The sequence below is a fragment of the Pelophylax lessonae genome (assembly GCF_965119305.1).
Source record: "Pelophylax lessonae genome assembly, chromosome: 6".
Taxonomy (NCBI): domain Eukaryota; kingdom Metazoa; phylum Chordata; class Amphibia; order Anura; family Ranidae; genus Pelophylax; species Pelophylax lessonae.
Window position 1 is genome coordinate 158,033,147 of NC_138773.1, and position 144,179 is coordinate 158,177,325.

The 144,179-nt window shown below is 43.6% G+C and overlaps 1 protein-coding gene and 1 pseudogene across 2 annotated transcripts; both read right to left on the reverse strand.

Moving 5' to 3' along the window:
• Positions 1-7,982: 7,982 nt before the first annotated feature.
• Positions 7,983-8,607, reverse strand: LOC309559045 (annotated as a pseudogene). Its single transcript has one exon. The product of its transcript is annotated as an uncharacterized misc_RNA (transcript).
• Positions 8,608-13,709: 5,102 nt separating this feature from the next.
• LOC309557429 (LITAF domain-containing protein-like) lies at positions 13,710-113,411 on the reverse strand. The gene is made up of 5 exons (XM_082260147.1): positions 113,283-113,411; positions 46,643-46,714; positions 40,137-40,190; positions 25,963-26,128; positions 13,710-13,999 (listed from the first exon to the last, which is right to left on the reverse strand). The coding sequence occupies exons 2-5, from the start codon at positions 46,701-46,703 to the stop codon at positions 13,891-13,893; spliced, it is 390 nt and encodes a 129-aa protein (XP_082116273.1). The 5' UTR covers positions 46,704-46,714; positions 113,283-113,411; the 3' UTR covers positions 13,710-13,890.
• Between the last annotated feature and the right edge of the window lie 30,768 nt (positions 113,412-144,179).

Genomic DNA, 144,179 nt, shown 5'->3' on the forward strand with positions numbered 1-144,179 from the left:
TGGTGGTTTAAGCAGGGATTCAGCTGACTGTCAGCTGACTGACATCATTTCACTTGCTTACTCACTAAGTAAAAGTCAAAACTCATTGGTACCGTGTCATTGTAATAATCCTTAAAGGTATACGCATAATGTCTGAACCTAGAGTGTCAGGTGGGCTGGAAGGTTTACAGGGTCACAGTAGTGCTGAAGAACACCCATCAACCAGCAACCCCCAAGGGGGCAGTGCTACAATGATTTAGCAAAGGGTGTCACAGGTCTTCACAACACGTCTGCCAGCAGAACACCTCCAGCTGTAGAGTATAGCAGGCAACATTCTCTACCCCAGCTGCTCATTGAAAAATAAAAAATACACTCCCTGCCACCCACGTGCCCAGCGTCTAAATTCCAGCTTGTCCAAATTGCTGGCTTTAAAACTCCTGCCTTTCTGTCTGGTAGATTTTACCCCTTCCATGAATTTTCAGAATGTGCTGTACCAGGTTCCCAGGTGCCAGGTACCAGGTTATGAGGTGGCAAGTTCCCAGTCGCTATTTTTATTCACGTAAGGCCATTCCAGCGCTGTACCATCACATGGAAGGCAGTGTTTTGGTATCATTGGGCAAGGCAGTCAGCAGGAAGGTCCACATTACTGCTGACATGTAGTCCAGCAAGCATGGTCAGGGAGTATGTATTTCATTCACAGCGCACTGGGTAACTCTGCTTGCAACTAGTAAGGATGCAGGACAGGGCTCAGTGTTGGAGCTTGTTTTACTGCCAGCCTGCCACGTCTCAATGCAGCTGGTGGTGATGATGCGAGATCTGTCAGCTCCACCCCCTCCTCCTCCTCCTCCATGCCCTCCTCTGCTTAATTGTCCAAAGAACCACCAGTACCCCCTAAGCGAATAAGGGGCTATTCAACGAGTCAGGCTTCAGCTGGTCTGTTTAGGGGACAGGAGCCACACCAGAGCAGAGATTCTTTTAACTCTGCATGGGCAGGCCCTAATGTGGTTCACTCCACGGCAGCTTGAGCCAGGAATGGTGGTGTGCGATAATGGCACTACCCTTCTGCCTGCCCTTCGATAGGGAAAGTTGACACATGTACCATGCCTGGCACATGTCCTCAATTTTGTTGTGCAGCATTTCTTAAACAGGTACCCAGGGTTGCAATATCTTCTAAGGCAGGACAGGAGTATGAAGCCATTTCAGGTGGTCATACACAGCCAGTGTTCAGTTGGCTGAAATTCAGCAGGAATTCCACCTGCCCATAAACCGCCTGATTTGTTATGTAGGTGGAACTTAACTTTGGCAATGCTGCAGAGGCTGCACATGCAGCAGAAGGCCATCAACAAGTGCCTGTGTGAGTATGGCACAAGGACAGGCTCAGGGTAGCTTGCCTTTTTTCCTACTCCAATGGCTTCTGATAAAGGACTGTACTATCAGCATTTGAGGAGGCGACAAGGATGGTGAGCCGTGGCAATGCATGCATCAGTGATACAATCCCTCTTGTGTTCCTGCTGAAACATACTCTGCATGGCATTATGGACAGGGCACTCGAGGTAGAGTAGTGGGAAGAAGAACTTGCCCAATATGCAATTGAGCTGCCCTGCATCCAGTCTGCTTTCTGAATTCGAATTCAGTGCTGCCAGAGGTTTTGTGACAGATAAAAGAGTGCGTCTCTCAACAGACTACATTGACCGGCTGACATTTGTCAAAATGAATCAGTCCTGGATGGGGATGGGCTGTGTGTTCGAGTCGAACATAATACAATGTTTGGGGAATCAGCTGGATCGCAGGACACAGGCGTTTCAGTCAAAGAAATGTTTATTAACTTAAACAGGTTTCATAGCAGTTTCTCACCGACTTGAAGAGTTCAGATCTGCCTTTACAGTTAAACAGTCCCCACTTTTGGAGAGGGTAACTTCCCCTGGCAACAGGTTTCCAGTCAGGACACTGTCATGCACCCTCTCGGCTGTACAAAAGTCCACCATCCACAGTCTTCTCTATACTTCACCACACCACACCACACCACACCTAAAACTTCCTGTCTTCCTTAAACCCACTTCCTCTGACCAACGATTTAACCCCTTTTGTTCCCTTAACCTCCCTGGCAGTCTGATTATGTCAGAATTTTCTATTTTAAAAGCGGTACATTGTTTTGCATGGAAATCTGTTGTTTTATATTTTAGGCCTGTAATTCTTAGGAATAACTCACTTTAATCTGTCCAAACAAGAGTCTAGTAGACATCCGGGGTATGATAAAGTTTGAAACACAAAATCATAAATTATTATATAATAATACATTTCATCAAATTAATTAAATTTTACAGCAAGGCCAATTCTTGTTTTTATCAAGAATATCTTTAGAAGATTATGGGGTGAAGGCACTGTCAACACCCAAAGACCAATTGTTCTGCACCTGTGTGACAGGGGCATCAAATTACAATTTTTTACAGCAAGGCCAATTTTTGCTTTCTTCAAGAGTTGCCCCTAGAAGGTTATGAGGTAAAGGCACCACAAACACCCAAAGACCAATTTTTCCACAACTGTGTGACAGGGGCATCAAATTTCAATTTTTTACATTTTTTTAGTCCAATTCTTGCTTTCATTAAGAGTACCTCTAGAAGGTTATGGGGTAAAGACACAACCAACTCCCGCACCTGTTACTATCCAAAGTCTGTGAAAGATACACCACACTTAATCTAAAGAAAATTGTTAATCTTGGCCTGAGTGTACTATAATTTGGCTTCTTCACATAAGGCACAGGTGTCAAACACAAGGCCCGCGGGCCGAATGCGGCCCCACAGTTAATTGTATGTGCCCCTCGCCTCTCCTGCAGCTGCAACACCCCCCTTGCCTCTGCCCCCACCTTGTCTCTGTAGTCGGCAGTAGAGAGGACAGAACTCCTCTCCTAGATCCTGCACTCCTCTGTGCAGCTGCAGAAAGGCTCATCTTTGCCCACCCCCCATCCCCTCCCTTCTCAGCAGTCCGTAGTAGAGAGAAGGGCAGAACTCCTCCTACAGATCCTGCACCTCTCTGTGCAGCCACAAAACCACCTTGCCCCTGCCTTCCCTGGTCTCACCATTCAGCAGATTCTGGAAGCTGACTCCAGCCCTCTTCTGGTTCTCCTCCAGACCCTGTACTTCTTCCCAGATCCACCTGCATCTTCTTCCTGGCAGCAGTACAAGATACGGGAGTGCATTGTGATGTGTGGAAGGGTGGGTGACTCTTGACTTCTGATGGTGGGGGGGTTCTTGACATCTCATGTAATGGTAAAGAGGGAGTGGGGTGCTCTGGACATCTAACCCTACAGATATAACCGGCCCTTTGAGGGCAACCATAATGCGGCCTGCAATTAAATTGAGTTTGACACCCCTGACATAAGGCTTGCTCACTGTGGTGCTAAACTTTGTTATTTCCATCTAAAGTACTTCAAAGAGACCTCGGAATTTAACAAAAAAATCTCTAATCTTGTTCTTAGTGCACTAAATTCTGGCCCTATCTTACAGACTGATTCCACAAGCTTGCAGGGAAAATCTATTTTAATGTCATTTTTTTTTTTTATAATATATGGCAGTTTTGCTGCAGCAGTTTCTATACACGGTACAGGTGCACCACTTTGCAGGCAGACTAAGGAGCCCCCCCCCCAGGCACTATATTTAAAGGAATTTTTCATTTTTATTGTTTCCTTTAATCACTTCCCACCTGTGCTATAGCTGACACTAGTGTGCAATCCACTGCAACTGCCAGAGCAGCTTATTCTGCCTCCTTGTCCACAGCTGCTCCTGCCATAGCCCCAGCATCATGCATTGAGGAGTCAGCTGAACTGGACTTGGCTGATCACAGATCAGGGTAGAGGGCCAATCACAGCCCTTTACCTCATGATCAATAACAGCTGATCACACGATGTAAACAGAAGCTGGTTTTCTGCTTTTTTTTCCCTCACGCTGAGAGCATGAGGAGAAAAGAATAAAGGTGATAACCGGCTTCTGTAAAAGGGACATCCATCCCAACATTTGTCCACCAGGGCTGCTAATCAGTGCCCACCAGTGCCACCTACCAGTGCCCATCAGTACTGTGAATGAATGCCCCCAGTGCCACCTATCAGTGCACATCAGTGCTGCCAATCAGTGCCTATTAGTGCTTCATCATCAGTGCCACCTACCAATGCCTATCAGTGCCACCTACCAATGCCTATCAGTGACCATCAGTGCTGCATATCAGTGCCCATCAGTGCCGCCTATTAGTGCAATCTGTCAGTGCCCTTATGTGCCGCATATCCGTGCTACATATCAGTGCAGCCTCATCAGTGCCTCCTGATTAGTGCCACCTATCTGTGCATCCTATCAGTGCACATCAACAAAGGAGAAAAATTACCTGTTTGCAAAATGTTTTTTGCTTTTTTGTTTTCAAAATCTTCATTATTTTTTTGTTTGTTTAACAAAAAAAATAAAAAACCCAGTGGTGGTTAAATACCACCAAAAGAAAGCTCTATTTATGTAAAAAAAATGATAAAAATGTCATTTCATTTTTTAAATGACTGGGCAGTTGTCATTCAAAGTGTGACAGCTCTAAAAAACTGAAAATTGGCCTGGTCAGGAAGGGGGAATTAGTGCCCAGTAAGCAAGTGGTTCAAAACAATATTTTTCAAAAGTTTTTTTTGCATTGCTACGCATCCCCCAGGGCAGTACCCGGGCACCCATACCCTTTTTATGGCCAATAACTTGCATATACTGTAAGCCTTCAAAATGGGGACTTTTGATTTTTCAAGTTCTGGTCCCATAGACTTCAATGGGGTTCAATGGGGAGAAAACACCTTGATTTCTCCTATCCATAAAAGTTTGCAGATGGGAGAAACTGTCTGTGAAAATATATTGGCTGGCTGCAGCATACGGTACAGTGTGTCTGTTACCCTCTTGCAGAGCCCAGAAGTCTCTGCCTTCCCTTCTATCCTCTGTGTTTGCCCACATTCCAACCCAATGCTTGGCACCACTGTGCCTGTGAAAGGGGTTGTGTGGGCATATGTAAACATATGCTCTTATTCCCTCCTGCCTCTCTTTCTTTCCCTCCACCCTCTCTCTCTTTCCCCCTCTCTCCTTCCTAGTTGTTTTGACAGGGACACGCTCTCTCCTTTCTCCCCCTTCTCTATTGAGAAAAGGGTAATCAATGAAAAAACTTTTTTTAAAAGAGGAGTAGGAAGGAGGGAGCGTGTCCCTGTCATTTATACTGCTGTTCTGCCTGAAGATCCAAAACTGTTAACCATTGCAGCACCAGAAGTTCAGGGAGAAGAAGGGGACAGGCATCCCTGCACTGAAGACTTCTCTAGGATCAAGCTGGCTGCATAACATGGGACATATTTCACTACAGGCAAGAGTGTTGTTAGGGACCCAGGTCACGTGTCTCGCATCTCCCGCAGAGCTGGTTCAATATCTCTATGGTTAAATCTCTTTTCCTCCAGACGTAAAGAGGGCTCTCTTGTCTGTAGTGACCTGAAAGTAAATAACTCAACACCAAGTTCACTATATGAACCCCTTATGTAATCATGTATATATGGTGATCATATCCCTCCTCAATTGACTTTTCTCAAGAGAGAATACATTTAGTACAGCTAATCTTTCCTCATAGATAAGCTCTCCCATGCTTCTTATCAGTTTGGTTGCCCTTCTCTGCACTTTCTCCAGTTACCTAATATCCTTTTTACAAAGAGGTGCCCTAACCTGAATTGCATATTCCAGATAATAACTTATTTTTTTGTATGGTGACATAATTATGTTTCTCTTTCTGGGATCTATACCTCTTTTATCACAAAAAAGTATTTTGCTAGCTTTATAAACTGCAGCTTGGCATTGCACACTATTATTAAAGTGATTTTAAAGGGATTTTTTAAAAGAACAAGCGTGGTATATGTATCTGCTATGTGCAATGGTATTGCACAGAGAGGCCCCGAACCTCCTCTTCTGGGCTCTCCCACCAGCGATCTTGCCTTCTCTTCTCAGTGTGCCCCCATAGCTGCTTTCTAAGGGGGCGCACCTGAGGGCTTGCTCCCAGGCTGGGCCATGTGCATCTATTGACACACACAGTGTAGCTTGGACCCTCCACCAGCTCCCTCCTCACAGCATTTGATTAACAGCAGCTGGAGTCAATGGCTCCCACTCCTGTCTCTGAGCCTGTGTAAGGGAAGAGAGAGAACCAGTGCTGCTGTAAACGGGCACATCACTGGATTGATCCAGGATTTAGATAAGTATTTGGGGAGGAAAGTGGACAGAGCAACTAACGGAAGGTTTTTTACCCTAATGCAGGCAAGGCATTAAGGTAAAAAACCTTCTGGATTTAGAATCCATTTAAGATTATGATCTACCAGAATGCCCAGATCCTTCTTGAACATTGACTCACTCAAATCTTCTCCTTTTGTCACATAGTTGCCAATTAAATAGTGCATTGGGGTTAGCATGTAAGTTGGAGACATCCTGTAAGGATGTTATTCCAAGTTGGAGACATCCTGTAAGGATGCATACTAGCTCATTATGCCTTTGTCCTGCAAGGATACAACCGCTTTAAGCTACACCCCTAACAACCAAATCGCCCAAAACCTTATCACACCTATTAAACATACTATGGTGTTGATATAGGGCAAGTTCCATAAATCATACTGAATACTTTATTTTCTGTACGTATTTTCCATTTTCCTGTAATGATAATGTTTCACTGTATTTGTATGTGTATGTTTTTACTATTGATGGTCCTGCGTGACAGCAATTAGTGCCGGTCGTGTTCTTTTTGCACTTTGGGTTTTATTTTGTATTTTTGTATTTGCCTTATAAAAAGCACAATAAAAAGAATTACAAACAAACAAAAAAAACCTGCTGTGGTGTTAACTGATGTCCACCTTTGTCCAGCATCTAAAAAAACAGGACATGTGGTTAGTAGAACTTAATGTAAGTAACCCATGGATGTTCAGATGCTATTATTATTATTATTATTATTATTATAATACAGGCTTTATCTAGGGCCAACAGTTTGTGCAGTGCACAATACGTCTCAATACAAGAGGAATCATAGGGCCCTGCTTGTTAGAGCTTGTTATGACATTTGTTTCAGAAAGTTGGTGTGAATGGTATGTTAGGCTGGCCATACATGTTTAATTTTCTTGAACAATTTTCTGTTAGATTTACCACAAACCACATAATATGAGATCAAAACTAAACAACACTTTCACTTGTATCTAATTAGGCAGGCCTTTGTACTACATAGTTGGAGGTACATTTCAAGAAAATTGTAGAGAAAATTGTAAGAAAATTATATTGTATGGCCAGCCTTAGTAGAAGAAGCAGTTAATGAGAATAGTGATGGCCAAATCTTTGCAGGTTCGATTAGCCAAGGTTTTGGCAAATCTTGTTCAATATTCAGCAAAGTCTATGGGAGCAAATCTTATACTTAAAGTAGAAGTTCAGCCAAAACTAAACTGTAAAACAAAAATTGCTATACATACCTTTTCGGCAGCCGCTCCGGTCTGGTCCTATGCTGAACTGTCAGTGGCGGTACAGCACTTAGAGGCGCCTTGCCTTTTTTTCTCATTACCTTTAGAGCTGCTTCTCCTCTCAAGTGCTGCCCAGGTGCAAGATCCACGGAAGTGCTATTAGATATAACCTTTTGGGGCTAAACAAAGTACAAGCAGACAGTCTGTTGTTTCACTGAACGCTGCTTTTCTTTCAGAGCAGGAACTCTTCTTTATTACTCTTTTGAGGCCTAGACAAAACATGAACTCACAAATGTAACACTGCCATCTAGTGGTCATACAATGTAATAGGCACACAGTAATGACATACAGTGGTTGTTGCTGATTAAATACAAACCTTGTATGCTAACACCCCCACTCAACAACTACTATCTATGTCAATCCCATTTCTGATCTAAGATCCACAAATCTGGTTCTAGCTAGTGGCTTTGTCAAAGCATCAGCAATCATTTTTTTCCGACTCACAATACACGTACAATCACTTTCTGATCAACTAAGTCATGAATGTAATGATGTCTGACATCGATGTGCTTGGTTCTTCCATTAATTTTCTCACTTGTTGCAAGCTTAATGCAAGCCTGATTGTCCTCAAATAAGACGGTAGGTTCTGATGTTGCTTCTCCAAGATCCTTGAGTAATTGCTGTAACCACACAACTTCTTGACTGGCATAAGCTGCAGATATGTATTCAGCTTCTGTAGAGGACAATGCCACTGACATCTGTTTCTTGCTGGACCATGATATAGGACTGTCTCCCAATTTTAATAAGTAACCACTTGTGGATTTGCGTGTGCTGTGATCACCTGCCCAATCGGAGTCCACATATCCCACAAGGTTTAAACCACCACTTGCTGATAGTTTCAAATTTAAGTCTTTTGTCTGTTTCAGATATCTCATAACTCTTTTGATCGCATTCCAGTCTCTTTGACGTGGTTTATCAACTCGCCTGCAAAGAAGAGACATGCTGGCTGCAATGTCTGGACGTGTAGTGGTTGCAATGTAGAGAAGTGCCCCCACTGCTTGTCTGTATTGTTCATTGGATGTGAGAAGATCATCTTCTCCTTCTAACTTTGGATAGACTGTATCCATAGGTGTGCTTGCTCCTTTCGCCTCTGTCATGTTGAATTGCTGAAGAATAGATTCAATTTTTGCACTCTGATTCAACAGGAAACTTCCATCTTTCTCACGCTGGATGTCAATTCCAAGATAATATGTCACTTCACCTAGGTCTTTAGTTTCAAAATGCTTGTTGAGTACTCCTGTTAACTTTGCAATTTCATTGTCGTTTTTGTGAGCAATGATCAGGTCATCTACATAAATTAGCAGATACATCCACTCAGTGTCTACTTGTTTAGCATATAGGCACGGATCAGCTTTGCTTCTTGTGAATCCTTCATTTAGTAGAACTTGATTAATCTTCAGGTTCCATGCTCGAGCTGATTGTTTAAGGCCATAAAGAGATTTATTCAACTTGCAGACAAGATGCTCTTGTCCCTTTTTCAAATATCCTTCTGGCTGTGACATGTAAATTTCTTCTTCAATATCACCATTAAGAAAAGCTGTCTTAATATCGTGATGTTTCACAATCATTGTACGCATGGCAGCCACTGTCATTAGTGTTCTGAAAGTACTTTGTTTAGCAACTGGAGCAAAAGTAGCATCATAGTCCTCACCGAACTTCTGTGAGTAACCTTTAGCAACCAGCCTTGCCTTGTACCGACAGACTTTCCCTTCAGAGTTACATTTGGTTTTAAAAACCCATTTACATCCTATGGCATGTTTACCTTGAGGTAGCTCTGAAAGTGTCCATGTCTGGAGATCTTTGAGTGATGTCATTTCTTCATCAGCGGCTTTATACCATACTTGTTTCTCATGCATTGGCAGTTTCTGCATCTCTTTCCATGAACCTGGTTCAGTTTGAACAGCTCTGCAAGCTATGTAAGATAAAGGTTCAGCTGGAACACCTTTATTTTTTCTGGTTGATTTTCTGACTGAAGGTATTTCTGGTTCAGTTTCAGGTTTTGATTCTTCTGCAGTTATTTCTATTTCTGTATCACTTTCCTTATTTTCTTGAGTGACTGATGTTGATTCTTTCTCAGTTTGAATAGTTTGTTCAAACTTTGAGCACACAGAACTTTCATCAATAATCACACTTCTGCTGACTGTTACTTTGTTCGTGTCTTGATGTAAAATCCTGTATCCTTTTTGAGATTCACTGTACCCCACAAGTACACCTTCTTTTGCACATGCATCACATTTTGTACGTTTTTCTTTTGGAATGTGTACATAGGCTTTACTTCCAAAAATTCTGATGTGTCTTAAATCTGGTTTCCTTTTGTTCCACAGTTCATATGGAGTTTTTGTTGTTGCTTTTCCCGGCAAACGATTTTGAAGATAACATGCAGTTGTGATAGCTTCTCCCCAGTATGTAGTTGGCATATCAGCATCAAATAGCATGCTCCTCCCACTTTCACACAGTGTGTGGTTCATTCTCTCTGCAACTCCATTTTGCTCTGGGTTATATGGAACTGTTGTCTGGAACATAATTCCATGCTTCCTGAGAATGGCTTGTGTTTTACCACTTGTATATTCTGAGCCATTATCTGTTCGTAGCACTCTGGGCATTCCGCCAAAAATATTATTTACTTGAGCGAGATACTCTTCTAATTTCTCTGGCACTTCATCTTTATTGTGAAGTAGAAATACTGTGGTATATCTGGAGTAATCATCAATGAAGGTCAGGAAGTACTTTTTCTTTCCTGGAGTCATAGTTTTCATTGGACCACAAAGATCTGAATGTATTAAGTCCAGAGGTTTTTGGGATTTGCTGTTGGTCTGCTTGGGAAAAGGTGTCCTTGCCATTTTTCCTTTAATACAGCTTGTACAAATCATTATGTGATCACATGGATTAATCTTAATACCACTGGCATAGTTATTCTTAACTATTTTATTTATTGTATCAGAATTTCTGTGCCCCAATCGTCTGTGCCAAGTGTGGATGCAGTTTGAATGTTTATCCTCTTTGGCTATTTTAACCATTTCACTGCAGTTCAGCTGATACAGTTCATCTATGATTTTAGCCTTTGCAAGCAAGCAATCCCCTTTTGTTATGATACAACTGTCACCCTGAAATGTGACTACATTGCCTTGGTTAGTAAGTTTCTTTACTGACAAAAGGTTGCTTTCAAGATCTGGCACATACAGAACATTCCTCATATGGATCCTTTTAGTGATATCTGGAGAGATAGGACAGTATAGAAAGCCATCTCCTATTCCCACTGATTTCATAAATTGTCCATTAGCTGTAGTTATCCCTTCTGTTTTGCTTTCATCAAGCTGAGTGAAGAAACTTTGGTCATTTGTCATGTGACTTGTAGCACACACACCATGTGTCCACACACCATGCTTGCACAGAGGTGACACCATTTTTGGATCCGAATGCATACTCCTTTGTTTCTATGACATTCTTAGCTTGTTGCAATGCACTTTGTTTTTGCATTCTAGCTTTCCAGATTCTACAATCTGCTTTAAGGTGTCCTGGTCTCTTGCACACAAAGCATTCCCGCTTTTCTAGGTGTACGTTACTGTGTTTATTTTTGATTTTTGTCTTTAAAGCTGTCTCTGAACACACACTCACATTACTCATGCTTTCAGTTTTGCGCTTGTATTCATCCACAAGCTTGCCTTTAACATATTCCAGTGTCAGATCATCATCTGGACGTGCATCTAGTGCTTTGACAAGTGTCTCATAACTTTCAGGAAGTCCACTTAATAACAGCGCTGCAACATGGAAATCTTTTATCTCTTCTCCAGTCCCTCTCAGTCTCTCCACCATCTCTAAGGTCTGTCTTATATAGTCCTGCATGTCCTGGTCTTTCTGTAGCTTAGTCTGATAGAGCTTTCTGATTAAATACAGTTTATTGCTGAGATTAACTCTTTCATGTGCTTTCTGTAACTCTTCCCACATGTCTTTAGCAGTCTGACAGTTACATATATGTATGATTTGATCATCATCTATGCACAGGGAGATTGTGCTCTGTGCTTTCTGATCTCTGTCTAACCACTCCTCTGTGGGCTGTCCAGGTCTTGGTTCATTTATACATTTCCACGTACCTTCTCTTATAAGCAGCATTTCCATCTTGAATTTCCAAGATTGGTAGTTCTGATTTGTCAGATTTGCAATGGAGAACTTCGCTGAGGGGATGGCAGCAGCCATTTCTGTTGTTCGTCTTTCTGTTGCTGTTTCCTGCACTTACTTGCTTTAGCTCACTGTATCTGGCTATATCCGGGGGTAATCTGTATTATATCCTGGGCTTCTGTAACATGTCCTGGGCCCATAACCTATTAGATATAACCTTTTGGGGCTAAACAAAGTACAAGCAGACAGTCTGTTGTTTCACTGAACGCTGCTTTTCTTTCGGAGCAGGAACTCTTCTTTATTACTCTTTTGAGGCATAGACAAAACATGAACTCACAAATGTAACACTGCCATCTAGTGGTCATACAATGTAATAGGCACACAGTAATGACATACAGTGGTTGTTGCTGATTAAATACAAACCTTGTATGCTAACAAGTGCCCATACAAAATCCACTTTTGGCTTCTCTGTGTAGGCGTGTGCAGAAGAGGTAACTGACAATTGAAGGCCAATAATAACTCCATCAGTGACGTCACTTCCCAGACATTTCCCAGCTCCTGGAGACTGGACTGGATCGGCTTCAAAAAGGGTACTGTGTGTATACATATTTTTGCTTTACAGGGTTAGATAGATTAGTCTTAGAATGTGTCTGCCAGTAGATTTATGCCCCATACACACGTGCAGATTATCTGCAGACTTTTGTCTGCAGACTTACCTTTTCTATGTAGTGCAAGGGCCTGCCGGATTGCATACAAATTGAAAGTGTTTAGGTTTGACCTCATATTATATGGTTTTGGTAAGTCTGCAGACAAAAGTCTGCAGATAATCTGCACGTGTGTATGGGGCATAAGAGTTCGTTTTTGGCTGGCTGAACTTCCACATTTCACACACTTCCAACTCTGGCTTAAACTCTTACTGTCAGGCAGTGAAATATACCGTACAGTGGGGTGAGGGTATTTCTCTGTGACTTCAAGGGCAACATTGAAAATACACTGAGCTATTAAATAACAAACTTTTGGAATGCCCTAAAGTATAACTAAAGGCAAAACTTTTTTTTTTCTTTAGTTTTGGATAGAGGGGAGATGGATTTTGGCCCCTGTGAGTTTTTATTGCTGGCTATGCCCTCATTGGGGAGATTTACCCTCTTTATTTGTCCTACTTTAATGTAGGAACACATGGAGCTCATATTTAAAGCTGATTTCCATGTTTTTCCATTAAGTATTTTCTACACTAACACCGCTAGGCATGTTGTATAAACTGTATGTAGCCTCATCGACATGCAGTATACAACCTTGTGTTTTGGCAGTGAGACGAGACCCCCCTCTCTCACACAAAAATAAGTTGAGCTGAGCGTTGCTCAGCTATTCATAGACAGCTTTGTATATCTGAATGTATGAATACAAAGCATGCTCTGATTGACAGAGGAAGGTTTGTATTCATTCAGAGAATATAAAGCTGCCTATGAATAGCTGAGCGCTGCTCAGCCCAACTTAATTTTGTTCCAGGTGTGAGATAGGAAGGTCTCATCTCATTGCTGAAATACAAGGTTGTATGCTGTATGTAGCTGAGAATACATACAGTTTGTACAGCGTGCCCTGGAGGGGTAGTATAGGAAATTGTTTGGGTCAGCTTTGCCCAAACAAACTAGTTAGAAGCACAGTAAACTTGAAAATCAACTTTAAAAGCAATAAATCCAAGTGGGCACATTTTTATATTATAGCAGGGCAGTAAAAACTCTAAATAAGGCTCTAGTAAGGAATGCAGTTCAAATGATTTAATGATGTAATGTGAGTGTGACAGAACAGGTACAGAAAAGGTAAAAATGTTTTCACACAAAATTCACACAACTTTTATCCAGAATTTACACACTTTTCATATTTATTCCAATTTGAAAATGTGTGACACTTTGAAGAAATCTATGTGAATCTTGTGTGATAACTTGTATAAACTTAAAAAACAGACAAATATTTCAAACAAACATATTGCACACAAAGTAATTTTAAGGTTTTCTTTATAAAACTAAATGATAATTTGAAATTAAAGGAAAAATTCATAAAAAAAGATTTTTTTCATTGTATAAAATTCAAGAAGCTTTAATCACAGTATAAAATCCATTAAACACATGACCGGTAAACTTAAATGTATAGAAGCAGAGACTTTTATGTTAAAATATGATTGCTTAATTTCCCTCTTTTTTGAAAATAAGAAGTAAGACAGACAATAATTTTCTTCAAAAATCCGAACTGGCTTCTTTAGGCATTCATCATAGCCTTTTATACTTCCCCAGATGATGATTGCAGTTTGGACAAAAGTGGTCAACATCCTTACAGCTGTCCACACAAAAGGGAATGAGGCAGCATCCCAGCCAGCAGCTGCAATACAGAATAAAATAAACAGATATAGTTATATTTTCTGACATATTGAAAACAATGTGGTAAATTTTATGTAAAAAAAAAACCTTGCAACTTTGTATCATTCTAATGAGATAAAAGCAAAATGTTGCATGATTTGAGGTTACCTTTAAAAGTACAGCTGTTAGAGGTTGGGAATATTTGAGTTCAATTATGAGGGGAGCTTAAAAATAAATTCCTATAATTTCAAAAGATATTAAATTCCAATTAACTAGTATCTGAAATAATCTTACCTATCCCCCAGTTTCATGCTTGTCTTTCTTTCAAACTTCTATATATATATATATATATATATAGAGCTAGGCACATCACGGGATGCAAACCTCAACTTCAGTTCAGAAAATTGAGCTCAAGCCCATACTTTCACTGCTTCACTACTGGTCAATGAGACCTCCCTCTTTCTGAATTAAGGTTTTTAGATTTACCCTGTTTTATAACAGATGTGTAAACGTAAGTACTGTACAGACACCAATAGATGTATGATTTTCAGGGATATTAGAAGGTTGTTAACTCAATCACTTGCTGGCCTCAGGTAGAGGCATAGCTTGAAACTTGTGGGACTGATGCAAAAGTGGACCTGGGGCGCCCCCCCCCCACACAACACCAGACACTTCCACTGCATGCCAGGATACCCCAAGTGGCTAAAGAGGTATGTCAGATCTTTACATATTCAAACGATTATGGAGAAACTGTCCACATTTTGACATGCCTCTCCAATTCTTTTGAAAAATCTGGAGCAGGGGTAGCCAAGTAGCCAACCTTTGAAAGGTGGAGATCTACCGGGACAACATAAAAGAGATCGAAGATCACTCTTTTTTTTTCATAAGAAATTAAGGCCTAAATACATAGTAAGGAAAATTTTGAGAAATATAATAAAACACATTGGCACTGTAAAAATATAAACTTAGCCTACCTTAAAAGTGGACAGTGTCAGTCAGTGGAGCAGTGGAGCAGTGGACAGTGTCAGTAGAGCAGTGGACTTTGTTAATAGTGTAGCGGATAGTGATATTACGGCAGTGGACCGTGTCAGTAAAGCAGTGGATGTGTCAGTAGGGCAATGGACGGTGTCAGTAGGGCAATGGACGGTGTCAGTAGGGCAGTGAATAGTGTCAATAGGGTAGTGGGCATATCAGTAGGGCTGTGGATGGTGTCAGGCAGTAGAGCAGTGACTTGCCTGACGAAGGGGCCCTGCATGGCTCTGAAACATTGATGTATGTTTATCATGTGACTACAAAATAAAGCTTTGGACCCCTTCGAGGAATCCTTGGTGTGCTGATGACATTTCTTCACTTTAAGTATCCATGGTTTCCAACCTATGGTCATTACAGCACCCAGCATCACTGAACAGCCAGTTATGTTGAAAGTGTGCGTGGGGAATATTGCATTTGGATTAGGCAGTAGAGCAGTGGACGTGCCAGTAGAGCAGTGGATGCTGTCAGAAGGGCAGAGATTGGTTTCAAAAGGACAGTGGATGGTGTCAGTCAGTATAGCAGTGGAGGGTGTATGTAGTTTTTTATTTTGTTTTTTTAATTATTTTTTACCACTTTATTTTTTTTTACAATTTTATTTTTTTTACAATTTTTTTTTGAGTTGGGGGCTTTGGTGAAATATCAGGGGTCTAAACAGACCTCTGTTTTTTCACCTTTAAGACAGAGAAAAGAGATTGAGGACACAGCCCTCAATCTCCATCTCTGAAGCGTCAGCAGCACAGAATGAATGAACAGCAATTGCTTCCCGTTCATCCACAAACTGAAGCATAGTAAACACAGTTTACTTTGCTTTTGTTATGAATGAACACAGTGAATTATTGGTACCATCACTCACTGTTCTCTCAGAAAAAGAAGGGGCAGGTGAATTACATATTTACTAGCCCCTTCTACTGCTCTCCATCCTGAAACATCCCCCAGCAGCGGCTGGCAGGAGAGGAGCCCACAGTGCTGTGGGGGGGGGGGGACCAGGGAAGCACACAGTGGGCCTGGGCAGCAGGACACAAGTAACCTGGGCAGGAGGGACAGCATATACAGGAACTGATCTCTCCATTTTTCTCCTGCAACCATTTAATTCTGGTGGGAGGTAAAGGAGGAGAAGCTGGCTTTTAGCAGTTGCAGGTGGAAAGTGGAGGAGATTGGTTCCTGTATATGCTACTCCCGTCACCCCTCCTGTCCAGATGTAGAACCAAACCATGTGGCCTCCCTGGAACATGGGGCCTGGTCACAATTGCAACCCCTGACACTACGCCAGTGGCTTTATAAAAAATTTTATCATGATCATTGCTGCAGTAGTAATAATGGAAGTGATATAAGGCAGGCCATACGCAGTGTGAATTTTTTTCCTTCAACCACCCAGCAGGGGTTGCGGGGCAGGCGGGGGAAACTGTCTTTGCCAGGAGAAGACAGTGATTATCGCTAGCAGCTATAGCAGCCGCCAGCAATAATCCTAAGAATCCGGCTGGATGGTTGTACCCAAGTTGATCGATCAATCAATTTGGTACATTCAGTCAGCCCATTAACAGTTCAAATCACGACCGGTACAGCAGCAGATTTGAACTATATCGGCGGCCTAACTCTCAAGAGCTAGCCCACAGGGCTGAAGGCCTTTGATAGGAGTACTGAGACAGGGTTTTGTGATGTTTTTATGAAGCTATTTACAGGCCATTATTTGCCTTAAGAAGAAGCACAGAAAAACAGTAATGACGTCACTCGTATGTTTAAATAAGGTATTGCTGTCCAAAAAAAAGATACAGGTTTGTGATAAAAACTACATGTTTTTTTTTTTTTGGCGTGTCCTGAACATGGCGGCGTGAGGAAGCAAAGTATCTGAGCTCCGGCCATCTCGCCCGTCCTAAGACGTTTAAACTGCCTATTACTACACCGGAATGAGCACCGGCCGCAGGAGAGGACCAAGGAAGCCTCTCCCTAACCCGCCCGACTCGGAGCTGCACCGCTACTTCCCTGTGACCTCTTCAGCCCGCGCCGGCCAGCCTAAGGCGCACGTGGCCCGCACTCCTTCCATGGCATACGCTCCAGTATCGCCAACCGCACCTATCCTCTTCGGTCCCGGATCACAGTCGCCGACCTCACCGGCCCAACCCATGGACTCTGCCTTAATGCCTATCTCTAAGGGAGACACGGGAGATCTCCGGGCGCTGATACAGGCCTTGCCCACCAAGAAGGACTTTGAGGCTTTGGCTCGGCACCTGAAGGAAGCTCACGCTAGGGACTTGCAGGCGGTGCGCTCAGACGTTCAGGAGCTCTCCGTTTGGGTGTCCACAGGAGAGTCCTCCATTGCTACTCTGGAGGAGAGGATCACCCATCTGGAGGCAGCCCGGACGGAACAAGCCACTCATGTCGGGGATCTGCAACTGAGACTGGAGGAGATGGAGGATAGGAGCTGCAGGAACAACTTGCGGCTCCGTGGGCTCCCAGAAGCCACGGGACAGGAGTCCTTACAGCACACGGTTAGGGCGATCTGCCAACGTTTGGCCCAAGACCTCCAGTCTCCCCCCCTGGAATTCAATAGGGTGCATAGGGCTCTGGGCCCCCGGTCCTCGGACGTTGCCCGGCCGCGCAATGTTATTTGCCGGCTGCATCGCTATGCACACAGGTAAGCCATCATTAGACAAGCATGGGAGGCGGGAGACATCGACTTTGATGGGGCCAGAGTCCGGATTCTGCCTGACCTATCAAGGGCAACCCTTCATCGCAGGGCCCTTCTGCGTCCCCATCTGGAACGGATCCGGCAGCTGGGGTGTACCTACAGGTGGGGATTCCCCATCTCCCTCACGGTGCGTAAGGGGGCCTCCTCATTTTTGGTCCGCCATCCGGATGACCTCCCGGGTCTATTTGCCTTTTTGGACATAGAGCCGATCGTGGTGCCCAATTGGTTACGCCATCTGCCTGGATTGGGACGCGGTCCACCTTCTAGACCGGCCCGGGACAGAGGACTTCCTCCCCGCACTCCCCATGGACGTCGTCGGCTGCCGAAGGAATCGGCGGCAGCGGTAAGGGAAGATTGATCGGTCTCCGTGCCGTGCCCTGGAGCTCTACTCCCCTTTGTCCCTGGTGCCAGCCACGATGCCCTCCTCCTGACTCTGACTTTTGGCCCTGACTGAGGATTAAGTGGCCGAGTGTTCCCCCTGTGATCCTGTGGCCCCTACTGATCCGCATCCTCTCCCCCTTGGAACTGCTGAGACTGTGGGGGAGCGGCTGTGTGACCCCTTCCCCTTGGCTCCCGTTCTGCCCGCCGGTCCACGTGTGAGGATCAGGTTGGCTCCATCACTCCTACTGTCTGCCCTTTCCCCGGACGTATTTGTATAGTGGAGCCCATATCCCCATTCCCCCCTGCCCTGGTGACCCCTGGAGACTGCTGGGGGCCGACCCGGCCTGTCCATTTTGCCCTTCCGGAGCGCTTTGGTCTGTAGCGACTGTGGCCCTTTGCCTCCCCGCCCCCCCTCCTTATCATGCTCCCGGATGTGCCTTGGTTTTACTCGATAGGATTGTTTTTTAAGTTTTCCTGTTGATGATGTTTATGCATTGCTCTGTATGGTTTGTTGGGCTCATGGGGGGGTGCGGGAGGACGTGCTGGGCGCCCCTGGTGTGTCTCGTCCAGCCGATGGGGTGGGGGGGGCTGGGGGGGTCTGGGGATTGTCCGCGGGCCCTGGTTTGGCCGCCCTTCTCCCCTAGTCCGCCCGGCGCCTTTTTGCCGGACTTGGGGGGGGGGGGGGGGCTGGCTGGATCGGACGCCGGGTTGCTGGGGCTGATGGGGGGGGGCTGGTTGGATGGGTGTGCCATGATGTAGAGGTTGGGGCTGGGCCCGCTGCTGGGGGTCACCTGAGCCCCTGGGGTATATGTCTCGAGAGAGGGGCGGAGCGCTGGGCTTGACGGGGGCGATGAACGGCCCCCGCTGGCCGATGGGGCCCTGCGCTCTTGCCCACGACACGGTGTTGGCTACTTGGATCAGGACGGGTCATTAAGGTGGGGATGCACTCACTGGCTTCTCTGTTACCCCCACGGGTGGCTGCCTGGGAGGGAGGTCCACCCGGAGGTTTGGTCCCCATTGGGATCGTTGGGGGGCGGAGGGCTCGCATCCCTTGGGATGCCGGGGGACGGGATGGGAGCACCCTAGACCCCCTTTGGCACCATGCTGATCGCGAGAGACCTTACACCACTCTAGCAACCAGCTACCGCTTTATAGATGCTCTGCTCATTGTTTAAATGTTTATCTATGGTTATGGCAGTTAAGATTTCTGTTTATGCCTTTTCCTTCTGGTATTGACACATTGGACGGGTTGAGCTCTGACCGCACAGCTCGCCTTCCCCAGTTTTGCACCCACTTTCAGGCCTTTACCCCCTTTAGGCCCACACCCCTGATAGGACTCCGACCCTCCAGGAGGAGGATCCTCGGGGTGTCTTGGTTTTAGTTTTCCTTAGCTCTCTCCCCACCTACCTAACCTTGACCACCCACCTTTCCCCCCGGGTACGGTCACACCCCTTCCCCCTCTCCCCTCCATTTCCAGTTGGTACCACATCCTAACTCTGTACTCTTCCCTGACCCTTCCCTGACTCTTCTTTGCCCTCTCCCTTTTCTAACCTCCTCCTCTACCCTTACCGCCTCCTCCTTTGGATTGTGCGGGGACAGCACCTTCTTCCTTCCTCTCCCCTTTCCCTACTCTTTCCTTCTCTTCTTCCGCTGCTTCTCATCCCCTATACCTCATGGATCCCGTGCAGGTGACCTCGCTTCACGCTAGGGGTTTAAATGTACCCGAGAAGCGGCGAGTGCTCCTGGGCGAACTGCGCCGTCTCTGAGCGGCCGTGGCTTTTATCCAGGAAACCCACTTTAGAGTAGGCAGCTTGCCCCTCCTTTAAAATAGATTCTATCCGTGTGGGTACTATGCTGCCAACCCTGAATCCAAATCTCGGGGAGTGTCCATCTTGATCTCCAGCCATTTACCCTGGACCCTCTTGGAGCGCAAGGAGGACTCCGGGGCAGATTCTTGTTTCTAAAGGGCCGCTTGGGGGAGGTTAAAGTTACCCTAGCCACGTATTATGCTCCTAACTCACACCAGGAGAGTTTTCCCTGGAAAGCATTGTCTTCCCTTATGGATTTTGTGGAGGGTAAGCTTCTGTTGGGTGGGGACTGTAACGTCCCGCTTGATCCTTCTCTAGACACCTCCACGGGTACCTCTTCGGTACCCGGGACCGTGCGTCGTTGGGTCCAGGCCTTGTTGCACGATCTCCAACTTGTTGACGCTTGGCGAGTCCTACACCCGAGAGAACGGGACTATACCTGTTACTCCTGCCCGCACCGGGTGTATCGCCTTCTCCAGTCCACTGTGGGTGTGGAGACTGGTCCGATCACATGGTCGGACCATGCTCCGGTGACTCTCACGATCAACATTAGTGGCACGAGTAGAGACTCTGACTGGCACTGGAGGCTCAATGAGAGCCTCCTTCAGGACCCTGGGGTATTGGCTGACGTCACCCAACAGCTACAGACTTTCTTTCAGCTGAATACCACTCCGGACAGTGATCCCGGAGTGATCTGGTAGGCCCACAAGGCGGTGATTAGGGGGGTCCTCATCAGCCACGGAGCTCGCCTCAAAAGGGAGAGGCACGGTTGGACAAGCTGCTTGAGGAGGTGGCAGTGTTGGAAAGTAGACACAAACGGATTCACGATCTGGACGATGGGGCTGCACTGTCCCGCCTCAGGGACCAAATTGCTAACCTTCTACACTACCTTGCTAAGGCGGCGCTCCAGCGTTGCAGGAAAATCTCTTATGAGTCTGGGGACAAATGTGGGAGGACACTTGCTCGCTCCCTCAGGGAGCAGCAGGCGGCCTCCTATGTCCGTTTCTCGTGGACCCGGGGGGTGCAAAGGTTCATCTCCCCAAGGAGATCTCGCGCCGCTTTGGCGCCTTCTACGCGGACCTCTACGGCCTCCCTCAGCGGACTTCGCAGTTGGCCTCCCTGTCTTCCTATTTGGATTCGGTTGAGTTGCCTTGCCTCTCGGCCTCCGACTGGGAGGAGTTGGATCTGCCATTTTCCCAAGAGGAACTCCTTGGGGTTATTACCTCGGCGAAAAAGGGGAAGGCGCCTGGACCGGATGGTTTTACGGTATCATACTACCAGGCGCTCCACTCTCTCCTGATCCCTCCGATGCTGCAACTTTTAAATTCAGTGGGAGATACCTCTTCGTTTTGCAAGAAAGCCCTTAGTGCCCACATCTCTGTCATTACCAAGGAAGGGAAGGACCCTTCAGTATGCGGGAGCTACCGACCGATTTCGCTCCTCGCGGACTTGAAATTCTTTACCAAACTCCTAGCTCTCCGACTCCAGTCCTTGGCTCCCGGAACTGGTCCATGTGGACCAGGTGGGCTTCGTCCCTACGTGGGAGGCTAGGGGCAACACCACAAAGGTCATCAACCTGATACACGTTGCCCGTCGCTCTTCGGCCCCGTCGATTTTTCTGAGTACCGACACCGAAAAAGCGTTCGACCGAGTCAGTTGGCCCTATATGTTTGGAGTCTTGTGTCGAGTTGGGCTGGGTCGGGGGAAGATTTCTCGGATCCTGAGCATTTACTCTAATCCTAGTGCGAGGGTGAAGGCAAATGGAGTCCTTTCAGATCCGATTCGTATACTAAACGGCACCCGGCAGGGCTGTCCACTTTCGCCCTTGCTCTTCGCGCTTTCTCTGGAGCCCTTTCTGGCCAAGATTCGCTCGAATCCAGACATCTCTGGGGTCCCTGTGGGGCCTGACACATATAAGGTCTCAGCCTACGTGGATGACCTCTTCTCCCTTTCACAGCCCTTGATCTCCCTACCCTGTCTCTTGCGGGAGTTCGAGGTGTTTGGCGCACTCTCCAACCTGAAGATCAATTTTACCAAGTCGGAGATCATGGGAGTTGCTCTCCCACCGGCTCTAAGAGAGCTTTTGGCTCACAATTTTCCTTTTAGGTGGGCAACGGAGGGCCTGCATTACCTGGGCACCTGGCTCTCACCCAACCCAGCGGTTTTGTTTCGACTTAACTTCCAACCCCTTCTCACGACTATACGGACGCTGCTTGACAAGTGGTCGAAGGGGCTTCACTCCTGGTTTGGACGCTGCAACAACATAAAAATGTCCGTGCTGCCCAAGCTTCTGTTTTTGTTCCAGGCGTTACCTATCTTTATCCCAGCGTCATTTTTTCGGCAGGTGGAATCTGCCTTTACCAAATTCGTTTGGCCCGGGAAGAGGCCACGGTTGGCACGTCGCTTCCTCGTTTTGCCTAAATCACATGGAGGAGTGACGCTGCCAGACCCCCGCCGCTATTACCAGGCAGCCATGCTGACGAGGTGGATGGATTGGGCCCGACACGCTCACCTGAAACAGTGGGTGACCTTGGACTTGTCCCTCTTCCCGTTTCTTCTACACAGGGCACCTCTGTTGCCTCGGGACGTGCCTAACGCGTCTAGGCTTCACCCCACAGTTGGCCTGACGCTTAGGGTATGTGCTGCTGTGGCCATTGATAAGGGCCTCTCGGACGGACACTCCCCGCTGTACCCGATTCTGGGACACCCGGGGTTCATCCCGGGATGTGCCGGGGACAGGTTTGGGGAGCTTCTTCGGGAGGGTTTGTTCCAAGTGTCCCACTTTGCCATAGGAGGGAATTGGCCGACCCTCGCTCATTTGACCGCTACAAAGGGGAGGTTCCGTCTGGCGCCTTGGCAGGCTCTGCAGCTGCTCCATTTTTTAAGGGAGTTAGGCCCCCCATCACAATTTGAGAGGGATCTGACGCCCTTCGAGCATATCCTGAAAACACGGGGTGTCATGCCCCATGCCCTCTCTCAACTGTATGCCCTCCTTTCGCTTCCCCATGAGGATTTTGTTCTTCCGGGAATCCTTCAGTGGGAAGGGGAATTACATAGGACATTCTCCTCTAGCCAGAGACGCAACATCCTTCGGTTTTCCTTGAAATCTTCGATATGCACCCGTATCCAAGAATCAAACTACAAAATCCTTACTCATTGGTATTACTCTCCGGTCCGACTCCGCCGCATCTTCCCAGAGGCTTCTGATAAATGCTGGCACTGTGAACAAGACAGGGGTACGATGTCCTACATCTTCTGGAGCTGCCCTCAGCTCCGGGATTTCTGGTTGGAGGTACGTAGGGTTACTCAGCTAATGACAGACTACGTTGTCCCGGATGACCCTGCGTTCTTCCTTCTGCATTGTTCCGGGATGGCCCTAAATCGCTACAAACGGTCTGTGATCTGACATCTCACTGACGTGGCTAAGTCATGCATTAGCCTCTGCTGGAAGAGCAAGACTCCCCCGTCAATCTCTTTCTGGCTGCGCAGAGTAAAGTGGATTCGGGATTTGGAGGACCTGGTACTCTCCGCACAGGGTAGACGGGAACAGTACTCTAAAACGTGGGCATGCTGGAATATGTTCGTTCTTTCTGATGAGGGGCAGGCCCTGGGTGCTTCCTCCCCACTGGACACGGGCTGAATAGTGTCGAGGTCGCCCGCACAGGTGGTTCGTTCCACCTCCCATCTTATGCTATCTATAGCCCTTCTCCCGCCTTAATATTTCTCGCCTTTGATCTTCCCATACCTCTATGTCACTTCCTCGTCCTTTCTCTTTTTCCCGCCTGTCTTTTTCTTGACCCTAGCCTTACACCCTTCCTTTCTAGGCACGGCTATTACGTGTTATAACATCTAAAGCTTGTGAACTCATTTGGTATGGCTCCCAACGCTCATGCCACATCGTATATCCCGCGGATATCCGACACCGTGCCTATATGCTTTACCTGTTGTGATACATATACATTTGGTTTTTGTATATTCCAGTCCATTTACATGGGTTCTTTGTCGCTAAGTATACACATCTGGTTTTTGAATATTCAAGACCATTTGCATTGGATCTTTGTTGCGACGTACTATCACGTTTGCCTTTGATGTGACCTGAATTGGTTTATACACAAGTTGTACTATATGTTCCCTCTCTATTTGTTTAAATAAAGTTGAATTTGAAAAAAAAAAACGATATGTTTTTTTTTTTAATTTAGTAAAGTTTTAATGGAAGGGGATGGAGGAGGAACACTGAAGGCAAACTATATTCAGATTCAATTTCAGATTTAATATGCTGGTTCTGTCATCCATAGTGGAGCTCACAGTCTGTGTGCACCAAAACAAGACTCAATAAACTTGAAAGAAGATGACCAGCATCTCTCTATCTAAAATAAAATCAGCATAATGCATAATGCATAACAGCATAATGCAGAGATATGCATTTGGACCCAGATGTCTTTATTTATTTATTTTTTATAATGTTGTACCTTCTTGTACTGCTGTGATGTTTTTTTAATGGACCTCAATAAATGCTGATTTACTTAATGTGGAGTCCCTGATCATCTCCTTTCAAGTACTTTAAAGGTGGCAGATATGAAGACACAAGTTAATGCAGCTCTGTATGCATTAATACATCATACATTTTTTTAATGCAAATAGTGCAAATACACGATTTGGACCAGATAGAAGTAGCACAAGGAGCTATAGTGTTCATGTCATACAAGGAGCATGCTGATAGGAGAAGAAAGCTAATAAAGAGATGAGCTCATTAGTCTGGTGCTTCTAGTCCTCTATCCAGTCACCGGTAGGTGAGGGACAGGACCTGCAAGTGCCTTCCCATTCACACTGGCCCACATGGTAAAACGCAGGGCTTTATTGTGCTGGCAGCTGTCAGTGTGAGGTGCGTGAAAGGGATTGCAATGTATATGGCACAATGTCATTTTTTTTTTTCTTCTTCCAATTTTATTGAAATGTCAAAATGGCATTTCATTCATTTCTATGCTGTGATGCATAGAAACTGATTCCTTCTGGTAAGCTCCAATCCATGGTAGAAAAAAACATTAAGGCTGGGTTCACACCTGTGCGCTTGCAGATTTTGCATGTGATTTAAACTGCATTGCTGTGCAGATCACATGCGATGTCTGTGCCATGCAAATTCAGCTATACAAACTGTATGGCTGAAATTGCATCGCATTCGCACCAAAATGGTTCCAGACTTTTTTTTGGTCAGCACTGGAATCGGATTGCATGGGTGTTCACACCTATGCGACCTGATTCCGGCACCATTTGACAGTTTGCATTGTGATCTCTGAACCGATCTGAGGGTGTCATTAGCTTTACATTGACACCCCCAGCGGTTTACAGATGTCAGTGTGAAGCAGTGTGCGGTTCAGGTGTGATGCGGGAACTGGCACTGAATCACAGTGCACCAATGTAAACCAGGACTCACTGTGCATTTTTCAGCACTGCACTACTCGGCACCCAGGGGCTCCAATGTAGTGTGAACAGGGCACAAAAAAAAAACAACAAATGTTTCCTTTGTGCCCTTGTGCGGCGATTGGTGTTGATCCGATGCAGGAAAACCGCAGTCCCCACATCTAATATGATTAAAGCTGGATACACACTATTCAATTGTCTTTAGATGTTTTCCTTTAGATTTACCAAAACCATATAACATGAGGTCAAACCTAAACACTTTCAATTTGTATGCAATCAGGCAGGCCCCTGCACTACATAGTTGAATGTAAATCTAAAGCAAATCAAACAACAAAAGTTGTATAGTGTGTATCCAGCTTTAGCCCTTACATAACTGCAGCAGTGATAAATCGGGTCTTCCTCCCTACCAAGCAGGGTTAATCTATGTGGCAGAGCTATGTGAATCTCAGGGCTGAATGGACAGATAAAACAACTCCCTTGAATGTATTTATTCTGTGTATTTGGTGGTTTGCCTGGAGTTCATCTTTAGGTTCAGAAATAGTATATGCTGTGAAAGTAAGTTATATAGAAGGTAATAAAATGAGAAAACATTTTGTATACTAGTTATTGCACTTGATAAATTAATAATAGTTGTATCCAGAACAAGGTTGTGATGTTTACCCGAAAAAGAGCAGAATGCCAAAGATAAGCCAGGTAAGAAGGCCCGTGTTATATTCCACTCTTGACACTACGTTCTGGCGACAGACTGGACACATGCAAGCGGTAGGTGTATCATGGAAGGAGGTCGTCATTATCACTGTTGTTGAAGTGACGGGAGCCATAACAACTGAATGGACAAAAAAAAAAAAAACGTATTACCCTGTAGGGCTTATACCTTTTTGTATGCAACAGTAAAACCAATATAAGCCAAAGCATGTGTACAGCAAATGTATGCTAGCGATACCAATATTTATGTAATTACAAAGAATAAGTTCAAGGGCTGCTAAAAATATCCCTGATTTTATAAAGTGTTATAAAACTTGCCAAACAATGTAATAAAAATAATAATAAACTTCTTCTGATTATCTAAATTATCAGTCAAAGTGTATAAGAATCTCTTACAGGTCACACCAGCAATATAGTCTATTGCAATTTACTTTACAGTTGCAATCAAACTCACAGCATGGCAATTTCCACTTACCAGATAAAAAGGAAACTTCATTGCATCATGAAATCATGCATTACGTTCAACTGTGGTTTTACTGTAAAACTTGGTAACAAGCCACCCTATAGGGCAGAAGGTGGGATACCAGAGTTCCGGTATGATGCCAGCCACAGTTAGATTGTTTATAGTTTTAATATACAACTGTAGTAAGTTTTATTATTACAATTAAAAAGCACAAATTCTACACTGTATATATTACTATAGTAATTATATTATTAATGTATTATATTAGAAAAGGGTCCTGTACAACTTTGGGGCGACCTGGAGGCGACTTGCATTGACTTTAATGATATGAAGTCCGTGCATGTCGCGCCGAGGTCGCGATGCACGCTGTGACTTCACAGGTCGCCCCGGCAAGTCGTGTCGCCCCTGTGTGAATGGGCTCTTAAACTAATCCATAAACATCTGCTACTTAAACTTCACTCTATCAGTCAACATTGACTATTTTTAATCCTTATGCTTTTAGCATTACTATATAGATAGGAAGGTATATCACATTTTCATTTGTTAACATTTTTTTTCCACTTCTGTATTTACTTCCTGGTTTCCAAGCCAAGTAAAATGATGTCATACACTGTGGGAGGGCAGGAGGAGTTTTCTCGGCTAAGCACACCCTCCTGAATGCATGCCTGAGCTAAGGGCAGATGGATTATTGGAAGTAAATGGTGACTTCTCAGCAAAATAAAGCATGACAACATGGATGGATGAGTGAGTTTAATAACTAAATATTAATCAAATAGCGTTTTTGGTTTGTGGTGCTCAAATGCAGTGTTTAACCACTTCAATGGGGGGCGAAGGTACTTTCACCTCCTTCCTCCCCAGGCCAATTTTCAGCTTTTAGCGCTGTCACTCTTTGAATGACAATTGCATGATCATGCAGTACTGTACCCACATTACATTTTTATAATTTTTTTGAGACAGATAGAGCTTTCTTTTGGGCTATTTAATCAACGCTGAGTTTTTTTTTTTTTTTTTTTGCTAAACAATTGTAAAAAGACCAAAAACTTAAAGAAAAAAAAATTATGTTATAAAATTTTGCAAATAAGTAATCTTTCTCGTATAAACTCAGAAAAAAGGATTTTTAAGGTTTTGGCAATTAATATACCAAAGATGTATTCATAAAGTCACAAAATGTTATCATAGATATTGAAAGTTAAAAACAGTCATAGTCTTAAAACCATCTCGGAAAATGTATGCAGTCACAATGTATTGTATATACAGTGACTTCAACTCAACATGTTTCACCATTCAATGCCTTCCTCAGGAGACCATTCATAAATTCAACATCATACCACCAACATCATTGATTATATGAACTGATGACATTAATTGGTATATAAATATATTCATGTAATTTGCATGTTTGATTCACATGATTTTTTTTTTCTATTTATCTGTGGTGGCATTTTGTACAGTGCTTTACAAGTCTCACGAGGAAGTCATTAAATGGTGAAACATGTTGATCTGAAGTTTTAAGCTGATGATAGATTTAAGACTATGACTGTTTTTAACTTTCAATGTCTGTAATAACATTTTGTGATTTTAAGAATTAATCTTTGGTATATTAATTGTTGTTGCCTTAAAAATCCTGTTTTCTGTGTTTATACATATTTTTTGTATTTCTGGGATGTGTTTTAAGTAATTAAAAGTAAAGTAATAGTTTAAGTAATTTTTCTTCTGCACTGATGGGCATTGATAGGTTGCACTGATGGGCACTGATAAGCTGCAGTAATAGGTTGCACTGATGGGCACTGATGAGGCAGCATTAATGAGGTGGCACTGATGGGCACTGATGAGGCAGCACTGATGGGCACTGATAGGCGATACTGATGGGGCTGCACTGAAAAGCAGAACCCTGATTATCAGTGCCCTGTCAGAAATGTGCCCTGTCAGACTTGCGGGTTACTGACTCTCCTTTCCACAAGCTGTGACAGCACATGAGGAAAGGACTGCAGATAATCAGCAAGTCTGTTTACATGTGATCAGCTTTGATTGGACACAGCTGATCACATGGTAAAGGGCCTCTGTGATCGGCCCTTTACTCTGATCTGTGATCAGCTGTGACTGAAAGACAGGGTCCTGGGAGAACAATAGTGCTGTGCCGTCTTTTTGCTATAGTGAAGTACTGAAGCCCTTAATATCCCTGTAACTGGTGTTAATAGTACTGCACAGGTGTCAAACACAAGGCCCGGGGGCCGAATCTGGCCATCCAGGCCATTTCATGTGGCCCTCGCACCTCTCTTGCAGCTGCGCCAATTCCTTGTTTCTGCCCCCAACTTGTCCCAGCAGTCAACAGCAGAGAGGAGGACAGAACTCCTCCTCCAGGTCCTGCGCTTCTTTATGCAGGTGCAGAGAGGCTTGTCTCTGCCCCCCCCTCCCCATCTCTGCAGTCAGAGGAGGACATAAAACCTCCTGCAGATCCTTCACCTCTCTGTGCAACCACAACACCCCCTTGTCCCCACCTTTCCCTGGTCTCAGCATTCAGTAGACCCCAGCAGCTGACTCCAGTCAGTCTGGTCCTCTTCCAGACCCTGCACTTTCTGCTTCCCAACTCCAGCCTTAGCTTCTTCCCGATAGCAACATAAGATAAGGGGGATGCACTGTGATGAAAGGGAGGGTGGGGGACTCCTGATAGTAGGGGGGGGCACATCATCTGATATAATGGGGGGGGGGGTGCTCTGGACATCTACTTTTACAGATACAACTGGCCCTTTGAGGGCAGTCATAATGCAGAAGCGGCCCACAATGAAATTGACTTTGACACCCCTGTAGTACTGTAAACACTGTAGCTACTTTGATAACGCTGCAACCTATCTCTCTTTAAATTGTTTCCTAATGCGGTTTCTGCCTCCTGGTAATGTCCTCTTTGAGCTCCTAAACCTCACTCCCCAACCCACCCCCCACACGCACACACACTTCTGTTTTTTTGGAACCAGCCTTACATGGACGTACAGTCGCACTGCTCTATGTACACTACAAATCCCATTATCTACAGTCCATCTCATGAGTGAGCAAGATTGGGTAACTATATTCAGTGGGACCGTACAAAACAAATGTAGCATCATAAAAGGAAGTTGACAGCAGCAAAAAAAGGAATTTGGATGAGACTGAGACCCCAGATGTCTCAACCCTGTCATTCTTTATTGCTTTCACAAGGGATTTTACATTTTTTGGTAACAGCAAAATTATAAAAAAATAAATAAAATTAAAGGGATAGTGTTCAAATAAAATGTTTTAATAAAATAATAAAAAACTACATTTTAAGCACCCCATTCCCCCTTGCTTGCTCGAATGCATTCGTAGGTTGCGCACACATATATAAACGCGGCTTACACCACACATGTGCAGTATCACCACAAATGTTATAGCTAGAGCAATAATTCTAGCCAGGGCCGCCATCAGGGAGGTACAGCCAGTACTCCTGTATGGGGCCCCGGCACATAGGGGGGACCGGACAGCAGGAAGATCGGTAGGATGACAGCATACCTCCCAACCTGGGCAGGACTGTCCCGCTGTCCCGCTGTACAGAAGCTTTGTCCGGCATAATTCTGGTGATAAATGTTACCTCTAGCTCAGAAGGACCTGCAGCAGTGGGAACATTTAGAACAGCCAGGGATTGGCTAACAAACCAGCTGGGTGTGCACTGTGCAGCCACAATGAGAGACTGCACCTGTCAAATTCATGCTGTGATGTCGGTAATGGGCAGGACTGCTACTCAGACCCACCCCCTGTCAAGCAACAAGTGCATAGGGAAGAAGGAGAAGGAAGATATGGCAGCCAGCAACAGAAAGGTATTTTAGAAAGGTAATCATGTGGAAGATGGGGGACTTTTGGGGAAGATAAGGGCAGAGGAGAGGTGTGTGTCTTGTAGGTTGTAGCAGCTGGGAAGAGGTGCAACACAGAGGCATTTACGTACATTCGCTACTATGTACAGCTTGGTATGGCACTACTCCCGATTTTTAACACTGTCCTCAATGGAGAATCTTGGTCACCTTGGTATAGCACTACTCCTGATTTTTAACATTGTCCTCAATGGAGAATCTTGGTCACCTTGGTATAGCACTACTCCCGATTTTTAACATTGTCCTCAATGGAGAATCTTGGTCACCTTTGTATAGCACTACTCCCGATTTGTAACATTGGCTTCAATGGAGAATCTTGGTCAACTTGGTATGGCACTGCTCCCTGTCTAACATTTGCATCTATGGGAAATCTTGGTCAGCTTAGTAAGACACTACTCCCTATCTAGCACTCTCCTGAACCCTGTGCATAATGCACTCCAGAACCCTGCATTCTGTATCTAGCATTCTCCTAAACGTATTCCTGACCCCTGCACTTTGTAGGTAATGCATTCCTGACCCCTGCACTCTGTATGGGCCCGGGATGGGGTTGTGAATTTGTGGAGGAATTTGGGGGGTTTCTGCTAGGAAGAGGGATTGGGGGAGGGGGTGATAATATAATTTTGATATTTTTGGTGGAAGGGGGGGGGGGGAGCCCTGTCAGGTAGGCTGTATGGGGCCCCAGGATTTCTAGCGGCAGCCCTGATTCTAGCTCTAGACTTTTGTAACTCTAAACTGGTGACCTGTAAACATCTTTAAAGCGTTTCCTATGGAGATTTTTAGGTATCGTAGTTTGACGCCATTCCACAAGTGTGCACAATTTTGTAGCTTAACATGTTAGGTATCTATTTACTCGGCATAACATCATCTTTTATATTTTACCAAAATGTGTTGACATATATATATATATATATATATATATACTGTATATATATATATATATATATATTGTGACAGGTGGAGACTCTGTCACGGTGAAAGTGGTCATTTAAAGGACACAAAGGACACAGAGTGTGCACATTGGCTCTGTGCAGGACTACAGAGCGCAGATGTACAGTGGAGAAAATTGCTGTTGCAGCTTTCTCCAGGTTTTGGTAGTCCTGAAAGGGGCTCTGTAGTTTGGAGATTTCATAGTGTCTTGGGACGGAATCTCCAACTCCGTGTCCATGTTTTGTGGATGACCAGCAGGGTGTGTGCTCAGGCGCACACAGCCCTTATAATGAAGGTTTAGTAAAACATCAGGGCTCCAAGTTGGAGACTGCTTCATCCAACAGACAGGAGGTCTGTTTGTGGGGAGTCAGGAGGACTCCAATGCTCTCTGGGAATCAGGGGCTGCAGGTGGCAGCCAGTGCACGTGTGTTTGCAAGAGACAGGTGACGGCACAAGGCCAGAGTGAAGCTGCCAGCTTTGTGGAGTTCATGGTCTGGGGACCAGTGAAAAGAGCAGAGGTACTGCTGTTGGAAGGCTGAGTAAAAGCGGGAGAGCCAGCTGGGCTAGCATTTTCAGTTTGATATATATTGACTGGAGAAGAACCCCTGCGTGGGAAACTATGTTATGGACTTTCCTTATTGTTTTAATAAAAATGGGCTACCATGCCCTTAAACCACAGTCCTGACTACAGTGAATCACTGAAAAATGCATCTGCCACTGAGCTAATGGTCCCCCATGTTACAATTGGTTCTCAGATGCAGGCAGCTGATGGTGGAATCCAGGTCTGTGCTCCAATGGTGAGTTAATGTCAGGAACTGTTGGCTGTGTGTGGAAGTGCAGCCAGGCAATAGGCATTGTGTGCAGGTGGTGTACCTGCGAAAGAAGATTTTTTTTTCTGGTGTGAACTGTATTTCAAGTTGTTGTGTGCATGACAGCAAGAATGGGGCGGTCAAAGCAGAAAAAGGAGGCAAGATTTGCTGAGATGAGAGACAGAGCTCTGTGGCTGGAGGGATTGTTACCGACAGAATAAGCCCCAGACTGGTGCAAGATGCATATGGCCACACTGGAGCAAAGCAAAAAGGAAAGCAAGCCATCACTCAGTGCACAGGTGAGGGACATTGTTCCTGGCAACCTAAATCCAAAGGTGTCACAGCATGAGGCAAAAAGGCCTTTACGCTGCATGCGTTGCAGTGAATGGGTACATGCTATTGACCAGTGCCCCTTGTCACAGGATTGGTCGTGGAATAACCAAGCTAGATGGGAGGTTGAGGATTCCTGGAATTCACCTGCCAAAGAACATTACCAGGGGCATCCCAGAGAGAGGGATCAAGTAATATGTGTGTCTGATTTCATACAGCCTATGTTAATTGATGAGCACATTGAGGACTTCTTGGATGAATTTGAGAACATGGCTTCCTATGAAGCGTGGCCCAAAAGCCGCTGGGCTGAATTGGTGCAGCCATTTCTCACAGAGGAGTACCAAGATGTGTACTGTGGGATGATTTATAACCGAGATGACTACGACAACTACGGAGAAGCAATCCGGTCTAAAGAGCGCTGGACAAATTCTGCAGTGAGAATGCTGTATCCCATGGGAGTGGAAAAAAGTCAGCGTGTTCCTGAGGAGTACAGAGTTGCAGTTACCCCTAGCAACCAGGAGCCCATATTTCTTGCAGAAGGTGCCAGAGTGTCAAGAAGGGCTGCAGTGGCGCCCCGTGACCACATGGGGGAATCAGCCTGGGCCACAGCTGACAGACAGCGCACTCAAGTGAAAGCTTTAACATCAGCTACAGGATATGGTAAGACTGTTGCAATTTTGTGGGACTGATCCCAGTGAAGTAAGAGTGTGTCCAGCGGGGAGATCCGCACTATATGTGAAAATGGACTTGCTGCAGTGTCATACCCAGAGCAGTGGGGAGACACAGGTTGAAGCTCAACCTGCAGCAAGGTTAAGGACTCAAAAAGACTGTATGTATGTGCCTGGCATAATCCAGCAGAGTGCTGGGAGAGATATACTAGGGGTGACCAAAACAGTTTGTGCGCCAGGTTCCCTAGTGACAGGTGCTGCAGAGATTCCCAGGGAAATCTCCCATGAACCCACAGTGGTGAGGCACGTGGTTTCCAAAGGACAACTGTGGAGCCGCCCTAGTGGGCAAAAGTATCTCTTTGGAGAGGAAGGGTGATGTGCTGAGTGGTAATGACCAAAACGGTCCCCCATGTTACAATATACAGTATATATATATATATATGTGTATGTATGTATATGTGCGTGTGTGTATATATATATATATATATATATATATACATACAGTATCTCGTGAAAGTAAGTACACCCCTCACATTTTTGTAAATATTTTATTATATCTTTTCATATGACAACACTGAAGAAGTGACACTTTGCTACAATGTAAAGTAGTGAGTGTACAGCTTGTATAACAGTGTACATTTGCAGTCCCCTCAAAATAACTCAACACACAGCCATTAATATCTAAATAGCTGACAACAAAAGTGAGTACAATCCTAATTAAAAATGTCAAAATTGGGCCCAATTAGCCATTTCCCCTTCCTGGTGTCATGTGACTTGTTAGTGTTACAGGTGTGAATGGGGAGCAGGTGTGTTCAATTTGGGGTTATCACTCTCACTCTCTCATACTGGTCACTGGAAGTTCAACATGGCACCTCATGGCAAAGAACTCTCTAAGGATCTGGAAAAAAAGAATTGTTGCTCTACATAAAGATGGCCTAGGCTATAAGAAGATTGCCAAGACCCTGAAACTGAGTTGCAGCACAGTGGCCAAGACCATACAGTGGTTTAACAGAACAGGTTTCACTCAGAACAAGCCTCGCCATGGTCGACCATGCACGTTAAGTGCACGTTCTCAATGTCAAATCCAGAGGTTGTCTTTGGGAAATAGACGTATGAGTGCTGCCAGAATTGCTGCAGAGATTGAAGGGGTTGGGGGTCAGCCTGCCAGTGCTCAGACCATACACACTGCATCAAATTGGTCTGCATGGCAGTCATCCCAGAAGGACGCCTCTTCTAAAGATGATGCACAAGAAAGCCTGCAGACAGTGCTGAGGACAAGCAGACTAAGGACATGGATTACTGGAATCATGTTCTGTGGTCTGATGAGACCAAGATAAACAGAAATATGAACATCTGAAAATGTAATATGATAAAATGAAGATAGAACGTGACAAATTATTGGAAACATATGCAAATATTCATAAACAGTTGAGGAGTTTACAAGGTATCCACGATGTAAATATAGATATAGAAAAAGGTATAAATCCTTCAGATCTGTTTTGAATGCAAACTATACCTACTAGGGGTGAATTAGCATGGAAGGACAGTGCTATTGAGTCTTTGTTGGAGAGTTTTTTTGTCTTTCAGATGTTGAAGATGTGAGAATCTATATGGCCAGAAATACTCATTTGCAAGTGAATTACAGGAGCAGAGAAGTTTCTGACATTGTTTGCTAGTGAGGGGAGATAAAAGGATAGATAAATGTGTAATTTGTGCTGGGATTACAATACAATGAACTACAAGGACTTTTAAAATAACGGACTCCCCGTTTTAAGCACTGGACTTTATATTGTGACTTTTTTCTACCTCCCTACTTTTTCTTTTTTTTTTCTTCTTCCTGATCTATTTTGCTTTTAATATTTGATTTTCATTATGTTTTTTTTTTTTTTTCTTGTATCTTTATCTAAAAACCAGAGAGAAGCATTTAAACCCAATAATCATTATCATGACATTAGTGTATACAGCACATGTAACATCTGAGGTGAGAGGCTACACAATGGTTTTGAATAGCATAACTTACTGGGTGTCTGAGTATTTGCAGATTGATGCTCAGACTGGGTAGAATAAAATAAGTTGAGGAACACTTTCTCAAAATTTATAAGAGGGGTGAGTGAAATGTATCACTCTAGTTGTAAGTAGAATTTTGTTGAATCAGTTGTTTATAATATGCTGAAGGCTATGACACATATAACATACAGTATATGGATGTAAAGAACTTTCTAACTTTCTAGACAGATGATCTGATAAACATTAATGCCAAGCTGATACTATCTAAACCATCATGTGGTCCCATTCAATGGAATTATGTACTGAATGATCCAAGTAACTGCTTTATTGAAGGAGATGTGGGGTAGGTCTACAGCAAATTACAAAAGCAAATTGTTGCTTGCAGAAGTTTAATTTTGGACATGTGATGAAGATTGCTAAAACTGAACAATTCATCTTTAAAAGTAAAGCCCTGAGCCTGGAGATGGAGAAAATCCTGGATTTATGTGGATTGGAGCTCCTTGAGCAGTTACACCAAGCATTACTTTCCATGAGATGGTGAGAGATGACTCGTGTAACAAAGTTAAACCCAGGACTGGACTATGACATTAGGTTGTCTTTATGAAATACACAATAACCTTGTGTGAACTTTCAAATAGAAATTTCGAGCTATGATAGTGCCTAACAGCTATATGAGCCACTGATATTTACCCTTTGCTTGTCATGGTCAAAAGTTATATTATTTAATAACTGGTTAATAGGGGTATTTTAAAGGGCTGGCGAAGAGAGATATAACCAGTTTCAATTTCATATTTTATATTAGCCATTGTGGAGCATCAATTACCTGTTTTGTGGATCAGTTCTGGTTAGAACCAATCCAATTGTAAGAATGTAGTATATCGCAAATGTAATTTTTATATTTACACACATATATATACATTGTGACAGGAAGTCAGGTAAATCTGTGGATGTAGTCACAGACAGGAGATACATTTCCACCTGGTTTAGAAAATTCACCAATTACTATAGGGTGTCGGCTGCAAAGGCAGCAGGAAGGTGTAAATAAGTTGAAAGACCTTCAGCTGTTCGGAATGAGGAAGTTAAGGCCTCTATAATTTGTCCAAAGGAAGTCTATTGATTGCTGCCTCCTGACGCTGTGTGAGCTGGGGAGAGGAGGACATTCAGATGTGTGCCTCCCGACGCTGTGTGAAGCATGGGAGAAGGATTGCTGCCTCCTGACGCTGTGTGAGCTGGGGAGAGGAGGACAGTCAGATGTGTGCCCCCTGAAGCTGTGTGAGCATGGGGAAGACCTCCTGGAGCGATGTGCGCTGAGGAGGGTAAAAAGTGTGAAGACTTCTCAAGGTGAGAAAATGAACTATTTCTATGTGAAGAGTGTGAAGAGAAAAACCAATGGATGTTTCTATGTGAAAGGAAAGACCAATGAACATTTGCTGGGTGAAGAGAAAAGGGACATTCTCGATGTGAAGAGATAATAAATGGACTATTGATAGTCTGCTGTATGATCAGCCAAGTCTGCCCAACAGTAGGTTGGGGACAGACTTCCGTAGCTAGGTTCCTGTATGTGAGAAGGTAGCCGCCCACAGTGGCAAGGATTTATTTTGTGTTTTATTTTTATTTTGATGTTTTTGAGGCTTGCACTTGTGTGAAGAAAATTGCAAGAATAAACCTTAAACTGTTGTTTGCAACCACTTCTCGGCTATCTCCCTGTGTAACGAATCCCCCCAAGGGGTCATCCATGCCCGCCACCGAGCTAGTCCCCTCACAATATATATATATATATATATATATATATACGGACAAGGTACATTTGTCCATTTACACATTAGAAGGGAGGTCATCAACACAGAAATGACAGGCTATTCCTATGTTAATTCTAAAAAGGGTAATTGACCAAATGGGCAATAGTTTACTCTTCTGGGTAAAGGGGGTTGTAAACACCACAGCTGGCCTTAACTGGTGTTTTCATCTTGATTAACAACAAGATCAAAAGTATTTGGTCAGTTAATCAGGAACCCCTTCCAGTTCAGACACTGGTATATCAGGGGAAGTTTTTAGCTGTTAAAATTTATTCATCATTATTATGGAAGCACAGGTCTAGATAATAACACACATTACTTCATGCATGAAAGCTTCCTAGGTGCATATTATAAGTTGGACATATATGCTGGAGGATGTAGTGTCTCTATGCTTGCTATGACATGAATGACGAATGTAACTCTGAGGCCCCGTTCACACTGGGGCGATCCGACTTCCCGGGGCGACCTCACAGGTCGCGGCACGCTGCTCGCACCGCGACCTCGGAGCAGCCGGCACGGACTTCATAACATTAAAGTCAATGCAGGTCGCTCCAGGTCACCCCAAAGAAGCTCTGGACCCTTTTTCTAAGTCGGAGCAACTTGTGTCACTCCTATTAGAATGGGTCCACAGCTTCTCTATGCCAGGCGACCTACGGCGACCTGTCAGGCGACCAGGTCGCCTGACAGGTCGCCCCAGTGTGAACGGGGGCTCAAGGGTGCTGTTCATTGTATATTTACAAATACTCTGTGGATTCTGTCATCTGTTGCAAGTACCTTATGTATGAAATCCAATAAATGTCACTCTCTTGGAAAGGACCATGTTGCTGCAGAGATTTGTTTTACATTTAGGTTTCCTAAAATGGGAATACTCTGGAAGAGTAATAAGGCTAGCACAGGGGCCAGAACCTTGTTAAACACTTGAGGTGAACATAGTAGGCCAAATGGTAGACCTACAAACTGGAAGTGTTGAGTGGACGCACTAGAAAGATGAGGATATGCATCCTTGATTTCAACCAATGCTACAAAGTCACCCTTTATATTTTATCTGAGCAATAAAACGTATTTGTATCTTATTTTATCATTTGTCTTTGTCCTTTATTGACAATTTTTAATAAATAAAGGGGTGCGGTTGCCATACAAATTAGTAACGTGTGTCACATTCATTACACCAAATAATATACACATCTGCAGGAATGTCAGAGAATGGAATGGAGTCCTCCATTCACTTTGAATGTGTAGATGGGAGAATCGAAAAAATACTAAACCATGTATGGCTAGCTTTAGCTTTAGTGGGTCGTGAGTTGGAGCATCCTGATGCTACAGGACCGATGATTCCCTTGTGCTTGGGATCTGATATCTTTTACTGTATTAACAGAACAACTAGAAGAAAACACCAGGTAAAAACCTTGCTTAACTCCCAACCATTTGTTTAAGCAGAATCTGTTAAAGGCCAGAGGTGACTAGGTAGCAAAGACTAGTGTAGGGAGAGGAACCCTATTAGCCAGAAACAGAGGATTCGTGTTAGGAAGAGGTTCCAGTGTGAGAAGGGAAATAGTAGGGAATACCGCTGCACAAACCACATAGCCACCAGTGTCTATAGCTCCAGCCACTTCCTGCTCCAGCATGCCCAAGCCGCTGCTACTACCTGTTCCAAGCCAGCAGAGCTACTACATTTATCAGCCGAGCTACTACATTTGTCAGTCGTAACCCCTCCAGCAAATGCATTCCAATGATGTAGACTGTAACTGTACTGTGACCTTCTGTTCCTGAGGATATACCACTGTGACGAAGGGCTGTATTCTCTTAGTACTGGCTGGCCTAGTGCTTATTTACTCCTGTGCCATTTTTTTTAAAATGAAGCCTAAAGTGGCTGCACTAAAACTAAACACTGTAATTGAACAAAGAAAGTGCACTTAGAGTATTTCTCTGGTCCACCTCCCAAATGAGGTAGGACCTCTTCCCTGACCCACCGAGGTGTGAGGCTCATCACAGGAGTAAGGCACACTCAGGGTAACCTAGCCAAAAGGCGTGATGGACCCCTCACCTCATGATCAGCTGAAGCCAATCACCAAGTACTAGATGAGGATCTCTTCCAAAGAGAGACTCCCCAAGGTAGGGAAGGAAGGAATCTAATGGTCACACATTCCCCCTTAGACTTTAGAGTAGGCCAGTGGACCCACACCCTCCATCCAGAGTGAAAAGTCAACACAAACTCCTGTGCCATTAAGGATTGTGATTAGCACCCTGCTGAGAACTGTGCTGTGACTGAGTGTAGTGGCAATTATACCAGTTAGGGTCCTTTCACACGGTGCGCTGTCCGACGAGGTCCATTCTGCTCAGCGGGGGATCGATCTGCCAATCCCCGCTGAGCAGGCGGATGACAGCTCCGTCTCCGCTCTGTGTGCACAGACAGAGCTGTCAGATCCCGGCTGTCCTCTATGGGGAGATCAGATGAGGACGGACCGCCAGTCTGTTCTCATCCGATCCCATCCAAACCGATCCGCCAGACGGATGGAACATAGGGTTTCCATCCGTCCGAATTTCACGCACAGGATCGGATCGGAGAGCAGTGGGTGTCAGCGGACATGTCTCTGCTGACATCCGCTGCCCCATAGGGATGCATGGAGCATCCGATCAGGCCCGCCTGAAAAACTTACATGCGGATCGGATCGCCCGTGTGAAAGGATCTTAATGCAAGTGTTACTGAGTCTGTTATGGCAGTGTTCCACACCTGATGTCAAAGATTAATCCTATGGCTAGCATGTGTGTCCTTCAAGCAACCTTGGTATTTTCTAACCTGAATTTTCTAAATACAATAACTATTAACCCTTTGTGTACCCTGTGGGGTTGATTGACTAAAACTGGAGTATGCAAAATCTGGTGCAGCTCTACATGGAAACTAATCAACCTCCACATTTTATTGTCAAAGCTTAATTGAACAAGCAGAAGTTATAAGCTGATTGGCTACTATGCACAGCTTTTTGTGGAACTGGATGAAGTGAGGCAGATTTTATAAGGTAAAGTAATTAGCTGTCTTTTAACAACTTACAGTATGTTTATATTAGATAAATTATATATATATATATATATATATATATATATATATATATACACTGTATATACATTTATTTTGATTATTATTATTATTTTGACTTATTATTATTTTTTTTCTTAGTTTTTTTTCTTTTAGCATTTTTTTTTTTTTACCAAACTTTGTATAGCAGGTGATAAAAATATCTATGAAACTTTACCTGTTGGTTGAGGTGGTCCATAGGCTGGAGGGGGTGGATAAGCAGCTCCTACACCTTCACAAATAAATTGAATATGTATAGTAAGTTTACACATGAATTTAAAGCATTATTATAGAAATCAAGTTAGTCTGCTAATTTTAACAGTAGTTGTTCATGTACACCAACATTGCAAAATTCAAATATCTTGTCTCACGCACTTTGGACATTTTGCCTTTTCTCCTGGCAGCAGTGTTTTGGCAGAAAACATGCTTGACGCTTGTCAATGTGTGTTACGCATTAAGGAGCGACAAGAGCTTGGGCATTAGTTCATTTCATTGACCAGAATAATAATTTATTCTGGGTATAGAAATTAATTAATGCTCAAGTGCTAAACGTGGATTTAGATGCGTTTACACATGTCAATGTTTTGAAAAAAACACTGCCAGCGCATCCAGGAGCAGCAACGTTTTATCAGAAAAAAAAACATTGATGCGTCTAAATGCATCTAAACACACGTTAATATACAGTATGAGGCCTTAATGTTCATAACAAAATCTGTATACTTTTTACAACAAACAAGAAAAATGTGAGTTTATTATGCAATATATTTTCCAGTGTCCCTAGTCATAGTCTGTAGTTAAGCTGTTTAAATGTTCTATTCTAAACTGTGAATTATGTGTCAGATTGATGACACTGAAATAAATATTTTATTTATATTTTATTTTATATATTTTTTTTTAATAAATCTATTGACATAGCACTGCCAATTTTTCTATATCACTTTGCCCAGAACACTGTTGCATTCACTAAGTCCTGGGCAAGATATCAAATAATAAGGACTCAGAGGGTAATGTAACTTTTACACTGTTTAGGTTGTCCTTTATTGAAACAGATACTATAGGACTGATTCATCTAGGTTGTTTGTTTCATAATAAAAATGGAAAATTGTTTAGTATTATCACATAGATAACATCAATTGATTTTATAGAAGATTCAGGCAAAAAAAATAAGCATTACATAACTCTTGCTGGAAAAATCTGTATCAATAAACATAATCAAAAAGATTATATCTGTTAACAACTGCCTGAGGCTGGTCTTGTGACTGCACACTCAATTCTCCTTTTTGCCATTAAATGGAATATATATATATATATATATATATATATATATATATATATATATTGGTTTTTGTATGCATTTTCTTTATTTATTATGGTCAGATCTAACACAATATAATGTTCATTTTTTTCTAGCCAGGTTTCTCCTAAATAACCAACTAAGCCTGTGAAGAGAATAATGGGGAGCTTGTGTTCCCTGTTTTCTAAAATCTAATTTCTCTAGCGCTCATCGACAGACGTAGTCCTCGGTGATACACCACCTTCGGGTTATGTTACCTCCGCAGGAGCAGGACTAGACAGGAAATTAAAAAGCTCTGGCCACACCCTAGGGGCAGTCCCAGAGGGTATATCCTCTCTCTCTCTGCCTCAGCAAATCAGTTATTTTCTGTCTAGTTAGGAGTAAGGACCTAGACACCTTGCTGGGATCTTAGGTCCTGGCAAGAATTTTTTCTTAAAGGATTTTTTTAGACAGCTTTTTCTCCAGTGTTCCTGTGAGATCTTCAAGCAAGAAGCTGAACTGGGCGACGGGCTGGATGTTGAGATCCGGTGGTCACCCCAGTTCAGCCTACGAGCGCGTGCAGGCCATAGCTCCGCGCTGGGTCGGCCGCGACAAAGTCCCATTAAAAGGACTGAACCCGCGAGTTAAACGTCTCGCTGAAACGCCAAAGACCATGAGTCACGGCGTTCGTATCGGTCGACAGCCCTCCCGCCCCGGTGGAGAGGGGTACTGTCAGGAGTTGGTGCCCGCCTGGTTCCGGTATGGTGAGTAGTATGTTCCCCCTTTCCCTCTGACGGGTTTTGTGGTGAACGCGGGCCCCTCTCGGTATGGTAAGAAAGAGTCCTTTCTATCCTATAACATGTCACAGATCCTCCTACTTTGAGTGTGATTTTTTGTGTACAAAAAGCCAGGAGGCTTGGTTTGGGAGCTAACAATCTATTGTATACATGTTTAAAAGATGTAATCTGTGGCATTCTGGGAATCTTATGGGTTAAGTATAAGCTACCTACCAGTCAGAAGCCACGGACATGTAGACTGCCTTCCAAATCAGATCTCCAGCTATTAGCAGGCCTCCCGAACGGCCATGCGGTCCGCCAGGGGCCGATACCGCCAACCACGCCATATCCCCAGGCAGAGACAGTGTTGTGTGCAGCACACCGACATTCAGCAGGCCGCCGCCATTTTTTCTTGCAGGATCGCACGAGCCGCCATTTTGGCGTAGCCTCGTGTCTCCAGCATGGGGGCGGCCATGTTTGAGGTGATCCTACACCTCGTGGAGCTTGGGGGAGGCGCCGGAAGGCGTGCAGAGGGGCGGAGCCGCCTCCTTTCTTCCTGGGCAGCCAGCCAAAAGACTTCCTGTTTGTCAAGACAGCGCTGTAAGCTGTTGCAGTTTAACTCTGAGCATCAAGTGGTGAGCCTGGGGGTCTATCTCTCTCTCTCTCGATCGATAGGGATCCCTAAGCAGGTAACACTAAGGGGCTTTTTTGTGGCGCTGGGGGTAAAAAAAAAAAAAAAAAAAAAAAAAAAAAAGTTTTTTTCTTTACTTTTGAATTACATTATCCAGGAAGTAACTGGAGTTATTATGGACCCTGCCACACATATTCCCCCACCTGTTTCCCTCGAGGGGGCCTCGGGACCCGCCGGTGCACAGAGTATAGAGTCATTTACAGCAATTTTGGAGTCTATGGTGGCTCGGGTGGAGGCGGCCTGTCAGGGACGGGGGTCAAGGAAGCGACCCCCGCCTACCCCTATACCATCTGACACCTCTGACTCAGATTCAAAGATGGTCACGGCAGTTGCAGGTTCCTCTGCAAGGGCTGTTATCCCAGGTAAAGCCCCCTCAGACAGTGAGGAGGACGCTTCTTCTCTTGCTATAATTCAGGAAGAAGCATTGGTGGACGCACTAGTTGTGGCTTTTCCTGTACCTAAATGTTTTGGTAATCAGATTAAAGGAGAATGGGAGCATTCTAAACGTACCTTTACTATTTCCAAGCGTATTGCTAGACGCTATCCGTTTGAGGAATCCATCATTAAGAAATGGACGGTACCACCAGTCGTGGATCCGCCTATTTCCAGGCTGAATAAAGCCACGGTTATTCCAGTGGAGGACACTTCGTCCTTTAAGGATCCGGTGGATCGAAAGATAGAAGCAGAGTCCCGCACTATCTTTTCTCTGATAGGGTCAGCATTTAGACCAGTAATCGTTATTGGTCTAGTTTCCCAGACACTTACGGAATGGGCGAAGATGGTACGCCAAGATCTTAGGGGAAAAGATATTCCCCAGGAGACATCTGATTTGATGGAACAGATCATACAAGGGCTACGGTTTATCTGTGACGCAGCCTTGGACACTACTCCCCTATTAGGGCATGCATCTAAGTTAGCAGTGATCCTCAGACGTGTGCTGTGGTTAATGCTGGTCAGCTGACCTAGGTTCCAAAAAGACCTTGACCAATCTCCCCTTTCAGGGGAATCGTCTATTTGGAGCCAACCTAGATGAAATCATTAAGGATGCCACTGGGGGCAAGAGCACTTTTTTGCCACAGGCTGCAAAAGCTAAGGGACCTCGCAACAAGCGAGGACCTTTCTTTACCGCCCATAAAGGGCGCCCGGCTGGTACTAGCGGGAAAGGCAAGACTCCTCCAGGAGGGTTCAAGAAGGGGACCAACCCAGCCAAACCCGAAGCAAAGGAGTACACAGCCTGAAGGTGCGCCCCCACCCGGTTTCAGGGTGGGGGGACGTTTTCACCGGTATTCAGGACATTAGATCGAGCATCAACCACTACTACCGGTGCGATTCTTCCCTTCCAACATTTAAGTACCACAGGAAGCGGTAGTTACCGTTCCCTGAAAAGATCTTTTCCTTTACCTTTTCCTAAGATTAGTCCCGATACCTCACAGGAATCGGATCTGGTTGACCAGATAGGCCAAGCAGCCTCTAGTCGGGTGACTTCGGTCCCTGAGGTTCAACCAGAAAAGATCACTTTTCCTGATAACTATCAGGTATCTGATAAATGTGTGGGAACAGAAAACGACCAGACTTTCTCGGATGGTCGGGGCCAGATAGCTCTAGGGACGCCTGGTTCAGATCCAATCAGCGCCAGTGGTCCTAGAAATTCTAGGCTGGCCTCCTCAAGCCGGCCTGGCCGACTTGGACATGTTAGTCGCAGACGTTCCGTGGGAACTTCGTCTCAGGGAGTGTCTGTGGTCTCAAGGACCAATTTACCTTCGTGCTTTACAGTCGCTGGTTTTAATGGCCTGGCCATTGAGACCCAAGTACTGAAGGACAGAGGTTTGTCTACTTCAGTCATTCCTACCCTTATTAAAGCAAGGAAAGCGACTTCCAGCAAAGTCTATTATCACACATGGAAGACTTATATTGCGTGGTGCGAATCTTTAGGATTTCCTCCACGTACCTATTCGGTGACTCGAATATTGGTTTTTTTGCAACAAGGGGTTGAGCAGAAGCTAGCCTTGAGCACCATCAAGGGTCAAGTTTCAGCATTAGCAATCTTCTTTCAGAAGCCTTTAGCTACCAAATCCTTGGTGCGGAATTTCATCCAGGGGGTGCGGCACCTGGCTCCTCCAGTCCGCGCGCCCTTACCGCCCTGGGATCTTAATTTGGTTTTGTCGGTTCTTCAGAAACCTCCTTTTGAAAACATCAGGGAGATTCCCTTGCTTACTCTATCCCAGAAGGTGACCTTCTTGGTGGCTATTACTTCTGCTCGCAGGGTGTCAGAACTGGCTGCATTATCATGCCAGTCACCATACCTAGTGATTCATAGGGATAAGGTAGTACTTCATCCTAAGCCATCTTTTCTTCCCAAGGTGGTTTCAGATTTTCATCTGAATGAAGATATTGTACTACCTTCCTTGTGTCCTCAGCCCAAGCATCATCGGGAACATGCGTTGCATTCCTTAGATGTGGTTCGGGCAATCAGGGTATACCTGAAAGCTACGGAATCATTCCGTAAGACGGATTCACTTTTTGTGATCACGGATGGCCCCAGAAAGGGTTTGCCTGCATCTGCCGCGACCATTGCCAAATGGATTAGACAAACGGTGGTACAGGCTTATTCTATTAAGGGTCAGAGTCCTCCGTTCCCTGTTAGGGCGCACTCCACTCGAGCGCTCAGTACTTCCTGGGCCTTTCGCCATCAGGCGTCAGTGGTCCAGGTATGTAAGGCGGCCACCTGGTCGTCGGTACATACCTTTACAAAATTCTATAAAATTGATGTAACGGCATCGGCGGATGCCTCATTTGGCCGCAAGGTTTTGCAGGCCGCAATTTGAGGAGACCGGTGGTCTACCTCGAGGGATTTTTTCTGTTTGAAAAAAAAAAAAAAAAAAAATTGTTTTCTCTTTTTTTTGGTTGAGTCTCATCATTAAGGATGAGCATTGTAAACTTCTAGTTGGCACCGGTTGGGCCTTCTAGATTGGGATTTGATTTCCATTTTCCCGCCCCTCAGTTGTGATACTGCTCTGGGACGTCCCGAAGGTGGTGTATCACCGAGGACTACGTCTGTCGATGAGCGCTAGAGAAAAATGGATTTTTGTAAAATCTTACCGTAAAATCCTTTTCTCTTAGCTCATCGACAGACGTAGTCCCCGCCCCTCTGTTTTGGAGTTGGGTTGGGTTAAATTCTCTAAGCACTGCTTTTTCACATAACTGATTTGCTGAGGCAGAGAGAGAGAGGATATACCCTCTGGGACTGCCCCTAGGGTGTGGCCAGAGCTTTTTAATTTCCTGTCTAGTCCTGCTCCTGCGGAGGTAACATAACCCGAAGGTGGTGTATCACCGAGGACTACGTCTGTCGATGAGCTAAGAGAAAAGGATTTTACGGTAAGATTTTACAAAAATCCATTTTTTCAATGTGAGAGAAAATTAACCCTTGTAGTGTATACCCCATTACAGACATTTACTGCATTCCAGTCAAATTAATTATATGCTTGAGTTGGGTAAAATGTTATGCAAGTGCAAAATAGAATTCAACCTGACACTAGAGAAATGGATAGCCATAAATTATATGGAAACGTTGAATCGTGTGAACAATGAAAAGTGATCTTATTATTTCTTTGTTCACTATTTTTAAATTCAAGCCCAGGATTTTTAGCACAGATTATTATACTTAGTGTGCAATAGACTGGCCATAGGCAGACATTCCCTTAGAATAACGGTCAGATGGACAGAAGTAGCCTGTGCATTATAAATATCTTCCTTCCCTCTTTCAAAAGGGCAATTATGCCAGTTCATAACAGTTTCCATACTTGATATCACTCCGTCTAATGACCCAAAACACTTAGATCTCCATTCTTAACAGGAACCACTTGCGAAGTAAAGACAAATTATTTACAACCACCCATACAGAGTAAGTGTTATCCATCATTAAAAATAAGTTTCTATATACAAACCTGGCTGTGGGTAAGATGGTGCTGATCCTGGATATCCTTTATCTGGTTCTGGCTGATACATGGTTTATCTGCCTACATGACAAAAAAGGAAACCAAATTAAAATTAGGAATTAGAAAATACCTGCAATTTTCTATTATGTATTTAAATATTCTGATACCTAGTGTTAGCAGGGGCAGTTCAAGTCCAAGTTAACGCTAATCCATGTTGAGACTTTCTGTGTTTTTTTGTCCTATTTGGTCCTAATTACTTTTTAATGATAAATGCTCCCTATTTGTGAACATTGTTTTAATGCAACTCATTAAAAGAAAAAGAGTAGCTTTTACTCTCTACATCAAAACCCTAAAGTTCTGATAGGCTGTTGAACTGTCATTCAGTTTTCTAATTACATCCCACGTGCCCCCCCACACATGACAGAAACTTGCATTTAAGTGGTTCTGAACAGATAGATGTTAGGAGCATGTGACAAGTCTTGCCTTGTCTTTGAATTGCCCCTGTTACTGAACCTAAATAATGGATTACTTTTCTGATCACCATCTGCCCTGACCTGTGTTTGGATAACTGATTACACAACTGATTGCCACCTGCTCTGACCCTCGCCTGAATATGGATTTCACTATTGATTGCTGCAACAGTTCTCAATACAAACAAATAAAATTACATATGTGATCAGTAAATGTGAAAATCTGCAACTGAATACAATCAAAAAAGTCCATATAAAGTTCACAATGGTAAGTGCACGTGGAGTAATTCAAAACAGAGAGGTGAATCTTGATACGGATATCCCATCACCAACATCAAAATAAAATTGCGCTCACCAGATGCTGTTGACCCTGAATACCATATAGCATGAGGGTCAAAAAGGCTGTTAGGATGGTATAGGATTCCTGAAATGATCTGCAACCACGGATGTCTCCCAGGTGTATATCCAGCAGGGTAGGTAGAAAGGATCACTCAAAGAAATCCAGACCCATGTGGAAATAAACCAAAGGAAACAGACATAGTGTAAAACCCAAATATCGTTGGGATCGTGCCTGTTTAGCCAGACTTGCATTTGTTTCTGCCTTTACCATTGGAAATTTTGTGAGTGTTTTTCCCCTTTTTTAATAAACTTTTTATTTGGGTTTTACACTATGTCTGTTTCCTTTGGTTTATTTCCACATGGGTCTGGATTTCTTTGAGTGATCCTTTCTACCTACCCTGCTGGATATACACCTGGGAGACATCCGTGGATTTTGGCCCATGTACACAAGATATATCTCAGCTTGCTAACTGCATCAAAGTGACCCCCCTCTGGCCAGTCATTGCTGTATTGAGCAGTTTACTACAAAGTGCTGGTTAGAGATCAAAAAAGGTAAAGATGTCTGACGTTACTATATTCTTTGATACTATGAAGATGGTGGGAAGGCCAAAAGTCACCACAGCCCATTAATTAGTCAACAATTCAAACAATAAAGAGTCAGACGTTTAAGGTGGCAATAAGAAAACATAACCATTAAAATAAAATACATTTTGATCATACAAAAATTGCTGGTTTAAAATAGTAATAATTAACCACTATACAGTAGTATACTTGTTTGCATGCAGATTCAAGGCACCTTTAGAGAGTATTACTCTTGAAACAACCACTGAGAGTAACATGTAAGGCATATTCTACAAGATTCATACTGGCTTGAAGCAATTTCCAGCTCCTCCCATATTGTTTTTTTTTTACAAAATAAAAAAATTGTACTATCAATAATAGCTTCTAAAATTGTTATCAAACAAAAAAAGATAACAAAAGTACCTCCATATAAAATATATAAAAGTGAGCCAATGAAGCTGTAATATTATAAAAATACATTATACTTCTAGAACCAGGGCCGGCGCTACCACTAAGGCAAATATGGCAGCCGCCTAGGGCGCCCGGCCGGTGGTTTCCCTACTCAGTCCCCCTCTCCCAAGTCCCGCCGCCTCCTATGCTGTGCAGTCGCCCTGGACTATCACTAAGTGTAGGTGCCGTGGCAGCATTGAGGAACAGACCTGATGTCACGTTCTCCTGAGTCCTGACAGTCTCCAGAGACCTGACAGTGACAGAACAGAGGCGGTCCGCACCTCTATGATCAGTGACAGACAGGTCACAGTCTGTGACCTGTCTGTCTCTCTCTCAGAAACTCTCTGGTGCCAGTCCAGCTTTGGAAGTGGTGATCGTCCGATTCGTCCATCCCTGGCTGGTCCCTCCCATCAGTGCCATCACTCTCATGATGAGCTCTGCTCTGCCCTTCTCCCCTCCCCAGCCACAGAGCAGAGCAGAGTCACGTGATGTGACATTCAGTGGTGCGGGCTCATTACCTGGCTGGAGGTCGTGAGTGTGTCAGCTGGAGGACTTTGAGCCTGGACTGGAGACACTGCTGAGGCAGGGTTTGTGCCTGGAGAGTGGAGACTGAGAGAGAGCCCTTGGCAGCAGAGCCCTGGTGGTGAGTGAACAGTATAGAACACAGTAAGTTTCTTTAACTGACTGTTTAGTGTGTATACTCCTCAAATGCGTGATGTCATCTCTTCCCCCCTTCCTTCCTCCTTTCCCCCCTCATCCTCCCCCATTCCTCCTCCCCCCTCATCCTCCCCCATTCCTCCTCCCCACTTCCTCACCCCCTCCTCCTCCTCCTCCACCACCCTTCTCCTTCTCTTCCCCTCCATCTCCCCCCCCCCCTCCTTCTCCCCCCTTGGTAGCAGTCATTAAAAAGATAGGGGAATACATTGGCAGGGCAAAGGAGGTGGAGTCAGGGGCGGAGCCAAGGGGCGGCACCAATGGGGTGGCAAAATTAGTTTTCCCCTAGGGTGTCAAAGATCCTTGCACCGGCCCTGCCTAGGACAATTTGTTCCTAGGGCATTACTCTTGTGACAGGGAGTATTGGATTATCTAACATGAGGCTGGGTAATTTTTAATGTTTTTAAGCTCGTGGTGAGTCTGCTAAGGAAATAGTTGCATATTTTTGATATTTATGAATAATAAAAACTGTGCATTTTACACCTTTTTCTATTGTTAAGTTATATCCTGCATTGCATAGAATTTCTAATTCATAACAAGTCTAAGAAGTGATTGACTATATCTATATTTTAGATGGAAACACGATGTCATACTTGAGTCAATTATCCAGAATATTTGGCATTTTTATATAGCTCATATATCATTGCTGGATATTACAGATTTTGCAACATATAGAAAAATGGAAACCTTCCCAAAGTATTCTTTTTGATACAGCGGAGCAGGTGTTGTAATTGAGAGGTTTCTCCCTACATAGAACTATAACTTTGGGTGTCTCCTACATGGGACAGTGGTCTCCGGGACAACAGATGGGCGCATGGAAAGCAGTGAGACCTGACAGAGGTGCTAACCCTTCCCTAATCCGTGCAAACCTAGAAACCAACATTTTGTTTAGAGTTAAGCTGGCCATAGTTAATTTCTTGTTTTGAATCCCCCCCCCCCCCCCGCCAAATTATTGTATTCTAACAGCAGTATTTTCTGCTTTCCTACTGTCAGAATACACTTTACAGTGGCTGCAGCTGTTTCCAACATTCTTGTTCGACAGAAGTTGATATAAATATCGAGACTTCTGTTGAGCAGGTATGGCTACACATGGATCAAATTTTGACCAGTCCCTGCTGAACCAGCTAATTAATAATCCATTTATGGTCAGCTTTACATAGTTACATAGTTAGTGAGGTTAAAAAAAAAGACACCAGTCCACCTACTGTAGTTCAACCAACGCTACACACTGTAAAAGAGTTGGAGATGATATGAGGGAATGTTTATATAGGTGGCATAGCTATGGCTTAATTCCACTATGGTTTTCCTAAAAAAACAATATTTTGTCAAAGCCACAGGTAAAACTATTCTTGAAAACACTCCTATTCCCTTTAGTGTGTCATGCACACAGCATACAGCAATACGCTTGATAAGATGTTGCTATGTGTATATTCCTTCTTCCACATGTTCCTCATAAGATTTATTGTAAAAGAAATAACTATGCAGCAAAAGGAATTGAATTTAGTTGACATTTTCGGAAAGGTGATACAAACAGATGGGTAAAATGAACACAAAGAAACCCACAGTCCTTTTGAAACAATAGAGTCATTTTACAGAATCACACTTAGTTGCCAAGATCACAACACTGCAAGAACAATAGTTTCACGCTTCGCCACCCCTATTCTTCTTTATAAGTAAGGCAGAATTTCTTATTAAGCCTAGTACACACCATTCGTTTTTCTGGTAGGAGCTGCTGTACTAACAATCTTATGTTTGCACAGTGATCTTCCCTGTTGTGCTATTGTGTTCTGACAGGGTCCCCCTGCCAGAACACTCTGGTCAGCGCTGATCTGAAGCCGGTCGGCTGCTGGTTTTCCAGCATGCTCTTTCGACAGAAGGACCTGCTGCCATACACACAGGCTGAATGTTGGCCGTTTTTTTTTTTGAACCGGCCAATGTTGCCCGACATTCGGTCCATATGTACTAGGCTTTAGAGAATACATATATAAGCAGACAAAAATACTACTGTTCACATCTGCCAATTAGAGTGAAAACAAATCCATATAATCACAAGTATAATACAATGTATAATACAGTGTTGTCCAAATGGCTTTTTAAAACTGTGATAATAAAATATGCGAGACCAAGTTAGTATCAGAGGAAAATAAGCCAATTGACACATCAGATGGAAGCACTGCCTAACAACAGCAGTCTGAATGCTACAAGCAGCAAGCAGAATATGGCCTCTTGAGCCCTTTTAAAGATGTATGGACCCATCAGGAAGTGTAAACTTGGCTAAGTCCTTCCATCGGCACAATTTACCTGAATGGACAATAGGACAGATATGCTCATGTAAGAGCACAGGAAAGGAGCTTGGAGTATAGAAAAAAACTGAGAATATAGGAAAAACCAGGAGAGGGAGAAGGCATAGTAGCAACAATCAGACAACAGGACAAGAGAAAACAACAAAAGATTAAACAGGAGGATGCAGCCTGGTGACATCTTTAGCACCCTAGCACCCAATATACTTGGCTGTGCCATAGATTGAGAGGCAGACTGGTACTGACCATTCTGACATGCTCATTGTGACAATAACATTTTATTATTTTACAATTTGTTTACAAAAGAGTGAACAACGTTTAAAGTAGTCCTTTGTCTTCTTTGTTTCATGGTGAGATCCCCTCTACAATGAGAATCTCCATGCAGTGACCTCCATTCCTTCTTCTTGCTGCTCCACTCGCAGCTCTATCTAGTAACCAATATGTGGTATATTTTTTCACTGAGATTTTGCAGAAAACTATGCCGAATCTCAGCCACAATATTGAATTGATGATACAGGAGTTAATCTATTAAAAAATATACAGGGAAATGTAGTTTAGTTTGCACAAATGTTTCTGACATTCTTGCAACAAATGCTACAAATAGACCTGGGGCATCAGGTAGGAAACCCGGGATGTTGCCCCTGGTGCCAAGGTCTAGCAGTGCCTATGACATTTCCTTTATCCAAAATACAAATTTTGGGTTGAGTTGGGCTTTAAAAAGCATGATTTGTGCTTGCCCATTATTGAATGAATGATTGAAGTGAATATAGCTTGACCTGTTTAATAAGCTTAGTGAGAATTCAACATATACTAAATACTAGGGGGGTCAAAACAACAACATGATACAAAACATCTTAGAGATATATATATATATATATATATATATATATATATATATATATATATATATATATATATATATATATATATACATATATATATATATATATATATACAAATATCTCCCCAGGCCTAATTGACATCTATTTCTGACATTGCGTGTAAAAATGCAGAATATGGCTATGAAAAGCAAACTAAGGAGTTAGCAATTGCCACGAAAGATAAGATTATAAGATTTATCCTGATGTCGACACTCCCAAAAGTATTTTACATACAAGATCTGCTAGAAAAAAACTGCCGTTTTAAATTTTATCTATGCTTAAATCATAAAGATGTAACTCATTCACCAATAAACCAAGATAGTGACATTCCTGACATTCCTGCAATATTTCATACTTAGTCTACAGACATGACAGAAGGAAATGAATACTTAAACTGAAAGGAAACCCTCCTATCGTTTTCAGCCAAGAAAGCTGCCATCTTGGCCTCTGTTTAACCACTTCAGCTTCAGAAGGTTTTACCCCCTTAATGGCCAGGCCATTTTCTGTGATTCAGCACTGCGTTACTTTAACGAAAAATTGCACGGTCGTGCGACGCTGTACCCTAATGCAATTGATGTCTTTTCCGCACAATTAGAGCTTTCTTTTGGTGGTATTTGATTGCCTCTGCGGTTTTTAGATTTTAGGCTATAAAAAAATAGCGGCAATTTTGAAAAAAACACAATATTTTTACTTTCTGCTATAAAACATTCCCAATAAAAAAAAATTAAAAATCACATTTTTTTTTATCAGTTCAGGCCAATTTGTGTTCTGCTACATATTTTTGGTAAAAAAAAATCCCAAAAAGCGTATTTTAATTGGTTTGCGCAAAAGTTATAGCATTTACAAACTACGGGATAGATTTTTGGACTTTTTATTTTTTGTTTTTATTAGTAATGGCGGTGATCAGGGATTTTTAGCGGGACCGCGACATTGCAGCAGACAGATCGGACCCCTAACTGACATTTTTGACACTTTATGGGGACCAGTGACATCAATACAGTAATCAGTGCTAAATATTATGCACTGTTACTGTATAAATGACACTGGCAGGGAAGGAGTTAACACTGGGGGGGGGGATTAAGGGGTTAATGTATGCCTAATAATGCTTACTGACTGTGGGGGGGGCTCTGTGACAGGCACAGAGAGATTGGGGTTTCAGCTTAGCTGAAGCTCCGGATCTCTCTCTGCCTGTGTGACAGAAGACCCAAAGACAGAAGTACTATTCATATGATTACATTTTATATTCACTAGTTATATATTTATTAATTTTGTTTGCTATCACTTCGATCTTACAGATATTGATTGCGCAACACCATTATTGCACTTAGAAGACCGCCTGCTTTGTTTACATAAGCAAGCGGGTCTTCTGTCAGTTTCTGTGACGATCTTGGGAGGTCGCCGCTCCTCCCACGGTCTGACTCCCGCTGTGTCTAATTTGTTAATCTTCAACTGCCATGATGCTCCACATGTGATTAGGTAGGACACCAGCCAATTGGATGGTTTGACAGTTTGGTTGAGAGCACATCCAATGTGAGAACTACGTTCCTGGCATGTGCCGGAAATTTAACTTTTCTTTTGTTTAAACTGTTAAATCTATGGATTTACTTCTAATTTAATAAAGGTTTGCGTGACAATGAGAAGAGTGGGTGGTGAAAGAACTTCTCTCTGGTAGCAAGCTTGCACTGGGGCCAAGAACCTTTATTAAAACAACACACTCCACCATCTAGTGTTCTACTCTCTCTCCCAAAAATAGCAGGTGGGCGGGTCTGGGTTCAGTTGTCTGTCCTCAGGTGGAAGAGGAAAACAGGGCTTAAAGATGGTAGACCTGCAGTCAGGGCCGCCATCAGGGGGGTACGGGCAGTAGCAAATGGAAGAGCACAAAAAGCCGCACAACCGGTTGGAGATGCAAAAGATAAAATCCAAATTTTATTGTAGACAAAAATATAAAATCATCCAAAATGAGACCATGACAGTCAGAGACATGGGGGGGAAAAAGAAAAACACGGTGGTTGACACGTTTCACGGAGTCTTCCGCTTAGTCGTAACCATGCTTATACAATACAAAACACTGCTATATATAGAGGAAAAGACATTTCAGTTCAATTGACATGTACCTCCCAGATTGTGCTTGATTGAGCCCACACAGCTGCAGATAATAAATCCCAATTAAGGGCACCCAAAGAACCAGCAGGAATTGTATGTTTGTTTCTGTTTCACCTTTATCCATGCACAAAATTTTTTTTTTTATTTATTATTTTTTTATCCCCTTCCCCCCCCCCCCTTTTTTCTTTTTTTCTTTTTTTTTTTTCTTTTTTTCTTCTTTTTCTTTTTCTTTCTTTTCTTTTTTTCTTTTTTCCTTTTTCTTTCTTTCTTTCTTTTTTTTTCGTTTTTGGTTTTCACCAGTTTTTATCCTTTTCTTTTATATATACTTTTTCTTTAATACTTTTATTGCACAAGATACATAGTTTTGTTTTTTGTGTTTACATGTATAGAAGTTTTTGCTATGTGCATGGATAAAGGTGAAACAGAAACAAACATACAATTCCTGCTGGTTCTTTGGGTGCCCTTAATTGGGATTTATTATCTGCAGCTGTGTGGGCTCAATCAAGCACAATCTGGAAGGTACATGTCAATTGAACTGAAATGTCTTTTCCTCTATATATAGCAATGTTTTGTATTGTATAAGCATGGTTACGACTAAGCGGAAGACTCCGTGAAACGCGTCAACCGCCGTGTTTTTCTTTTTCCCCCCATGTCTCCGACTGTCATGGTCTCATTTTGGATGATTTTATCTTTTTGTCTACAATAAAATTTGGATTTTATCTTTTGCATCTCCAACCGATTGTGCGGCTTTTTGTGCTCTTCCATTTGCTGCTGTCAGGATTGCGGATCCGTGCCTGCACCTGGGTTGGATACGTTTGGAATTGCCCCCTCACCTGAGCGGTTCTCTGTCCTCCTGACCATTTGGGTATGGGCAGTACACTTGTAAGGGGCCCTAAGCTTCCAAGGGGCCAGGCTCGCACACCCTACATGCAGGGGTGGGGAACATACGGCCCGCAATATCATTTGGTCTGGCCCCCGTGCCGCTGAGTATGTACCTGACTCAACTAAACTGATGTTTCCTGTATAGTTCCAGCTCCGTCCTGACAAGCGGAGTTATGTCGTATGCACTCTGCCTGTGAGAAGACTGGCCGAGATACAGGAAGCATCTTCTTCCAGTGCGGCACCGCTCCTGAGTCTCTAGCCAGCATTTCCCACCAGCAGTACCCACAACAGTACCAGCTAGCACTACCAGACTGAGCCAGCAGTACCCACAGAAGTACCAGCCAGCAGTACCAGATTTAGCCAGCAGTACCCAAAGCAGTACCAGTCAGAAGTACCAGCCTGAGCCAGCAGTACCCACAGCAGTACCAGCCAGCAGTGTACCAGCCTGATCCAGCAGTACCCACATCAGTACCAGCCAGCAGTGTACCAGCCTGAGCCAGCAGTGGCCACAGCAGTACCAGCCAGCAGTACCCACCAGCAGTACCAGCCAGCAGTAACAGCCTGAGCCAGCAGTACCAGTCAGCAGTACCCACAGCAGTACCAGCCAGCAGTACCCACAGCACAGTACCAGCCAGCAGTACCAGCCTGAGCCAGCAGAGCCCACAGCAGTACCAGCCAGCAGTACCCACCAGCAGTTCCAGCCAGCAGTAACAGCCTGAGCCAGCAGTAACAGCCAGCAGTAAAGGCTAGCAGTACCAGCCAGCAGTACCCACAGCACAGTACCAGCCAGCGGTACCAGCCTGAGCCAGTAGTACCCACAGCAGTACCAGCTAGCAGTACCAGCCTGAGCCAGCAGTACCAGCCATCAGTACCCACAGCAGTGTACCAGCCTGATCCAGCAGTACCCACATCAGTACCAGCCAGCAGTGTACCAGCCTGAGCCAGCAGTGCCCACAGCAGTACCCGCCAGCGGTACCAGCCTGAGCAAGAAGTACCCACAGCAGTACCAGCTAGCAGTACCCACAGTAGTACCCACAGCAGTACCAGCCAGCAGTACCAGACTGAGCCAGCAGTGCCCATAACAGTGCCAGCCTTAGCCAGAAGTACCAGCCTGAGCCAGCAGTACCCACAGCAGTACCAGCCTGCAGTGTACCAGCCTGAGCCAGCAGTACCCAATGTAGTACCAGCCAGCAGTACCCACAGCAGTATCATCCAGCAGTGCCAACCTGAGCCAGCAGTACCCACAGCAGTACCAGCCTGAGCCAGTGGTACCAGCCAGCAGCACCCACAGCAGTACCAGCCAACAATACCAACCAGCAGTACCCACAGAAGTACCAGCCAGCAGTACCCACAGAACAGCACAGTACCAGCCAGCAGTACCCTAATCAGTACCAGTCAGCAGTACCCACAGCAGCACCAGCCAGCAGTACCCACAGCAGTACCAGCCAGCAGTACCCACAGCACAGCACAGTACATGCCAGCAGTACCAGTCTGAGCCAGCAGTACCCACAGAAGTACAAGCCAGCAGTACCAGTCAGCAGTACCAGCCAGCATTACCAGCCTGCAGAAACCACCAGCAGAACCAGCCAGCTTTACCCACCAGCAGAACCAGCCAGCAGTACACACCAGCAGTACCAGCCAGCTGTACCCACCAGCATTACCAGCCAGCAGTAACAGCCAGCTGTACCCACCAGCAGTAACCATCAGCAGTACCTCCCAGCAGTACCCACCAGCAGTTCTTTTCAAAACTTACCACCGCAAAGAGTTGACTGTGCTCCAGATTGACCGACGCAAATGTGGAAAACCAGTTGCGAGTAGCAACATCATCAATACCAGTTAACCTCACACACCTCACCAAAGAGAAGCAGTTCCAGCCATCACATTAGGGGTGAGTTAATTAAATGTTTGACCAAATATAACAGGCTAATTTTTAAGTTGATAATTTTGTACGGCCCCCGAATGATGTTATATATATCCAAATGGCCCTTGGCAGAAAAAAGGTGCCCCACCCCTGCCCTACAGAATCATCCATGGTTAATTTTACTGGCACTTATTTACTGAATCATCCTCATCCTTTTTCACAATGCAACTCCATCATCCTCATCCCCACTCAGGCCAGATTCATCCATCCCTCTCCACAATATATCCCCATCATCGCCCAGAACTATCCATCCCTCTCCAATGTATACCCACCCTCGCCCAGAATTATCTATCCTTTTCCACAATGTATCCCGATCCTTGCCCAGAATAATCAATCCCTTTCCATAATGTATCCCCAACCCCACCCAGAATTATCCATCCCTTTTCACAATGTATCCCCATCCTCACCCAGAATTATCCATCCCTTTCCACAATGTATCCCCATCCGCACCCAGAAATATCAATCACTCTCCACAACAATCCCCATCCCCGCCCAGAATTATTCACCACTCTCCAGGATTCTGGGCAGGGATGGGAATACATTGCGGAAAGGGATGGATAATTATGGGCGGGGATGGGGATAGATTATAGAGAGATATGGATAATTTTGGGTGGGGATTATTATTATACAGGATTTATATAGCGCCAACCATTTGGGCAGCGTTTTACAATGTGAGGGAAGACAATACAGTTACAATACAATTCAATACAGGAGGAATTAGATTGTGGAGAGGGATGGATAATTCTGGGCGGGGATGGGGATACATTGTGGAAAGGGATGGATGACTCTGGGCGGGGATGGGGATACATTGGGGAAAGGGATGGATAATTTTGTGCGGGGATGGGGAATAGTACAGTTTTCATTTTCATATATTAAGTTTTAAGAGTGTTAAAATAAAAGTGGGTGCACCGAAGGACGCGGTCAGATGGCCAGTGGGCAGATTTGGTGGCAGGGCAAGTGGGCGGGCCATGGGGAATGTTGGTGGTCAGGCCCCGGGGGGCCCAGGCTTAGAGCTTTGTAAGGGGCCCCAAAACTTCTGATTGCTGCCCTGCCTGCAGATGTTGGTAGAGGTGGAGATACCAGCCAGCAAATGAGCTCTGTTTCAGAGTTATCAGAACCTCACCTGAGTGGTCAACTACTGTGAGAGCAACCACATCCAGGTGACAGCTGCCCAATCAATATTTGGCTACTGGCTGACAGGAGAGAAGAGGCACACATTATACAAGAAGCGCAGGCTGCTGCTGGTGCCATTCAGGCTCAGAGGATGAGAAAAAATGAGAGCAAGGAGGAGGTGGCTACAGTGCTCTGCTGCAGCTCCTCAATAGGAATGCCCATAAATTGAGCTTAGGCCTGGGAAGGAGCTAACAGGCAGCAAAGACAGAAATAAACATATGTTTTTATTGCACAATGTGGCTATGGAGCAGAACAAGACCAACTGCTACATGCACATCCCCTGGGGGATTCAGCAATAATTTTCAAGTTTTGGTGAACTTCTTTTTTAATCATTGTTAAATATACCTATAAGAGCAGGAACTTGATGTTCTCTGGCTTTACTCTTACAGTTTTTTTTTACTAACAAAGGGTGCACATTCTTTTTAAGTGTGTAAGTATGAGATTATAATATTTCAGAAAAAAATGCTCATTTCCTTTCTCTACAGATGGAAGGAGTCATCTGTGATAAAACATATGGCTTTTTAAAAAATGTATACTGCTGCTATTGGTTATAACACATGTCGCTTGTAACAGTCACATTCAGCTGGATTCTGTAATATTGAGGAACATCTTGCTACTCATTCAAGTAACTTCCTCAGCTCTGTTGGGCGTAAACAACATACTTCCGCATTTATAGCCACATGGGTAGTGCATTCACCCTAATCGAATCCCCATGGTATGTGTTAAGGGAGATGTCGAATGCCCAAGGCAATCACTGCCATTAGGCACTTTAAATAGTAACAAAGTTTGCAGCTCCTATGTACATTTTTATGTGTGTGGGAATGATGCTGTATAAATATCAATACCATTGGAGAGTCTAATCCCTGTACTAAGTCATAAGTACAAAAATATTGTATAGGACTTTTAATACCCCCCCCCCCCCCACCCAATGGACAAATATACGCATCAACAATTGTTAAAAATACATACAAATCTTTATTTCGTTCAATAAAAGTTAAGATAAAAACATGCAACGTCTGTACATGGACATTAATATTACCAATCATCTTCCACTAAGAAAAATGAAGGACAAATAGCAAGGTAGTCTTCAGAGGTTAGGATATGTAGGTCGACACTTCCTCAGGACATTAAATCCCATATATAAGAACAGCTGAACACTGGAAAAACTCTAAAATTAGGAATACATATAATGCATATAAGTCATTTATCATTCACATATGAAATCACATTGTCTAAGAACAATTAATACAATTTGAGTGATAAACAGCTGTCCCCAAGGAGAAAACTGAGGAAGCATTTTTTTTCCACGAAATGCATCAACCTACATATCCTAATCTCTGAAAACTACCATGCTATATGTCCTTCACTTCCCTTAGTGGAAGATGATTGGTAATATTTATATCTATGTACAGACATTGTATTTTTTTATCTAAACTTTTATTGGATTAAATAATGATTTTATATACATGTTTATCATTTGTTGATACATGTATTTGTCCATTGGGGGGTATTTAAAGTCCTATCCAATATTTTTGTATTCATGTCCTAAGTAGAAGAACTCACAAATGGATGACATCTCAAGGATACTTGGATGTATCCAAATATTGCTATTTACACTTGCTGTGTCCAGCTGATGATAAAAGTTTAATTTTCAAAGCTTTCACTGTATGCCTGTAAGACTGTTCTAAAAGTAAAACATAGAAAATGTATAATCCATCATCACAAACACTAGCGGAGCATATTCTCTAATTATGTATTATGTAAAAAGATTCCAGTTGACACCCTTCCAAACATGTAACATGTGATAAGAATGTCAGTTGTGTAGACACTGTGTAATCTTAAATGACTTTTTAGGCTGACATTGTTTTAATTTGTAGCACAATATATTACTGTAAGCTTTTGTGACCTTACCTAGATTATCATGGAATCTTTCAGAATAGAGATATATAAACTATCATTGCTCTTAATGACAGCAAGCGGGCTCTCATCCTTGTACAGTATCTCCAGTACACCCCCCAAATTTTTGTAAATATTAAATTATTATATCTTTTCACGTGAAAACACTGAAGAAATGACACTTTGCTACAATGTAAAGTAGTGAGTGTACAGCCTGTATAACAGTGTAAATTTGCTGTCCCCTCAAAATACCTCAACACACAGCCATTAACCACTTAAGCCCCGGAAGATTTTACCCCCATTCCGACCAGGGGGTATTTTGCGATTCGGCACTGTGTGACTTTAACGGAGAATTGCGCGGTCGTGCGACGCTGTACCTAAACGAATTTGGCGTCCTTTTTTTCCCACAAACAGAGCTTTCTTTTAGCGGTATTTGATCACCTGTGCGATTTTTTGATCACGCGCTATAAACAAAAAAAGAGCGTCCATTTTGCAAAAATAGCAATATTTTTCCCTTTTTTTTATATGAAATTCCCCCAAAAAAAAAATGTAAAAATCAAAATTTTTTAAAATTTTCGGCCAATTTGTTTTATGCTACCTATGTTTGGTAAAAAAAATCGCAAAAAGCGTATTTTGATTGGTTTGCGCAAAAGTTATTGCGTTTACTATCTAAGGGAAAGATTTTTGTCATTTTTGTTGTTTTTTTTTTAACGCGTAATGGCGGCGATCTGCGATTTTTTTTGCAGTACTGCGACATTGCGGCGGACAGATCGGACCCTTGACTGACATTTTTGACACTTTTGGGGTTACCAGTGACATTTCTACAGTAATCAGTGCTATACATATGCACTGTTACTGTAAAAATACACTGGTAGTGAAGGGGTTAACTTTATTTGAGAGGGAGGGGCTGTGTGTGTCCCTAGGGGCGTGATTCTAACTGTGATTGGCTGGGGCTTCAGCTGTATGCAGAGTGATCAACGGATCTACATAGTAGATCCATGTGATCAGCTCTCATACAGCGAGGAGAATGACAGGCAGCTTGTTTACACAAGCTGCCTGACTTTCTCCCTCTCCCCCGCCGATCGCAGAGTGGCCGGCGGACATCGGGTCCGCCGGTCACACGCGCGGGGGGGGTCCGTGACCACTCGGGAGCGGGAGCGCGCCTCCGGGGGCGCGCGCTCGCTCCCTAGACCCTCACAAGCTAGTGACGTAGCCCTACGTCACTTTGCCTGTGAGGGGCTGACCGCCGACGTAGATAGTCGTGCGGCGGTCGGCAAGTGGTTAATGTCTATACCGCTGGCAACAAAAGTGAGTACACCCCTAAGTGAAAATGTCCAAGTTGGGCCCAATTAGCCATTTTCCCTCCCCAGTGTCATGTGATTCATTACTGTTACAAGGTCTCAGGTGTAAATGGGAAGCAGGTGTGTTAAATTTGATGTTATAGCTCTCACTCTCTCATACTGGTTACTGGAAGTTCAACATGGCACCTCATGGCAAAGAACTCTCTGAGGATCTAAAAAAAAGAATTGTTGCTCTACATAAAGATGGCCTAGGCAAAAGGAAGATTGCCATGACCCTGAAACTGAGCTGCAGTACGGTGACCAAGACTATACAGCGGTTTAACAGGACAGGTTCCACTCAGAACAGGCCTTGTCATGGTCGACCAAAGAGGTTGAGTGCACATGCTCAGCCTCATATCCAGAGGTTGTCTTTTGTATGTATGAGAGCTGCCAGCATTGCTGCAGAGGGGTTGAAGGGGTGAGGGGTCAGCCTGTCAGTGGTCAGATCATACACTGCACACTGAAGCAAATTGGTCTGCATGGCTGTCGTCCCAGAAGGAAGCCTCTTCTAAAGATGATGCACAAGAAAGCCCGCAAACATGGATTACTGGAACCATGTCCTTTGGTCTGACTAGACCAAGATAAACGTATTTGGTTCAGATGGTGTCAAGCGTGTGTGTGGCGGCAACCAGGTGAGAAGTACAAAGGCAAGCGTGTCTTGCCTACAGTCAAGCATGGTGGTGGGAGTGTCAAGGTCTGGGGCTGCATGAGTGCTGCCGGCACTGGGGAGCTACAGTTCATTGAGAGAACCATGAATGCCAACATGTACTGTGATATACTGAAGCAGAGCATGATCCCCTCCCTTCGAAAACTGGGCCGCAGGGTGGTATTCATAATAACGTAACATAATAACGACCCCAAATACACCTTCAAGACGTCCACTGCCTTGCTAAAGAAGCTAAGAGTAAAGGTGATGGACTGGCCAAGCATGTTTACAGACCTAAACCCTATTTAGCATCTGTGGAGTATCCTCAAATGGAAGGTGGAGGAGCGCAAGGTCTCTAACATCCACCAGCTCTGTGATGTTGTCATGGAGGAGTGGAAGAGGACTCCAGTGGCAAACTGTGAAGCTCTGGTGAACTCTATGCCCAAGAGGGTTAAGGCAGCACTAAAAAATAATGGTGGCCACACAAAATATTGACACTTTGGGCCCAATTTGCACATCTTAACTTAGGGGTATACTCACTTTTGTTGCCAGTGGTTTAGACATTAATGGCTGTGTGTTGAGTTATTTTGAGGGGACAGCAAATGTACACAGTTATACAAGCTGTACACTCACTACTTTACATTGTAGCAAAGTGTAATTTCTTCAGTGTTGTCACATGAAAAGATAATAAAATATTTACATAAATGTGAGGGGTGTACTCACTTTTGTGAGATACTGTATATGCCTTACTACTGATTTTAAAAATGTGAAACAGACATGAGCGTATCCAGGAAATGTGATCACTACATACTTGTGTAAAAGTTTGGAAACTCTGCGCTTATGGTCTATATGGATATAATGAAATGTTAGGCTGCAGCCTCCCTAAACTATAGTTAAACGACTATATAAAATGAAAAAGGAAGGTGGGGAAATGGCGCTGCCTAGTAAGAGAGAATGTTTGTATAGTGTTAATAAAGTGCTTGTGTGCTGAGAAAGGGAATGTGGTGCACTATAAATCTAACGAGAAAGAGCACTGTGAGTGCAAGTGTGTATTGTGATCCAAGAACGTAATATGGCAAGAGTGTCACAGATATATGTATATAGTTCAAATAAATTGGAATTACTGTAAAGTGACACATACATATATATTCTGAGGGGATGTGGCTGTTATAAAGTATAGATAAAAAGGTGCAAATGTGTATAAGTGCCAATGCTCAAAGTGATGTGTGCGTAAATAACTGCTCAGAATATTATATAAAATGTAAGACCATACATTACATCAAAAAAATATATATAGATCATACTATATAAAACCTTGGACAAATAGAAGTGCTATGTGCATACAAAGTGACTGGTGCCCAAAGAGCAAGTAGGAAATAAAAATAAATTAAAATGAATTAAAAGAAAAGGAATAAATATAATGTGACAAAAAGTGCCCAAAGTGCAACGATTATCTATAGTATGAGGGTTGGATGACAATAAACAAATAAAGGAATATAGGTGATAGAAAGACCAATAATTGTTAACAGGTGACAATATATGGGTGAGTAAATGCCAAATTTAATAAATAGAATGTGAGATGATACGTGAAGTCCAATATTAATAGCAGGTGACAATAGCAGGTGACAATCCTGTGTACACAACTACGGTAGGTGACCCCATGGTGGGCAGTGTGGTGCTTGGTGAGCCCTCTGGTGAATAACACACTCACCAGAAATACCCACCCCACACAGGGGTATAGAGCGGGTATGTGTGTAGATCCTGTAGGCAGATCTTGGTCTCCTCTGCAGGGCGTCTTGGGAGATCCTAGAAGGGTCCTATATCAAAGGAGGATTCCCCAGGGAGGATGACTAGATTCTAATGGAGTCCGATGGGAAATAGGCTTCCGGATGTCCACGGGGGGTCACTCATGATATTATACCAGGGATTCAGAAATACAAGGAAGGCACATAGTGTGATACCGTCTTTAAAGGTTTATTTATTAGGTATAACATAGGAGAGGTACTCACAATTAGTAAATACAAGCAGAATAATCGTGCCGATGGAGCGTGATGTGGTCTAAGCCTTGATATCAGCAAACCAGAAGTGATGCGACACGCTGTACGCGTTTCGTAACAGTACATCTTCAGCAGCGTCGGGTCACTTCTGATGTCCCTCCTAATATACATGCAGTTACTAGGCAACGCAATATCAACAGGTCTAGTGCGGGCTCCGGAGGCGGAACTACGGGTAGCAGGCTTCACCAAAATGGTGGTTGCTCTAAATGTAAATCGAATCAAAAATCAATATAAATATACCAACATATTGCCGATTCCGGACCTGTACATCCTAATCCATGTACTTAGCACATATGTCAAAAATATATTAAACCTGGATGAAAAATTGGTGCATTTAAATTAGTTCGGTGCCCAAAAAATGTATTGATTTTGCATGTATATTATCGAGGAGCAAAAATATGGGTGAGGTATCTAAATCCTAAATGACATTATATATACACATAAACTTTATTGATGATGCAGATAAAAATAAAAATAAAAAACAATTAAATGGAAAAGCTGAAGGAAGTAAGGAGGACATCTAGTGGTATATGGTATAAAGTGCTCTAGAGGTATGAGTTTATATTGGCAAGGTATGGATAAAATATAATAATACATAGTGGATGTGTCTGTGGGTAAAATATGATAATATGTAATACATAGTGGATGTGTCTATGTGTATATATAATGTCATTTAGGATTTAGATACCTCACCCATATTTTTGCTCCTCGATAATATACATGCAAAACCGATACATTTTTTGGGCACCGAACGAATTTAAATGCACCAATTTTTCATCCAGGTTTAATATATTTTTGACATATGTGCTAAGTACATGGATTAGGATGTACAGGTCCGGAATCGGCAATATGTTGGTATATTTATATTGATTTTTGATTCGATTTACATTTAGAGCAACCACCATTTTGGTGAAGCCTGCTGCCCGTAGTTCCGCCTCCGGAGCCCGCACTAGACCTGTTGATATTGCGTTGCCTAGTAACTGCATGTATATTAGGAGGGACATCGGAAGTGACCCGACGCTGCTGAAGACGTACTGTTACGAAACGCGTACAGCGTATCGCATCACTTCTGGTTTGCTGATATCGAGGCTTAGACCGCATCACGCTCCATCGGCACGATTATTCTGCTTGTATTTACTTCCACAATTGTGGGTATCTCTCCTATGTTATACCTAATAAATAAACCTTTATAGACGGTATCACACTATGTGCCTTCCTTGTATTTCTGAATCCCTGGTATAATATCACGAGTGACCCCCCGTGGACATCCAGAAGCCTATTTCCCATCGGGCCCCATTAGAATCCAGTCATCCTCCCTGGGGAATCCTCCTTTGATATAGGACCCTTCTAGGATCTCCCAAGACGCCCTCACTTAGGACCTGCAGAGGAGACCAAGATCTGCCTACAGGATCTACACACATACCGCTCTATACCCCTGTGTGGGGTGGGTATTTCTGGTGAGTGTGTTATTCACCAGAGGGCTCACCAAGCACCTCACTGCCCACCACGGGGTCACCTACCGTAGTTGTGTACACAGGATTGTCACCTGCTATTAATATTGGACTTCAAGTATCATCTCACATTCTATTTATTAAATTCGGCGTTTACTCACCCATATATTGTCACCTGTTAACAATTATTGGTCTTTCTATCACCTATATTCCTTTATTTATTTATCGTCATCCAACCCTCATACTATAGATCATCGTTGCACTTTGGGCACTTTTTGTCACATTATATTTATTCCTTTTCTTTTAATTAATTTTAATTTATTTTTATTTCCTACTTGCTCTTTGGGCACCAGTCACTTTGTATGCACATGTCCAAGGTTTTATATAGTATGATCTATATATACGTATATGTTTGATGTAATGTATGGTCTTACATTTTATATAATATTCTGAGCAGTTATTTACGCACACATCACTTTGAGCATTGGCACTTATACACATTTGCACCTTTTTATCTATACTTTATAACAGCCACATCCCCTCAGAATATATATGTATGTGTCACTTTAATTCCAATTAATTTGAACTATATACATATATCTGTGACACTCTTGCCATATTACGTTCTTGGATCACAATACACACTTGCACTCACAGTGCTCTTTCTCATTAGATTTATAGTGCACCACATTCCCTTCTCAGCACACAAGCACTTTATTAACACTATACAAACATTCTCTCTTACAAGCAAGCACCATTTCCCCACCTTCCTTTTTCACTACATACTTGTGTGTCACGCAGCAGTTGATTACATTAAGGTTGGTTTACTAAAGGAGTAAAGATAGTTTATTTTGCAAAGTAAATGTTCACTTTGTAAAGTGAGTATCAGTTAACCACTTCCTTCCCAGCATACGTATTTACACTTTCTGGGCAGTATGCCGCAGCAATGGTTGTGGTATCATTTTCTAAAGTCAGTGATCAACTTTTCCAGTAAAAGAGATCCAAGTGGTCCAAGAAGTGGCAAGAAGTGACAAGGATTTTGTCATATCCAGTTTTAGTGTTGTCTCGATCTGTACAGCCAGGGAAGCATCTGATCAAACAGATCTTTGCTTGATATGATGCTTTGAGTGGCAGGGGAGAAATCAGGTGTCTAAAAGATCTCTGATGTCCCAAAAAACAGTACCTGTCACTGTGCAAATCGATCATAAGGGGCTTGCCCCCCCCCCCCCTGTGATAGCAATAAAGTTAAATGAAAAAAAAAAATAATAAAGTGTAAAAAATAAATCAAATAAAAAAAAAATAATTTAAAAAAATTTAAAAGCATCCCCATGCTTGCAGGAAAAAGCAAACGTGCACTTACATCCAGCACGCATATGTAAATGGTGATTGCAGCATCATGTGAGGTATCATTGTGAACAATGTAGTCAGAGCAATAATTCTTGCACCCGAGCTCACATTTCACTCTAAACGAATAACCTGTAAAGGCTTATAAAGCATCACCTATGGACAATTTACCAGTTTGTGTCTTTTTCAGTGGCGTGTGTAATTTTTAATCTTGACCTGTTTGGTATCTATTAACTCAACGTAATATTATATTTTATATTTTTCCAAAAAAGTTGTGCATTACATTGTGTTTGTGTGTACTAAAATTCATCTAAGTGTTTTTTTTTTCTAAACATTTGTTTAGAGAGCTCAGAGAGCTGGGCCAAAGTGATGACATCAGCTCTGCTCTCTAAAGCAACACGCTTTAAGTGTAGAGTGCTGTGCTCAGGGTGCGTGGTATGACAGCCTGCACTTGCAGTCTTTCCTTAAGCTCGCCATACATGACTCTTCCTTTTTCGATCAGGCAGCAGACTGATCAATAACACTGAATGGATTCCCCAATCCACACAAGTGAGGCAAATGGCGGATTTTCCCAGCTGCACTATTGTATTCTTATAGCGGGGACTCCCCCACTGTCAGAATACACTTACCAGTGCTCAGAGATGTATAGTAACTAAGTAGAACTACTTCACTACTGTACTTAAGTCCTGAAAGGCGGTATCTGTACTTTCCTAGAGTAGAATTTTTTTCTCCTACTTCGACTTTTACTTCACTACATTTTTTCGATGATTTCAATACTTCTACTCCGATATTTTTTTTTTTTTGTGCTTCATAGTTACTTGTTACTATTATAAAAATTACCACTGCCAGAACAGTAGATGGCAGGTTTCATGAAGCTCAAAACATGTGTATTATCAGCGCATAGGAAAATAAATGCTATTGTATGTATAAATAAAAGCTGCATTTGAAATAATAAAAAACAATATGATGTTCAAACTTTTGACTTCTTTCTTTAATAACTACATAACACAGTACTTGTACTTTTACTTTCAGTACTTGAGTAGCAATTTTCTTTTCCAAACTACTGGCACTTTTACTTTCAGTACTTGAGTAGCAACATTTTTAAAAAAACTACTTGCAATACTTAAGTACAAAAAATGTTGAATACTTTAGTACTTCTACTCAAGTCACTTTTTGATCGAGCACTTCCACTTCTACTCAAGTCACTTTTTTGATCGAGCACTTGTACTTTTACTCAAGTATGGGTTTCGAGTACTTTATACAACTCTGCCAGTGCTGCAGCCAATTGGATGCAAGTGCTTTGAACGAAACATACCACCATTCCCATTCTGTAGGAGTTAATCTCCTCTTAAACTGGGACAGCCATAGATGGAACAAAATCGGGCCAGTCCCAATGAACCGGACAAATTTCAATCCATCTATGGGCAGCTTTAGTCTTAAGTTTTGAGTGTTTGGGTGATGCTGAGAGGCAGTTGTTGAGGACATTTTGTGGAAAGAAGAGGAATTGCAGGGAACAGCTCCAGAATAAAGGTGAGTATCACAGCTAAAGCTGTTTTTTTTTTTTAACCAAGGATGATGTTTTTTAAAAAACTAGCATGTAATTACTATCATTCACTGTGCAAAGTAAATAAACACTTTGCAAATGTAACAATCAATTTAATTTTTTTTAGATAAACCGCCTATATTCCTTTAGGAAATCAAATTCATAAATGTCACAACAACTGAAATAGGAACTTATGTAATAAAGTTTCTAGGAGCATGCAAGTCGTACTTTATTTCATAACTTCCTCATAGCATGAACACAATTTACAATATAGATGTGTATCATGAGGTTAACTGCAGATATACATAGAGTGTTTGCAATGTGTTCTCTGACTCAAGGACACTTCTTTTATGCTTCACAAATTGTCAGACCTCACTCCCATAAAATCACTGCAATAAAAGCTTTGTGAATAATAAAATAAACCAGTGTGTTGCCAAGTACTTCAAAAACGTCCAACTGAAATGCTGCTGCCCACACCTACAGTGAAATAAACCAATAATCAAATAAACCTATACAATTAGTGTAGCGCTGCAATTCTCAAAATAGTCACTGAGAGCAAAAAAATATAACTAAATAAATCACAGTAAAGGCAAAGAAACAAAAATGCCACAGGCATAGAAAGAATATAAAGTGGATACTGTGTCCAAAATCCCAGCGCTGCAAAAACCAAACTAAAAAATATTTTATTTATAAACGTAAGTCCAAACCAAGTGAAAAATAAAATAAAAAACAGTTTGTAATTCACAAGATGAGGTGAGTCACTCTTTGCCTCCTAATAACTGCGTACACAATCCCAGTGCTGCAAAACTTGTCAGCATGCAGAGAAATTTCTGACACCTTCAGTGTTCAAGGTAGACTCTGACCTTCAAACCAGACCTCACAGGTCACGCCACGCCTTCCCCATTCTTGGGATGTCAAAGACAATTATACAGGATCAGATTCACCTCTTCCTTCTCCAAATCTGATGCTGTTCTTTAAGCCAATCGTTATGTGGGTGTAGGTACTATGGATACTCAAAAAAACAAAACGCCCACCATAGTGATGATAATTTATTTACAAGGTAAAAACTAAATGCACTCACATAAGCATGAAGATACACAGTATGTAGTATGAAATTAGCAAGCCAGGATCGCATCTAACTTCCGACAGCAAGCACCGCTTATGTCAATCAAAGTCCAGTCTCCTGATCATGTGATCCCTGTATTAAAGTATAAATAACCACGCTAAGCACAAAAACATACAATGATAATTATGTAAATGACCAATAAAATAAGCAGCAGCTGTAGTGGGAAGCACTATAATCAAGATTATAAAGGAAAGCCGCGCTATGGTGTACGTTTAGTAAACTGAGAAGTTTTCTCTCAGTTCACTTCTCGGCAATTCTCGGAGAAAAGTTATCAACTCTGGCACCCAGTTTAGGTGGTCGAGAACTTCAATTCCCAAAGGGTGATCAGAGGAGAATTTTTTTCTCAGAAAACGGCCGTGATCCCTGTATAACTGGGTGGACTGTCTATAATCTCACGAGATTTTGTGAGATTACAGTGCCGCCAAGTTTTAAAAGTGAAACCAAAGTCTAAAAGCACTCGTAATGACATGTTTTGACACATGGAAACTAACTGAATATCTATCTATTTACACACACACATATACAGTATACATACATATATACATACAGTGTATATACATATGTACATACAGTATATATATATATATATATATATATATATACATACACCAGTACATACAGTGTATATATATATATATATATATATATATATATATATATATATATATACACACACACACCAGTACATACAGTATATATATATATATATATACATATACCAGTACATACTATATATATATGTATATATAGTATATATATAGTATATATATATATATATATATATATATATATATATATACATACACCCATACATACATACCATATATACATATATATATATTTTTTTAATTTTTTAATTTTGAACCCACTGGTGCTGATATATCAGAAGAAAGAAGTCTTCTTCCTCTGATCACACAGCTTCTCCCCCTGATTCTCCACCTCTGAGCTGGAGAATCTGGAATGGAGATATTTCAGAATAACGGCTGTGTGATCTTCAGATCTCACTTTTCTAAACTGGCCGTTTGTGACAGAACGGTCATGTACTGTGATGAGAAGAGAAGAACGTGTTCTCTGCTCCTCATCTCAGCAAACTAAACGGTAACTCATCAGAGATCAGTCGTGATCCTCAGGATCACGGCTTTTCTCTGTTTATTAAAAGTACACCTATATCTGAGATTGTAAAATGATCTAGCTGACAGATGGTAAGTGAACATATAAATCAAAAATGTCCAAATGCTTGACACAACATGTGATCCCTGCAGTGGCGGCTGGTGAAGTTTTAAGATGGGGGGGCGCAAGACCCCGCCCTTCTATTTTGGCCCCTCCCATTTCTCAGAAGCCACACCCCTTATAGACCCCACCCATTTTGTCCCCTGTATTTTGCTTGCGTGAACCAATTCTCCCAATATATCACATATTAAGGGCTTCATCAGTACTAGTATATCCCATAATAGGGAGCAGGGGCCCTATTATGGGATACACTGACAGAGTGGCACAAACCCCACAGTACAGGCCCCTTGTACAAACCCCACAGTACAGACCCCCTAGCACAGACCACACAGTACATGCCCCCTTTCAATGTAGTGACCAGCGTACATGCCCCCTTTCAATGTAGTGACCAGCATACATGCCCCCTTTCAATGCAGTGACCAGCGTACAGGCCCCCTTTCAATGCAGTGACCAGCGTACATGCCCCCTTTCAATGTAGTGACCAGCGTACATGTCCCCTTTCAATGCAGTGACCAGCGTACATGCCCCCTTTCAATACAGTGACCAGCGTACATGCCCCCTTTCAATGTAGTGACCAGCGTACATGCCCCCTTTCAATGTAGTGACCAGCGTACATGCCCCCTTTCAATGCAGTGACCAGCGTACATGCCCCCTTTCAATGCAGTGACCAGCATACATGCCCCCTTTCAATGCAGTGACCAGCGTACATGCCCCCTTTCAATGCAGTGACCAGCATACATGCCCCCTTTCAATGCAGTGACCAGCGTACATGCCCCCTTTCAATGTAGTGACCAGCGTACATGCCCCCTTTCAATGTAGTGACCAGCGTACATGCCCCCTTTCAATGTAGTGACCAGCGTACATGCCCCCTTTCAATGTAGTGACCAGCGTACATGTCCCTTTCAATGTAGTGACCAGCGTACATGTCCCCTTTCAATGCAGTGACCAGCATACATGCCCCTTTCAATGTAGTGACCAGCGTACATGCCCCCTTTCAATGCAGTGACCAGCGTACATGTCCCCTTTCAATGTAGTGACCAGTGTACATGTCCCTTTCAATGTAGTGACCAGCGTACATGCCCCCTTTCAATGCAGTGACCAGCGTACATGTCCCCTTTCAATGTAGTGACCAGTGTACATGTCCCTTTCAATGTAGTGACCAGCGTACATGCCCCCTTTCAATGCAGTGACCAGCGTACATGTCCCCTTTCAATGTAGTGACCAGTGTACATGTCCCTTTCAATGTAGTGACCAGCGTACATGCCCCCTTTCAATGTAGTGACCAGTGTACATGCCCCTTTCAATGTAGTGACCAGTGTACATGCCCCCTTTCAATACAGTGACCAGCGTACATGCCCCCTGCAGAGGTATGGCAGTGGGAGAGATGGGATCAGGCAAAGGGATGGCGGTGGGAGGGATGGTCATGGGATGAGGCAGAGCAGAGGGGGACGGCGGTGGAAAGGCTGGATGGATGGATGGATGGATGGTCATGGCCCATGATGACCATCCATCCAGCCTTTCCACCGCCATCCCCCTCTGCTCTGCCTCATCCCATGACTCATGGGATGAGGCAGAGCATAGGGGGATGGCGGTGGAAAAGCTGGATGGATGGTCATGGAGGACTGACAGGACAGGAGGACCACGAGGACTCACCGGTGGTGATGTCTTCTTCCAGCAGATGACCTCCGGTGGTCTGGTCTCCTCTCCGGTGCCGCCGTCACTCCCGTCCGGTGTCCACCCGAGTCCGACTCCATCGCCCGCGGTCCGGTCCACTGCTGCGAGTGACGTCAGCGGGGTCAGCGTTGGATGTCCTGGATGCTGTGATTGGTCCAGGCTGGAGGCTGGACCAATCACAGCCAGGAATCCACGAAGTGGGGGTTTCCAAGGAATCTGCCTTGCGCCCAGGTTACGCCCCCCACGCCCCCCAGAAGGCAGCCAATCGGCGCCTCTTCTGGGTGGTAACCCCACCCCCCCATCCCCTCCACATCGGCTGGCGGCGGCGGCGGCGAACGCAATTTTTTTTTTTTTTCAAACTTTATTGCTCGTTTTGCAATCTTTTTTTTTTTTTTTATCTTTTTTTTTTTCTTCCTTTTTTCAGGGGGGGCGGCGCCCTGGCGCCCCCTATGCACCGGCCGCCACTGGATCCCTGTGTTCACCCCAGTGCTGTTTCTCCTCTGTGAAGAGGAAAAGTTACATTGTATCTTTTTCTCCCCTCTAAAGGAGAAATCTGTTAAAAAAAAAAGAAAAAGTGCTTAAAAAAAATATTAACTAGATCAAGGTTTGATCTAGTTTAATGAGTGTCAGTGTAATTGTCAGTTAGTGGCAGTGTTAGGATCAGGGTGTTTTAGGTGGGCAAAAAGTATATTATACTGTCAGTGTGAGTATTAGTGTTGGTATAAGTGCTTGCTATTGTTTCTTGGCCCACTACAGGTATGCACATACAGTATATGTAGAATTATTGTTATTGTCAGGGCGTTTGCATGTTTTTTTTAGTGGTGGGTCATGGTAATGGCATAAAAATAGATTCATGTAAAACTAATATTTTTATGATTTTGGGTCCAATTTTTCTTTTATAATAAAACAATTCAGGCAATATCCATTAACATTAAAGGGGTTGTAAAGTCAGAAGTTTTTGTATCCTAATGCATTCTATGCATTAAGATAAAAAAAACTTCTGTGTACATCAGCCCCCCCTAATGCTTACCTGAGCCCCCTCTCGATCCAGTGATGTCCACGACAGTCTCAACCGTCTAGGACATCCCTCCTCATTGGCTAAGACACAGCATTGGTGCCATTGGCTCCCTCTGCTGTCAATCAAAGTCGGTTAGCCAATGAGGAGGGAGAGGGGGCAGGGTCGAACCGCAGCTCTGGGCTGTCTTTAACTCAGGGCCAAAGGGGCAGCTGCCCCAGACCCAGTCATTGTTGTGAGGCCCAAAGCAGCTGCCCCTTGAGCCCGCGCTGTCTGCAAATAGTTGATAAGTGAATTCAGGAGGGCCAAAGAAAATGTTTGCCCAGGGTCCAATCAATATTAAAGATGGCCCTGCCGCAGCTCCGTGCCTAAATGGATACACAGGGCTGTGACTCAGCTCATGTGCCCCCTAAAAAAATCTGCTTGTGTGGGGGCACTCAAAGGGAGGGAGGGGCCAGGAGAGCCGAAGATGAACCCAAGGAGAGGAGGATCTGGGCTGCCCTGTGCAAAACCAACTGCACAGAGGAGGTAAGTATCACATGTTTGTTATTGTTATTGAAAAAAAAAAAAGAGACTTTACAATCACTTTACTCATCAAATGAACGCCCAGTCTGTCCTGAAAAAAGAAGGTATAATCCACCTGGATACACTAAGTAGTTGTGATGGTTGTCAAAGATGCATATTGGGTTTGGGTGTTAAAGTATAACTAAAGACACAACTTTTTTTTTTTCATTTTGGATAGAGTGTAGAGGGATAAGAACACCTGTCAAGTTTTTATTGCTGGCCAAAATAATACCCCCTGAAACAAAAGCCCATTCTTTTAATCGGAGCCTTGTAGCAAAAAACGTTTTCTACGGAGGTGACAGCAACTAAAAGTGCCCATTAACCTCAAATCAACAACAAAAGTAATGAAAGACAAAAAATCCCAAAATAATAAGAACAAAAAAAAAACAAAAACAAAAAAAAAAAAAAAAACAATAAAACTGTTGATTGCTAAATAGCTAGCAATCAGAATTAACCCCTTCATGGCAACGTAACACATATACAGGTGCATCTCAAAAAATTATAATATCATCAAAAAGTTAATTTATTTCAGCAATTTTATTCAAAAAGTGAAACATATATTTTATATTGATGCGTTACACACAGAGTGATATATTTCAAGCATTTCTTTATTTTAATTTTGATGATTATGGCTTACAGCTAGTGAAAACCTAAAATTCAATATCTCAGAAAATTCAAATTTAGAAATTAGAAAAAAGAAAAATTTGCGTAAGTTAGTGCTTTGGCCAGTATCAGTACTGATGTCAGTTTCATTGTTAGTGTCAGTGTTTAAGCCCCGGTTCACACTTATGCGAGTGCGGGGTTCGCATGTAATGTCGGAGCGCACTGCTCCTTCATTACATGCGATCGGCTGTGCGGTGCGAGTTTAGCCATACACCTTGTATGGCTAAATTCGCACCGCAGCCGCAGCAAACACGCACAGGACCCTTTTTGGAAGCCGCATCAGGATCGGATCGCACAGCGGTTCACACTTGTGCGATCCGATCCTGTGCGAACTGCACGATCGCACTGCGATATGCGATCAAACTGGGGGTGTCGTTAAGATTACATTGACACCCCCAGCGTATCGCATATGGCAGTGTGAACTGCCGGGGGTGCGTGTGCGATGCGGGAACAGGCTGCGGATTCGCAGCCTTCCCGCACTCGCATAAGTGTGAACCGGACCATAGGGAAAAAAAAGTTTTATATTTCAGTTTTTTATAGAAAGATTTACTTTTACATAGTAGGGGTGTGTAGAGTGCCTACATTTTTTTTAAAATGGCAAGAAGGCTGTAGTGTTGAAGAGGCATGTGCGCTCCTGTGCTCGGACAGTTAAGCTGAGTTGGTCTCAGAAGATGAGAATTTCATCTGTGACAGTGAAAGTGTCACTTTAGGCAGCTCCTCCGACTCTGAAAAGTCCAGTACTAGCAGACAACAAGAGGACAGGATAGCACCACATCTGTTGCTGCACGGCAGTACACCTATCAGTGGATACCAGCAAGAGCTTTCATCCCCCAAATACCATCATTTATGGCTTCACCATGAATAATTGGGAAAATTTGGGCCCTGTGGATTTCTTCAAGGTATTCATGGGTGACGAGCTTCTAGAGCATATCGTTGATCAATCTAATCTTTATGTCACCCTGTTTCTGGTGCAAAACCTGACATATTCTCACAGGAAGAGATGGGTGCCAACACACCTCACAGAAATAAAAATTGTACTGGGAGTTTTACTCAACATGGGCCTGGACCTATAGTCCCATTCATGCCACGCCATTCTTTCCCACAATTATTTCAAGAGACCGCTTTAATGTATTGCTGTGCTTTTTGCATTTTAATGATAATTCATAGTGTCCCCCAAGCAGTGACCCCAAATATTACTGCCTTTTCAAATTGTGACCCCTAATTTCTAATAAGTTTATATCTCGAAAAAAGATATTTCCATTGATGAATCCCTAATGCATTTTTAAAGGCCGACTGCATTTTAAGAAGTTCATACCATCCAAATGTGCCCAGTATGGCATAAGATTTTACAGACTGTGCAAAAGTACAACAGGGTATACACTTGGATTTCTAATCTATGAAGGACGGGACAGACAAGTGAACCCCAAGGGTTGCCCAGACAATTTTGGAGTCAATGGGAAACTTGTCTGGCAGCTGATTCAACCTCTGCTCCACCAAGGCTACTATCATTATGTCGACAACTACTACAGCAGTGTGCCACTTTTTAGATCTCTGCATGCTGGTGGCACAGGAGCTATGGGGCCATGTAGAAAAACCGCAAAGATTTTCCATAGCAGCCTCTGCAGAGAGGCACATCACTCAGTTACCAACAGGAGGAAATTATGGCTGTCAAATTCTTGGACAGAACAGATGTCTATATACTGACAACACTCTACCCAGAGGGCACAGTGACTGTAAAAGAACAGGGGTCAGCTACACAGAAGGAAAAGCCACTGTGCATTTTGGCATACAACAAATACATAGGTAAAGCTGACCTCTCTGATGAGGTCTTGCAGCCCTACCTGGTGCTGAGAAAATCAAACACCAAAACCAACAGAATGCCTACAAGGAAGTGATGTGTATGCAGCAGAAATGGCAGAAGATGTGATACCCGTTACCACAGTCCCACATGCTCTTCCAAACCAGGCTTCTGCATTCATCCTTGTTATGAAATTTACCGCACCATCCCACATTATTAGAAACCAGAAATACAGTGAGGGAGGAGGATAATTATATTATTAGGATACACCGGAAGCATTAAGGGAGGAGGCTAATTTTCCTTGCATATGACCTGTATCTGAAAGCTTGTGGAAGGAGCCAATGTATGTAAAGGATCCTTGTCTGGGAGCAAATAAGAGATCCCACTAAGCATTATTTGACTATTGCTTAACCGCATAGTCGCAGGCTTTAAGGTGAGCGCCCACTCACAAGGGGGTACACGTTTTGCTGTAAAACGTCATTACCTTGGCACTTTGGAAGCACAGGTCACTTTATGTGACCTTGTCATTTGCACTGTTTCGCACTATTGCCACTTTTTGGAGGATTGGGAACCATCTATTTGCACTGATTCAACAAGAACTGTTTTCTGCACATTATGAACTTTGCATGTATTTATAAGTAGTAGTTTAGTCAGTACTATTGGCACTTTATATGAGTTAATAAGAGTTTATTATATAATGGCACTTGTTTAGATTTATTTTAGCATTATAAACTATTGTGTAATGTAATGTTAAAGTACATACAAATTATGGTTGTCACCATGACACCAGAAAATACCATTGGTATGCCAAAAGCACACACAAGAGGTTTTAAACTGTATGCTGAAGTTATTATCTTTATACAAAAGGTTGAAATGACAACACTGTTCACAGTCATAGTGGATTGTTTACTAACTAGCACAACTTCCCTTTTGGCATTTTCTGTTCCTTCCCAGGCAGATGGATATTTACATTTTTAAGCTACAAGCTACATAGTTACATAGTTAGTCGGGTTGAAAATAGACACAAGTCCATCTGGCTCAACCAATAAAAAAAAAAAAAACCAGTAAAGAAAACCTAACTATACAAACCCATATACACAATATTATACCCGCAGTTGATCCAGAGGAAGGCGAAAGCTGAACATAAGAAACAAGTGATTGATACATGGGAAATTTTTAAATTCTCAGTCTTTGAGACAGCAATGTTACAATCCTTTTTTGGTCGTGGATTGAGCTCCTAAACTCCATAGTAGCTGTTTGGGAGGTTGTGACTTTAGTTAGGCACCTGGCTTAAGTGGAATATTCCCTGACCGAATCCTGTAAACAGCAATTTTATAAGATTTATTAGAAACCAAAGAAAAAGTGCAGCTTAGAGGCATCTGTTTGCAATAAAATGTGTTATATGTTTTTTTCCCTGGTGTGGGGCTCAGAAACAATAGTGTGCATTTTACCTTTGAAAAGACATTTTATTCAAGTTTAATTTTCAGGCACCATACATTTAATACAGACAATTTGCGGTATCCAAATAATAGAATGACCCCCCCAAATCATTCCATTTTGCAATCAAGACCCCCTAAGGTATTTATATAGGTGCACAAATCTCTGACCAATCCACCAGGTAGGCCCACAGTAGCCGGTACTGATGGTTTTACCAATGGACTGTCTATGTACATAGACAATTTTCTCCAACCAATTGTCACTTGCCTACCTTCGTACATCAGAGACTCCAGTCAGGTTATAGATGCACTCTATAGAGACACTATAGATGGGAAGACTATCTTTCTATCTATACCTCTATCCCGCATGATATAAGTTTGAGGGCTGTACAACACTTCCTTATTAGTTGTGGCAACATTAACTCTGGGCAGGCCAACTTTTTAGTTGACTGTGTAGAGTTTTGTTTGACCCACAACTATTTCACTTTTCTGGACTGGTTTTATCTTTAGCTCAAGGGAACAGCGATGGGGGGCTAACTTTGCCCCTTGTTACGACGATTTGACCATGGGCCACTGGGAGGAGCTGTACATTTGGGCCAACAATCCCTTCACAAAATCTTGTGTTTTATGGCAGATACATCAATGAAGGCAGGAATACACTGATGGGAGGGAACCCAGGAGAGGCAGACACAGTCATGAAAAAGAAGACCATCAAGTGACATTCTGCACCAAGTACAATCAAAAGGCATTTGCTATTAAGAACATCTTGGAAAAGCATTGGGGCATCCTAGAAAAAGACCCTCTACTCTCAGGAGCAATTCCAAAGAAACCTAAGGTTATCTATCGCAGACCAAGAGACTTGAAGAGCGTCATAGCACCTAGTCGAGTTAAACCAGACAAGAAAGAGCTGGCACCAATGTGGAAGACCATCTTCGACCAGAAGGGATCCTACAGATGTGGAGTGTCCAATTGCGGATTATGCCAATATATGTGGCACCGGAAAAAAGAGGTCATGGGGATAGATGGGAGAGTACATGCCACTAAACAGTTTATTAACTGTTCCACCGAGTTTGTGGTATATGGCCTGGTCTGCCCCTGCGGATTTCTTTATGTAGGACGAACCTCACGTACCTTTAGAACTAGGTTTGGTGAACACAAAAGAAACATCCACAAAGGCTTTGACAAACATTCCCTCTCTTGCCACTTCCGGGATGTACATGACAAAAAATCCATAGGTCTGAGAGCCTTTGGAATAGAGTCCATTACAGGCTACACAGATGCCGGCCTTAGGTTCCAAAAGCTGTGCAGTAGAGAAACATACTGGATTCACCTACTGGGTTCTTTGGCTCCCAGGGGATTGAATGAGGGCTTAGACATCTCAGCTGTGATACGTTGATGTAGGCCGCGTGCCTCCCAACACCGTAGTCATGGAAAAATATAGAGTGATGACGAGATCAGGGAGGAGGGAGGGGGGGGGATGAGGTGGAAGAGATTTCAGGGGTTCACTGAAGAGTTCCTAGTGTTAGGCAGTGACAGCAGTCAGGTTTTTTATTAAATGAGACATCATTTGGGCAGGAGCACCTCGGGTGGACTTGGTCCACAATTCTCTGTTTTTTTTTTTTATAAATTTACTAAATAATATATTTCATATGGAAAGTATTATAATTATAACTGTTATTGTACCACAGCAGACCAATCAAGAAATGGTTTTAATTGTTTTTAGTTGCATCTACATTGGAATGGACTTTATACGGGTTGGATGCATATACAAACTAATGTTTTCCAACTAACCTTAGTCCCATAATTTATACATTTTATATATATTTTATATACTTGTACATATTTTATATACTTGTACATGTGACAGCTATAAGATGCTTGTTCTTGATATATGCCATGAGGGGAGGGGGCGTGATCATTCAGTGCTCGATACGTGTATATGGGTGTGTGTATATATATACAATTATGGGTATACGCACACAATTCATGTACACGGTCAAGTTATGATTGGAATGAACAGATGACATGTTTATGGTTTTCGAGTTCCATTTATACATTCGCCGGTGTGACATCAGGTGTTGAATTAATACCCCCTTCCTAATTTGGGGAGAGGGTCAACACAAAGGGCCTCACATAGGCACCATACTTGGGTGAAGCCATTCCAGCCATATGATGGTTGTAAAGGGTGGGTGTCACACCGACACCATTGGAGTATATGATTTTTGTGCACTGAAAGTGAGATCCGGGATTGGCCCCTACACTCATGTGAAGTGTTGGAGGACACTATCCCTGCACAGCTAGTCTGTTCAGTGATGGAGAGGGGTCCTCCCACCCCTACGTTTGTTGCTTTCCCTGGAGGCAAACTTACACTAACTTAACACTGCTAGATAACATCTTCGGGGTGCAGTACACCACTGCAGCCGCTAGGTGGCGGCAGCAAATGATAAACGAGTGGGGATTGTTTACAGGTTCCCACGGCAACCAGCAGAGGCGGGCCCCACATCGCATCACAATCCCGGAAGTGTGGTGATACAGGTCCCAGGGCGCAGAGTGGCGTGCGAGCGTCCTGAGACCCGGAACCAACGCCGATGCCGATCGGGAGGCATCGGGAGGCTGCGGACACGTGTGTGCAACAGGGGGAGACAGTCACACTGCCGATACCACTGCAGCGTGAAGTGGGAGGACATGGACCGGCAATCATGGCGGGGTATGTGCGGACTGTGTGCAGTCTCCGTGAGTATTGTCAACCATCCAGCTTCCTGTTGATAAATGCCCACTCGGAACACATACACACCAGTAAAAGTAAAAGTAATAATAACAGTCATCCTAGCGGGTCATGTGTCCACATATGCACACTTTAGGGTACAGAGTTCCTGATGGATGCTATATGATCTCTAGGTCAAGAGGAACAAGGGGTTAACTTTCATCTAAGGCTGAGAGAGCCAATATCAGAAGCACTGGATGATCCCGCCCACCTTCTCCTGGGGGGAGGAGGGAGGGAGGGGGATTGAATTGATGCAATTAAAAGTTGTCATATATAGTTGTGATCTGCACGTGGTAAGACCAGCTCTGAGGAAGGGGGCCTGACCCCCGAAACGCGTTAGCGGTCCTGACTGAAGGACTTGTTCCAGTTCACACATGGTGGATTCTTGTAACATGTTTTTATCTCTGCGTCTGTGAGTATGCATTTGGCATTTTTTAATTAAACTATTTGCAACAGTGAACACGGGTAATGCACTAGGTGTTTGCGCCTCCTCTTCTTTTCTTTTTTATGTATCAATGAAGTTCTGCTGATCTGGGATGGGGGTCCGGATGTTTTCTCCTCGTTCGTGGCCCACTGCAACAACAATACCATGGGCTTGTCTTTTACGCATGTTTTGGATGCCGAGGAGCTGGTTTTTCAGGATTTACACTAATTATAAGCAAACAGATCACAGGTGAGGATGGTTACCCTTAATAGCCATTCAAACCACTTTGTGTCAACTTGTGTGCATGTTATCAGGCCAAAATCACCAGGGCATGTAAACTTTTGATCAGGGTCATTTGGGTAGTTTCTGTTGTCATTATGTCAAATGTCCAAGAAAAAATAAATTCTGCCAGGGTATGTAAAGTTATGAGCACATCTGTATACACATTCATGAAGAATCAATAAAAACTATAAAGTTCATAAAATAAGAAGAAAAAAAGTCCACATAATCACAACCAAAAAAGTGTCCATTTAAAAGCCACAATCCAGAAAAGTGCTTGAATTAAAGTGCTTAAAAATTGAATGAAGATAGGGATATCCAGATACCAATAGTCACCAACGTGACAATCCCACCATCAAGAATAAGGGTATTGCGCTTACCAGAAGCTGTGGACCCAGGTACCATACAATAAATGGGTCACACCTGCAGGGATAATTAACAACAACTTGGAAGCCCTGATTGCTCAGGAATCTTCAGTGTGGATATCCACAGTATATCACCACAGTTCTTAAGGGAATGGACCTTGCCTTAGATGGACCATGACTCCAGGTTTAAGCCAGTATGTGAAAACAAGCCAAGTAGTGGCAAGTAGTGTAAAACCATTTAAAACACATTTGTTCAGAAAATTACAGATCACTTACAAAAATCTGCAGAAAAACAGCACTTGCAGTAGAGAATGACCTCAGCAGGAAATATACTCTGATGTGTTTCGTCATACATGACATTCTCATAGGGCTCCATAGGGCTTTATGTTGTCTATGTTCACTCTAATCCTCCCATCACATTTCACCAGAGGACTCACTCCAACTTTATTTTAGTTATCTTTTTGTGATATCTTCTGGATCGTCATGTGATGTGCTGGGTACTAATCTTCTTGGGTCATCTTGGATAGTGCAGAGAGCTGAGTCGACGTAATGACATTAGCACTGCTCTCAGCATCAACACATTGTAAATGCAGGTTGCCGAGCTCAGGGTGCCCTGAGGTCCTGAGCTTACGGTCTTTCCTCAGTCCTCTGGATTGAGTGGTCGACTGACGTTGGGACTCAGTTAACCCAGAAGATTGAGAACATTATATTCTATAGCAAAGAAGAGGTACTGTGATAGGCATCTGCAGATTGAAGGTGAGTATCTCAGCCAGAGCTGCTTTTTTTTAAAACCTCCAGTAGAATGTTAAAAAAAAAAACTGTAATTACTAACATTTACTTTGCAACTTAGACATTTACTTTGTTAGATAAACAGCCTATATACCCCTTTAGTAAATCAACCCCATAATGTAACAAGAGATGAAGTTCAAACTAGATGGACTTAATTGAACTAGATGGACTTGTGTCTTTTTTCAGTCTCACTATCTAACCCATATATTATAGTTTCTAGGAGTATGCAAGTCATACTTCATTTCATACATCCTCATAGTTGTATAGAACACATTTGAGATATTTATAGTGACGTTAATTGCAAGTTCCCACAGGGTGTTTTTTTATCTTACAACATTACTAGAGTCACTTCTATGCTCCAGAGGGAATTGCTAAACGCCTCAACATGTCCATGTTCCAAAATTGTACAATTTACTTTAGACATATCACCAACTATATGAGTTGGGCTCTCCTGGTAGGATATACATTGAATTGATTATACATGTAGGCTGTAGCACTACAAAGCCATGGGTAATTTTTTTTCAATACTTGACTCTCACTTAAAAACATAGGGGAAAAAAACACCCAGGGCTTTCAGTGTAGTTTTAGGCTACACCACAAATGCATTTTATTGCAAACAGATTGCTCTGCTAGAGTGTCTTTTTCTTTAGTTCCTAAAAAAGGGAAAGTAAAAATGTTATTATATTGTAATACTAGGCCACACTGCTGTACCAATACATTCTTATGCATTTACCAACAAAACTAACATTTGTAACGGATATATCCTAATTTTCTAAATAAAAATGGCAGTGGCATGCTATATAATCCACTCATTGCCATATATTTACTAAACAGCTAAGGGAACCTACTGGTAGACAACAGGCTTGGCAGTGGCATGCAATGCCAAGCCGCTGCAAGCAAAGCCAACAGAATACAGGGATGTATAAAAAAGGGGATTCACTCCAGAAATAAAGAGATTATTCTTCCACTCTACAAGACTCTGGTCCGGCCACATCTGGAGTATGCTGTCCAGTTCTGGGCACCGGTCCTCAGGAAGGATGTGCTGGAACTGGAAAGAGTCCAGAGAAGGGCAACAAAAATAGTTAGGGGAATGGAGGACATCAGCTATGAGGAAAGACTACAAGCACTGAACTTATTCTCTCTGGAGAAGAGACGATTGAGGGGGGATATGATATCAATGTACAAATACTGTACTGGCGACCCTAGCATAAGGAACAAACTATTCAGAGAGAGGAGATACAATAAGACACGTGGCCACTCACTAAAACTAGAGGAAAGGCGGTTTAACTTTAAAATGCGTAAGGGGTTTTACACTATGAGAGCGGTAAGGATGTGGAATTCTCTTCCACAAGCAGTCGTATCAGCAGGGAGCATTGATAGTTTCAAAAAACTGTTAGATGGACACCTTAGAGACAACAACATACAGGGTTATACAATGTACGGTTAAAAGCAAACACACACACACACATCATAGGTTGAACTGGATGGACTGATGTATTTTTTCAACCTCACTAACTATGTAACTATGTAACTATATATGTAACTCTCAGATTGCATTTTCTGTTAAAGAGCTACCATTATAAATGTTTAATGTTATTTAGCTACCCAAGGGACTTAGGCCCCTTTCACACTGACAGATAGAATAGAGCTTTTAGCTGCGGATAGAGGAAGTTATCTACCGCAGCTAAACTGAGACAATGCCTGCCTATGACCCTATTCACACACAGCAGTTAGCAGCGGTTTCATTTCATACCATTTTGTACGGTTAGAAAAAATGAATTTTACTGCGTCTAGGACTGATTTATCGCAGCTATCTCAACATAACCATTGGTAATAGCAGTGCACTGTTTCACCTGCGGACAGCGCCGGCAACAAAAGAAAGAAGAAGAACAGAAAGCACATGAGAATTACAAGGTATACCTGGGAATAACACAGTAAGTTGAAGAAGGGAGTGTATAGAGAGAGGAGTGATGGCGGCCCATGATATCTCTCATGAGGTCATAATAGCCCTGGTGCACAACCGACCAGAGATACGAGACCCTGAATAAGACAGAGTCATGAAAAGGTTGAAATGGGAGGAAGTGTACCGATTTCTGAATTCAAACTGGGAAAATATGTCTACAAGTGAACAGGAGAACCGAGGTGAGCGCATTGATGGATATGTCAGGGGACTGGTGTACACATATGTGGGATCAGTTGCCTATAACAACCATACCTTAAAAATGGCAAATGCAGTTTCCTAGGGTAAATTGTTTGCTTTGGTCAATTAGTGCTCCATCCATTATGTTTGTCATATGTTTAATTTTTTTTTTTTTTCATGGAATTTATTGCAGGAAAGGAGATTTGTACAAGATGGAGGTCCCTACGTGACTGCTACAAGAAGGAACTCAATGAAGAGAGGTCTGCAGAGAGAAGCGGTGCACCTTCAACATGTCATAGGCCTAACCCCATGCAGAGACTTTGTCCTTTTTGAGGCGCACCAGTAAGATGCGACTGTAAGTTTATTCTGTCTTTTTTTTTTGTTTTGCATCCAAGAAGCTGCAGATATTGTCTCATTTTACCTTATTTTACCTTATTTTTTTGCTTTGTCTCTGGATAATATTACCCACTGCTATTGTCATTATTTTAGCATAGTATTCCTGCAATTACTTCTTATCTAGAGAATAATCTGATCGATTTTTTGAAAGTTCCCTCAGCTGCTCTGGGCCAATCATGTAGTTTACGCTTGACATGACATATAGTTCTTTCAGTGTTTACATTATTTATTAGAAAATAAATAATGTAAACACTAGAAGAACTATATAGAGACATTATCTATGAATCTTTGAATGCTATTATTTTTAATATGAACAGTCTCAATTGTTCCCACAAGAGCAAAGCGTGGAAGTATGTTATCTGACAATGAAATCGAAGCTGAAACAAACTAAGAGACAAATGCAGAGCCAGTTTTTCCTAATGAAAATCAACCACCCACTCAAGCACCTGTGGTATGTTTCTTTCAAAGTCCCATCAGTGGTGGAACTACCAGGGTTGCAGCAGTCACCATTGCGAATGGGCCCTGGAGTCCCGCCACTGTGGGGGGCCCATCCATTCTGGCTGTGCTACTGTGAGGGACTGGCGGGCTGCCCGCTCCTCGTTCGTTCCGCCGTGCAGGGGGTGCAGCCGACCACGGAGGGGAGGCTGAGCACTGCAGTCTCGGGTGTGTGAAGCCCCCCCTATCCTCTCCAGAGAGAGCGAAGCCATGCTAGGAGGTGGACACCAATAGAATTAAGGGGGAGGAGCTCCCCCCTCTGTAAGAAGACCCAATGATACAGCATCCCTGGAGGTGTAATTGCTAGTGCAACTGATCCCAACCTCCACCACCTCTGCCTCCTACTGATCCGAACCCCCCCCCCCAATCACAGATCTCACCCCCCCCCCCCCATCAACTCTACAACAGATAGGAAAAGTAATTAGATCTGTGGTGGTGGAGGTGGGTGGGAGGATGACACCACCTCTGATCCCCAAGCCCCCTCACCACTGCGATTTACTAAAGCTGGAGCATTTAGAATTACATATAGTTACATAGTTACATAGTTAGTGAGGTTGAAAAAAGACACAAGTCCATCCAGTTCAACCCATGATGCGTGTGTGTGTGTGTTTGCTTTTAACCGTACATTGTGTACCCCTGTATGTTGTGGTCTTTAAGGTGTACATCTAATAGTTTTTTGAAACTATCTATGCTCCCCGCTGATACGACTGCTTGTGGAAGAGAATTCCACATCCTTACCGCTCTTACAGTGAAGAACCCCTTACGCACTTTAGGGTTAAACCGCCTTTCCTCAAGTTTTAGTGAGTGGCCACGTGTCTTATTGTATTCCCTTTCTCTGAATAGTTTGTTCCTTATGCTAGGGTCGCCAGTACAGTATTTGTACATTGATATCATATCCCCCCTCAATCGTCTCTTCTCCAGAGAGAATAGGTTCAGTGCTTGTAGTCTTTCCTCATAGCCGATGTCCTCCATTCCCCTAATTATTTTTGTTGCCCTCCTCTGGACTTTCTCCAGTTCCAGCACATCCTTCCTGCGGACCGGTGCCCAGAACTGGACAGCATACTCCAGATGTGGCCGGACCAGAGTCTTGTAGAGCGGGAGAATAATCTCTTTATTTCTGGAGTGAATCCCCTTTTTTATACATCCCAGTATTCTGTTGTCTTTGCTTGCGGCGGCTTGGCATTGCATGCCACTGCCAAGGCTGTTGTCTACCAGTACCCCCAAGTCCTTTTCCATCCTAGACTCACCCAGAGGTTCACCCCCTAGTGAATAGCTTGATTTCTGGTTTCTGGCACCCAAGTGCATTACTTTACATTTTTCTACATTAAACCTCATCTGCCATGTGGTTGCCCACCCCGTTATTTTGTTCAGGTCTGCTTGCAAGATTTCCACATCCTGCATAGAAGATATTGGCATGCCTAATTTAGTATCATCTGCAAATACTGAGATTGTACTAGATATCCCCTCCTCTAGATCATTTATGAATAAATTAAACAGGATTGGTCCCAGGACAGAACCCTGGGGGACCCCACTTTCCACACCCGCCCAATCCGAGTACTCCCCATTAATCACCACCCTCTGTACTCTCCCCTGGAGCCAGGTCTCTATCCAGGTACTCACCTTATGATCCATACCTACCTTCCTTAGTTTGTACAGTAAGCGTTTGTGAGGAACGGTGTCAAAGGCCTTTGCGAAGTCCAGATACACCACATCCACAGGCTTACCTTTATCTAGGTGGCAGCTCACTTCATCGTAGAAGGTTAACAGATTGGTTTGGCACGAACGATTTTTCATGAATCCATGCTGATTTCTACTTATAATACCATTTTCATTACTAAAGTCTTGTATGTGGTCCCTTATCATCCCCTCCAAAATTTTGCAGACTACTGATGTTAGGCTGACCGGTGCAGCTGTGCATGGTAGCCAATCAGCTGCTAATTTCAACATGTTCAATTAAGCTTTGACAATAACACTTGGAAGCTGATTCGTTTCTATGTAGAGCTGCACCAGATTTTGCACTCTCCAGTTTTAGTAAATCTCCCCCACAGCCTGGCCAATGGATAGCACAGCACTGTCGTGCTCTGTAAATGTTCACTTTAATCAATGAGAGAACTGCGATGTCAGGCTGGTGCCATGTATGACACAGCCTGACAGCATTGATCGCTCATTCATAGAGCTGAAAGATCACTCAATCTATTAGCCAGGCTGTGTATATATACTGTATATATAAAAGCAATGGCTGATAGACACACAGTGCCGCAGACTGTGTTATTCTTTTTTGTGAATGGCAGCACTAGTTTCCAGGGCAGTCACTGCTGCCACTGCTGAAAGAGTGATCAGCACTGTTGGGCTGTGTCATACATGGGACCGGCCCGCCATCACTTTTTGTTCATTGAAGCTATTTTTGGCTGCTTTTACTTCATACAGGGCATCAGCAGATATTTCACACAGAACCACAGCTCTAAGTCATCTTTACTGGTATCAGGGGCATAACTACAGGGGTTGAAGGGGTTGCAATTGCAACCGGGCCCCATGCTCCAAGGGGCCTGTGTGGCTCCCCTGTACACCTGGATAGGAGGGGCGGCGGGGGCAACATGTAGAGAAATCATTGTCCTCCTTTTTCCTCCTGTAGCTGCAGGAGGAAAATGGAGGAGATTGGTTACTCTGTATGCTGCCCCCGCCACTTGTCCTATCCAGTTCACTTGTGTTCTGCTGTCTCTGGGCATTTTAATAATTAAAATACCAAAAAATAAAAACTACTGACACCAGTGGGTGAACTTCCATGATCGCAATGTTCACACTTGCAACCAGGCCCTGGCATTCCACCACCGTGGGGAGGCCCTAAGATGGCAGGAAGGGGGCCCACTGCAGAACTTGTGAAAGGGTCCCACAGCGGGACCATAATAAAGGGCCCCGCAACGAGAGTAAAGGGCCCCAGGATCAGTGGGAGGAACCCCAGGCTTGAAGGGGAAGGCCCCATGGTTTCTTGCACCGGGGAACTGAAGGTTCTAGTTATGCCTCTGACTGGTATGAATGAACAAGCAACACTGATTGGTCTTTTATAATAGTGACAGATCACTTAGCTTATAGGGGGGGCTCTGTGCTGGCTGTACCTCTGCTCACATTAATGCCCGTAATTTGTGCTTCAAAAGGGGGTGGGGCCACAGTCAGCATATGAAGGTGCATTCTGGGGACAATGGGGCCACTGATGAGAATGGGACCAAGTGCTATATGAATTAAAGCAAAAAACAGATACTGCGCTGCATCTATTTTTTTGCTTTAATTTATTTGATTCAAATGTGGGAATGATAGGTGCTATCAGCCGCAATGTATGTTATTTAGCAAAGTAGGTGGTAAGCACCGGAGTATATATAATGTTATCATGTGCTATATGCCCCTGAGGTCCTGGGGGGGTTAAAGAAATATTAAAGAAAAATGATTATTGTTTTTTTTTAATAACAATCATGTCATACTTACCTGCTCTGTGCAATGGTTTTGCTGCACGCAGAAGGTTTTTAATGTCATGTACCTTTCGGGCCTCATCTTAAGGGGAGCTTCAGGGGAGAGAGTGAGAGACTCTGACCATTTCCTTCCAAATATTTATCATTGGCTGGGATGCAGAAATATTCAGAGTATGAGCATGCAAAACCCTGAGGTGGTGAGAGACAGCTCTAAAAAGGATGATGAAGGGTCTTTTGTCAGCCAGGGGAGAATGAGCTTGTGCAGGCCAACTGTGAGAACAAGGCTCTATAAGGTATTGAAAACTATGAAGCCAGCCATAAATGGTTCGAATCTCAACCGGTTCATTAGGGACCGCCCAGGATTCAAACCATCTATGGTCAGGCAGATTGTACCCAAGTCGTTCCAGTCATTCCACAATCAGCATGTCGGATTTTTACATGTAATTGTTGCCAGTGGCACTGTGTTCTCCCAGCAAGGACACCTATCCTTGACCCCCCCCCCCCCCTGCGAAAACACAGTAGCTTCTGAAAGGAAAGAAAGTCGCATCATCTATGGCCTTCCTAAGAACGGGCCTGCTGAACCGGCCGAAATTCAAACCGGGTGTGGGCAGGCCGAATGTACCAAGTTGATTGATCAATCAACTTGGGTACAGCCAGCCTGCCGGATTCAGTTGCGACTATCACTAGTGGCTGCTAAAGCCACTAGCAATAATCACTGTCTTCAGTTCAGTGGTGTATTTAGCTTTTGTGCTGCACTAGGCCTGACTAAACTCGCTCACCCCCAATTTAAATATGACCCACCCCTTCCGGTCATGGCCACACCCCTTCCTGTTTAAGACCCCCCTTGTCATCTGCAAACCACACCCCTTCCTCTTTAGGCTTCACCAATGCAGCGGTTGGTTTGAATGGACCCTAAGCTGTGTTGAGAGGCTTTTGCTTGCTTCAAGTATCTTTTCTATATTAATGCAAGTCTATTGGAATGTAAAATCTGCATTAAACACAGGTAAATGCAGGTCAGAAGGAGGTCAAGTGCACCTGTCAATGAGTTCTGAATGATCACTGAAACATCTCAAATTGATGTCAGAACAATGCTAGTGTTAAGTGATAACAAAAGCACTTTCAGTGGTGGAATTATTCATATTTACCTGCTAAAATACCCCTAAATGACATCACATTGGGTCAGCAGATAGGGTTGGGCTAAATCCATATTTGTGGATTATTGGACATACAGTCAGTGCCACTTATCCCAGGAGGAACACTGGGGATGGGGACCTGCCCAACTACAGTTCCATATGAAGGTGGTCATGTGACATTCACAAACCAGTTTAATAGTCAAAGCATTAAGAATCAGGCCAAAAATTACCCCAAAATTTGTCAACACACAGACTGAAAGATCTTTTACCGGTGTATGTTAAATTACAATACATTTTGCTAAATACAACAGGATTAACTAGCATTAAGATGTTCCTATAGAGTAAAACCTAAGACAAATCAGCAGGTTGCAAAAACCATGAGCAAAAAAAGTATATGTTCCAGCTTTACTTCTCATCCAGAAGACTACAAAAACCTGGTATGCCGCAGAGGAGGGTAGGCAGAGCATTAGGATGCCAAGACCTGCTGCCAGTGCCACACTTACTAGTATTGGCAGCCGCCAGTTTTATTAAGTGCAGCTATTATCATATTGGCAGCAGAGCGGCCGCTTTATGGGGGCACCACACCAATTTGCCTCCTAGACCCTGCCACCCGGCCCAGTCCGGCCCATAAGCCAGGCAAGTGGTGGGGACTCTTTTCGTGCAGGAGCCAGGAGGAGGCTGTTTTTTTCATGCATGGGCAGCTTTTTTGACGCCCCCCCTGCAAAGTGCTGCCCTAGGCCTGGGCCTTGTTGACCTAGGCCAAGATACAGTGTTGCTTCAGTTTATTGCTCGGCAGAAGGGATTTCCCTGTCAGCAGTGTTTGTGTTGATGGGGGAATTGTGTGAATTTCTTTTCTGCAACCCGTGGTTCCAGGAAAGAAATTTACACCGTCTATGGCCTGCCTTAAGCCTCGTACACACGCACCGATTGCTGACCGACCGATCGGCCGTCTTTTGTCCAGTGTTGTTGTGTTGGTTGAAATGTGCTCTAGACTGCACACGAATTTTGTCGGCCAACAACAACCAACTTCATAAGTGATGTCATGTGCTGGTTAACTTTCCATGTGTTTTTTCTTCTCTGAGCATGCCCAGTCTTGCTCATCTGATTTTTTGTCTGCCGAAATCTGTACTGACTGACGAACAATCGGCCGTTTTGTTGACGGCCAACAAAAATTTTATAGCATGCACACCAGATTTTTTTCGTCCGAAAATTCGCAGTTGGTTGTCGGAAGCATCATACTAACAAGCCTACAATCGGCCGATCGGACGTTGGCCGACGATTTACGGCCAACAATCTGTGCGTGTGTACGAGGCTTAAGTCTGAGTCCAGCTGACAGTGTAAAGGAAGGATCCCAGTGATTATACTGAGTGATAATAGATATGTAAACAGGTTTTTTTTTTTGTTTTAAGCTCTTACACACACCACAGTGGACTATCATGAGCTTTATATTACAGATCCCTCTTCAGCTTCTAGTCTGCAGGCAATATCCTTTTAATCATCCATCTTATTTTTTTTTTAATTTCTTTCATGTACCTGTATGGATTCCTGCGAGATCAATAATACAGTAATGATTTGTCTGATATAATAATAACATTTCTGTATGTTTAAAAAAATCATAGGAGAACTAATTACTACACATAGCTCTTCTAATCCACCCAGAAAGCATGGCACACCCTAAAAGAGATTTCAGACCGGCAATTTTGATTCTCTCTAAGCTACATGAAAAGGTCGTGGACAATTCCGGGGCTGATGATATTTTGCCAGGAGCAATACCACAAAAATTCAACTTCCATAATCGTTACTGGAAGGCACACTGATATATTATTAGTCTTGGCAGTGAGAGAGCGACTTCATACAGAGATGTCAACATAATACAGTTTATAGAGTAGTAGCAAATCCCACCAAATACACTGAGCATACATGGCAAGAGAAAAGTGGTACAGTGCTGTGTTTGTGCATACAGAAGAGGAAAGGCTTGAAAATCATACCATACAAAATTGTGCATACACAAAACAAAAATACAGAATTAACTTATGGCCCATACACACGATCCGAAAATCGGACGAAAATTAACGCTTGTGAAAGGATCGGACGATAATCGGATCGTTAGTACACAGCTTACGAGAGGCGATCACAACAGTTCACCCGATATTATCCGGTCGTGCAAGCATAAAAATTTTGATCGTATTATAACACATCGTACGATAATCGTATTATCAGTATGTTGTTCGTCCGAAAAAAATGGTGAGCAGTAGACAGCGCATGAGCAGTAGACATCATTTTCCCCTCACACGCTACAGCCTGGTTACGCATACCGGAAGCTAAGAATTATCGTCCGAGAAAATTCGTATCATGAGTAACCTCTCCCTTTAAGCGAATATTATTGAGAGCTGCTAGAATACGAAAAATAACGGATGGAACGTCGCCCGATTTTCGGATCGTGTGTACTGGGCATTAGGGTCACTTAAAATTACTTATAATAATCTTCCTTCTCCACAAAGCAAATAAATAAATACATTAAAAAAAAAAGTCTCTTCCCTTCCCTGTTGGACTGATGAGGTCTGGGCCCATATCAGCAGACCTGCATATGGCCATATGAGGAAATGTATGGATCATTGGAAAGAGGGATGATTCTCTGGTGAGAGAAATCAAGGGAACATCACACAGGAAAATAAAGGTAAAAAAAAACAGGGTGACTCTTTGGATATTAGAGTGAGTTGACATGACTACTCCTTAGGATAACTTAAGCTGACCAGAATCACATGTCTGACATGGTACTAAGGACTGATATTAGGAAAAACACTGCCATAGGCATAGCAGCCAAATTTATTTGAACATGGGAAAGTATTCATTCGGAATAATATTTCCAAACTCAATACCATAGGTTTATAATTGTGGTCCTAAATGTGATAAATATTGCCATGCCACAACATTATAAAAGAATAGTCTAGAGGTTTGAATATGAATTTTTACCACACTAAAGGCTGGGCATTTGCACAACCCTTACAACAGGACATGACTGTACGGGAGGGATCTATGTGAAAGTGCTTAGCAAGTCAAATACCCATTAGTGCACAATGCTATTAGGATCTGTTATGGGAACAAAGTACAACATAACTGGTTAGACAGGAAGAATGATTGTACCCAGAGTACACTGCAAGTGAGAATGAGCTTTTAAATAGATGTTTTCAAAATCTCACAACATTTGTGGCCAGTAATTATTAGTTCTGTGATGAATGGCCAAAAAAATGTCTTTTAAATCCACAGATTTGAAAAATGTTCTTTATTATCCTGAATATGTGATCAATGGAAATAATAGGATCCAATAGGCAAACAAATCTAAGAATTCTATCAAACGTGAGTGGCAGCAGAAGTCCCTGAGCTATAAAGCAATAAACCAGGTGCTGAAAAGGGTTAAATGGATACAGAATATAATAATCCACCCTTTTAAATAGAGCATTTAGTGAGCAAGGGTCAGACAAATGTTATGTTGTGTTGAAAAAATTAGGTACTACATATCTAAGCTTTTAAAAGCATTTAAAGTAATTTAAACGTGTGCTCTTTACCAAGATAAATGTCACTTCCATTTATTTTACACTTATAAAGCATACACTGGTGAGTTAATTATTTAAAACACATGTACCAGGAAATATCATTTGCAGTGAACATTTGATGAATATTGACTTATTTAAAAATATGCTATAATATGCCTTCCTTATAACCTAACAACTAGAATTATTTCTGGAATACCATAGTACAGTAATGGCCAGAATACACGATAAGAAAATCGGCCGAAAGTTTCCGTTCAGCGAAGGATCGGCCGATATTCTACTCGTTAATGCCCAGCCATCAGTGACCGATATCGATATTGTGACCGAAAAATCCCATTTGAAAAAACCGAAAAAATTCTGTTGCCTCATTTGCAAATGAACGATATTCTATACCAGTGATGGCGAACCTTGGCACTCCAGATGTTTTGGAACTACATTTCCCATGATGCTCAACTACACTGCAGAAGACATGAGCATCGTGGGAATTGTAGTCCCAAAACATCTGGGGTGCCAAGGTTCGCCATCACAGTTCTATACGTTGGTGTTAAGGTCGTTCATTTAAAATCTGTAGAACATCATCACGCATGCACTGTTTCGATGGTCGGCAGTCAAACGGTCGGGCGATATTTGGCCTGTGTATGTTGGCAACGTTTTCGACCAACGAAACTTTTTCATAAGTCGGTGGTCGAATGATCGGGCGATATTCGGCCCGTGTATTCCGGTCATAAGAGTCAAAGTGGTAATAAACTCTGTTCTACCACTTTTACCTACAGGCAAGCCTATAGTAAGGCTTACCTGTAGGTACTGTGAATATCTCCTTAACTTGCACAGTTTAGGAGATATTCAGAGTGCATGCAGTTGCTGACATTACGGCGTATGTGTTCTGAAGGTCTGGCATAGAGTGCTGCATCTTCAGAGCTTGTGCCATGAACGGTGGCTCCTGCGCCCATGCGCTGGAGTGACCTGTTTGCGCCCCCGGCCACTCGTGTAGCCAGAGTACACAGACCCAGAAGGAAGACCAGGGTAAGAAGTCGGCCCTCTCAGCGGTGAAAGCGCAGCGCTGGAGGGTTTCATTCTAAAGTAAGTCTCTCACAATGTGCTAGTATGCGATGCATACTAGCTTATTATGACATTGCCTTGCAGGGGATTTTTTTTTTTTTCATCAATGGCAGTTTACTTACGCTTTAACATAAACATTCAGGAAGTTTTTAGCTAAACATTTGAATAAAGAATTTTTTCTCATGAAAGAAAAAAGGAGGCGCAAACACCTAGTGCATTACCCGTGGACACCTTTAAAAAAGTTTATTGAAATGCCGCACAGACATACTCACAGACATGATGAACAAGAATCGCATATAGAGAATCCACCACATGTGGAAATGAACATGTCCCTGTATTTGGACAAGAATTTTTTCTAACATTTGTTTCCACCTAAACAACAGAAAAGTGACAAGGAGACAGGAGAATATATATACTATCAGCCACAGTGGATTTTTTCCTTATTTTTGATTGCCCATAACAATAATAAAAGAAACAAGTCTTACTTCAAAAAATACATCAGTGCATAATCTCTGCACATAGCACATATAGAAAGTTAGTTAAAGTGAAACATTAGTCAGAAGATTAAGTCCTCCTGGATCACTCCAAACTAGCCCTTTTTGAAGGTATATCTAGGTAAAACATTAAAACTAAAGCCCCGTACACACGTACGGCCGCCGAACGATCGGCCGATTTTCGGCTTGTTAGTATGATGCTTCCGACAGCCCACAGCGCACTTTCGGCCGAACAGAATCTGTCGTGCAAGCATTAAAATTTTTGTATGCCGACACCAGAACGGCCGATTGTTCGCCAGTCAGTACAGAATTCGGCCGACAGACAGCAAATTTGCAAGACTGGGCATGCTCAGAAAAGAAAAAAGACCAGGAAAGTTAACCATCACATGACATCACTTCTGCAGTCGGCTGTTGTTGGCCGACAAAATTCGTGTGCAGTCTTTTGCACTTTTCAACAGACAAGACAGCCCTCGGACAAAAGACGGCCGATCGTTCGACCGACGATCAGTAAGTGTGTACGGGGCTTAAGTGCCCAAGCTGTTTTAAATCCAGTAATGCACAGTCTCACCCTGCTCTGTACATATTCAGTTGCTTAGCATCCATTTTTGGCATTGTGCCCAAAATTAGAGCCACTAGAGGCTGATCTGTTGGCCCCTACTGACGAATTTCACACCCCTGGACGTAACACGTATAGGGATGGAGCCTGGAGTGTGTGACGTCACCTGCAGACATCTGTCTTTGCATGTCAGCAAACAGATACATGTATTTTTTTGCTATGATAGCTAGCACTTCTGAAGTGCCACCAATGTAAGTGCAATCACTTGTTTTTTAATAAATCAAATCTATACAGAGAGCACTAAATTGTGTGTTTTGTTCCCTTGCATATTCTGACCATGAGTTTGGAGGTTGGTATGGCGATATAGGAGACATTGAAGCTGATACATCAGATCCACATCCCAAGTTCCCTTAAAGGGAAACACAACGTGATTTGACCTGCTGGTAGCACAGGGGTCATATGCCAGTGGCAGCCGGTGTATTGAGGGTGCAGGGGCGCCGCCCCCCCCCCATCCATGCGTCCGGCCCCCTAATTTGCTTGCAGGGCGCAGGACGCATGGAGCTTAATGTTTTTTTTTATTTTTTTAAAACACCTGATTAGAGCCAGAGGCTAATAGGGTGATGCAAAGGGTGGAGCCGGGGCGCAGAGCAGTGCGCCCGAGTCCACCCATTGTGTGACAATAGCGAATGAAAATTCGCTATTGTCACACTGATCCTCCTCCTGGCCAATCAGGAAGCGTGTCCGATACGCGCTTCCTGATTGGCCACAAGGCAAACCCCATGCCATTGGCCGAGGAGGAAGCGGGAGCGGGAGGACTGGAGGAGACGCGCCGCCTGGGGACACAGTGAGGAGAAGCTGCCGCCGGGACTGAAGAGAAGCCGCCGCCGGGACTAAAGAGAAGCCGCCGCAGGGACTGAAGAGAATCCACTGCCGCGGCTGCTCCAGGGCTCCAGGCAAGTGCACTGGTCAGGGGGGGGCCCACACTGCATTGAAGGGGGCACGCACGCACGCTGGTCTCTGCATTGATGGGGGCACGGCACGCTGGTCACTGCATTGATGGGGGTACGGCAAGCTGGTCACTGCATTGAAGGGGGCACGGCAAGCTGGTCACTGCATTGAAGGGGGCACGGCAAGCTGGTCACTGCATTGATGGGGGCACGGCAAGCTGGTGACTGCATTGAAGGGGGCACGGCAAGCTAGTCACTGCATTGATATGGGGGCACGGCAAGCTGGTCACTGCATTGAAGGGGGCACGGCAAGCTGGTCACTGCATTGAAGGTGGCACGGCAAGCTGGTCACTGCATTGAAGGTGGCACGGCAAGCTGGTCACTGCATTGATGGGGGCATGGCAAGCTGGTCACTGCATTGAAGAGGGCACAGCAAGCTGGTCACTGCATTGAAGGGGGCACGGCAAGCTGGTCACTGCATTGATGGGGGGCAAGCTGGTCACTGCATTGAATGGGGGCATGCTGTGGTAACTCTGCATTGAATGGGAGCATGCTGTGGTAACTCTGCATTGAATGGGGGCACGCTGTAGTAACTCTGCATTGAATGGGGGCATGCTGTGCTAGCTCTGCATTGAATGGGGGCACGCTGTAGTAACTCTGCATTGAATGGGGGCACGCTGTAGTAACTCTGCATTAAATGGGGGCACGCTGTAGTAACTCTGCATTAAATGGGGGCACACTGTAGTAACTCTGCATTGATGGGGGCACACTATACTTTGATTAATGAAGGCCCCTTTCACACTTTTGTGACCTCGTTTTTTGCTGCAAAGCAATATCAGCAAGGTGAGAGGCTAGAGTGCAATAGATGTTGGTGTGGCACACTATTTTACTGCAAGTCTCACGTGGTGGAAGAGCACAGATACTATTTGTGGAGATCATTTGCAGATTCACATGTTTATGAATTCATTTTTATGGACACTGATATAGATATGATTGAACACTGATTTATGTATTATTTGTATTTTTTGAAACACAGGTTATGATAAACATTACAAGGTATTACGCTACACTATTCATGATATTTAACTGATCTGCTGAGCAAAATGGCAGCATCTGTCAAGAAGAAACAGGAGCAATGCTGGAGGCAATTTACATTACACACTTATTTTGGTATAATTATTAGCCCCAGTTCACACTATAACCCGCATGTGAATTGCACAGGAGCCTCACCGCATTCCTGTGTAATTCATTTGCAATTCAGGGCGGTGCGATTTGAACCTATTTAACCGCATCACACCAAAGTAGCACAGGCACTTTTTATGATGCCTCACTACACCCGGATCATGTGGTCATTTTGTACCAATGCGATCTGGTGCAGGCAAACCGCACTGCATTTGTAGTTAATTTGGGGCATCATTAAATTTGTATTGAGACTCTCAGTGGATTTGCAAACACAGTGCGTGTGGGAATGCACAGAAAGCACAATGTGGGAAATGCACAGAAATTTATGCATTTTCCACACAGTGAACTAATCGACCTAATCGATTTTGTGCCCATCCGCTGGCTCTTCTTCACCTGAAAAGGAATTGGATAGTTAGGGTTATTTTTTTTTTTACTCACCTTGTATTCGTAGAAAGAAATACTCACCTATTCTCCACTTCCTCCCTCTGTGGCCGCTGCCCGCGCCGTCACTTCCGGTTTGCAATGATTCCTGGGAGCTGAACGCCATCACTCCCAGGAATCAATGCGACGGCACCGGCCCCGCTCGTCACTTCCGGTGCGATGCCGCATTCCTTGCTAAACAGCTTCTGGGCATGCCCAGAAGCTGTGGAGCAATGCTGCGCCACACCGGAAGTGACGAGAGGGGCCGGTGCAGGCGCATTCTGGGAGAAGAAGACTCGGAAGAGGACGCAGAAGAGGATCGCGCCGGCTTCAGCTGCCCACAACAGAGATGGCAACGCTGTAGAAGCAGTGGCGGAGCTAGACTTTTAAAACAGGGGTGGCAAAGGGGTGGCTAGGTATTATTTTGGGGGGTCAATATACAAAGTGTAATTTAGTGTCAGATTCGTCCACCGCAATGTCGCAGTCCCTCTAATGATCGCTGCCATTACTAGTAAAGACAGGATACAGGTGGTGGTGATCAGAGGATACAGACAGGATACAGGTTTGCCCCCAATGATTATTGCAGAGTGCCACAGCAATGCACCCAATGATTATTGCAGAGTGCCACAGCAATGCCCCCAATGATTATTGCAGAATGCCACAGAAATGCCCCCAATGATTATTGCAGAGTGCCACAGCAATGCCCCCAATGATTATTGCAGAGTGCCACAGAAATGCCCCCAATGATTATTGCAGAGTGCCACAGCCTTGCCCCCAATGATTATTGCAGAGTGAGACAGCAATGCCCCCAATGATTATTGCAGAGTGAGACAGCAATGCCCCCAATGATTATTGCAGAGTGAGACAGCAATGCACCCAATGATTATTGCAGAGTGCCACAGCAATGCCCCCAATGATTATTGCAGAGTGCCACAGCAATGCCCCCAATGATTATTGCAGAGTGCCACAGAAATGCCCCCAATGATTATTGCAGAGTGCCACAGCCTTGCCCCCAATGATTATTGCAGAGTGAGACAGCAATGCCCCCAATGATTATTGCAGAGTGAGACAGCAATGCCCCCAATGATTATTGCAGAGTGCCACAGAAATGCCCCCAATGATTATTGCAGAGTGCCACAGAAATGCCCCCAATGATTATTGCAGAGTGAGACAGCAATGCCCCCAATGATTATTGCAGAGTGCCACAGCCTTGCCCCCAATGATTATTGCAGAGTGCCACAGCAATGCACCCAATGATTATTGCAAAATGCCACAGCAATGCCCCCAATGATTATTGCAGAGTGCCACAGCAATGCCCCCAATGATTATTGCAGAGTGCCACAGAAATGCCCCCAATGATTATTGCAGAGTGCCACAGCCTTGCCCCCAATGATTATTGCAGAGTGAGACAGCAATGCCCCCAATGATTATTGCAGAGTGAGACAGCAATGCCCCCAATGATTATTGCAGAGTGCCACAGAAATGCCCCCAATGATTATTGCAGAGTGAGACAGCAATGCCCCCAATGATTATTGCAGAGTGCCACAGCCTTGCCCCCAATGATTATTGCAGAGTGCCACAGCAATGCACCCAATGATTATTGCAGAGTGCCACAGCAATGCCCCCAATGATTATTGCAGAGTGCCACAGCAATGCCCCCAATGATTATTGCAGAGTGCCACAGAAATGCCCCCAATGATTATTGCAGAGTGAGACAGCAATGCCCCCAATGATTATTGCAGAGTGAGACAGCAATGCCCCCAATGATTATTGCAGAGTGCCACAGAAATGCCCCCAATGATTATTGCAGAGTGAGACAGCAATGCCCCCAATGATTATTGCAGAGTGCCACAGCCTTGCCCCCAATGATTATTGCAGAGTGAGACAGCAATGCCCCCAATGATTATTGCAGAGTGAGACAGCAATGCCCCCAATGATTATTGCAGAGTGCCACAGAAATGCCCCCAATGATTATTGCAGAGTGCCAGCAATGCCCCCAATGATTATTGCAGAGTGCCAGCAATGCCCCCAATGATTATTGCAGAGTGAGACAGCAATGCCCCCAATGATTATTGCAGAGTGCCACAGAAATGCCCCCAATGATTATTGCAGAGTGCCACAGCAATGCCCCCAATGATTATTGCAGAGTGAGACAGCAATGCCCCCAATGATTATTGCAGAGTGAGACAGCAATGCCCCCAATGATTATTGCAGAGTGAGACAGCAATGCCCCCAATGATTATTGCAGAGTGCCAGCAATGCCCCCAATGATTATTGCAGAGTGAGACAGCAATGCCCCCAATGATTATTGCAGAGTGAGACAGCAATGCCCCCAATGATTATTGCAGAGTGAGACAGCCTTGCCCCCAATGATTATTGCAGAGTGCCACAGCAATGCCCCCAATGATTATTGCAGAGTGCCAGCAATGCCCCCAATGATTATTGCAGAGTGCCAGCAATGCCCCCAATGATTATTGCAGAGTGAGACAGCAATGCCCCCAATGATTATTGCAGAGTGAGACAGCAATGCCCCCAATGATTATTGCAGAGTGCCACAGCAATGCCCCCAATGATTATTGCAGAGTGCCACAGAAATGCCCCCAATGATTATTGCAGAGTGCCACAGCCTTGCCCCCAATGATTATTGCAGAGTGAGACAGCAATGCCCCCAATGATTATTGCAGAGTGAGACAGCAATGCCCCCAATGATTATTGCAGAGTGCCACAGAAATGCCCCCAATGATTATTGCAGAGTGCCACAGAAATGCCCCCAATGATTATTGCAGAGTGCCACAGCCTTGCCCCCAATGATTATTGCAGAGTGCCACAGCAATGCCCCCAATGATTATTGCAGAGTGCCACAGCAATGCCCCCAATGATTATTGCAGAGTGCCACAGCAATGCCCCCAATGATTATTGCAGAGTGCCACAGCAATGCCCCCAATGATTATTGCAGAGTGCCACAGAAATGCCCCCACTGATTATTGCAGAGTGCCACAGCCTTGCCCCCAATGATTATTGCAGAGTGCCACAGCAATGCCCCCAATGATTATTGCAGAGTGCCAGCAATGCCCCCAATGATTATTGCAGAGTGAGACAGCAATGCCCCCAATGATTATTGCAGAGTGAGACAGCAATGCCCCCAATGATTATTGCAGAGTGCCAGCAATGCCCCCAATGATTATTGCAGAGTGCCAGCAATGCCCCCAATGATTATTGCAGAGTGCCACAGCAATGCCCCCAATGATTATTGCAGAGTGCCACAGCAATGCCCCCAATGATTATTGCAGAGTGCCAGCAATGCCCCCAATGATTATTGCAGAGTGAGACAGCCTTGCCCCCAATGATTATTGCAGAGTGCCACAGCAATGCCCCCAATGATTATTGCAGAGTGCCACAGCAATGCCCCCAATGATTATTGCAGAGTGCCACAGAAATGCCCCCAATGATTATTGCAGAGTGCCACAGCCTTGCCCCCAATGATTATTGCAGAGTGAGACAGCAATGCCCCCAATGATTATTGCAGAGTGAGACAGCAATGCCCCCAATGATTATTGCAGAGTGAGACAGCAATGCACCCAATGATTATTGCAGAGTGCCACAGCAATGCCCCCAATGATTATTGCAGAGTGCCACAGCAATGCCCCCAATGATTATTGCAGAGTGCCACAGAAATGCCCCCAATGATTATTGCAGAGTGCCACAGCCTTGCCCCCAATGATTATTGCAGAGTGAGACAGCAATGCCCCCAATGATTATTGCAGAGTGAGACAGCAATGCCCCCAATGATTATTGCAGAGTGCCACAGAAATGCCCCCAATGATTATTGCAGAGTGCCACAGAAATGCCCCCAATGATTATTGCAGAGTGAGACAGCAATGCCCCCAATGATTATTGCAGAGTGCCACAGCCTTGCCCCCAATGATTATTGCAGAGTGCCACAGCAATGCACCCAATGATTATTGCAAAATGCCACAGCAATGCCCCCAATGATTATTGCAGAGTGCCACAGCAATGCCCCCAATGATTATTGCAGAGTGCCACAGAAATGCCCCCAATGATTATTGCAGAGTGCCACAGCCTTGCCCCCAATGATTATTGCAGAGTGAGACAGCAATGCCCCCAATGATTATTGCAGAGTGAGACAGCAATGCCCCCAATGATTATTGCAGAGTGCCACAGAAATGCCCCCAATGATTATTGCAGAGTGAGACAGCAATGCCCCCAATGATTATTGCAGAGTGCCACAGCCTTGCCCCCAATGATTATTGCAGAGTGCCACAGCAATGCACCCAATGATTATTGCAGAGTGCCACAGCAATGCCCCCAATGATTATTGCAGAGTGCCACAGCAATGCCCCCAATGATTATTGCAGAGTGCCACAGAAATGCCCCCAATGATTATTGCAGAGTGAGACAGCAATGCCCCCAATGATTATTGCAGAGTGAGACAGCAATGCCCCCAATGATTATTGCAGAGTGCCACAGAAATGCCCCCAATGATTATTGCAGAGTGAGACAGCAATGCCCCCAATGATTATTGCAGAGTGCCACAGCCTTGCCCCCAATGATTATTGCAGAGTGAGACAGCAATGCCCCCAATGATTATTGCAGAGTGAGACAGCAATGCCCCCAATGATTATTGCAGAGTGCCACAGAAATGCCCCCAATGATTATTGCAGAGTGCCAGCAATGCCCCCAATGATTATTGCAGAGTGCCAGCAATGCCCCCAATGATTATTGCAGAGTGAGACAGCAATGCCCCCAATGATTATTGCAGAGTGCCACAGAAATGCCCCCAATGATTATTGCAGAGTGCCACAGCAATGCCCCCAATGATTATTGCAGAGTGAGACAGCAATGCCCCCAATGATTATTGCAGAGTGAGACAGCAATGCCCCCAATGATTATTGCAGAGTGAGACAGCAATGCCCCCAATGATTATTGCAGAGTGCCAGCAATGCCCCCAATGATTATTGCAGAGTGAGACAGCAATGCCCCCAATGATTATTGCAGAGTGAGACAGCAATGCCCCCAATGATTATTGCAGAGTGAGACAGCCTTGCCCCCAATGATTATTGCAGAGTGCCACAGCAATGCCCCCAATGATTATTGCAGAGTGCCAGCAATGCCCCCAATGATTATTGCAGAGTGCCAGCAATGCCCCCAATGATTATTGCAGAGTGAGACAGCAATGCCCCCAATGATTATTGCAGAGTGAGACAGCAATGCCCCCAATGATTATTGCAGAGTGCCACAGCAATGCCCCCAATGATTATTGCAGAGTGCCACAGAAATGCCCCCAATGATTATTGCAGAGTGCCACAGCCTTGCCCCCAATGATTATTGCAGAGTGAGACAGCAATGCCCCCAATGATTATTGCAGAGTGAGACAGCAATGCCCCCAATGATTATTGCAGAGTGCCACAGAAATGCCCCCAATAATTATTGCAGAGTGCCACAGAAATGCCCCCAATGATTATTGCAGAGTGCCACAGCCTTGCCCCCAATGATTATTGCAGAGTGCCACAGCAATGCCCCCAATGATTATTGCAGAGTGCCACAGCAATGCCCCCAATGATTATTGCAGAGTGCCACAGCAATGCCCCCAATGATTATTGCAGAGTGCCACAGAAATGCCCCCACTGATTATTGCAGAGTGCCACAGCCTTGCCCCCAATGATTATTGCAGAGTGCCACAGAAATGCCCCCACTGATTATTGCAGAGTGCCACAGCCTTGCCCCCAATGATTATTGCAGAGTGCCACAGCAATGCCCCCAATGATTATTGCAGAGTGCCAGCAATGCCCCCAATGATTATTGCAGAGTGAGACAGCAATGCCCCCAATGATTATTGCAGAGTGAGACAGCAATGCCCCCAATGATTATTGCAGAGTGCCAGCAACGCCCCCAATGATTATTGCAGAGTGCCAGCAATGCCCCCAATGATTATTGCAGAGTGCCAGCAATGCCCCCAATGATTATTGCAGAGTGCCACAGCAATGCCCCCAATGATTATTGCAGAGTGCCACAGCAATGCCCCCAATGATTATTGCAGAGTGCCAGCAATGCCCCCAATGATTATTGCAGAGTGAGACAGCCTTGCCCCCAATGATTATTGCAGAGTGCCAGCAATGCCCCCAATGATTATTGCAGAGTGCCACAGCAATGCCCCCAATGATTATTGCAGAGTGCCACAGCAATGCCCCCAATGATTATTGCAGAGTGCCAGCAATGCCCCCAATGATTATTGCAGAGTGAGACAGCCTTGCCCCCAATGATTATTGCAGAGTGCCACAGCAATGCCCCCAATGATTATTGCAGAGTGCCACAGCATTTGCCCGCAATCATTGCAGAGTGCCAGCGTCGTCCCCCCCCCCCCCCCCCCATGAGACCGGCTTACTTACCTCACGGACGGACGGTCATCACAGCAGCTTCTCATCGGTCCGCGGCTCCCTGCATCTTCTCAGTCCTCCCGCCGGCGCCTCCTCGACCAATGGCACGGCATTTGCCATTCGGCCAATCAGGAAGCGGGAGGACCCGCTCCCTGATTGGCCGGAGGAGGATCCATGTGACAATATCCCACCACTGCCTGTGATTCCTCCGCTGTCAGCCTGGATCGGGGTGGCAACAGGGGTGGCAGGGACTTTTTGTGGGGTGTCAATTGACACCCCAGCTAACCCTCTGGCTCCGCCACTGTGTAGAAGAAATTTTATAAGTGAGTATTTCTTCTTGCAGGTAAGTGCGAACCGAGACAGATCAGAGGCTAGCCATTGTGGAATGTACTAGCCCTGACTGTCCCGGGGGTACGTTTATTGAAAAACTGTTTTTGTGCCCGGAACTCCGCTTTAATTAGTTTTGTTCTGATTTAAAGAAACTTCAGACATAAAATAATCTCTCAGATAGAGCTGATTTGTAGGAAAGGAAAGAATATTCTGTATACGTTTCTGATCCAAAACCCCAGAGCTCCACAGATGCATGCAATGTTGTTCATTAGGAGAGTGCAAATCAATTACATAGAAAAGTGTTTTTCAACCTTTTTTCAGTCAAGGCACACTTTAACATTCTGCACATTCTGGAGGCACCCCATTCAAAAATATAAAACACTAAACTAATAGTATTACATATTGCAGCAGTTTAACGACTTTAGCCCCGGAGGATTTGGCTGCTCAATGACCAGGCCCTATTTTGCGTGACTTCAACGGACAACTGCGCGGACAATTAACGGACAATTGTGCGGTCTTGCGACGCTGTACCTAATGCAATTGACGTCATTTTTTCCCCCACAAACAGAGCTTTCTTTTGGTGGTATTCGATCACCTGTGCGATTTTTATTTTTTGCGCTATAAACAAAAAAAGAGCGACAATTTTGAAAGAAATAACAATATTTTTCACATTCTTTTATATGAAATTCTCAAAAAAAAATGTAAAAATCAAAACGTTTTTAACATTTTTGGCCAATTTGTTTTCTGCTACATATTTTTGGTAAAAAGAAATCGCAATAAGTGTATTTTGATTTGTTTGCGCAAAAGTTATTGCGTTTACTAACTACGGGAAAGATTTATGTAATTTTTATTGTTTTCTTTTTAAACTAGTAATGGTGGCGATTTGCAATTTTTTTGCGGGACTGCAACATTTTAGCGGACAGATCGGACCCCTAACTGACATTTTTGACACTTTTGGGGGTATCAGTGACATTACTACAGTGATCAGTGCTATAAATATGTACTGTTACTGTAAAAATGACACTGGCAGGGATGGGGTTAACATTACTGGTGATCAAGGGGTTAAGTGTGACCCTAGGGGCGTGGCTTGTGAGATCATCACAGAGACATGCGATCCTATATAGCAGGATCACATAGCCTCTGTGATAATCTAAGGGAGAATGACAGACGGCTGTGTTTACATCGGAGTCGCCGGTCACACGCGCTGGCTTCCCGGCTGAGGAGCGGGGGTGGGAGCGCGCCGCCGGCGGCGCGCGCTCGCCCCCTAGAGTCTCCTGAGAGAGCGATGTAGTACTACGTCACTTTGTCCAGGAGCAGCTGCCTGTCGCAGTAAAACTGCAGCGGGTGGTGGCTATGTGGTTAACACATGTAGGACACGCAAAGTTAGAGGTGATTTATTCCTTCACCTTTGCACACTAGTACTGAATACTTTTCCTAACTTTTCTCTTCTCCCTTCTCCCCATCTTTCTCCACAATTTTGGGGCAGTTTTAGACACCTCTAAAGAACCTAGATGGCACCTCAGGGTGCCGTGGAACCCTGGTTGAAAAAGGCTGGCATACGGCAACACAAGAAATTCATGTTGCATCTTCGTAGGCATTTCCTTGCCCTGAATGTGGCGCCTCTCCTGGAGAGTTTCTTTATCTATGACCTTGTACATTTTCCCACAAAATTTTTTGGACATTTGGAAACAATTTTTATGTGTTTTGCCAAGGCACCCTTGGTGAATCCAAAAGGCACCCTGGTTGAAAAAGGCTGACATAGAATACAGTTAATCACTCTGGAGAAGAGGCGCTTAAGAGGGGATATGGTTAAAATGTGCAAATATATCAGTGATTACTTCATTAACTAAAAGGCCTCTTGCGCACAATACTCCTGTTTGAGCATCTACTTTTTCATCTGTTTTTTTTATGTTATGTATTTGCACGTATTTTCGCGCATAAGCGTTCGCGCAAATTTGAGTGCATTTTTGCGCAAATGCACGGGTACATATTCTCATGTTCTTGTTTTGTGCATTATGTAAATTGCCATTTGCGCACATTTGTGTGCATGAGTCGTAAATTACTGCCCAAAAAATATAGATTTTTCTATTTTGTTTTAACTTAGGAATGCACGGCGCTCATTTACGTGCCTGTGTGCATAGGCACATTACAATGAATGGGCTGTATTTTAGCTCTGTAAAAAAAAAAAAAGCTGTACTGAGCTTTTTTAAGGTGCAGTGTGCAAAAGACCTTATAAAAGGTCCCTGAAGAGGACAATTTGAGGTTAGGCAAAAGGAGGCTTAGCCTTAGTTTGTGGAAAGTGTTCTTAACAGTTAGAGCAGTAAAATGTAGAACTCCCTCCCTCAGAAAGTGGTACCAGCTAAAAGTGTAAACAACTTCAAAAAACTTTTAGATGTTGTAAGGGTAATCCCAAAACTCACGGGTTTCAGTAACATTTTGACTGTTGAAGCCAGATTGAAAATTATATTTATTTAGACAAACATGTAGATAAAATGACATGTTTGGAGAGCAAGTGAATCACATTACATTCTGTTGGCTTAATGAACATTGCTCTACCTGGCTAGGGTTTCTAATACACTTTTATACACTAAAGTGGGTGGAACCTAGCAATCTAATTTCTTTTGAAGTCCCATCTGGTGACATTTTGGAGTCTTTTGGTATGCGGACGCCCATTCACATAAATGTGTGACTTCCAGTTTCGTTACTTAACTTCCAGTTTCGTTCCTTGAACAAATCGTTAAAGACTTGAGATAGCAATCTTGCAAATGAAGGGCTGAACACAACAGCTGCCATACAATACGACCTCTCACAAAATATAAATCTAATATATCCATGTTTGATAATCATAAGTAAATATTTGATAAATAAAATGGCTGCTTCCCTTTTCCTCATCAATGTCTTTCTCAGGAAGCAGAATATACAGGGCTATGGGAATTGTTGTAGAATACAAATCACACACACATACACACACAGGGGTTGAACTGGATGGACCTGTATCTTTTATCAACCTTTTAAACTTTGTAACTAATTACAGTGACCCCTATCAAGATAATTCCCGATTACCAAGTTAAAGAGTATTTAAACCGAATAACAAACATGTAATGCTGTATGTTGCAGTTTATCAATCTTTAGATGTGGGGGATGCAATCGTTTTCTTTTATCAAGGCTTTTTCCCCTTTATTTTGGTGATCCTGCCAGTAAGACGCTTCCTGCCTTAGGGTGACATTACTCATTCCCTGTACTGTGTCCATGAATGGCAGCATTTGCCACCCCATTACAGAAAGTTTCTAGGACTACAGAACACCACATCCTCTCCTTTGCTTTATAACATGGGAGGGGGGATACTCTGTTATTTATTCATTTATTTATTTATTTATTTCAGGTCACTCTATAGCGCCATCAATTTATACAGCGCTTTACACATATATATTGTACATTCACATCATAGTTACATAGTGTGACAGGAAGTCAGGTAAATCTGGGGATGTAGTCACAGAGAGGAGACACATTCCCACCTGGATTGAAAAGTTCACCAATTACTATAGGGTGTCGGCTGCCAAAGGCAGCAGGAAGGTGTAAAGAAGTTGAAAGGCCTTCAGCTGTTCGGAATGAGGAAATGAAGGCCTCTATAATTTGTCCAGAGGAAGTCTATGGATTGCTGCCTCCTGTCGCCGTGTGGGCTGGGAGAGGAGGACAGACAGATGAGTGCCTCCCGACAAGCTGGTGAGCATGGGAGAAGACCCCCTGAAGTGATGTGCGCTAAGGAGGGTAAACAAGTGTGAAGACTACTCGAAGTGAGGTCTGGGATCGTTTCTAGGTGAAAAGAAACCAATGGACATTTCCTGTGTGAAGGGGAAATTAAGTAAGATTGAAGACTTCTCAAAGGTGAGGACATGGACTGTGTTCAATGTGAAGAGTGTGAAGAACAAAGGGACATGTTCCATATGAAGAGGAAAAGGGACATGTTAAATGAACTGTTTGCTGTGTGAAGAGATTAAAACCTGGACTGTTGAGTATCCGCTGTAGGATCAGCAAAGTCTGCCCAACAGTAGGTTGGGGACAGACTCTTAGGTAGGTTCCAGTGTGAGAAGGTAGCCGCCCACAGAGGCAAGGATTTATTTTGTCTTTTATTTTATTTTGCTGGTTTTGACGCTTGCAGTCTGGTGAAGAAAAATGCATTAATAAACCAAACTGTTGTTTGCAAGCATTTCTCGGCTATCTTCTTGTGAAAACGCACCCCCCAAGGGGTCATCCACGCCCGCCACCGAGCTAATCCCTTACAATAGTTAGTGAGGTTGAAAAAAGACATCCGTCCATCCAGTTCAACCTATGATGTGTGTGTGTGTTTGCTGTTAACCGTACATTGTATACCCCTGTATGTTGTGGTCTTTAAGATGCCCATCTAATCGTTTTTTGAAACTATCAATGCTCCCTGCTGATACGACTGCTTGTGGAAGCGAATTCCACATCCTTACCACTCTTACAGTGAAGAACCCCTTACGCACTTTAAGGTTAAACCGCCTTTCCTCTAGTTTTAGTGAGTGGCCACGTGTCTTATCGTATCTCCTTTCCCTGAATAGTTTGTTCCTTATGCTAGGGTCGCCAGTACAGTATTTGTACATTGATATCATATCCCCCCTCAATCGTCTCTTCTCCAGAGAGAATAAGTTCAGTGCTTGTAGTCTTTCCTCATAGCTGATGTCCTCCATTCCCCTAATTATTTTTGTTGCCCTTCTCTGGACTCATTCCAGTTCCAGCACATCCTTTCTGAGGACCGGGGCCCAGAAATGGACAGCATACTCCAGATATGGCCGGACCAGAGTCTTGTAGAGCGGGAGAATAATCTCTTTATTTCTGGAGTGAATCCCCTTTTCTATGCATCCCAGTATTATGTTGGCTTTGCTTGCAGCGGCTTGGCATTGCATGCCACTGCCAAGCCTGTTGTCTACCAGTACCCCCAGATCCTTTTCCATCTTAGATTCACCCAGAGGTTCCCCCCCTAGTGAGTAGCTTGCTTTCTGGTGTCTGGCCCCCAAGTGCATTACTTTACATTTTTCAACATTACACCTCATCTGCCATGTAGTTGCCCTCCCCATTATTTTGTTCAGGTCCGCTTGTAAGGTTTCCACATCCGGCATAGAAGATATTGGCATGCTTAGTTTAGTACCATCCGCAAATACTGATATTGTACTAGATATCCCCTCCTCTAGATCATTTATGAATAAATTAAACAGGATTGGTCCCAGGACAGAACCCTGGGGGACCCCACTTTCCACACCCTCCCAATCCGAGTACTCCTCATTAATCACCACCCTCTGGACTCTCCCCTGGAGCCAGTTCTCTATCCAGGTACTCACCTTATGGTCACATCAGTCCCTGCCCTCAGGGAGCTTACAATCTAAGGTCTTTAACTCAAACATTCAAACATACACATACTGTGGCCAATAAAAAAATTGGCCAGTGAGTTTGGCACTGTGTGTACCAGACTTAACTCAGCAAAAGAGGCAATATTGTTGCCGGATACAAATACACTTGTAAAAGTATTTATTTTGTTTTAAACCCAGGCAAATAGAAATACTTTGCTGCACTTTCAACCTTTGTCAAGACAACTGTCTAAAGAGGCAACATTTTACAAATTCCTCTTTTTAGTTTGTTGTAGATAAATGGCTCTTCCTTCACCTGGTTATCAGTAGATTAGTAACATTTTAAAGCTCAATACTCAATAAAGTTGCACATGGACATATTCAAGTGAATGAGTTAGGGTCTGAGGTTTAGTATGGATTTAAAGCAGATTTAACTCAGAAGGATATACTGTATAGTGTTGATTTTGGTTTTAATTAACACCAATATTCTTGTAGTAATACTGATGTATTTAAATGAGTTGTAAAGGCAGAAGGTTTTTTTTATCTTAATGCATTATATTCATTAAGAAAAAAAGCCTTCTGTGTGCAGCAGCCTCCCTAGCACTCCTAATACTTACCTGAGCCCCTTCTCAGTCCAGCGATGTCCATGAGTCCCTCAGCTGTCCCTCCTGATTGGCTTAGACACAGCTGCTCCGCCATTGGCTCCTGCCGCTGTCAATCAAAGTCAGTTAGCCAGTCAGGAGAGAGAGGGGGTTGGGCGGGGAGGAACTGCAGCTCTGTGTCTGAACGGACACACAGAGCTGCAGCTTGGCACAGGTGCCCCCATAACAAGCTGTTTGCTGTGGGGGCACTCGACAGGAGGGAGGGGCCAGGAGCAGCAAAGAGGGACCCGAGAAGAGGAGGATTGGAGCTGCCCTGTGCAAAACCAACTGCACAGAGCAGGTAAGTATAACATGTTTGTTATCAGGGGAAAAAAAAAACCGAGAAATTACAATCACTTTAACCCTGTAATCAGCATCACACCATTCCTGCAAACTATCCCTTGGAACTGGAAGGGGATTATTCCTGATTTCTAAGTACCAGATCTTTAAAGTGCTCAGCTTAAGGTGACATAAAATCAGAAAGTTAAAGAATAAGAATCAATTTTAAATGCGAATAACAGGCTAAACCCTAACTAGTCTTAAAATGCCACCTCCCCCCTCCTACCACCTATGCTGACAAATCTATGTAAGAAAGTATGCATGTATATACCTTACCTATTTTCTGTCCACTCTGGTCCAGTCATGTGATCTCCCCTGTGTCAGCCAGTGATGGGTTCAGGGGAGAGGAAAAGAGTGCTTGGCAATGGCTGCTAAAGTGGTAAAGCCAGGAGTGGTGACATCACTTCATTGTTGGCGCTCCCTCCTCTCCCCTGCAGCCGCCGCTGACTGACACATAGAAGCCGAATCACATGACCAGACTGGAGTGGGCTGAAAATTGGTAATTATACAGATCTTTCTTACAAAGGCTTATTGGTTAAACTGGTTAAACTGGTTAAGGTTTATTGGTTAAACTGGATGGACTTGTATTGTTTTTTCAAGCAGATTAACTATGTAACTATGTAATCAGCATATGTGTTAGGAAGGGGAGGGAGTTAGGTTTAGGCTAAAATTACACTTTAACCTCTTATGAATATAACACATTTCAAATAGAGACCGTTTTCATAACATATTGAATTATTTATCCTAGTTACTCCCACTTCACAGTGAACGAATATATATATATATATATATATATATATATATATATATATATATATATATATATATAAAACTGTATGCAGCCTTTCATCTATTATAATTATGATCAGCATAGTTTCACTCTCCATGTAGCTCTAATATATTGCACAATCCTTCATTACCATAAAGCAGATTTAAAAAATAATTAAAAGTACAGGTAGCTGCTTGCTTTAGCTTCTCTTCTGCTACTTGTTTAGAATGACTTTGCAATGACCGTTTCCAGATTGATAAACTAAATAAACATAAATATTATATTCGCCAACGTAACAGTTCTCTCCCCAGCCTGTATTATCAGGCAATTATTACAAATTGAGCCACAAGTACATGTATTAAAAATTATTAACAACTTATTCTTGCATGTTTGGGATTTTGTCAGTTAAAGCAATCGCTCAAGAGATGCCTGTTATGCAAACTCACAATAATAGTTTAACGTTTTTCTAAATAATATGTCTTATGCAAAACACATCCTCATGAGCGTATTTATATTATTTTAAAATGAAACAATATATTTTTTTAAATGGTAGTTTGGATAAATTGCCACAGACAAGAATGTACTTTACAATATATTATACTAGAAAGGTGTTCAAAACATAAAAAAACAGAAACAGATCAGTTAAAAAAAAAAAAAAATGCAAGGAATTTGGTTGGCTACAGATCAGGATGGACACAAAGCACATTAAGATAAATACAATATGACTTAAATGAAATTGTTTATCAGATAAGAAATGCAATGATTGAAAGAGTAACTTACAATTGCAGCTGACTCCAGAGACTCTGCAGCACAGTAATGATGCCTTGTTCCCTGTGAGTAGATATGGGTGTGTAATTTAAGATGTGATGTCATCACTTATTTTACTAGTCCAACCCTATGTTGAGAAATAGCGTAGTTACCTTGAAGATAATTGTATGACTAAACAGTCAGAGTTAATCAGTACAGTAAATATAATATATTGCAGGCTCTTTATAATTTATGTAGCAATGTCATGGTTTAAAAGTACCAGTGACACATTATCATGCTTTTTGATTACACAATTTTAAAAGGAGGAAGAAACACACAAAGGCAGGTAAAACAGGAATTTCTGCCCAGTGTTGAAGAATAGATTTAAATACATGAATGCCCTTTTTTCCCCCCGTTTTTTCTTAACAAATGACCCAGATAAAGGGATTCTGCCCCACATATTGTATCAATAAAGGCCCGTACACACGTACCGATTGTCGGCCGTAAAGATTCGACCGACGACCGATCGGCCGATTGTAGGCTTGTTAGTATGATGCTTCCGACAGCCGACAGCGCATTTTCGGCCGAACAGAATCTGTCGTGCAAGTATTAAAATTTTTGTTGGCCAACACCAGAACGGCCGATTGTTCGCCAGTCAGTACAGATTTCGGCCGACAGACAGCAGATTTGCAAGACTGGGCATGCTCAGAAAAGAAAAAAGACAAGGAAAGTTAACCATCACATGACATCACTTCTGCAGTCGGCTGTTGTTGGCCGACAAAATTCGTGTGCAGTCTTTTGCAGTTTTCAACAGACAAGACAGCCCTCGGACAAAAGACGGCCGATCGCTCGGCCGACGATCGGTACGTGTGTACGGGGCTTAACGCACTTGTGATGTCATAGTCATACATGCAATGCTTGTCTCATTTTTTATTACAATGATACATTTTGTTGGACAAAGAATATGTGTCTGTAATTTATTTGAAAGTTCTTTTAACACATTATAAGTAGAGTTTGGCGAACGGTTCAAGAGCCATGATTGGAGATAGTAATGATGACTCTATCCAATCATGGCTCATTGCTCTTAGTCCCGCCCCACACTAAAAATATTCTCCCCATAGCAGCCATTTGCAGTGCGATATTGGCATGGAGAGAGATAGAACAGGGCTCTGTTTAGTGCTTCTAGCGATTTAGTGTGTTATTGTGCTTCTATTGTCAGTGTAGAATATCAGTTTAGTGTGAATCTAGTGATAGTTCAGTGTTAGTGTAATGTTACCTTTCATTTTTACTTTAGTGTCAGATTTGTGAGTGTAGTGTGAGTATTAATTTTTATTTTAGTGTCAGTTTAATTTGTCAGGGCAGGTTTATTGCAGTACAGTAAAACCTTGGTTTGAGAGTAACTTGGTTTGAGAGCGCTTTGCAAGACAAACACATTTTTAAAATAAATTTTGACTTGATATACAAGCGATGTCTTGATATACAAGTAGGGTCATGTCACAACTGGGTATAAAAGAGAAGAGAGGCGCCTCTAAGTGTAGCAATATGGTTACATTTAATGAAGATTCAATATTTAGCAGCTCACATGGTTGATGATTAAAACAGGCACATCTAAGTATGCAGGCATCCGGGGTGAAGCTGTCCACATAGACCATCCTCCGCACTGCCATCTTCATCACACCCTTCCACGCTGTGCTCCACGAGCGATTCAAAGTCTCGTTTTCAGATCACTCTACTGCAGGGTAGTCTTCCCAATCACAGTTGCAGACTGACATCGGTGAGAGCCAATGGTTCAGAAGATGGTCTATGTGGACAGCTTTACCCCGGATGCCTGCATACTTAGATGTGCCTCTTTAATCATCAACCATGTGAGTTGCTAAATGTTGTACCTTCATTAAATGTCCCCAACCTGCTACCATTAGAGGCGCCTCTCTTCTCTTTTATACTCTGTAGCTCCTGCTGGATTTTGCTTCTAATCCCCTCGTGGAGGTGCCATTTGTGGATGGACATTTTATGATGACACAACCTATCACATTGCTATCGTCTTTGTATATAGACTATAAACTGAAAGACTTATGAATAAATGGTTGTGGAACGAATCATCTGAGTTTCCATTATTTGTTATGGGAAAATTCGCTTTGATATAACAGTGCTTTGGATTAAAAGCATGTTTCCGGAACGAATTATGCTCGCAATCCAAGGTTTTACTGTATTTATCAGTGCATTACAGCACATTTAACGCAGTATATATCAATGCGTTACTGGACATTTAGCTCAGTATGTATCAGTGCATTACTGCACGTTTAACACAGTATATATTTTCATGCTTTACTGCGCATTAACACAGTATACATCCATGCGTCACTGCACGTTTAACGCAGTATATATCCATGCATTACTGTACATTTATTGCAGTATATAACCATGCGTTACTGCTTGTATAACACAGTATATTTGAGTGTGATACTGTACATTTAACACACTTTATATCAGTGCATTACTGCACGTTTAACGCAATATTCTGCGTTAAAATATTTTTTCTGTGCGTTACTGTATGCTTAATGCAGTATATATTCATGCTTTGCTGCAGTATATAACCATGCGTTAATGCACGTTTAAGACAGTATATTTGAGTGTGATACTGTACATTTAACGCAGTATATATCTGTGCATTACTGCGCATTTAACACATAGTTACATAGTTACATAGTAGGTGAGGTTGAATAAAGACAATAGTCCATCCAGTTCAACCTGTGTAAGTGTGTGTGGCTGTAATCATCTCACCTACCCTTGAATGTTCTGATCCTTGAGATGTACGTCTAATGCGATTAGAGGAGAAGCGTTTTAATCTCAGGCAGCGTGGGGGGTTCTTTACTGTTAGGGCTACAAGATTGTGGAATTCTCTACCACAAGAGGTGGTTTCTGCGGGTAGTATGGTGGCTTTCAAAAGACTATTACTATGTAACTATGTAATAGTCTTTTGAAAGCCACCATACTACCCGCAGAAACCACCTCTTGTGGTAGAGAATTCCACAATCTTGTAGCCCTAACAGTAAAGAACCCCCCACGCTGCCTGAGATTAAAACACTTCTCCTCTAATCGCATTGTATGCCTCCGAGTCCTCATGCAATCCCTTCGACTGAACAGCTTTTTTTCTAAGCTGAGATCCCCATTGAGATATTTAAAAATTGCTATCATGTCCCCCCTCAAGCGTCTCTTCTCCAGGGAGAATAAATCCAGCGTTTGCAGACACTCCTCATAATCAAGGTCCTCCAATCCCCTAATCAGTTTAGTTGCCCTTCTCTGGACTCTCTCCAGTTTCAACACATCTCTCCTGAGGACCGGCGACCAGAACTGGACAGAATACTCCAGATGCGGTCGGACCAGAGTTTTATAGAGTGGAAGGATTATAGACTTATCTCTGGAATACATCCCTTTCTTTATGCATGCTAATATTCTGCTAGCCTTGGCAGCTGCCGCTTGACATTGCATGCTGTTGCCTAGTCTATCATCAACCAAGACTCCCAGATCTTTCTCCATTTTTGATTCCCCCAAGGGTTCCCCTCCTAACGTGTATTGTGCTTTTATGTTTCTAGTCCCCAAGTGCAAAACCTTACACTTCTCCACATTAAACCTCATTTGCCATGTCGTTGCCCACTCCGTTATTTTGTCCAGGTCATTCTGTAGGATATCTGCTTCATGCTGTGCAGTTATTGCCCTGCCCAATTTTGTGTCATCTGCAAAAACTGATATCGAACTACTGACCCCGACCTCAATGCTGTTTATGAATAAATTGAACAAGGTTGGTCCCAGGACTGAGCCTTGGGGGACCCCGCTTATTACCTCAGACCAGTCTGAGTATGCGCTGTTTATTACCACCCTTTGGACCCGCCCTTTTAGCCACACTCTATATAAGTGCATTACTGCACGTTTAACGTAATATTCTGCGTTAAAATATTTTTTCTGTGCATTACTGCATGTTTAATGCAGTATATATCCATGCGTTACTGTACGTTTAACGCAGTATATTTGGGTGCACTACTGTACGCTCAATGCAGTATATATCCGTGCGTTAACACAGTAGATATCTGTGCATTCATGCACATTTAACGCAGTATGTATCAGTGCATTACTGCACATTTAACACAGTATATATCTGTTGGTTACTGCGTGTTTCATACACCATATAGCTAAGTGTTAGATTGGAGATGGCTCGGAAAGAATAAGCTAATTAAAGGTACCACATCCCAAAAATGACATAGACAAATGGACAAAAATATTGGGGCATGAGGCGGGATTTTTAAGGGAACCGTCTGTGACCAATAGTAAATAGTATTCAAAGATACAACATAGTATATTAAAAATTAATGAATTTTATTACAGAATCAGGTATAAAAAACATATATACAGAAGAATTGTAGACATAGGACAGGCCAAATAAACAGTGCAAGTCAGTAGAACTATAACATTTGAGCAATTGTAGCAGACCGTGTAGAGAGCCCATTTGTCTATATATATGTGTGTTACTGTATGTTTAACACAGTATATATTCATGCGTTACTGCACATTTAACGCAGTATATATCAGTGCGTTACTGTATGTTTAACGCAGTATATATCTGTGCGTTACTGGACATTTAACGAAGTATATATCAGTGAGTTGCTGCATGTTTAATGCAGTTTACTGTACATCAGTACATTACTTAGTTACATAGTTAGTGAGGTTGAAAAAAGACATCAGTCCATCCAGTTCAACCTATGATGTGTGTGTGTTTGCTTTTAACCGTACATTGTATACCCCTGTATGTTGTGGTCTCTAAGGTGCCCGTCTAATAGTTTTTTGAAACTATCAATGCTCCCTGCTGATACGACTGCTTGTGGAAGAGAATTCCACATCCTTACCGCTCTTACAGTGAAGAACCCCTCACGCACTTTAAGGTTAAACCGCCTTTCCTCTAGTTTTAGTGAGTGGCCACGTGTCTTATTGTATCTCCTTTCTCTGAATAGTTTGTTCCTTATGCTAGGGTCGCCAGTACAGTATTTGTACATTGATATCATATCCCCCCCTTAGTCGTCTCTTCTCCAGAGAGAATAGGTTCAGTGCTTGTAGCCTTTCCTCATAGCTGATGTCCTCCATTCCCTTAATCATTTTTGTTGCCCTTCTCTGGACTTTCTCCAGTTCCAGCACATCCTTCCTGAGGACCGGTGCCCAGAACTGGACAGCATACTCCAGATGTGGCCGGACCAGAGTCTTGTAGAGTGGGAGAATAATCTCTTTATTTCTGGAGTGAATCCCCTTTTTTATACATCCCAGTATTCTGTTGGCTTTGCTTGCGGCGGCTTGGCATTGCATGCCACTGCCAAGCCTGTTGTCTACCAGTACCACCAAGTCCTTTTCCATCCTAGACTCACCCAGAGGTTTCCCCCCTAGTGAGTAGCTTGCTTTCTGGTTTCTGGCCCCCAAGTGCATTACTTTACATTTTTCAACATTAAACCTCATCTGCCATGTAGTTGCCCACCCCGTTATTTTGTTCAGGTCCACTTGCAAGGTTTCCACATCCTGCATAGAAGATATTGGCAAGCCTAGTTTAGTATCATCTGCAAATACTGAGATTATACTAGATATCCCCTCCTCTAGATCATTTATGAATAAATTAAACAGGATTGGTTCCAGGACAGAACCCTGGGGGACCCCACTTTCCACACCCGCCCAATCCAAGTACTCCCCATTAATCACCACCCTCTGGACTCTACCCTGGAGCCAGTTCTCTATCCAGGTACTCACCTTATGGTCCATACCTACCTTCCTTAGTTTGAACAGTAAGCGTTTGTGGGGAACGGTGTCAAAGGCCTTTGCAGAGTCCTGATACACCACATCCACAGGCTTTCCTTTATCTAGGTGGCAGCTCACTTCATCATAGAAGGTTAATAGATTGGTTTGGCAAGAACGATTTTTAATGAATCCATGCTGATTATTACTTATAATACCGTTTTCATTATTAACGTCTTGTATGTGGTCCCTTAACATCCCCTCCAAAATTTTGCAGACTACTGATGTTAGGCTGACCGGCCTATAGTTACCTGGGATACATCTCGGCCCCTTTTTAAATATTGGTACCACGTTGGCTTTTTTCCAATCAGCTGGCACCATACCCGTCTGTAAACTATCCTTAAAGATCAAGAATAATGGTCTGGCAATCACCTGGCTGAGCTCATTAAGAACCCTCGGGTGCAAGCCATCCGGTCCCGGGGATTTATTTATGTTAAGTTTCTCTAGTTTAGCTCTAAGTCTATCTTCTGTTAGCCATGGCGGCACTTCCTGAGGTGTATTATTTAGTTCGGCCTTACAAGCAAGGTTCGTGTAGCCCCCCGATTCTTTTGTGAAGACTGAAGAGAAGAAATTATTTAACACTTCCGCCTTTTCTCTGTCCTCAGTGGCCATATTTCCTTTATCATCTTTTATGGGGCCAATGTGTTCTGGCCTCACTTTCCTACTGTTTATATACTTAAAGAATTTCTTGGGGTTATTTTTACTCTCCTCCGCTATATGTCTCTCGTGTTCTATTTTAGCAGCCCTGATTTCATCTTTACATTTCTTATTACACTCTTTGTAATGCTTAAATGCTGCCAATGACCCCTCAGTCTTTTATTTTTTGAAGGCCTTTTCTTTAGCACTAATATACATTTTTATGTTGGAGTTTAGCCAACCAGGGTTTAGTTTTGCTCTTTTAAATTTATTTCCCTTTGGAATGCACTGGTCAATCCCCTTGTTAAGTATGCTCTTGAAGCACTCCCATTTTCCCTCCGTGTTCTTTGTTCCCAGGGTACTATCCCATTTGATATTTTCTAGCAGCGAGCGCAGTTTTGGGAAATTGGCTCTTTTGAAATTCAGTGTCCTTATATTACCCTTGTGTTTCCTATTACTGTAATTAATACTGAAACCAATTGACCTATGGTCACTGTTTCCTAAGTTGTCCCGTATTTCTATATCCGTGAGCAGGTCTGTATTGTTGGTAATCAGTAGGTCAAGTACCGCATTGTTTCTTGTCGGTGCATTCACCATCTGACCCATGAAATTGTCCTGCAAAACATTTAGGAACTGCCTAGCCTTGGCTGAGTGCGCGGTTCCTTCTGCCCAGTCTATATCTGGATAATTAAAGTCCCCCATTTATAATGACATTTCCCATCCTTGCTGCCAATCCTTTCTGTAACATGAGGTCCGCCTCACTCTCCTCCCTCTGGTTGGGGGGCCTATAGCATACGCCCAATATTACCTTCCCCACCGTGCCTTCCCTTTGAAGCTCTACCCATAGGGATTCTGCCTCATCCATAGCTCCATTATTAATATCATCCCTCATATTTACCTTTATACTGTTCTTAATATACGGACATACCCCTCCCCCTTTTTTACCTTCTCTATCCCTGCGATAAAGGGAATACCCCTGAATGGTCGCCATCCAGTCATGGGAGCTGTCAAACCAAGTCTCAGTTATCCCTACAAAATCTAAGTCCTCCTCAAACATCAACAGCTCCAGCTCTCCCATCTTGTTGGCCAGGCTTCTGGCATTGGTATACAAACCTCTTAATTTTGACCGGTTACATATATCCTCATTTGTTGTTATTAGGCTGTTCTCTTGATTTTTCCCCATACCCACCCTGGGTTTAGGAGCTCCGAACACCCTACCGCTAATGCCCCCATTTCTGCCCTCTGAATCTTGCTTTCCACTGGCTAATTCTACATCTGTACCCTCCCCCCGTCACCTAGTACGGCTGCACCCTCCCCATTTAGGTGCAATCCGTCCCTACCAAAGAGCCGGTGGCCCAGAAGTCGGCCCAGTTCTCCAGGAACCCGAAACCCTCCTTACTACACCAGCTCCTCAGCCACTTGTTAACTTTCCTAATCTCCCGCTGCCTCTCTTGTGTCGCTCAAGGTACAGGTAGTATTTTGGAAAATACTACCTTGGAGGTCTTACTCCTCAACTTAGCGCCTAAGTCCCTGAAATCGTTTAGGACTCTCCATCTTCCACTGCCTATGTCATTGGTACCCACGTGTACCATGACAGCTGGGTCTTCCCCAGCCCCACCCAATAATCTGTTCACCCGATCCGCGATGTGCCGAACCCGAGCGCCCGGCAAACAACAGACTGTTCGGCGCACACGGTCTTTGTCACAGATTACACTGTCTGTCCTTCTAATAATTGAGTCCCCTACCACCAGCACCTGTCTTTCCTTTCCCTTTCTCCCGGCCTCACTGGAGGAGTTCTTCCCCTGGCAGCTAGGGGAGTCGCTCTGCTCCAGCAATGCTGGTCCCTGACTGGTTTCCCCAACATCACACAACGAGGCGTATCTATTGGGGTGCTCCAGCCCAGGATCAGCCTCCTTGCCTTGTCCCCTTCTACCCCTCCTAACTGTCACCCCTCTACTCTGCTCTGATGCCTGCACCTCCAATACTCCGCCCACCTCTGTGCAGACCCCTGCCTGCACCTGACTGGTACGATCCTGGCTCTCCTCTCGTATGGACATTCGTCTCAGTGTTGCCAGCTGCTTCCCTAGATTCAGGACCTGAGCTTCCAGGGAAGCAACGTGCTTACATTTTGCGCATTTGTATTCGCCCTCGATCACATGTCTGAGGAACGCATACATATCACAAGATGTACACCGAGTCGCATCTCCACACCCGCCGGGCATTGTACCTACTAATCTAATGGGGATTCAGCGACTTAAGTCTATCCTATGTGGCTATTTCCTGGCTTCCTAACTCTACCTTCTCACCCTCTGGTACTCCGCTACACTCGCTTGACACTCAGTTGCACAACACTCACAATCTCACAGCCCGGTCAGTCGCACAACACTCAGTCGCACAGCCCGGTCAGACGCACAACACTCAGTCGCACAGCCCAGCCAGACGCACAACACTCACAGTACACTCAGGTAGCAATAGGTACTCCCAGACACTCAGGTAGCAATAGATACTCCCAGACACTCAGGTAGCAATAGGTACTCCCAGACAATCAGGTAGCAATAGGTACTCCCAGACACTGAGGTAGCAATAGGTACTCCCAGACACTCAGGTAGCAATAGGTACTCCCAGACACTCAGGTAGTAATAGGTACTCCCAGACACTCAGGTAGCAATAGGTACTCACAGATATTTAGGTACTACACTACACCCTCAGTCACTGTTCAATCTCAGTCACCAGTCTTACTTACCTAGTGTGTGTCCCTTTAAGCCTGCCACTAGCAGTTCCTGGCGGTGATTCCTCTCTCAGTCAGTCAGTCTCCTCTCAGCACCCCGCCTCCCTCGGTCACTTCCCGGTCAGCTAGTCTCCTCTGCTCCTCTCTGTGGGGAGGGGGGGGGGGTATTGCACGTTTAACACAATATATATTTCCGTGCGTTACTCAAGGAAGACTAAGACTTTGGCTTACATAAGCCACAGGACGAAGCTTCCCAGCAGTTCCTTGATACAATACACCACCAAGACCGTCCCGACTAGCAGGGCTAGACTGGCCTGTCGGGATAGCGGGAAATTTCCCAGCAGGCCGGCTGCCCTGGGGCTGCTGTCGGCTATCAGCTGCTCTGTTTTTTGTTTTTTTTTCCACAAGAGCAGCAACTGGGTGCCGCCCACTCTATTAGAACTGGTGCCTGGTGGAGTGATATGCTTTGGAGTGCAGTCACGCCTCTTTTTGTCAGCTGGCTGAATCGGGGCTTTCACAGTAAGAGCTCCAATAGAAGTGGGCGGAGCTAGAAGAGGTTACACGGCAGTACCAATCACTGCTTCCTGCCCAGCACACTCAGGCCCTCCCTGAGTGAAGATCTGAGAGGACAGGTGGCAGCTTGCATCTTCTCCCTGTGAGTCCTGACCTTCTCTGCCTTCCACCCTATACTATGCTGTCTATAAACCTGCCCTGCGCCTTGCATTGCAGGTTTACTAAATGAGAGCGAGAGAGAGAGTAACTTCCTTGAATAGATTAGGGATATACTGGGACGTCTGAGGTGATACATAGATGTATTCCAAACACACATCTTTTTTAATAGGATATAGTGTGTATATGGAATACATCTATGTATCACCTCAGAAGTCCAAGCATATTCCTAACCTATTAGAAAATATAAGTATAAACAGCAATGAATGTAATTGCATAATAGAGCCAACTCCAGGAAAGTAAAAAAAAAAAAAATACCCCCCCTGCAGTGTAGGTGTGGGGAGGGGGAGAGGGAGAAACGGTCTCTTTTACCCTTTTCCATGTTGTAGCAACCGCCAGCTCCAGTGCTCTCTTCCTCCACAGAAAGCCCTGACATCATCACATACCATACAGGGACAATAACCCTGTATAGTATGATGGGGAGGCTGGAATGTGACCACAGCAAGTAACTTATATAGAAGCTGAAGGGGACAAGTCACAGTATTGGAAGAAATACGGGAGCAAGGAATAAGGTAAAGCTGGCTACACATAAATTGAGATTTCCCTAGTTCAGCAGGGAACTGCTGAATTTTAATCTGAGTGTAGCTCCCCCTGTTAGTAGCCTATCATTAGATCAGCTTCTGTTGAACAGGACTACTGGAAAACCTTGTTCAATCAGCGGGTTTCAGCCAATTGGCTGCAGCACTAATCCATGTATTCTAAAAGTGGGGTGTCCCCATTGTCAGAATACAATGCCCCTGAAAATTAATGTATCCACATCACTTGTGTGGATGCAAGAATCAGCCAGCAATCTGAACAAAAAAAAAAATGTGCATGCATGTGTACCAGCCTAAATGATAAATTCACATTTTAGAACATGTTACACCAGTATTCAGGGTGTAACATGTTCTAGTTGCCCCCCTCTCCTCCTCAGGCGCCTGTACAATGTCCGCAACCTCTGACCATCTCCTGTACCATGTCCGCAGCCCATGACATTTCCTGTACCATGTCCGCAGCCCATGACATTTCCTGTACCATGTCCGCAGCCCATGACATCTCCTGTACAATGTCCGCAGCCCGTGACATCTCCTGTACCATGTCCGCAGCCCATGACATCTCCTGTACCATGTCTGCAGCCCATGACATCTCCTGTACCATGTCCACAGCCCATGACATCTTCTGTACCATGTCTGCAACCTCTGACCATCTCTTGTATCCTGTCCGCGGTCTCTGACATCTCCTGTACTGTGTCCGCAGCCTCTGACCAGCTCCTGTAACATGGCTGTAGCCTCTGACCAGCTCCTGTAACATGTCCGCAGCCTCTGACAAGCCCCTGTAACATGTCCGCAGCCTCTGACAAGCTCCTGTAACATGTCCGCAGCCTCTGACCAGCTCCTATAACATGTCCGCAGCCTCTGACTCTCTCCTGCATCCTGTCCGCAGCCTCTGACCTGCTCCTGTAACTTGTCCGCAGCCTCTGACCATCTCTTGTAACATGTCCGAAGCCTCTGACCATGTCCTGTAACATTTCCGCAGCCTTCTGACTATCTCCTGTAACATGTCCGCAGCCTCTGACCATCTCTTGTCTTGTCTGCAGTCTCTAAAAGGGAGCCTGGAAAGGAGTTTGCTCTTATTTATATATATATATATATATATATATATATATATATATATATAAAGCCCTATTTTGCTTTCATAACTGTCTTATCTATATATAATACACTCTTCAAATGTGTTGTAAAACTAATGGTTTTCCCTGTTATGAACAAGAAAATAATGACGTTATGCCGTTGGGCTGGTATAATAATGCTATGGGGCTGGTATGAAATTATTTCCAGGGCTGAATTTTATTCCCAGTCCGGCCCTGCCAACAGGCATCTACATACAACAAATGGTTTGGAAGGGTCAGCATAGGCCAGAACTGGCACTTGTGTAAGACTCTCTTTTAGATGCTTAAAGGCTTGTTCACACTTCGGGGTCCACTGGTCCTGAATGGATTCACGCGGTCCTCTGTGTCCCATGGAATGCCACTCCTTTAGACTTGACTGCAGTAATTCCTCACCTCCTACTTTTTGCAGCAACTCATTCAGAGGTTTTGCAATCTGTGCAAAGTTCTTCACAAACCTCCAATAATAGGAACAGAACCCAAGAAAGGAACGCAGCTCAGTTATTGTCCTAGGTCTAGGCCAAGTGGTGACAACCTCCAACTTCTGGGGATCAGTGGCCACTCCGTCTGCTGAGACCACATGCCCTAAGTAAGTGACCGACATAAAACTGACACTTCTCTAAGGATAGCTTCAATCCTTCTGCATGCAACCTCTAGAAAACTTTATGAAGTCGAGCTTCATTCTCCACCAGCATCTTGCCGAACACAATGATATCATCCAGGTACACAAGTACCTCAATCAGATTCATGTCACCCACTGTATTCAGGAGCACCCGGCGGTCCCTGGGGCATGTGATCAAATTGGAAGAAACCCAACTGGCTGATAAAAGCAGTCTTCTTTCGGTCATCTGGATGCATGGGTATCTGATAATACCCACTCTTCAAATCCAACACACTGAACCACTTGGCCCCAGAGAGGCATTGCAAGGCATCTTCTATTCCAGTAGTTGTATACTGGTCAGGGATGGTTCGCCGGTTCAGAGTCTGGTAGTCGATGCATTTCCGAATAGTCACATTCTTCTTCCTTACCACCACAATGGGGGAGGCATATGGGCTTCTATATTCTCTTTTGACCCCAGAATTCTTCAGTTCAGCTAATTGTTCCCAAAGATCTTCCAGGTCACTCAGAGGAATCCGCCGAGCTCTTTCCCGAAAGGGCTTGTCTTCACTCAACCAAATTCAATGTTGAGCACTCTTTGCACAGCCCACATCAAACTCATTCTTCGAAAACATCTCATCCCATCTGGCCAACTGACCCTTTATCTGCTCCCCCCACTTGAAAGGTACAGCAGGGCATCAGACTCCTGAATCTTCACTTTGGCCTTCCTCCTCATTCTTCTGGACCAAGTCTTTCAGTGTCACTGGGGTGGCAACATTTACTCGCTCCAACACCATCCGAGGCCTCAGACTGACAGGTTGCCCAGTGATGTTGCGAATACTGACTGGGACTTTTCCACCTGTTCTCAACAGCGTCTTAGTGGGTACTATCTCCAGAACGAATTCTAGTCCCATCTCCTCTCCTAGAGGGTCTCCTTCTAGCATCACAAATGGGCCCGGCTGGTCCCAGGACAACTTGACAGTAGCCTTCATGCACGTTCTTTCTCCAGGCTGCAATACTCACTCTTGAGTATCCAGTCGCCACAGTTTTCCCACCCCTTTGACTGGGGCCTTCTGTTCCTGGATCACCCGTTGAAAGTCTTTCCTTAACTGAGGGTGCACTTCTTCAACAGCTGATCCCCTGATAACCAATGGAGTGAGCAATCTTCACACCAGATCAGTGTTAGTACCTATCAGCAGGGAGTTCTGCTTTGCCCCAGGGGGTTAGGGACAAACCACTGCCAGCGTATCAAAAGTCTCTGTCTTTCTGGCCAAGGAAGGGTCAAAAGCAATCTTGATGGGTTTGTATGCATCGTAGGGAAACTTCTGAGTGCCAAGGCCCCAAATCTCCAACTCTTTCAACTTGCACAAAGGAATGTGTTTCAGGTGTTTGTCATAAAAGTCTCTGTACAGCAAGGTCACCTAAGCCCCAGTGTCAAGTAGAGCTTTGGTATAAATCCCTTCTACTTGCAACAAAATTACAGGGCAATCTCTTTGGCACACTCCCATCTTGAGCATCCCCCATCTGAGTTGCGAACAATCTCCTCTGCACCATCAGAACTGTTTCTTTCATACATATTGGCGGGCTCTTCACTGGTGTCCCCATACTTTTTCAATATTAAACCTCATCTGCCATGTAGTTGTGCGCCCCTCTATTTTAACTAGGTCTTCATATAAAGTTGCTATATCCTGTTGTGAAGTTATTGTCCTGCTTAGTTTTGTATCGTCAGCAAACACTTGAACAATTTACAGCTTTCTAATCTCTATATTGTTTATGAACAAGTTAAACAGAACTGGTCCCAGGACAATGCCCTGGGGCACCCACTCACAACTCTAGACTATAGAGGAAATGTGTGTAGCACCCTCTGGCATTCATAGCGTGAATAATTTTTCATGTTTGATGGTTCCCACTACCTCCATGTACAGGGTGTAGCGATGAGGACATGCTGTGCCCCTTCCTACACCAATCTGTACCTGGGGGTGTGGGAACATACATTCCTCTCAGATGAGGATCTTGTCAGGTATTCAAGCCACATATCCACGTTGCTCAGATACATTGACGGTATTTTTATCATCTGGGAGGTGCCCGAGGATATCCTTATTGAATGTCTTCAACAAATGAATGCCAATGACTGCAACCTAAAATTTACAATGCTACATAACAAACCATTTTTGGACGTCCAGGTCAAACGGGACATCGACGGTCTAGTACTCTAAAGTTTACACCTCACACCTCACATAAATTCAATTCCTTTTGGCCAATACCTCAGTTTATGGAGGAATTTCTCAAATGACACCCTATTCAAGGAAGAAGCAAGCAAACATCAATTCAGATTATTAGAGAGAGGCTATAGTCACTTCTGCCCAGTGGTGGCTGGTGCTCAAAATTTTTTTTGGGGGGGGGGCGCAAACAGAAAAATGTAATAGGCATTGCTTCATGGCAAAAAACGCGGTAAAAAATAGCGTGACTTTGAGGTCACACAAGTGTGAAAGGGGCCTTCAGTAATCAAGGTACAGTGTGCCCCCATCAATGCAGAGTGACAAGTGAGCAGTGCCCCCATCAATGTAGAGTGACCACGGTGTGCCCCCTTCAATGTAGAGTGACCACAGCATGCCCCATCAATGTAGAGTGACCACAGCGTGCCCCCTTCAATGTAGAGTGACCACAGCGTGCCCCCATGAATGTAGAGTGACCACAGCGTGCCCCCTTCAATGTAGAGTGACCACAGCGTGCCCCTATTCAAGGTAGAGTGACCACAGCGTGCCCCCTTCAATGTAGAGTAACCACGGTGTGCCCCCTTCAATGTAGAGTGACCACAGCGTGCCCCCATCAATGTAAAGTGACCACAGCAGGAGCCTAATCATGTCGGGGTGAGGACACGCTTGGAAGGAGCTCCTGATCCCTCTCTCTTAGACCCGAGACAAGCAGCAGATCTTCCCCAGCAGATGAGCGATAGTGAGAAGGCAATCACCGGATAAACCCCTCTCCCCCCTCCCCTCTCTCCGAACACAGTAAGACCGGCTCCTGAACAAGCGGCGCTCGCTGGAGCGTGACTCAGAGCGGAAGGCGGTCCCGCTCTGAGAGGCTTCCGCGGCATCAGGGAAGAGGGCAACCGTGCAGTCCAGAGCAAGCAGGATAAGAGTTGGCGCATCACACATACCTATATAGCATCAAGGGGTATGCAGTTCATGTATAGTCATTAATCTGGTGTAGTTGATGGCTGAAATAGATTACACTCAGGGCCAGCTCAGCTGCAGAGAGAAGTCAGCTCTGAAAGTGAAAATAAAAACAAAAAGCAGAGCGCCTCTAAGTGTTATCAGTTTAATTAAAAGGGTAATGCAGGTACAGGAAAACTGCTCACATTTAAAACAGTATAAAATAGCTCATCTGTTAGGTGGTCTGCAGGAACACAGGGGTCCACGGCTGGATGTTAGTAGCTCCAAGAGATGGTGCAGGGGATGCTGAAGGAGGGAGATGTCTGGAGAGCCAAGAGACCAGATAGTAGGATGGTCAGCAGCTTCAGGAAGGTGTTCTGTTCCTCAGGGAGACACCTGGTGAGCCGAGAGACCGTTAGGTAGAATGGCTGTCGGCTTCAGAAGGGCGCCCTGCTCCTCAGTACATCCGGCGCCAACAGATAGGGGAGCCCAGCGTGACAGATCCAGCAGCCAAACGCACAACGCGTTTCCGAGCGTGCGCAGTAGCCTCACAGGGCGTGCGCGCTCCTTTCTCAAGTGCAGTGGCATGACACAGAAGAGCTGAACAAGTTTATAGGAAGCCAGCACTCAAGCTGGGTGGATACAGATGGACTTAAAGTGGCCATTGTAAATGGGCTGGACAGTGGGACCACAATACTTAAAGCGGCAATAAGAAAATAAACACAAAAAAAAAAAAATCGCATACAAATGAAATCGCATTAAAAAAAAAAAAAAATGGTTATTTAACAAGGTAAAAAGACATACATCGGCTCTAATCATAATATGGTGTTAACATCTAGCTCTTCGTTTAAACCCTTGGGTGAAAGTGAATCCAGGGTATAGATCCAAAATGTCTCTCGTTGGCATAATTTGGCAAATCGTTCGGCCTCAGATGGAAGTTTGGGGATAGACTCTATTACCCAAACCTCCAATCCTGATGTGGACTTGTTGTGGAACTCGAGGAAATGGCGTGGTACGCTATGTTGGTCACAACCCTCCTCCACAAACCTGCGATGGCGACCAAATCGTTGCCGTAGTGGGCAGATGGTGCGACCAACATAGAGTAGTCCACAGGGACAGGTCAGGCAGTAGATCACGTAATCAGTAGAACAGTTGTAGAATTCTTCCAAACGGTAAGTCTTATTCTCATGGGTGAACTGTTTTTTACCATGTCGCACAAAGGCACATGTTTTACATAAAGGCTTGTTACATCGATACATGCCCTTTAAGGGAATGAGGCATAGTGGATTATGGACTTTTTTAGTTTTGAGACGACTGGGTGCAATTTTGTTTTTTAGGGTGGGAGCCCTACGGTAAGTAACTCTAGGTTTGTGACCTAAACTGGGTAAAAGATGGGGGTCCTGTAATAAAATGTTCCAGTGTTTCTGTAGTATGGATTCCATTTTCCTGTAGCGGCAGTGGAATCTGGTGATGAAACTCGGAGTGGATTCATCATATTTAGCTGTATTTTTGGGGGGTTTACCAGGCAGGAAGGTGGTGTAAGCTTGATTGACCAATTGGTCAGGGTAACCCTTATCCCTAAACTAGGCTCTCAAAGCATCACTCTGTGTGATGTAATCTATATCCCTGGTACAGTTCTGTCTAAGGCGACAGAACTGCCCTTTAGGTATATTGTTTACCCACTGGGGATGATGACAACTACTATAGTGTAGGTACGAGTTGCCAGCGGTGGGCTTGGTGTAGTTCCGGGCAAAAATGGAAGTTCCTTCACTACCCAGCTCGAGGTCCAGGAAGGCTAGATGAACCGCATCACAAACAGAAGTAAAGGTGAGACCGAAATCATTGGTGTTGCAGTGGATGACAAAATCATCAATCAAGGATGGAGGACCGTCCCAGATGATGATGATATCGTCTATGTAACGGCCGTAAAAAACTAGATATTGAGCAAAGGGGTTGTTGTGCCAAATGAAGGATTCTTCCCAGAAACCCATGGTCAGGTTAGCGTAGGAGGGTGCAAAGTTAGCGCCCATTGCGGTACCATGGGTCTGAAGGTAGAAGTCGCCATTAAAACAGAAGTAGTTATGCCTAAGACAAAAATCGGTGGCATCAAGGATAAAGGTGGCTTGTTGGTTATTGAGCATAGGATCTTTTAATAAAAAGTGTTGTGTCGCCCGCGGACCTATGTCATGGGGGATGGACGTATAAAGGGAATTAACGTCCAGGGACAACCAAAGATAGCTATCCGCCCAAGAGTATGGGGCTAAGAGCTCCAATAGGTGGATAGAGTCTCTGATATAAGACTGCAGGGACTGGGCGAGTGGCTGCAAAAATACATCAATGTACTGTGACAATCCGCTGGTGATGCTATCCATGGCAGCAACGATAGGTCTACCAGGTGGGCAGAGGGGGTCTTTATGTACCTTGGGAAGGTGATAGAAATAAGGTGTATGGTAGTATTCCTTTTTAAGAAAAGCGGCTTCTTTGGTATCAAGGACTTTATCTCTAACTGCGTTACAGATCAAAGACTCCGCCTCTAATCTAAAGGTGGGGAGTGGATCCTTGGTTAGCTTGACGTAGGTGTTTGTGTCAGACAAGAGTCTGAGGGCTTCCCTGATGTAATCGGCCCTGTCCTGGATGACTATAGCTCCACCCTTGTCGGCCGGTTTAATGACCAAATCTGTATTGTCGGTAAATTTTTTAAGGGAAAGGGTTTCGTTGCGGGTAAGGTTGTGGTGAATTAATTTCTTAGTATTAGAGGGCTGATGACATAGCTGCTGGAGATCAGAAAACACCATTCTGTAAAAAGACTCAATATACGGGCCTTTGGACCTAGTAGGATAGAAAACTGACGGGGGATATAGATTGGTGTGCTTGACAGGGGGAGATGTCTGTAAGTGTTGTGTGTACAAGTATAGGTTGAGGTCAGGGTCATCGGGGTCAGGATCAACCTCATATAAGCTAAAAACATCATCCTCAATGGTAAGCAGTTCAGTATCAGGGGTGCTAGTGGGTATGTCCTTGTCCAGGAGGGGTGTATTGCTCAAGTCCTTCTTGGACTTAATGTTGAAGCGTCTATTGAGGGTCAATTTTCTGACAAATTGATTAAGATCTTTAAATAGGAGGAAAGAGTTGGGATATGTGGTGGGTGAAAAAGAAAGACCTCTGCTGAGTAGGGCTTCATCAGCAGGCGTGAGGGCCTGTGATGATAGATTAAATAATTTTATAGTTTGCGCACCTTGGCTCCTATTATTGTGTTTGTGCCTTCCTCCTCTACATCCTCTTCTATGAATTTTCTTTTTAGCCTTTGCTTTAGGTGGGGGCTGATCCCTAAAAAAGACACAGAGGTGGAGTGAGGTGGTATATCACCAAGCTGGAAATCACCCACTAATATGGTTGGACCTTCAGTGGGATCTGAGCCAGTGTTCTCATTAAGTGAGTGGGGGTCTTGGCTTATATTGTCTGCAGACGGGAGAGGGACTAACTGGGTGGTGCATGGAGGGGGGCCAGTCGGAGGATTAGGTGGGATGCATTGCTGACTGGTGGGCATTGAGGATGTTTTGTTGAGGGGTGTATTCCCTCTATGGGTAGTGGCAGTAGGGGGAGAGGTGCTCACCTTGTGTGTGGCCAACCCACCTGACATGCTTGCAATATTAGTGCCTACTTTTTTCTGTTTTGGAACAAATAGACTCTTTGGAAGTCCTGGTGTTAGTTGTTTTCGTAGGGGGGTCTTTCTGGTCTTATTGTTGGGGTATGGTGGCGGGTTTCGATTGACGATTTGGTCGCCATCGCAGGTTTGTGGAGGAGGGTTGTGACCAACATAGCGTACCACGCCATTTCCTCGAGTTCCACAACAAGTCCACATCAGGATTGGAGGTTTGGGTAATAGAGTCTATCCCCAAACTTCCATCTGAGGCCGAACGATTTGCCAAATTATGCCAACGAGAGACATTTTGGATCTATACCCTGGATTCACTTTCACCCAAGGGTTTAAACGAAGAGCTAGATGTTAACACCATATTATGATTAGAGCCGATGTATGTCTTTTTACCTTGTTAAATAACCATTTTTTTTTTTTAATGCGATTTCATTTGTATGCGATTTTTTTTTTTTTTTTTTGTGTTTATTTTCTTATTGCCGCTTTAAGTATTGTGGTCCCACTGTCCAGCCCATTTACAATGGCCACTTTAAGTCCATCTGTATCCACCCAGCTTGAGTACTGGCTTCCTATAAACTTGTTCAGCTCTTCTGTGTCATGCCACTGCACTTGAGAAAGGAGCGCGCACGCCCTGTGAGGCTACTGCGCACGCTCGGAAACGCGTTGTGCGTTTGGCTGCTGGATCTGTCACGCTGGGCTCCCCTATCTGTTGGCGCCGGATGTACTGAGGAGCAGGGCGCCCTTCTGAAGCCGACAGCCATTCTACCTAACGGTCTCTCGGCTCACCAGGTGTCTCCCTGAGGAACAGAACACCTTCCTGAAGCTGCTGACCATCCTACTATCTGGTCTCTTGGCTCTCCAGACATCTCCCTCCTTCAGCATCCCCTGCACCATCTCTTGGAGCTACTAACATCCAGCCGTGGACCCCTGTGTTCCTGCAGACCACCTAACAGATGAGCTATTTTATACTGTTTTAAATGTGAGCAGTTTTCCTGTACCTGCATTACCCTTTTAATTAAACTGATAACACTTAGAGGCGCTCTGCTTTTTGTTTTTATGTGCAGTCCAGAGCGACAGTGAATAAAGAGCTGAAGCCGAGCAAAAGGATTCGCATGACTGCTTTGGTATGTGACTGTAGCTGTAAACAATGTGAGCTGAGAGGAATAACCAGGCACATATTTGGTTATATGAAGTAGCTATTGAATATTAGAAAGCCGCAAGGAGGGGAGAGAGACATTGGAAGAGGAGGGGGGGACTCTAGAGTGGAGGGAGAGACATCACCCCCAGTTACAGCATCAAATATAGCTGGAGCCGAGCAGATAAAAGTTTTGGCACTATGATGATAGTCTTTGAGGACTGAGGGGCAGTAGCAGTGAACAGCCAGGAATTTATGGTGCTTTTGAAGTTCTGTGAACAGCTGGAGGTCAATAGAGAGCTATTAAGAAGGCGAAAGAGACACCGGAGGAGGAGGGGGTGATTGGGAGTGAATGAAAATACATTATCCCCAAATATAATATTTTTTTTGCGGTATGTCAGCTGGGAAGAAACAGAAATCTAAACCCGTTACCCGCTCTTCCGTGAGAATCTCAGGTGCCCCACCATTGAAATCAGCATTAGAAACCCTCTGAAGAAATAAGCCATTTTTTCCCTATCTTGAAAGAACACTTGCAGAAAGATAAGCTAATTCAAATGGAAATGAATATGGCAACATCATTTGTTACAGAGGGAAAAGATAAAGATAAAAGCAATATGGCAATTGAAGTTGCAATAAACGAACAACAAGTGGTACAAAAAGAACCGATCGAAGCGCATTTAATAAGGACTCAAGATATGGGCAAAAAAGGAGGAAAAGAGGAGGATTCGGATATTAGAACCCTCCTCCGGGCACTCCCTACTAAATCTGACTTGGAGGACATCATAGGGAAACTTGAAGCAAAGTTCAGCAGTGAGATACAGAAAATAAGAGGTGGGATGTCAGAACTGGAAGTTAAAACAGATACAAATGAACAGAAAATAGAAGCAATAAATCAGAGAGTCAGAAACCTTGAGAAAGAAAAAGAAACGTATTTAAATACAACATTAGCCTTGCAATTGCGTTTAGAAGACATGGAAGACAGAAGCAGAAGAAATAATATAAGAATTCGAGGAATACCGGAAACAGTAGAAAGAGATCAGCTAATGGAAGGAGTTAAATGCATTATTCATAAAATTTTGGGTGATACACCCCTTTCACCTATAGAAATAGATAGGGCACATAGAGCTCCAGGACCAAGGTTGAAGGATACCAGGAGACCACGAGATGTGATCATAAGGATCCATTTTTTTACCAAGAAAGAGGAGATCCTTAGAAAGGCCTGGACTCTAGGTCATATAGAATTCTAGGGAACCAATATCAAGATACTCCCCGATATATCCAGACCTACATTAAACCGTAGAGCTTTACTCCATCCAGTTCTAGAAAAAGCCAGGCAGTTAGGTTTTAAATACCACTGGAATTACCCCATAGCGGTTACATTTCATAAAGAGGGAACTTTCTTTACATTGAAAGAACCAAGAGATTTACCGAAATTATTCAAATATTTAGGAACTGCTGAATTTTATGTTCCAAACTGGCTGGAAATCTCCCCCATGTGGAGAGGATATAAGAGAGGAGAGGATCTAGGAATTCAAAGAGAAGAGAGAGTGGCTGGCTGGAAATCTCCCCCATGTGGAGAGGATATAAGAGAGGAGAGGATCTAGGAATTCAAAGAGAAGAGAGAGTTTGAAAAGGAAGAGAAGGGAATATCGAGAAGATAAGAAAGAAACTAGAATCCCTGGTGCCTTGGGGGGGGAGAGGTTTTTTATTTTTTTTTTTTTAGCACCTAAAGGGTAGGAATCATATGACGGTAAAACATGGTGGACAAACTCATTATACATATCGTATAGGACTTGGACCCATTATAATCTTTTGATATAAAGAGAGGTGTACCATTCTTTTTTCTTTTTTCTTTTTTTTTTTTTGAACAAAATAGCACTTTTTTTTTCTTTTTTTGAACAAAATAGCACTCTTTTTTTTTTCTTTTGAACAAAATAGCACTTTTTTTTTTTTAACAAAATAGCACTCTTTTTTTTTTTTGAACAAAATAGCACTTATTTTTTTTTTTTTTTCTACATACACTTATAAGGGTGAAAACAAACAATTTAATGATTGATTGAAGTTTTGTGGTTTATCTCAATATGACTCAATAAGCAGAGTTAATCACTAATTCACTAAAGGGGAGGGACTTTTCCCCTCCCATTTCCCTTTTTTTTTTCTGTTATGCACTCAATAGGGTGATAATATGTGTATCTAAGAGATGGTTGAAATTAATTGGTATTTTACAATATGTGTTTATGGTTTTGGGTTATATAAATTCGCAAAGAGGGTAGAGGGGTTGTTGGGCTTTTTTTTTTTTTTTTTTTTTTCGTTGTTTGTCACTAACATAAAGGATTGTATCCTGAAAACACTAAAGAAGGTGATAATGTATGGGGGGAAGGAACAATTGAGTTTATTTTGGTAAATCATAGGATGAGTACAGGTAGAGTTATACACAAACTCACTAAGGGGGGGAGAGGGTTTTTTTTTTTTTTTTTTTTCCCTCACCTTCTATGCACTTAAGAGGGTGTGAACATATGTGATTTAGGAGTGGTTTAAATTATTGTGCATATCACAGTATGAGTTATTGGTTTGGATCAACAGAAATGCACAAAGGTGGAGGTTTTTTTTTTTTTTGAGGTGGTTACCTTTAGTATAAATGCTTAAATTTCAAAAGGTAAAAAGTAGGAAAAGAAGATAATATAGATAGACAGGAAATGACGAGATTAATTTAAGTATTATATGGGGAGGGGGGGGGGTTTCCCCCACAGAGGGAGGAAGAAAGGGAGAGAGGACTTGATTTTTAATTTTTATTTATTTTTTTTTCTCTCTCTTTATCTCTCTTTTTCTCTCTGTTTTCTTCTCTCCATTGAATAAGATATGTTGTGTATCAGTGAAGGGTTCATTGATAAAGTTTTCTTTAGTCTCGGTATGATTTATAGAACCTCAAGGAAAGGAGGGTTAATTTGTAGATATTACAAGTGGGTCCTCTCTATCTCGGTTTCGGTTGTTTAAACCCCACGGAGTGGGAGGGGCGGTGTGGGGGGAGAAATGATTAGGAAAACAAATTTAAGAGGGTTTGGTCTTGACGGTTAAAACGGCCATCTATAGTAAATACAGGGGAAGAAGAAAAATTGAATTAAAAGAGATTAAGTAGGGTCAAAGGAGAGAGGGAGGGGAACCTCACTCCGGGAGGGCTCTGGGCTCCACCTCCAATAGGAAAACGCTCATAAAAATAGGGAGGGAAGTGAGCGTAATATACTTAGGTATAATTTAGTTGGGAGGAATATCCTCCACAAGAGGATAATTTTCCTTTTTTAGCAGGGGAGGGGTTTTTGGTTTTTTTTTTGTTTTTTTTTGTTTCCCTTTCTTACTTCCCCCTCTTCTTTTTTTTTTTTTTTTTTCTCTTTTCTCTTTTTTTTTTTTTTTTTCTCTTTCCTCTTCTTCTTCTCGGAGAGAATTATTCTCAAAACCAATGGCAGCTATAAAAATTGTTTCATTTAAGATGAGGGGACTTAACACCCCCGAAAAAAGACATATGCTCCTAAACGAACTTAGACGATTGCAGGCGGATATAGCGCTCATTCAGGAGACACACTTTAGAGAAGATAAAACCCCATCTTTAAGAAATAAAAACTATCCTATAGGTTATCACTCAAGTAATAAAATCTCAAAGTCAAAAGGGGCTTCCATTCTCATCTCAAATAAATTGTCTTGGGAACATGAGGAAACCTGTTTGGACCCCGAGGGGAGATTTGCCTTTGTGAAAGGACTCCTAGAGGGAGTTAAAGTTACCATTGGCTCGATTTATACACCTAATGTAAATCAAGACACCTTCCTCTCTAGAACCTTTAAGGTCCTATCGGAATTTGGAGAAGGGCAAATATTATTAGGGGGAGATTTAAACATTCCGATAAACCCTAGAATTGATACTTCCTCCGGAACGTCAGCGGTGTCCCCCAAAATGAGAAAAAAAGTAACTCAGATATTGCATAAACATCAACTGATAGATATCTGGCGTTTACAACACTTAGGAGAAAGGGACTATACATATTACTCGATAACACATAAAAAATACACCAGAATCGATCAATTCCTAGTTCCCCATAGGCAGTTACATTCAGTGATAAATACGGAGGTGGGTAACATCACATGGTCGGATCATGCTCCGATAGTGATGTGCTACTCACTATCAGAAAAAGAGAAGCAAGTAAATAGATTTTGGAGACTGAATGAAAGCTTACTTCAGACCCCAGAGGTGAAAGAGGACGTTCAGAAAGAAATTCAATGGTACTTCCAAACAAATGATTTACCTGAATGCGAATCAGGAATCTTATGGGAGGCGCATAAAACAGTAATAAGAGGAGTTTTGATAAAACATGGATCCAGGTTAAAAAAAGAACGGAAGAAACAACTAGAAACATTGGTGAACGAGCTTCAGGAAATAGAAATAGCCCATAAACAAAAAACATCTGTAGAAGTAGAGAGGAAAGTGAATGCAGTACGTAAGCAAATAACAGATTTATTGCAGTTTAAAGCCAAGGCAGATCTTCAGAGAAGCCGGAGAGTAGGATACGAGTCCGGTAATAAATGCGGTAGAATGCTAGCCAAAGCAGTCAAAGATCTGGAGATAAAAAGATATATCCCTCATATTAATTCTTCTAATGGTAAAAAAGTATTTCTGCCTAAACAAATAGCTAAAACCTTTGGAGATTTTTATTCAGCATTATATAATTTGAAAGAAGAAAACATAGAAAAAGTAAACATGGACACTTACATTAAGGAATCTAAAATGCCAACATTCCCATTGGAAATCAGGAGGGAGTTGGACTTACCGATAACCATGCTGGAGGTCCAACAAGTCATTGAGAAGATGAAGCAGGGAAAAGCTCCAGGCCCTGATGGCTTAACAATACAGTATTATAAAGTATTCTTTCCGATCTTGGGGCCGTATCTGACAAAATTATTTAATGAAATAGGCCAAAATTCAACCTTTTGTAGAGATTCGTTGGGAGCACATGTGACTGTGATACCCAAAGAAGGGAAAGATCTAACTCTTTGTGGTAGTTTTAGACCAATATCGTTGTTGAATGTGGACCTAAAGATCTTTACAAAGATTATCGCAAATAGATTAACACAACACATAAATTCACTGATACATTTAGACCAAGCCGGCTTCGTCCCTCACAGAGAAAGGAAGGATAATACCATTAAAATATTAAATTTAGTACATATGGCGGAAAGTACTCATCTCCCCTGTGTAATATTAGGGACAGATGCAGAAAAAGCATTTGACCGCATTAACTGGGAGTTCATGTTTTCCACATTGAACCATATAGGAATAGATAAAATTATGTTTCAATGGATTCGAGCCATTTATTCCACACCTTGGGCTCAGGCAAAAGTTAACGGTATTTTATCAGATCCCTTTCCTATTAGAAATGGGACAAGACAGGGATGTCCTTTATCCCCTTTACTATTTGTGTTATCTTTAGAACCATTTCTATGTCGAGTGAGACAGAGTTTGGATATATCTGGAGTAGTGTGTGGGGACACGCAGTATAAAGTTACTGCATATGCAGATGACCTATTGTTTACGCTCACTAGACCAGATGTATCATTGCCGAATTTATTTAAAGAATTTGAAGTATATGGAAGATTATCTAATATGAAGATAAACTTCGATAAATCAGAAGCCATGGGAGTGGGAGCTCTACCTTCCTACTTCCAGAGGCTGAAACAAAATTTTGGGTTTAAATGGACAGAGAGAGCGATAAAATATTTAGGTACATATATCCCCCTCAAGGTGAAGAGAACATATGAAAATAATTTAATTCCTCTACTGCATAGAATAAAACTGTTGTTAGAGAAATGGAACACAGGAATACATTCCTGGTTTGGTAGATCAAACTTGATAAAAATGTCGATCCTCCCGAAATTCTTATACTTATTTCAGGCTTTACCTATCAATATCCCAGTCCAATATTTTAAACAAGTTCAATCAGTGTTTATAAATTTTGTTTGGGCAAAAAAGAAACCAAGATTGTCAGTTAAATATTTAACTCTTCCAAAAAAATATGGTGGTGTGGCCTTACCGGATATTCGCAGATATTATCAAGCCTCCCACTTTTGTCGCCAAATAGACTGGTGCAGACACAAGACATCTAAATTATGGATACACTTGGAACAATCTCAAACACCAATCCCTTTGAACAGGGCTGCTTGGTGTTATGATGACATACCTGGGAGCCTGAAAGGCCATCCGTTGATAGGTAACACACTAAAAATAGTCTCACAAGTTTATATAAAGGGGATGGAGAAAAACAGGGAGTCCCCTTTATTTCCCATTCTGGGAAATCCAAGGTTTCCAATGGGAATGGAAAAAAGGCCCCTTTGGAGAATTAAAAGAAAGAGGTTACTTTTAAGCCTCACATTTTCTGAAAGGGAATAAGTGGCCAACACTTGAGACATTGGTGGATAAGGAGGATATTTTTGGGCTTCCGTTTTGGAGTGCCATACAGGTACATCATTATCTCAGTACATTACCACAACCCCAGAAATATGGAAGGCAGGTGACAATATTTGAAACATATTGTTCAGAATCAGGACCATTAGCACACACTCTATCTAAAATGTATAATATATTGGTGGTTCCTATGGAACAAGTTAAATTGCCCCAACTAAGTAAATGGGAAGAAGAAATTAATTGTGTCTTTTCCTCTGAACAGCAACAACAGATAATAGACAGGGTTTTTCAGTCTTCTATTTGTACCAAAATACAAGAAACAAATTATAAAATTTTAACACGTTGGTATTATACCCCTCAGAGACTGAATAGTATCTATCCTAATACATCAGATCTGTGCTGGCGCTGTCAAGAGGAACAGAGCACAATGTTACATATTTTTTGGACTTGCTCCAAAATAAGAGGATTTTGGGAAGAAACCAGAAGAATAATGCAGTTTAATTTTCTTTTTTCTTTTTTTTTTTTCTTCTCTTTTTTTTTTGTGTTTAGTAGGGGGAAGATAAGGGAGGGAAAGAAGGGGAAGGGGGGAGGAGGGAGGGAAGGTGAGGGGAAAAAAAGGGAGAAAAGGTAAGGGGGATAGAATGGGTTGGAAATAAAAAAACGATACTCCCTAAGGATAGGGAGAAAATATGTTACCATATTTAAGAGGTGGGAGGAGAAAATAAATATTTCTCTTCTTAATATGTATTTATGTTGGTATAATAGTTTTTCTTCTGACTGATATTTTGTGAAATGTAAACCCATTCTTTTTCCTTCTAATTAAAAATTAAATTTGAAAAAAAAAAGTGACCACAGCATGCCCCCATTAATGTAAAATGATCACAGCATGCCCCCATCAATGTAAAGTGACCACAGCATGCCCCCATTAATGTAAAGTGATCACAGCATGCCCCCATCAATGTAAAGTGACCACAGCATGCCCCCATCAATGTAAAGTGACCACAACATGCCCCCATCAATGTAGAGTGACCACAGCCTGCCCCCTTCAATGTAGAGTGACCACAGCATGCCCCCTTCAATGTAGAGTGACCACAGCATGCCCCCATCAATGTAATGTGACCACAGCATGCCCCCCTCAATGTAGAGTGACCACAGTGTGCCCCTATCAATGTAGAGTGACCACGGTGTGCCCCCTTCAATGTAGAGTGATCACGGTGTGCCCCCTTCAATGTAGAGTGACCACGGTGTGCCCCTATCAATGTAGAGTGACCACGGTGTGCCCCCTTCAATGTAGAGTGACCACGGTGTGCCCCCTTCAATGTAGAGTGACCACGGTGTGCCCCCTTCAATGTAGAGTGACCACAGCGTGCCCCCATGAATGTAGAGTGACCACAGCGTGCCCCCTTCAATGTAGAGTGACTTGGCAGGTGGACCAGAATGTACACATTGCTGTGCGGAAAGCGTGCTCCCTGGACAGTTATTGCGGTTTAATGGAAAGCTCCTAATCTCTACTTGCGATTGGGAGCTTTCCAATCATGTGTCCGCCAATCATGGTCAGGAACACTGCCCCAGCTCTCAGCATCAGAAACCTCTTAAAAAGCTTGGAGGCACTGGCATTAAGGGGTTAAAGAGGAGTGGTTGGGACAGTAAAAATGCACAGCCCCTCCCCCCAAAACAGAAATGTAAAGTATACTCTTACTGTGTCTTCTGAACATCAGCATTAGTATATACACACAGTACAGCAGGCTCACAGCACATCACATGGCAGTTCATTGCTGACTTTATGGCTGTACTGGGCTGCAGCCTGTAACACTCAGTACAGCCATAATTGAACAAAGTCAGCAATGAACTGCCATGTGATGCGCTGTGACAGAGCTATAGATCGCCTGCTGTACTCTGTGTATATCCTAATGCTGATGTTCACAGTGAGGATTCTGGTGTCTGTATCCGAATATTAGTGTCACTCACTGTGTGATGCTGCCATGCTGCTGCTTCTCGCTGTCAGTTTTTTTAACCCCGCTGACGAAGTCTATGACGCAACGCGTACGGGGGGAGGAGCCTGCACGTCATCACGTCGATTCCTGGAGACCACAGGCAGCGTTTGATGCTATGATAAGTCCGCACTGCTGAAGTGCTTTGAAATGTAAGTGTGATTTCACCATTTATGATTTAATAAATAGCCTTAAATTCAGAGAGCACTAGATCTTGCTTTTATTTTTCCACACCGATGCCATATAAACCTGGAGGGATTATCAGGAGGCGGTGATGGGAAGGCAAACCAGACTGCAGTGATTATCCCAGAGTGTGTATTGACTCTCAGGAGTCTGTTCCTAAGGTGAGCTGCTAATCTGTCACTAGTCACTAGGAGCACCTAGAGTAAAGCATGCAGCACTTTTGATCACGTTTGTGGATGAAGATTTTTTGATTTTCTTTCAGTCACTATTTTAACTGAGGATTGGGACTATTAATATTATTGATTTTATAATCACGGCTCAGAAATAGATTTTTCACTTTAGTATCACAGTTGATGGACTGATTTAGAGTTATTGTGATAACATTTTGTACACCAAACATATTTATTTATTTATTTATCTCCAATGAAAGACTTGGCGCAGCAATATTATTTTCTTTAAGTTTTTTTAACCCATTCCCAGTGATTATTCGTCTTACCTTAGGTGTGCTGTATGGATCGGAAGCTGCGCAGGCATTTAATCCCTACATGGCCAGCTAGGCAGAAGAGCCCACAATCCCCCCAAAAAGTTAAAGAGCTGTTGCACAGAACTGACGACACACAGGAGGATTTGGTTTGCAGATCTGAGCAGCCAGCCAGTGTCTGGAGGATTATAGAGGCTGCTAGAAATCAGGGAAGGAAAGAGAAGGCAGACAAAGCATTGAGTATGGGAGATAGATCTTTAGTGTAGGGGAGGAAAGTGATCTGTTATAGGAGGGAGCTTACAAAGAATTGTGATCTGCATACAGGTAAGCTAATACATGAAATGAGACATGAGCCTGAGTGTAGGAGAGAGCCGGACTCGAACCTGCAGCTGTAGTGTCAGTGTCAGCAGCCTCCAGTCCACTTGGTCTCTGCATCTGTCCTGATAGAGCGGGACATATACACAAAATCCCTCCGCCAGAGCAGGCAGCTGACTGACTGACTGACCGGAACAATAACTAAGCAGAGCAGGTTGCAGGGAGGGAGGCGGCGGCTGAGTGGGGCTCGATGCGGGGACAGACAGGCTGCGGCGGCTCGCGGCTTCTCTTGAATGAATTAAACTTACCTCACTCACGGTTCCGACCTGCGTGCTGCTGCTGAGTCGGCCCGGGGCGGCGGGAGTGTTGGCTGCGGATTGCGGACTCTGCGAAGTGGAGACTGGTCACTCACTGACTGCTGGAGACAAACTCTTCTTCTGTCCTCCTCACGCAGTGCCGGCGGGCGGGAAGGTGATCGCGTGCGCCAGTGCGTCACGACGTCACCCGGGATGTCCTCCTATGTGATTGGTCCAGGCTGGAGTCTGGACCAATCACAGCCAGGACATCACTAAAGTGGGGAGTGTCGGGGCGCATTGCCCCCCAGAAGACCCCCAGAAGGCCGCCAATCGGCGCCTCTGCCCGCCGCACGTGGGGTGAAACCCCCCCCCCCATAGCCACCACTAGGTCCGGCACCCCTAGTGGGCTAAAAATGGGAAAAAAATTTTAATCTTTTTTTCCTCTGGCCACAGAGTGGGGGGGCGGCGCCCTTGCGCCCCCTATAGACAGGCCGCCACTGCTTCTGTCTACAAAAGGCATACTAAAAAGCTATTTAACAATCATGTCAGGACTTACTTTTCAAAAAACAAAAAATGAATAACTCAGATCTAGTTCCCGCTAGCATCATTATGCATTATTCCAGGCAACATATACAAATTAGAAACATCATTAAAAAACATTGGTTCATACTAACTGACGACCCCAAGGTGAAACAATTTGGTCCTCCAACACTGCTAATCACCTTTAAAAGAGCTAGATCTCTTAAGGACAAATTAGTTCAAAGCGAATATCGAGGTGAGACCAGGGGAAAACATTGTCCACTAAATTAGTTCAAAACGAATATCGAGGTGAGACCAGGGAGAAACATTGTCCACTTACAGGTTCCTTCCCATGTGGACATTGCTCTTACTGTTCCTTCATTGATAGTGTTGAGCGAACACGGACTGTATTATTCGGGTCCGTACCGGATAATTGGATTTTTGCTACCCGGACACGGACCCGAAAACTTTACTGTATGTTCGGGTTTAAAATCCATGTTCGGTAATTTTATTTCCTGTTTTGTATGTAATGGCTCGCTTTTAATGGCAGGCTTTCAACAGCCAATCAACAAGCGTTTAACTGGTGTGCCTTA

Coding starts and splice junctions, on each gene's coding strand:
- LOC309557429 (XM_082260147.1), bottom strand. CDS start 46,703: ATGTATCAGCCAGAACCAGATAAAGGATATCCAGGATCAGCACCATCT. Junction 26,129..40,136: donor TGGACCACCTCAACCAACAG/GTAAAGTTTCAT, acceptor TTGTCCATTCAG/TTGTTATGGCTCCCGTCACT. Junction 14,000..25,962: donor GGCATTCTGCTCTTTTTCGG/GTAAACATCACA, acceptor TCTGTATTGCAG/CTGCTGGCTGGGATGCTGCC.